Source organism: Mauremys reevesii, linkage group 2 (genome assembly GCF_016161935.1).
Source record: "Mauremys reevesii isolate NIE-2019 linkage group 2, ASM1616193v1, whole genome shotgun sequence".
NCBI lineage: Eukaryota > Metazoa > Chordata > Testudines > Geoemydidae > Mauremys > Mauremys reevesii.
In genome coordinates this window covers 22,002,201-22,146,379 of record NC_052624.1, presented here as the reverse complement: position 1 = coordinate 22,146,379, position 144,179 = coordinate 22,002,201, and the positions used below count along the sequence as shown (strand labels likewise).

The window sequence follows — 144,179 nt, the reverse complement described above, 5'->3', positions numbered from 1 at the left end:
AGGTAACTCCATTGACTAGACAGGAGTTATGCAGAATTTATACCTATATAGCTGTGAGAAGCATTTGTCCATAGAGATTTTGAATCACTTAGGTAAGGTGAATAGTGCCATTAATTAACATGTTCTCTTTCTTTCAGGGGGACTTCCTAGCTTACTGTTACTGACACCAAATATTAAGTGAGTCTGTTCTTTCATGTCTAATAAGAAATGGACTTTGAGCATGTGTCTCACTCATGGCCAGATTAAAGAATTTTGGGGCTCCTTGCACAATAAAAATTGGGCCCCACTACTACCAGAGTGGGGTTGCGGCCTGGCACACAGGGTCGCAGCTCTGCTCTGGTTTGGCCCAGCCATCTCTCCGTCACGACAGAGGGGAGTCAGGCCAAATCTGAGTGAGTGGAGTTGTGGCCTGGTGCATGTGGTGGCAGTGGCACTCGTGTTTCTTTTTCTTTCTGGTGGTCGGAGGCCCCATTGAGATGGAGACTCTGTGCAAGGGCATCGAGTGCAGACTGGTTAATCCAGGCCTGGTCTCATTTAGTACTGGAATGGTAAATGGAATATCTATGGATATATATTCCTTTTTCCAAGACTCAGTCCCTTCTGAATTTGATTAGCACTGAAAAACACAGAGCTTCCCTGTGTATTTAAAACATAAATCTGTCTGGATGCCTGTTCCTACACTCTTATTCACTTTATACCATATGGTTCAAATAGAAAGGGATTATTTGTTTCATTCTTTCCTTCTTTATCTGGAAGGAAACATTTTTTAAAGTGATAATTCACTTTCTGTTCCTTGGTGTGATTATGTTGATTTTGAAACAGAGGTCATCATATCTTTTTTTTTGATACCCTGTTGTGAGCTCTTCTAAAGTATTACTTTTCAGTGGAGAGAATGCTGTTATTTCTATTTTTTTAATTATAAGCTTGTTTTAACAAGGAAAAAAGTGGTTGAAAAGAAGGAATGACGAATGGGTCAGCAAGCAAAAATATTATAGAACCACTATGGGGCTAGCAAGGCTGTATCAGGCATATCCTTATTTTAATGGTTTTGAATCTCTCGAAGGGAAATGAAAATCCAAGGTATTCATTAGTGCTTCCTACAAGGGCCGTGGGCTAGTTTTATCTCTGAATTATGTCATTTTTTGCCTGATGAGAGCTGTTGTGTAACCCAGGGAAAGGGCCCCAATGTGAAAACGTGCGCCTAGACAGGGCTGTGATGGCACAAGGTGCCCACAACTGTCCAGCTTAGCAGACAGCCCACAGCCCACAGCCAGACATGTCCCACAAAGTGAATGGTAGTGGCTAGGGAGAAGGCGTGGCTGGGGTGCCCAGAGGATTTACTGGAATCAGTGAATCTCTCAAGAAGCCTCTGCTAGTCAGTGGCGTTACTGAGTCCCAGGCATATTAAAACTGCTTCTCCCCAGAGAGCACAGACACTAGCCCCCATTAGCACACGGGTGGGAGTGCATTTTGTAATCACCCTGTGCCAGTGGGATGAGACTTGTGTCCCATGACTGTTCTGCTATTCCGAGGGAGATTTTTCTCCCTTAGATGCCACTTATTAGCTTTCTTTGTAACAACAAAGGAGAAAAACAATCACCCTCCACCCCCATCCAATATTGTTAATTTAGGGTTCCTGCAATTCAGTGCTATTCCTGCTGTTTAGATGGCAAGTCATGCAGTAATGCTGGTCAAAATGCCCAATCCTGCACATCACCTTTAATATGGAATTTTCTTTCAACAGATATTAGAGACCCAGTTCTGCCCTCAGTAGAGTGGGTCAATTTTCTGAGAAAAAATTCATGGGAATAATTTCTGGGTGTAGTTTCCAGACCAGAAGAAGAGCTCTCTGAAGCTTAAAAACTTGTTTCTTCCAACAACAGATGTTATCGCACCCACGTTGTCTCTCTTATATCCTGGGATCAACGTGGCTGCAACAACTACTGTGCTCTTTCACAGTTTGAAGTCCTTTCTATGTTTAATAGAAGTATTTTGTTGTGAAAATCCAAGTGTGCTTTCTCAATCATAAGAGCTTCTTTAGGAAACAGTAACTTTGTTTGAGTCCTCTTTATAAACGTAGGTGTAGTGAGGCAGTGTGGCTCCCCGTCACCCCAGAAAGGGACGAGCCCTTCTGGACACTGGAGTGGGTGGAGCTAAGGAGCTCTGAGCCCGCCCCTCAGAGGGTCAGGTGGCGCCCTGGAAGTACAAAGGCTCGACCTCAGAACTCACTGGAGAGACAGCTGCTGGGGAGGCCAGACACCTCCAGCCTGGCCCACTACTGGGAAGCCCTGCGGCCCTAGGTGCACACAAATACTGGCCCGACCTGCCCTGCACCCACTACCCGGAGGAGCTGCCGGGCCAGCCCCACGCCCGCTACCCGGAGGAGTTGCCGGATCTGCCTCTCGCCAGCTACCCTGAGGAACCCATGGTGCTGGACCCCCCCAGAGGACACCACTGTGACCCAGGTACCGCCAGAGGGGGAGTCTGGATAGAAGCCCGCGGGCAACCGACCCTAGTCTGGCTGCAGCACTGCCAGAGCCTATGTCAGTGTGTTCTGGCCAGGATCCCCACTGACTTAGCAGCGGGTCTTCTGCCGCTGTCAGGGCCCCGGGCTGGGACGCAGTGGAGTGGGAGGGCCTGCGTCTCCCCTGCCACCCCACTCATGGGTGGCAGCCTCCCTCTCTCCCAGGCCCTTTGGAGGCTTGGGCTCATTGCTACTGTTTGTGTTGCTACTGCTCAGCCCTGCCTGAGGGCCTGAGCCCTGACTCATTGTTGCCCTGCCCTGCCCCAGGGCCTGGGCTCATTGCTACTGTTTGTACTGTTACTGCTCCGCCTCTGCCTGAGGGCCTGAGCACCTTGTTGTGTATTTGGTTGTCATGGTTTTTGTTGCTATGGCAACTGAGTTAGATTATTATGGGTTAGCTCAGCCGGTTTCAACCGGCTGTGGGAGCTCTCTGTATATCTGTAAATAAAATGGAGGTTTTGGTTAGCTGCCTGCTCTCTGGCCTCAAGTGATTGCTTCCTACACCGGCTGCCCCAAGGATATAACACTGGCGACGAGGGTGAGACTCCGGTGCTGCTCCAGTAACAGAAGGAAGTAGAAGTTAAGGTAAAGAACAAACAAAGAAAAAAAGCTGCTTGTTTGCACTGACTGTGAAAGTGAAACTAAAAATCATGGCTACTCTGACCAGGCCCCTGGAGCCTTTTGATGAGAATACAGAGCAGTGGCATGTGTATACTGAGCGTTTTGAGCTTTTTGGTATTGCAAATGACATTACAGAAGCGAAGAAGGTGCCAATATTCTTAACTGTTGTAGGGGCTAAAACCTACTCTCTGCTACACAGCTTACTGCACCCTGTTAAGCCTGAGACTAAATCTTACAGTGACATTGTGGAAATCCTGGGGTCTCATTTCTCCCCAAAACCACTGGTAATTGCTGAAAGATATAGGTTCCACAAAAGAGACCAAAAGGAAGATGAAACAGTTGTACAATTTGTAGCCATTTTAAAAAAGCTAGCAGAACACTGTGAATTTAAAGAGATGTTAAATGATGCCCTGCGTGACAGGTTAGTGTGTGGCCTCTGCAGTGAAGCTATACGGCAGCGCCTACTGACAGAGGCTCAGCTTACATTACAGAAGGCTGTTGATATTGCTGTCTCCATGGAACTGGCTACAAGGAGGCACAATACATCGGTGCATCCCCTATGGTGCAAAAAGTGTCACAAGAACTGACCCACAAAACGGTGCAGAGTCAAGAATGTTACCGCTGTGGTAAGCTGGGTCACCAGGCATCAGAATGCTGGTGTAAGGACCTGGTGTGTCAACACTGTGGCAAAAAGGGACACATTGAGTATGCCTGTAAACAAAAGAAAAAGAGGCCTGTGGTCTGGCCGACAAAAAGAGGAACCTTGCATACCCTAGAGCAGACCCAGGATGATCAAGGTGACACCTCCTCACAAGAGGAAGTGCCACTGCATGTTTTGTCTTTGGCAATGGGCTCACATGAATACTGGGTAACCCGTTATTGGATGGCAAACGATACGCATGGAACTGGACACCGGTGCAGCCGCCTCACTGATCTCTGAGACTGTGTATAAAGAAAAGCTACAGCATCTTCCGCTAAGGCGACAAAACTGTTCTGAAGATGTATACGGGAGAAGCTGTGCCTATGCTGGGCACTATTGATGTTAAGGTGGAGCTCAATGGACAGGTGGCTAAATTGCCACTGTTTGTGGTGAGAGGTAACTACCCAGCCTTAATGGGTAGGTCTTGGCTTGGGAAGATTCAACTGAACTGGGCAGAAGTGCACCGGATGACTAAAGAAGAAACCAGTCTAACCCCTATACTAAGGAAACATGCTGCTGTTTTTGGAGATGATTTGGGAAGTATGAAGGGAATCACTGTGACATTGAACATTAAACCTGGCAGTCCACCAAAATATCTGAAAGCCCGAACTGTGCCATATGCCATCAGGCCAAAAGTTGAAGCAGACCTGGAGCGCCTGGTCACCAATGGAGTCCTAATACCAGTTACCCATAGCTCATGGGCCACTCCTATTGTTTCAATCGTGAAGAAAGATGGCTCTCTCCGGATTTGCGGTGATTTTAAAGTCACTGTCAACCCAGTGTTGTGTGCAGAGCAATACCCGCTTCCCCGCATCGATGACCTCTTCGCAGACCTGGCTGGGGGACAAAAGTTCAGTAAGATCGATCTGAGTCAAGCATATTTACAGATGCACGTTGATGAAAAGTCCCAAGAGCTGTTGACTATTGTGACTCATAAGGGGCTTTATCGATACTGTCGCCTACCCTTCGGAATAACATCTGCTCCCGCCCTGTTCCAGAGGGCTATGGACCAGATCTTGTGTGGCTTGTCAGGAGTTCAGTGCTATCTGGATGATATCCTGGTCACTGGAAGAAATGAAGAGGATCACTTAAAGAATTTAGAGGCTACCCTACAAAGACTGGAAGAGTATGGCCTACGAGTTCGCAAAGACAAGTGTGAATTCCTCAAGCCCTCTGTTGAATATTTGGGACACATCATTGATTCTGCAGGTCTTCATAAGGCCCCTGCAAAAGTTAAAGCTATTGTGGAGGCTCCCCCACCTCGAAATGTAAGCCAGCTGCGCTCGTTTCTAGGACTCCTGAACTATTATGGAAAGTTCATCTCACAGTTAGCCACACTGCTAAAACCACTTCATGAGCTCCTTGGGCAGAACAAGGCCTGGAAGTGGACTGAAGCCTGTGATGTTGCGTTTAACAAAGCTAAGGATGCATTGCTAAATTCTGAAGTTCTAACGCACTTTGATCCATCCTTACCACTGCAATTGGCCTGCGATGCCTCCTTATGGAGTGGGAGCAGTCGTGTCACATATTATGCCTTCAGGAGAAGAGAGACCTATTGCTTTTGCTTCACGCACTCTAAGCAAAGCAGAAACTAACTACGCCCAAATCGAACGTGAGGCATTAGGAATTGTTTTTGGAATTCGGAAGTTTCATCAGTACCTGTTTGGGCGAAAATTTACTCTTCTCACAGACCATCGACCTCTGACATCAATTTTTGGACCCTACACAGGCATTCCCCCATTAGCTGCTAGTCGTATGCAACGTTGGGCATTGTTACTTTCAGCACACACATATGAAATCAAATATCGGAAATCCACTCTGCACGGCAATGCAGATGGCCTCTCAAGGTTGCCTTTGCCGGTCAAACACCAAGATAGTGCCCAAAAGGAAATCTTCTACTTTGAACAGGTAGAGAATACACCCATCACTGCTACTCAGATAAAGAAGGCAACGCGCGTTGACCCAGTATTGTCCCACATTATGGACCTGGTGATGCATGGAAAATCTCGACAAACCTCTCCGGTCTCATCCGACCTTGTTCCCTACATGTCCAAGCGGACGGAGTTATCGGTCCAATCTGGTTGTTTGTTGTGGGGGAGACGTGTCATTATTCCACCACCACTGAGATCACAGATGTTGGAACAGCTACATTCCGGTCACTGTGGAATAGTGCGCATGAAGGAAATTGCACGAAGCTATTTTTGGTGGCCTGGACTGGACAGCGCTATTGAAAAGAAGGCAAAAGCTTGTATATCATGTCAGGGTGTGAGGAATGCACCCCAGTGGGCACCCCTACACCCATGGGACTGGCCTGAAAACCCGTGGCAACGTATTCACGTTGACTTTGCTGGCCCCCTTGAAGGAAGCATGTTCTTGGTGGCAATAGATGCCCATTCTAAATGGCCAGAAGTCTCTATAATGCAGTCCACTTCTGCAGAGAGTACTATCCAAAAACTATGAGGACTCTTTAGTCGTTTTGGTCTGCCAGAACAACTTGTGAGCGACAACGGACCGCAGTTCGTTTCTCAGGAGTTTCAAAATTTTATGAAGGCAAATGGGATACACCACATCACGTCAGCACCATATCATCCATCCACCAACGGATTAGCTGAAAGATTTGTGCAGACATTGAAAACGCTTTGAAATCAGCAAGGGGACAACACTCCATTCAAAAGCGTCTGGATACCTTCTTACTGTCCTACAGAAACACACCTCATGCTACGACCCACGCATCTCCGGCCTTTCTAATGATGGGACGACAGCTGCGCACTTGCTTTGATCTGCTGAAACCTTCTGAACCCTGACAAATTGTGCAACATCAGCAGCAATATCAAGTCATCAGACGGGCACCCAGAGCAAAAGACCGAACCTTTAGCCCGGGACAGCCAGTTTTGGCTCGAATTATACTTCCAGAGCTAAATGGGTTCCGCCACAGTCATCACTCAAACAGGACCTGTTTCCTACACAGTCCGGACTGCAGAGAATCTTACCTGGCGCGACATGTAGATCAGCTGTTGCCAGGTCATGCCAGTCCTCAGGACCCATCTGCAGTTGAGGGGGCTGACTTCACCTCTTCTGGTGAGGGACCGAATCACGAGTCACCTGTTTCTGACTGTTCTCCTCCATTACTGCCGGCGGCTGAGATACCCCTTTGCCCAGCACGAGCTGATACCACCTCCTCACCTGTTCGTGCTGCGGACCCTGAGCCCCTAGTGCTTTCGGGTGCAATAACACCAGAAGTTCGCCGTAATCCACCTAGAGACAGAAGGCCTCCTCATCGGCTGGATCTTTAGCTAGGGCGAACCCACGGTTATGGGGCAAAATAATCCCCAGGGTTTAGCCGGGAATGGAGGCAGTCTACCCTCCTTCTCTAGTCTAGTGTGTGTTTTATTTAGGGGATGTTCTTATTAGGGGGGGAGAAATATGTTGTGTATTTGGTTGTCATGGTTTTTGTTGGTATGGCAACTGAGTTAGATTATTATGGGTTAGCTCAGCCGGTTTCAACCGGCTGTGGGAGCTCTCTGTATATCTGTAAATAAAATGGAGGTTTTGGTTAGCTGCCTGCTCTCTGGCCTCAAGTGATTGCTTCCTACACCGGCTGCCCCAAGGATATAACACACCTGACTCACGGTTGCTCCGCCCTCACCTAGGGCCTGGGCTTACTGTGCTTATTTCAGTTGCCCCAAGGGTCGCCGAGGGAGACTCCTGCGGCCGGACTAATTCCTCCAAGACATCAACATTGTATAGTGAGGTGGTGTGGCTCCCTGCTGCCCTGGAGAGGGATGAGCCCTGGCTAACCTCTTTACAGGAGGTTATATGTGATTTTGATATTGTTCAAAATATCCTCTAGAAGTATTCTGTAAACATGTAATAAATAACTAGGTTTGAAGCAATACTAGCAGGAAAGGGATTCTGTAATGCAGATGGCACTTCTTTGTGTCCGTTTCCACACACAAAAGATGTATTTCCACTTCACCGCACAATAAATTGCAATGTCCCTATTATGTAGGGACAGGGATTTTTAAAAGATTACATGATGCTTGAAAGTAAACAGAAGCATGACAGGCAAGAGATAGCAGTATGACCATCACTCTGCTAAAGAAAACTAGTCAGTCACCACTCACCTAAGGGAAAACAAGTTACAACAAAGAAAAAAGAAATTGAACTAAAGTGAAATGTTTAGCACACTGAGTAGATTACAGCAAGAAATTCAAAATGGAGCATGTCCATTATGCTCTGGAAAATCCTGAATGCTGCATAATGAAATCTGTTTTAAAAACAAACAAACAAACAAAAAAACGCCATCCCCAAATTGAAAGGAACATGATAATTTATGCTGAAGCAGCCCCATCCTGAGGCCAACCAATCTCACTCTGCTCTTACTGCCATCTCTTGGAATGGACTTGCCTCTTGACACTTAGTGGGATGAAAGAAGATTGAAGAGCTCTGCATGTGGATTTACTCCTTAGAATGCTGACAATTTTTAGACTGACAACCTGAGGGTGGAAGTATATGTTACAGTTCTGAAACATGGGCACATTTGCAAAGCTTGTGTCAGAATGGAGTAGGATATTTGGTTCCAATTTTGGCTCCTTTTTGTGTATTTTGTTATATATATTGGAGAAAATTGAAAAGGGAATTTAGGAATTCTCTTAGCATATTTCTAATGCACTGTTCTACATGCTTTTTTGCAATATTACTTCTAAGATTCTTTGCCAGCTGATCTTGTCTCCAAAGAATTTTACATAGGAAAACAAAATAGATTGCTCTTCACTGGCAACTGGATGGGGATGGAGGGAGAAAAACAAGAAAAACCTGTGCATTTTAGGAAAAAACACTGACAAGTGGTTTGCATGGGTTAACATCAGTCTACTTTTTCAAGGGTATCTTTACAAAGAGAAGGGCTAGAGTTTACTTTTATAAAAGCCCTTAGATTTCTATTCACACTTTTGATCTTCAAGGATTTCTGGGGTTGAGGCCAAAGCTGGGCTTCTAAGCACCTATGGCAGGCTCTGCCAGTGTGCTCAATGGGGCAGAAAAATGTTCCCCCTTCTTTATTTCCACAATGTCTCATGAACTTACATCAGAATCAGATGCATCCCCCAGTTACCTCCAAATGTCAGTTTGCATACATGCAACCAGGAAGCACCACTAATATCTGTACCACTAATGTGTCAACCCAATTTTCAAAACCTTGTACTGTATATCCATTTTTTGTTTACCTTTATTTTTTGTAAATAATGAAAGAGGGTAGTCCTCAGTGATGATTAGAGATCTGGGAACTATAAAATGTAAAACGTCTGCTGTTTTTGAACCATGCATCTTAAATTTTCTTACAATCAGGAAAAAGTTTTTACTCTCTACCCCATAGATGACTGTAAGCATTAAACTTTTCCACACTCCACCAATAATAAATCTCCTTCAGGAACAAACCAAGTGTAACCCACATGCTTGCATTCTCACATTTAGTGGTGTAAATGGTGGATACATACATAGTTATTGTTTTAGTGACTGCAAACTTGCTGGAGCGGGTGAGATGACTCTGCTGAGTGGGCTAGAATCATCCAGAAATTGAGTGTGGCAGGCACAAGGCGTGCTCATTGGCTGTTTAAAGCTACTTGGGTGATTTTCATTGTGGGCAAGCTGCCTGACAGGACATGGTCCCAGAGGCACTCTCTTAGAATGGAACCATTGGGATCTCAAGGGGGAGGAATTAATAAATAGAAGGAGTGGGACTGAGGCTGGAAATTCAGCAGGATAGCAGCACAAGAACAAACAGGGTCTTCTATAAGGATAGTGTTCCTGGGACTTTACCATTTTGTTGGATTTAGAGTGCAGGCACCATCACTCCATTGGAGAAGATGATGAGTAGAATTACTGCAGACTGTGCAAATTGTAGGCTGTTGCAGAAACTCAAAGGGAATTTGAAGGAGAATGTGGGACTATTAATTGTTTTCCATGCAACAGAGAAAAGTAAATCCTCCCAGAGAAGAGATGTAGCCATGGCTACACTTGCAAATTTGCAGCGCTGCAGCAGGGTGTGAAAACACACCCTCTCCAGCGCTGCAAAGCGCCAGTGTGGTCAAAGCCCCAGCACTGGGAAAGGCTTGAAAAGACTAACCTCTGTCTGGTTCGTACCACAGCAGAAAGGTAAATTGAGATACAGGAAGAGGAAAGAAATACAGTACCTGATGTTAGCATTGTGCCTTCCCCAAACCTGCTACAAACACGGACAATTTCAGCTCAAAAAGAAAACTTTTCTGAAAATTGGAAGCATGTGAAAACAGATTTCTTTAATGTAACCTAAACTATAGTAACTGCTAATAGATACCTGCTATAATAAGCTTCTAATAGCATCTTGTTAATCACACTAATGATTTGCACAGATGACAAATGGAGTTTAACGGTCAGTCATGCTCTACTTTCATGAGCTAGCCAAGAAAAGCTGATTCTTATAAACTGATACCTACTTATTTGAGTCTTGGTTGCTATTGTCCTTTTACTAACATATCATATCAAATCATCAGTAAATGTCAGAGTGTTAATTAATATAAATGCTTCTTTATTGTATGTTGCACAATGTGGATTTCTGCATATTTATATCATTTAAATTTTGAGAAAATGTTACCTGTAATCCTACTTTATTTTAAATAACAGTTGGGGGCTGTTATGAGTTCTGTTTACCAGTTTCTGAAGAAAGCCACAGTTAAAATGCTGCATTTGAGTTTGAGTATTTAATGCATGCTGCTATTTAAATAGGATATCTATATGCAAGTATGGATGGAGAACTAGTTTTCTGAGGGCCAGATTCAGCCTCTCTTGCTCATCTTGAATAAGGTGGTCCCATTAGTTTTGCCAAGACCTTTTGTGGAGGAAGGTGCTATTCATCATAGAATCATAGAAATGTAGGGCTGGAAGGTACTTCAAGAGGTCATCTGGTCCAGCCCACTGCACTAAGGCAGAATCAAATATACCTATGACCCTGAGAGGTGTTTGTTGTAACCTGCAATCCTTTGTCTTGTCGGTTTAGATTGTTGATAGTCAGACTACAGCTTGCAAGCCACAAGTGGCTCTTTAATGTGTCTCCTGCAGCTCTTTGCTGCACATGATATTAAAACACAGTGTGATTTAATTATTAACCAATCTAAGTTATTAACCAATCAGGATGGTTTTACGATGGTATTAACCAATTAAGTTATCCATTTGCACTAAGTTATTAACTTGTTTGCTGTGAGAATAATGATATCGATATATATATATATATATTTCCCGACATACTGTTTAAATATGAATAGTACTATACTAAATGAAACAATGAATTCACACTACTGTGGCTCTCTTGGGTAATGCTGATTGACTCCTGAACAACTGAAGTCTGGGAATCTCTGATTTAAATAATCTCTTTAGTGCATGGACAGTCACTAAGTATGTGTTCGTATAACACCTAGCACAATGGGACCCAATCATGGGTGGGGCCTTCAGAGGTTAAAAGCCTGTTCCTGCTCCCATAATAATAGTAGTCCAGTTAGTGCTTGATGCGCTAACACCTGTCAAAACTCAGTTTAACATTGAGCACATATCTTAGCATCATAACTCCAGAACTTTTAGGACTTTAAAAGCCTCCTCTTGTACTCTGGTAATGGATGGACCCTTAACAAAGATTAACGCCAAATGAGTAACTTCTTTGTTTACTTAGAGACTTGAATCTGAAACAGTCTCAGCATGTACAGACAAGCTGACTCACGCAGAACCCTTGGTTTGCCCCTTTGCTTGGATTGATTTTAGTATCCATTTCATTGTGTTGTGCTGGTTATATAGAGGCTGTCCCTGTGTGTCAGTAGAGAGAGTTGCATGCCTATAGAGGAGTGGTTTTCAATCTTTGTTCATTTGCGGCCCCTTAAAAAATTTTGAATGGAGGTACGGACCCTTTTGGAAATTCAACCTCTGGTCCGCAGACCCCTACCATAGACGTCTTAAACTGAAAACTGACTGAACAGAATTCAACTATAAATATTACACGTGCTAGGAATAGCATTTGACACAGCATGAGAGAGGGCACTAAACTGTGAGCTTCTATGGAAACGACAACACTTCTGAGGTTTGACCTGTAGGTGGGGATATTCATATACTTTTGATTAATCAGAAAAATGGAATGCCTTTTCTGAGATCTGAAACTTCATTTTCATAGTCACCATTTATAGTGGCTAAAAACTCAGCATGCTCCCTGAGGGTAAAATGTAACCCCTGTGAGAGAGCCTGAGCAAGGAATGAATTCTAACATCCTTGCAGTAACATGTCAGAACAGACCTGAGATAAGTACGCCACAAAAGGGTCAGAGGATCAGGACAGAAAAGCAGCCAAAAGGCTGGACATTTATCCCACTAAAATGGGGCTGGACAATCTTGTGAGAACAGGCTTTGTTGTGAGATTTTCAGTACTTTCAGCTTCTGGTCAGGCTGTAAATAGCAAGAGAAAAGCATTTCTCACAACGTTTAGGCTATTCCCATTCTGGTCTCAAATGGAGACCATTTGCAGCATAAAAACAAAATTTAAAATGTAGTTTGTGCAGGTGAGGGCTGGTAGAGTACCTTTGTTTTCCCAATGTTGAGAGAGAGACCCAGTCATCTGCAAAAAGATTTAGGATGCTTTTCAGGTCGGCCTCTGTGTGTGAAAGAATGACACAGTCATCTTCATACTGAAGGTCAGTGATGCCAATTCTTGTGATCTTAGATTTTGTTTAGAGATGTCAAAGATTGAGGAGTTGGCCATCCATACAATACTCAATCCCGATTCCATCAGGAAGGAGGTCACAAATGAGGATCAGGATCATGGCAAGGTAAATGGAAAAGAGTATTGGAGCAATGACACAGCCCTGTTTGACACCGATGCAAATGGTGAAGGGTTTGGTCTCTGAGCCGTTGCACAAAATGGTGGCAGTCATCCCATCATGGAGTAGTCTGATGATGGAAATGATTTTCTGTCGACAGCCGAACCTACACACCTTCCATAGGGCATCATGACTGATAGAGTCAAAGGCTTTGGTTAGGTCAATGAATGCCATGAATAGTTCCTGGTGCTGCTCTCTGCATTTCTCCTGAATCTGTTGTGCCATGAAGATCATGTCATTGTGCCTTGGGATGGCCTGAAGTCACACTATGATTTGTAGAGGAGTTCCTTGGCAAGGAGGAGGAGGCAATTTAGTAGGATCCGGGCAAGAATCTTCCCTGCGATGGAGAGGAGAGCAATACCTCTGTAGTTCCCACACAAAGATTTGTCCCTTGCTTGAATATTGTAACAACACATTTCAGAATGGCTGAGAGTTTTGTCATTTTTCTGCATGCAAAGTGGCACTTATGGAATAGTAGACAACGCCTAACAGGGTAACTACTACAAACACTGCCACCACAGGGACAAAATGAGACTATACCTTACTCCATCTTACAAGAAAGTCTTCCTATAGGCTGAAGTTGTTCAAATCAGTTCCACAACAGAGCACTTTGTCATATCACTTTGGGGTCTTAGTCCCTCTCTTGCCAGCCTGTGCTTCTTACTATACTTTAAATCCAGACTGACAGGATAACTGGAATTATGAGGGCCAGAGGAGCAGATTTCTCCTGCCCTTGCATCGGCACTGCAGTGGCTGTGTGCCCTGCTTCTGCCAGCCACCACCCCCTGCTGTGCTGTGGAGAGATGGTGCAACACATTGGCACATTGGCACGTACTCCACAGCACACACACAGTGCAGAAAGCTGGCTGGATGTATATAACTGCTGTTATACTACTCTGAATGGAATAAATGGGCCAAAGGTGTTATCATAGCCCAGACACTCTCCAGCTTTAATCAGTGTTAAATTAAGTCCAGGATTTGATATACAGAGACCTCAGCCTGGTTAGTGCCATAGAAAATACCCCATTAAAATCATTTAAATCTTTTATTAAAGATACAGAAAAGAAGGAATACAGTTCAAGCATTTGAAATGTAAAGTATTAAGTGAGGTTTTTATTTTAACAGCATTTCTTGTTCCCTTACCCTTCAGCTGGAGAGAGTTTTGGAAGGAAAAAGCCCCTAGTTTGACAGTGTCTTACATGGTATCACAGGTTAGCTGAGATAACTGGAGCTGCTGTTATTGCTGTTGTTAAAGTCCAATCCCATTTCATCCCAGGTGGTGTTTAGGAATCAGCTGGAGCTGGTAGAGATGACAATGTCATCTGTGTCCCTCTCTCTGCAACCTGGTTAGGACAACAAGACCATTTCCAGTGGCAATTTAAACTGAAACAATTGAAGGACTTTCTGGTTGCACGTTTATTTATGAAGTAACCTTCTCTTAGACCAGTTGCCCAATTACCCAGGCTAATGAGCCTGGTCCGCGTGGCCAGAGCCCCTGCTTACCAGGTGTTTTGGAGTGAATCTCTGTAGACCGAGGGTAGGCAACCTGTGGCATGGGTGCTGAAGGCGGCACGCGAGCTGATTTTCAGTGGCACTCACACTGCCCGGGTCCTGGCCACCGGTCCAGGGGCTCTGCATTTTAATTTAATTTTAAATGAAGCTTCTTAAACATTTTAAAAACCTTATTTACTTTACATACAACAATAGTTTAGTTATAGATTATAGACTTATAGAAAGAGACCTTCTAAAAACGTTAAAATGTATTACTGGCACGCGGAACCTTAAATTAGAGTGAATAAATAAAAACTCGGCACACCACTTCTGAAAGGTTGCTGACCCCTGCTGTAGACTTTCGTGGCTACTGTAGTGGCCCAGAGAGCGAAACTTGCTAAGAAGTGGAAGCTTACAAGAAGTGGAAACTTTGAACAGATGACTAAGGAGGAGCATAAAAATACTGCTCAAGCATGGAGGGGTGTAATCAAGAAGGCCAAAGCACAATTGGAGTTGCAGCTAGCAAGGAATGTGAAGGGTAACAAGAAGGGTTTCTACAGGTATGTTAGCAACAAGAAGAAGGTCAGGGGAAGTGTGGGACCCTTACCGAATGGGGGAGGCAACCTAGTGACAGATGATGTGGAAAAAGCTGAAGCACTCAATGCTTTTTTTGCCTTCTTCACAGACAAGGTCAGCTCCCGGAATGCTGCACTGGGCAGCACAGTATGGGGAGGAGGTGAGCAGCCCTCAGTGATGAAAGAACAGTTTAAGGACTATTTAGAAAAGCTGGACATGCACAAGTCCATGGGGCCGGATCTAATGCATCTGAGAGTGCTGAGGGAGTTGACTGATGTGATTGCAGAGCCATTATCTTTGAAAACTTATGGCGATCAGGGGAGATCCCAGATGATTGGAAAAAAGGCAAATATAGTGCCCATCTTTTAAAAAGGGAAGAAGGAGAATCCAGGAACTACAAATCAGTCAGCCTCACCTCTGACCCTGGAAAAATCATAGAGCAGGTCCTCAAGGAATCCATTTTGAAGCACTTGGAGGAGAGAGAAGTGATCAGGAACAGTCAACATGGATTCACCAAGGGCACGTGATGCCTGACCAACCTGATTGCCTTCTATGATGAGAAAACTGGCTCTGTGGATATGAGGAAGGTGGTGGACGTGATATATCTTGACTTAAGCAAAGCTTTTAATATGGTCTCCCACAGTATTCTTGTCAGCAAGTTAAAAAAGTATGGATTGGATGAATGGACTATAAGGTGGATAGAAAGCTGGCTACATCGTTGGGCTCAACAGGTAGTGATCAATGGCTCGATGTCTAGTTGGCATCCAGTATCAAGTGGAGAGCCCCAGGGATCTGTTCTGGGGCCGGTTTTGTTCAACATCTTCATTAATGATCTGGATAATGGGATGAATTGCACCCTCAGCAAGTTTGTGGATGACACTAACCTGCGGGGAGAAGTGGATACGTTGGAGGGTAGTGATAGGGATAGGGTCCAGAGTGACCTAGACAAATTGGAGAATTGGGCTAAAAGAAATCTGATGAGGTTCAACAAGGACAAGTGCAGAGTCCTGCATTTAGGAGGAAGAATCCCATGCACTGCTACAGGCTGAGGACTGACTGGCTAAGCAGCAGTTCTGCAGAAAAGGACCTGGGGATTACAGTGGACGAGAAGCTGGGTATGAGTCAACAGTGTGCTCTTGTTGCCAAAAAGGCTAATGGCATATTGGTCTGCATTAGTAGGAGCATCACCAGCAGATTGAGGGAAGTGATTATTCCCATCTATTCAGCACTAGTGAGGCCACATCTGGAGTATTGCATCCAGTTTGGGGCCTCTCACTACAGAAAGGATGTGAACAAATTGCAGAGAGTTCAGTGGAGGGCAATGAAAATGATTCGGGGGCTGGAGCACATGACTTATGAGGAGAGGCTGAGAAAACTGGGCTGCAGAAGACAAGAGTGAGGGGGGATTTGATAGCAGCCTTCAGCCATAGGCGGCAGGTTTGTATAATTTTTGGTGGGGCCCAAAATGGTGGTGCCCCCCCGCTCCCGCCCTGTAAGCCGATATAAAATGAAGCTACAACGCGTCAGTGCCACAAGATTACAAGGGTCAATTAAAAGTGGAAAGTCAGAAGCAGCACTTGCCTACTTCAATATACAGTATTATATTTTGTTGCATCTGTTGTGATGAAGTGGGAATGTTCTTAATATTTTCTCTGAATACTGTGTGGGTGCCTCAGTTTCCCCTGCAAGATGCCAACTGAAGGTGTTGGGGACAAAGAGATCAGGTGGCCTCCTTGTCCAGAAGAGACACAGAGGCCAGAGGAGGGAGTGTCAGTTTGGAGCTGGCTGGGGAAATTGGGAGAGACCCAGAACTTGGTTCTGGGCTCCCACCCCCAAGATGGACCTGACAGAGGGTTCTGTTTTCTGTACCAACAAGCTCTGTTTAAACTGTGTTCCCGTCATCTAATAAACCTTCTGTTTTACTGTCTGGCTGAGAGTCACATCTGACTGCAGAGTTGGGGTGCAGCGACCTCTGGTTGCCCCAGGACCAGCCTGGGCAGACTCACTTTGGAAAGTGCATGACGTGGAAGGGCATGCTGAATGCTCCGAGGTCAGACCCAGGAAGGTGTAAGCTTCTTGCCCTGGAGACAGTATGCTCCGAGAGAGGAGGCTCCCCCAGAGTCCTGACTGGCTTTGTATGGAGATGTTCCAAAGCATCACAGCATCCCCTTCCACACCGTGCACTTCCCAGAAGTCCGCACAGGCACTGACACTCCCTCCTCCGGCCTTTGTCTCTTTTCCAGGCATTAGGAGGCCACCTGATCTCTCTGTTCTCCAACACCTTCAGTTGGCACCTTGCAGGGGAAACTGATTTGGGAGAAATGAAGTAAAAGCTGCCCAACCCGAGCTTGAGCACTCCTGAATTTTGAGGTGTTCAAATCTGGAAGGCAGGTGCTGGGGGTGGGAGAGGGCTGTGGGCTCCATGGGGGAGCATGGAGCTGCATGGAGCCAGATACGCTGGTCTGAGTGGCACAGTAAGCAGTTTGGGGGTTGGAGAAGAGGTAGGGAGTTCCGGGGGGCAGTAAGGGACAAGGAGCAGGGGGAGTTGGATGGGGCAGAGGTTCGAAGGGGCAGTCAGGGGACAGGCAGCAATTGGATAGGCATGGGAGTCTAAGAGGTTTATCAGGGGACAGGTAGGGGGTGTGGTCCTGGGGGGGGGAAGTTGGGTGGGGTCTCAAGAGGGGGCAGTTGGGGACAAGGAGAAGGGAGGCTTAGATAGGGGCTGAGGTCCCAAGGGGCCGGTAGGGGCCGGGGTCTCGGGAGGGGGTAAGTGGGGAACAAGGACCAGGGGGGCTTCGAGAGGGGGGGGCGGGTCGGGGGGGCAGTTGGGGCAGGGGTCTGGGGAGGGGGCAATCAGCGGACAGAGGCTGGGATTCAAAGGGCTCTGGGCTGCTGGCAGCCGCGGGGATCCCAGAGCCCTTTAAATCCCAGCCCCGGCTGGGAGTCAGAGGAGCAACCGCAGGGACCCCAGAGCCTTTTAAATCCCAGCCGCGGCCGGGAATCAGAGGGCTCTGGGCTGTCTGCTGCGGCGGGCAGCCCAGAGCCTTTTAACTCCCAGCCGCCACCGGGAATCAGAGGGCTCTGGGCTGCCTGCTGCGGCGGGCAGCCCAGAGCCTTTTAAATCCCAGCCGCAGCCGGGAATCAGAGGGCTCTGGGCTGCCTGCAACCGCGGGGAGCCCAGAGCCCTTTAAATCTCAGCCGCTGCTGGGATTTAAAGGACTCTGGGCTGCCTGCAACCGCGGGGAGCCCGCAGCCCTTAAAAACTCAGCCGCGGCAGGGATTTAAAGGGCTCTGGGCTGCCTGCAACCGGGGGGAGCTGAGACCCTTTTAAATCCCAGCCGCGGCCGGGAATCAGAGGGCAGCCCAGAGCCCTTTAAATCCCAGCCGCGGCCGGGAATCAGAGGGCTCTGGGCTGCCTGCTGCGGCGGGGAGCCCAGAGCCCTTTAAATCCCAGCCGCGGCCGGGAATCAGAGGGCTCTGGGCTGTCTGCTGCGGCGGGCAGCCCAGAGCCTTTTAAATCCCAGCCGCCGCCAGGAATCAGAGGGCTCTGGGCTGCCTGCAACCGCGGGGAGCCCAGAGCCCTTTAAATCTCAGCCGCGGCTGGGATTTAAAGGGCTCTGGGCTGCCTGCACCCGCGGGGAGCACAGAGCTTTTAAAATCCCAGCCGCGGCCGGGAATCAGAGGGCTCTGGGCTCCCCGCCGCAGCAGGCAGCCCAGAGCCCTCTGATTCGGCGGCTGGGATTTAAAGGGCTCTGGGCTGCCTGCAACCGCGGGAGCCCAGAGCCTTTAAATCCGAGCCGCGGCCGGGAATCAGAGGCTCTGGGCTCCCGCGGCGGGCAGCCCAGAGCCTTTTAAATCCCAGCCGCGGCCGGGAATCAGAGGGCTCTGGGCTGCCCGCTGCAGCAGGCAGCCCAGAGCCCTCTGATTCCCGGCCGCGGCGGGGCTTTAAAGGGCTCTGGGCTGCCGGCCCACGCGGGGAGCGCAGAGCCGGTTAAATACCAGCCGCGGCGGGGATGTAAAGGGCGCTGGGCTGCCTGCAACGCGGGAGCCCAGAGCCTTTAAATCCCAGCCGCCGGGAATCAGAGGGCTCTGGGCTGCCTGCAACATGGGAGCCCAGAGCCTTTTAAATCTCAGCCGCTGCTGGGATTTAAAGGGCTCTGGGCTGCCTGCAACCGCGGGGAGCCCAGAGCCTTTTAAATCCCAGCCGCAGCCGGGAATCAGAGGGCTCTGGGCTTCCCGCTGCAGCAGGCAGCCCAGAGCCCTCTGATTCCCGGCCGCGGCTGGGATTTAAAGGGCTCTGGGCAGCCCTGGCGGCGGCGGCGGCAGCGGCGGGGGGGCGCTCCAAGCAGGGGAGAAAAAACATTGGTGGGGCAGAGCCCCTGCTTGGGATTTATTCATGGGGCTAAAGCCCCAGAGCCCCATATAAGTCGGCGCCTATGCCTTCAGCTATGTGAAGAGGGGTTCCAAAGAGGATGGAGCTTGGCTGTTCTCAGTGGTGGCAGATGACAGAACAAGGAGCAATGGTCTCAAGCTGCAGTGTGGGGGTGGTCTAGGTTGGATATTAGTAAAAACTATTTTACTAGCATGGTGGTGAAGCAGTGGAATGGGTTACCTAGGAAGGTTGTGGAATCTCCATCCTTAAAGGTTTTTAAGGCCTGGCTTGACAAAGCCCTGGCTGGGATGATTTAGTTGGGGTTGGCCCTGCTTTGAGATGACCTCCTGAGGTCTCTTCCAACCCTAATCTTCTATGATTATATGATTATATGATCCTACTTCACCCTGCTAGGCAATCCCCTTTTGCCCCATTTCTACCATCCCACCACATGAAGGAGGAGTTGGACTTTTGGGAAGTATATGTCACTGTTCATAAAATGTCACAATAACCTATAATAATAAATGTTAATGGGAAAAGGTATGAAAGGAAGACCAAAAAAACCTGAATTAGTCTAAACAACAAAAGGCTACTGATATTACTCAAGGACTATATTAAAAACCATACTTGGTAAAAACAAAAGTTGTGGAACTAGAAATTACCAAGCCAAAATTGGTGGGTCACACATTAGGCCTAACTGGAGGATAAAATAGTGAGGTGACGGTCTATTTCACCCATCACTTTCTTTTTTGGGTCCTTTAAAGAAAGAAACTTTTGGGGGAAAAGTGCAGACAGTGGAGTAACAAACAGAGGCTACTGAAGCAAGTTTCACTATCATGGCTTTCACACCCATCATCTCCTAAAACCTTGGGCCTTTGTCATCCTAATCCTGAGAGATGTCCTAACGAGGCTGCAGAGAGAGGGACACAGATGACATTGCCATCTCTACCAGCTCCAACTGAATCCTAAACACCACCTGGGATGAAATGGGCTTGGACTTTAACAACAGCAACAACAGCAGCTCCAGTTGTCTCAACTAATTTCTTCTCTTCCCCCAAAAGGACAGTTATTACCATCTGTGATACCATGTAAGAGACTGTCAAACTTGGGGATTTTTTCCTGTTTATATCACAGGGTGAAGATTTGTTAATTTGTATCCTACCTATCTAGTGTGTTAAGCTCAGTCTTCAGTTTTTGTTTATTTACTAAAATAATCTACTTTGTTCTGTTTGCTACCCATTTTACCACTTTAAACCTGCCTTTTGCAGTTAATACAATTTGTTTTGTTTATCATTAAACCCAGTTTCTGTAATTTCTAACCGGGGGAGGGGGCAAGAAGTTGTTCATACCTTCCTCCACATTGCGGGAGGAGGCAGATTTCATAATATATCTTTGGGTCTGCACTCCAAGGGAGGTGGACACCTGTGTGCTTGGGCAAATCCCTTAATCTGAATCTTCTCAGAGCTAAACTGCAGCTGGGTGTGGCCCTGCCTGTCTATGTGCTGGAGCAGGCTTTAATAGCCTGGCTCAGCAAGACAGGTTAAAGGGGCAGAACAGGTAGACTCAGTGGTATCTCAGCACAGCAGGTGGCATCTCAAGGGGTCCAACCCGTCACAGTACTGTGTAGAAAAATGTGATCATTAAAGACTGTATTATAATACATAAGCACAGGGAGGCTGAACTAAAATTGCTCACTCCAATTTAATTCTCGCATTTCCTAATCTTTTGAGTGCTTCATTTTGCAGCCTTAATGTTCTTTTAACATATTTTTGGTTATCTAATACTTTTTACATTAACACGAGTGCTTTTTTTTTTTTGCTCACACAACTAACAGCTTTTGAGAAAGCAAATACATTCCAGAAACACAGACTGACTCTGGATTTCTCCCAGATTTTAGAAGATTGACGACATCCAGATCTTCACAGAGTATTAAAAATGTGAAATTTTAAAATCAAAACATGCAGACATTTTTGTTCTAACATGTGCTAACCAGATGACTTCTATCCTTATAATGGTACCTGGAGCCAACAACACAGGATTTGCAGTATGAACTTTGACAAAAACAAACCAAAATTATAGTAAAAGTTTGCTGGTTTATGTTAAAAAAGCAGGGAATTTCCTACAGGAACAAGAAAGGGGCAGATACTTTGAGGTCTCAATTTACATTACTAAGTTTACTGTGTTCGAAAACTTTTTGTAAAACTATTTTAATAAATGGTTTCATCATATTAAACAGTGACCATCACTGGAATATCTAGGCGCTGATGTGTCAGCTGCATGAATAGGCTGATTTGAACAATGAGACTAGGAGTTCATGCCCGTTCTCCAGACCGCGTCTAATGTCCACCGATAGTACTACTGTGAGAGGCTCTGGGGTCTAATGGCAAAGGCACTGGCATGGGAATCAAGATATCTGATTTCTATTCCTGGTCCTGTCACTCATCTCCTGTGTAACCTTGGCCACGTCACTTTACTGCTTATACCCATAGCTCATCAGGGCAGGGAGTGGTTCTTACTATGTGTTTGCACAATGCCTAGCACAATGGAGCCCCAATCTAGGTTCTACCATAATATAAATATTAACAATAACTTTCACATTAGCATCACAGCACTGAAAGATTTCTACTAGGGTTGTCAAGTGATTAAAAAAATGAATTGTGATTAATCACACTGTTAAACAATAATAGAATACCATTTAAATATTTGGATGTTTTCTACATTTTCAAATATATTGATTTCAGTTACAACACAGAATACAAAGTGTACAGTGCTCACTTTATATTTATTTTTTATTACAAGTACTTGCACTGTAAAAAAACAAAATACACCTCTACCCCGATATAACGCGGTCCTCGGGAGCCAAAAAATCTCACCGTGTTATAGGTGAGACCGCGTTACATCAAGGTAGGGAGAGGAACCGCTTTTACCGCTCCCTGCCCCAGCTTCTCCACCACCACCCCTGGCTTGCCATGCCAATCAGCAGTTTAGCACGGCAAGCCTGGGAGGGAGGAGAAATGGAGCTGAGCGGCACGCTCGTGGGAGGAGGTGGAGGCAGAAGTGAGCTGGGGCAGGGGCTGCAGCAAGTAAGGGAGGGGCACAGAGGAACCACTCCCCGCCCCAGCTCATCTCCACTCCGTCTCCTCCTCCTCCCACGGGCACGCCACTTAGCTCCACTTGTCCTCCCTCCCAGGCTTGCCGTGCAAAAAGCTGATTGGTGCAGCAAGCCTGGGAGGGAGGGAGGGGGCAGAAGTGGAGCTGCGGCACGCTCGTGGGATGAGGCGGAGCGGAGGTGATCTGGGGTGGGGGTGGGCCCTGGGGAGGGCCACAGCAAGTAATGAGGGGCACAGAGGAACTGCTTGTGGGAACATGAATTCATTTATAACAAGGTAAAGCAGCCCTGTCCCCTGGAGCCCTACTTTACTGCATTATATCCAAATTTGCGTTATATCGGACTGCATTATATCGGCGTAGAGGTGGAAATAGTATTTTTCAATTCACCTAATACAGGTACTGTAGTGCAATCTCTTTATCATGAAAGTTGAACTTACAAATGTAGAATTATGTATAAAAAAGCCACCTGCATTCAAAAATAGAACAATGTAAAATTTTAGAGTCTGCAAGTCCACTCAGTCCTACTTCTTGTTCAGCCAATCGGTCAGACAAACAGATTTGTTTACATTTGCAGGAGATAATACTGCCCACTTCTTGTTTACAATGTCACTTGAAAGTGAAAACAGGCGTTCTCATGGCACTATTGTAGCCGGCATCATAAGATATTTACGTGCCTGATACACTAAAGATTCAAATGTCCCTTCATGCTTCAACCACCATTCCAGGGGACATGTGTCCATGCTGATGACGGGTTCTGCTTGATAACAATCCAAAGCAGTGCAGACTGACATATGTTCATTTTCATTATCTGAGTCGGATACCATCATTAGAAGGTTGATTTTCTTTTTTGGTGGTTTGTGTTCTGTAGTTTCCACATCGGAGTGTTGCTCTTTTAAGACTTCTGAAAGCATGCTTCACACCTTCTCCCTCTCAGATTTTGGATGGCACTTCAGACTCTTAAACCTTGGGTTGAGTGCTGTAGCTATCTTTAGAAATCTCCCATTGGTACCTTCTTTGCGTTGTGTCAAATCTGCAGTGAAAGTGGTCTTAAAATGAACAACATGTGCTGGGTTGTTATCTGAGACTGCTATAACATGAAATATATGGCAGAATGCAGGTAAAACAGAGCAGGGAAAATACAATTCTCCCCCAAGCAGTTCAGTCACAAATTTAATTAACACATTATTTTTTTAATAAGCATCATCAGCATGGAAGCATGTCCTCTGGAATGGTGGCTGAAGCATGAAGGGGCATACAAATGTTTAGCATATCTGGCAGGTAAATACCTTGCAATGCTGGCTACAAAAGTGCCATGCAAAAAAAAAATCTACATTTGTAAGTTTCACTTTCACAATAAAGACACTGCATTACAGTACTTGTATGAGGCAAATTGAAAAATACTATTTCTTTTGTTTAGCATTTTTACAGTGCAAATATTTGTAATAAAAATAATATACACTTTGATTTCAATTATAACACAGAATACAATATATATGAAAATGTACAAAAACATCCAAAATATCTAATAATTTTCAATTGGTATTCGATTGTTTAACTGTGCAATTAAAACTGCAATTAATCACGACTAATTTTTTTGAGTTAATTGCGTGAGTTAACTGCGATTAATTGACAGCCCTAATTTCTACACACATTTGGGAACAAAGGAGCTGTAAGACGTGCTGAACATTTAAGGCTACCTTGTGATTTAAAGGCACCTTGACTAAAACACTGCACTTAGCGTGTATCTCTACACTCCAATTAGACACCATGGCTGGCCTCTGCCAGCTGACTAGGGCTCAGGCTAATTGCCTGTTGAATTGCATGTAGATGTTCAGGCTTGGGCTGGAGCCCGGGCTCTAGGACTACGGTAGGTAGAAGCCCAAACTTCTACACTGCAGTTAAACAGTCCCTTAGCCCGAGCCTGAGTCAGATGGCATGGGCCAGTTGTGGGTGTCTATTGCAGTGTAGACATACTCAGTGGAAGCTGCTGGGTACTGAGCACTTTTGAAAATGTGGCTACTTTTATCCAGGTGCCTAAGTGGGAGCTGAACTCCTAGCTGGCCCCAGGCCATACAGAAAGTCTGTGCCAAAGCCAGAAATTCAACCCTGATTTTCTGAGTCCCAGCGCAGTGCCTTAACCACAGATAAGACCTTCCTTCTCCTGAGGTCTTAGACTTGTAAAACCACGTATGGTGGGGAAAAAGTGTAGAAAAGTTACTGGCAGCAAAATGGAGTTAGCCAAAATCATAGATTTTAAGGTTAGACTGGACCATTCTGATCATCTAGTCTGACCTCCTACATAACACAGGCCATAGAATTTCACTAACTGATTCCTGCACCAAATCCATAACTTCCAGTTTGGCTAGAGTACTTATTTTAGAAGGACATCCAATGTTGATTTTAAAAACTTCAAGTGATAGAGAATCCACCACATCCTTAAGTAAGTTGTTCCAGTGTTTAATTATTAGAGCTGATCAATTTTTTTTCTTTCTCATGGAAATTGGACTTTTTGCCAAAAAGCCTAAAACCAAAGTACTTCCATTTGGAAACCCCACCTCAGTGTTTCATAGGAATTATAGTTCAGGTGACTCATATAGAATATCTATCAAAAAAGACATTTTATAAGTGGAACTCCAAGGAAATGGAAACATGAAAACTAATGCTTTTTTTAGTTGGAGAGAAGCTCATGTGAAACAGTGAAATCACTTAAATCAAGGTCGGGTTGACATGCTATTTTAATGGGCTTGTGCCATCTGCTTAATCTAGTCTTTTCAATTTACCTCAGGTTTATAGCTTGATATGGAGGGTGAAGTATATTTTCCAAACCAGTTCATCCATTTGATACTTATGTACTTTCATAATGAAGTAACTGGCACTGAGCTGGAGATACTGCAGTTTTGCTTCCTGGTAAAACAGCTTTAAAAGGATTTGCTTCTTGTTTAAATTAGCAAGTGAAACATACATACCAGATAAGAATGTTATACTTCCTGCACTACAGATTTATTGTTGAAATATAATAACTATCTCTGGTCAGTTTTTCTTCAGCATGTTGGACAGGTGACTCTGTTTAATCTTGGAGAGAATTTTTAGGAAAGCTTTCTTTCTTTCTTTCTTTTTCTGTAGCCTAGCACAAGGATGGGCAAACTTTTTGGCCCGAGGGCCACATCAGGGTATGGAAATTGTATGGCAGGCCATGAATGCTCACGAATTGGGGTTGGGGTGCGGGGCATGAGCGGGTGAGGGCTCTGGCTAGGGATGCAGGCTCTGGGTGGAACCAGAAATGAGGAGTTTAGAGTGTGAGAGGGGGCTCCAGGCTGGGGCAGGAGGTGTGGGATGTGGCGGGGAGTGAGGGCTCTGGCTGGAGGTGTGGGCTCTGGGGTGGGGCTGGGGATGAGGAGCTTGGGATATAGGAGTGCGTTCCGGGCTGGGACCGAGGGGTTTGGAGGGCAGGATGGGGATCAGGACTTGGGGAGAGGGTTGAAGTGGAAGAAGAGATGCAGGCTCCGGCTGGGGGTGCAGGGTCTGGGGTGGGGCTGGGGATGAAAGTCTTGGGTACGGAGGGTGGCTCAGGGGTGCAGGCTCAGGGTGACATTTACCTCAAAAGGCTCCTGGAAGCAGCGGCATGTCCCTCCTCCAGCTCCTGTGTGGAGGCGCAACCAGGTGGCTCTGCTGCACACAGCCACAGTTCCCAGCCAATGGGATCTGCGGGGGTGGTGCTTGGGGTGCAGGAAGCATGTGGAGTGGAGTGACCTGGCTGCCCCTACGCTTAGGAGCCAGAGGGGGACATGCCGCTGCATCCAGGAGCCTCATACAGCAGCCCCCAACCCTAGTCCCTGGCTGGAGCGGGGCAAGCCCCAGACCTCACTCCCCAGCAGGAGCTCGAGGGCCAGATTAAAATGGCTGGCAGGCTGGATGCAGCCTGTGGGCCATAGTTTGTCCACCTCTGGTTTAGCAAATAGTGCCTAATGTCTGTAGCCCAGCAGAACTCAGGAGACCTAGGCTCTAGTTCCAGTTCTGCAACTGGCCTGCTGCATAATCTTGGACAAGTCACTTCATCTCTCTGTGTTTCAGTTTCTCATTTGTACAAAAAAAAAGGGGTGATCTATTGACCTTTGTAAAGTGCTTTGAGATCTACAGATGGAAGGTGCTATACAACAGCTAGGTGCAGTGGCAAGGGTGCTAGCCTGGGATTTAGGGGGCCTTAGTGTGATGGAATTGGAGCTGCTCTACAATTAGTTATGCTGTGTGTTGACCTGGTGTGATGGTGTGTACAAACCCCACACTGGGAAACAAGGGGTTAAGGGATTATTTTGGGCTGAGACAGCCCTGCCCCACCATAACTGCTGCAAATGATTCATCCGCTGGAGGAATTAAAAGAGAGGGAAATGGCTCATTAGGGTGGCAGAGCAGAGGAGAGCTGAGCTGAGCTGAGCAGTGTGGCTCTGACACAGCTACCTAAAGGGCCACCCTGAGGCCCACCCCAGAAACAATCAGAGGGGGAAGTATCCCCCTCTCCCCTGCCTGTGGACCCTGGACATTGGTAACCCTTCTTACTTACTTGGTTTAGATTTCCCTATCGGGGGAAAGCCTTGGACTAAGCTGACTCAAGGGGGAGGATGAAAGAAAGTGGCCCAGGGAGAAAAACTTTAAGCAGCCCTGGGGCCAAAGGGCCCTGGGTCAGAGGCCAGTGGAGTGGGAGGGCCCAGGCTTCCCGCCCCACGGCCCCCCTTGGCAGTCGGGGGTTGGGGCAGTGACCACTAGACCATGCTCCCCAACCAGATCCCAAGTGAGGACTATTACACCTGGTTATTGAGATTTTTTTCTATATTAATATCTTGGTTTCATCTAACAGGAGATTGTAAGGAAAAACAAGCAGGAAGGGGAAGAGAAGGGCTCAAGCTAAGCCATGTCTCAGCAAGGCATTAAGAGGCAATGCCAGAACAGGAAAAGGCCTGGGAACCAGAGCTGAAAAGAACTATAGCAGGTTTAAAAAGGAACACACACTCTCTCTCACCATAGATGGTGGCTGAGACACAGGCACCTGCTGGGTGTCTGAAGAAGTTAGGCCTACCGAGGCTACCATCAGGAGCAGGTAAACCTTCAGGTCAGACAGGCATGTGTGTAGATTGTTTTAAAGTTATTTTTCCTCTAGTGCTTTGTTCCTACTGCTAAATAACAATAACTTGGTTTTAAGAGGACTGTTGGTCACTGTAGACCACTGGTCACACCCTCCAAAAGGAAGAACCACACGTGTCTGAACCTGTCAGACCTACAGACTCAGAATGGTTGACACATCAAGTCCTCCTGCCCAGGGCCTAGTCTAAGAGGGTATGTCTACACTACAATTAGATACCCACGGCTGGCTTGTGCCAGCTAACTGAAGCTTGGGTGGCAGGGCTGTTTAATTGCAGTGTAGACTTTTGGGCTCAGGCTGGAGACTGGGCTGTAGGATCCTGCCACATGGGAGGGTCCCAGATCTCAGTCTGCAGACTAATCCCGAATGTCTACATCACAATTAAACAGCCCCTTAGCCTGAGCCCCATGAGCGTGAGTCAGCTGACACGGGCCAGCTTCAGGTGTTTAATTGCAGTGTAGACATACCCTGAGTGGGAGAATTGCAAAACTTTACCCAGGGATAGGTAAAGGTATATAGCCTAATACCTAAAGAGTGCACTCAGACCAGAAAAGGAGGAGAGGTGCAGCAAGCCTTGTCACAGTGACATGAGGAAGAGTGCAGGGATGGATGCAAGACGAGCAAAAAGTAGAGTTTTATTGAATTTTGACAGAGGTGACCACATTTGATGTGATGGGGAAGAGGAGCCAGTGGAAGGATACAAAGAGGGAATTGACTTTATCAAAATGATAGAATCATAGAATCACAGACTGGAAGTGACCTCGAGAGGTCATCTAGTCCAGTCCCCTGCACTCTTGGCAGGACTAAGTATTATCTAGATCATCCCTGACAGGTATTTGTCAAACCTGCTCCTAAAAATCTCCAATGATAGAGATTCCACAACCTCCCTAGGCAATTTATTCCAGTGCTTAAGCACCCTGACAGTTAGGAAGTTTTTCCTAATGTCCCACCTAAACCTCCCTTTCTGCAGTGTAAGCCCATTGCTGATTCTCCTATCCTCAGAGGTTAAGAAGAACAATTTTTCTCCCTCCTCCTTGTAACAACCTTTTATGTATTTGAAAAGTGTTAGCATGTCCCCTCTCAGTCTTCTCTTCTCCAGACTAAACAAACCCAATGTTTTCAATCTTCCCTCATAGGTCATGTTTTCTAGACCTTTAATCATTTTTGTTGCTCTTCTCTGGAATTTCTCCAATTTGTCCACCTCTTTCCTGAAATGTGGCGTGCAGAACTGGACACAATACTCCAGTTCAGGCCTAATCAGTGCGGAGTAGAGCAGCAGAATTACTTCTTGTGTCTTGCTTACAGCACTCCTGCTAATACATCCCAGAATGATGTTCACTTTTTTTGTAACAGTGTTACACTGTTGACTCATATGTAGCTTGTGGTCCACTATGACCCCCAGATCCCTTTCCACAGTACTCCTTTCTAGGCAGTCATTTCCCATTTTGTATGTGTGCAACTGATTGTTGCTTCCTAAGTGAAGTACTTTGCATTTGTCCTTATTGAATTTCATCCTGTTTGCTTCAGCCCATTTCTCCAGTTTGTCCAGATCATTTTGAATTTTAATCCTATCCTCCAAAGCACTTGCAACTCCTCACAGCTTGGTATCATTTGCAAACTTTATAAGTGTACTCTCTATGCCATTATCTAAATCACCAATGAAGATATTGAACAGAACAGGACCCAGAACTGATCCCTGGGGACCCTACTCATTATGCCCTTCCAGCATGACTGTGAACCACTGATAACTATGATGGCCAAGGAGAGTGTCTTTCATTATGGCATTTTGTATGGACTGGGGCAAGGGCAGACGGAGAATCAAGGAGGCTAGCAAGGGGGATGTTGCAGTGGTCAATTACAGGTATAAATGAAAAATAAATGGTGTGGCTATTTTTCAATGAAAGCAGCTGCTGCCTTCCTCTCTAATAGGTGCCCCGACACAGGGAGTTTGTGGTTTTATAGAATTGAGCACTTTCTGTGACGTGATCATTTGGAGTCAAGGGGCCCTTAAGCAGTGGTTCAAAAAATTCTGGGTATGGGAGCACAAAAACAAACCTTTAACCTGTGCTATCTATTGTTGGGCTTGTGATTCAGTAAACTAAATGTTTCAGTGGATCTGTCCTTCTTTATAAGTTAGATTGTTGCACCACTGCAAAGATAACCACTAAGAGGTAAATGTTATAATACTTTCTCCATAACTCCCATTGAAGTCAAATGAGTGTGTAACCCATCTCCTGTGTGTGGTGCTCTGTCCCATCTAATGGCACCAAGGCCACTTAGAGAGAGAGTTTAATGAGTCTGCTCTACAGTCTTAACTAACAGGCATATAGCTTTTAGCTCATGCACTAAACTCCAGAGGCCCCAGGTTCAATTCTGCCTGCTGACAACCAGTATCTGTTGGTGTTACAAGTGCAAGTGAGTGGATGGGCACAAATGAGGTGGTTATCCAACCCTTAATATTTGTGCCTGCAATCAGTTGCAGGTCCAAAAAACTTGAGTAGGACATTTGGGTTATTTCACTTAGTCTAAAGTGGGAAATGGAAATGGAGACTTATGGTGAAGGACAGGGGATGTATTTGTTTTTTGTTTGACTAGCTGTCCAATTATACATATTGATATCTGGAAGATAGAGGATTTATCTTCTGTTTGTTGGTTGAATTAGTTTATGGTTGTTTACAATTTGATAGGATGGATCTGGAAATTAGATTTATCTGTCTGAAAAGGTTGTTTAGAGGGAATAGAACAGTTTAGAACAAAAATAATAAACAAGGGTGTGTAGACCAATGTCGCAACACTAAACCTTGCAGGAAATGAATTTATATTTCTGTTTCTGAGTAATTCTAGGTAAAACATAACAAAATGGTACAGAACTTGTTACTGAAATACATTTGATAAATATAAATATTTGGAGTTAGCAAAACTACTTGAACATTCCATTTTGGGGACCCAATCCTGCAAGGCTCTGAGTGTTGCCTACAAAATGCCGAGAAGTCCCCTAAGCCCCTGTTAAGGGTGCTTAACGCTTCACAAAAGAGGTGCTCAACACCTTGCAGGATTAGACCTTAAAATGACAAGACAGTATCTATGGGAGTTTTAGGAACCAAATCCTCAGAGCTGCTGTGTATCTCCCAGTGTCACAATGGGAGATAAAGTACATCAGCACTCTTCAGGAAGCAGTCTGCATCTCCCAGGACTGGGCCTTACTTTTTCAAAATATGTTCTCCTTTCTCTGCAAGGAACTGAGATGGCCATTTCATTCTAAATCCTTCTTTTCAGCCATTCTGGACTCTTCCAAACATTTCTTTTAGAGCTGAAATTTCTCAAGCTTAGATTCAGCCAGAGGTGTTTTTTAAAAACATAATAATTTGGGGGAGATTTGGGTAAAGGTTAAAGGAAATCCACTTGAAAAGAGGGAGAAAATCCCTGTCAGCCATTCTGAATCTGATGAAGGTAAAAAAAAAAAAGAATTCTCACTTAAAAAAAATCTAACTACTTTATTTTAGCCAAGGTTAAAACAGCTGAAGTTTGAAAAATGGTTTAGATGTAGCCTTCATTGAGGAGTAGAGTCTTTGCTTGATTAGGAAAAACCCCCAAGATTTTTGTTTTAAATAAAGTACTGAACATGCTCACTAGAAAATTTCCTTGTTGAAATTTAGAATTTTTACTGAAAAAATTGAGGGGGAAATCAACTAAATTTCAAATTTTGATTTTTTTTCACATTTTGCTTAGTTAGGCCTAGCACATGTGCCCACATAAACACAGAGGAATTATGGGCCAGAATGGGCAAGTGAACGGTACAGGTAAAAATTTAGCTGTTGGAATTATCTCATTTTTGAGCACTTGATTTTGCACATTTAGAATCTGTAACCTTAGCATTGCCTCAGTACTATTGTTATCGTTTAATCTCCAAATGATCCTCTGCCTGTACAGGTCTGCACTGATCTCCTTTTACTCTTTGGATGCAATTTGTTCAAATGTAATGTTGTATGGGTCACATTGTTATGGAGCTGCATATGGAAGCAAAGTTTTTTTGAATCAAAGATTCTTTCAAATGAGAAAATGTTAATAATTAAGGCCTTTAGCAGGGTATGCAAATAAATTGATAAAAAGGGGAAAGGCAGAGAATGAATGGGAGAGGAAATCACAGTCCTGTTCCTGTCCTGCTCCTGAGTTAGCACAACTATGTGCTGCCCTTTACTTGGGCAGAACTGTAGCATTTCAATCCCACCTTAAAGAATCTATTGTCAAAAGTCACCTGTTAGGATACACTGGCCCTGTTCTATCTGCTGTCTTGCACCTAGTATAGTCATTTGCACCTATGTGAAGAAAGTATAAAACACTGTCAAACCAGAAAGGTAGAGCATTTACCGACACTGCACTCACTTTGCTCAGATGGAAATGCTACACAAGGGGCAAAGCAGTGGAAAATCAGGACCATTTATGTTTCAATAAACCTGGTCTTCATTCTGAATCCTGAAGCTGATGAGTCACTGTTTGTCTGGTGTTCTGACACTTGTCTCCCACTCATCAGTCATGTGATTTAGCTAAAAACTCTGTGTACTAAAGCCAGGGGAGAAGCATCTCAAGATTAATTTTCTCAGCTTTCAAACCCAAAATAGCATTAAGTCAGGGGCAAAACTGAATTGGCATTTAAGTGCTGGAGATTTGGTTAGTTAATTGCTGGCATATTTATTTAGTGCACATCGTTACTTGATATATGAGGTGCCCTGCATTATATTAGTGGCTGCTAAAAGGTATTTAAATTAGGAGGCGACTGCATCACCATTTGTTTGACTAATACTAAATCCAGCCAGCTACATGCTCAGCTCGAAAAGGGCAACATGATTTATGAAATTTTAGGTCTGAGCAATATTTATGTTGTTTAAGAGCCAAGTGCTTGAACCTGTTTCCATTGAAGCCAATGGGAATGTTGCCATTTGACTTCAGTAGAATAGGATCAGACCCCAAATCCAGCAATCCTGAGTAAGAATTCAGTTATTCCTGAGTTAGGGTCTGATCTTTCTAGATGCTGAGCATTTTGAACTCCCAGTGAAGTCAGTGATACTTGAGGGCACCTCAGGAATCAACACGGACCTTGTAAAATCAGACCCAAAGACTTCTAGGTTAAATTCTTAGCACAAAAGTCTTGCTCAACACTCAATAAAATAAAAATCTAAGGAACATAGAGTTTTCCCACAAATTTCACTTTGCTGCTGCTTGTTTGTTTCAAATTGTACTTCTTTTTATCCTTTTACTACTTGAGAAAATTATTTGTACAACTTACAGAAGCCCAGTGTCCTTCAGCTCCTATTCCACTGGACTGTTTGGATATATCTACACAGAATATTGGAGTGAGCAGAAGCAAACCTCCCAGCTTGGGTCAATAGACTCCAGCCAGCAGGGCTCATGCTAGTGCTTTAAAAATAGCTTTGTAGTCAGCACTTTGAAGTTGTATTCAGGTTGGAGTTTGGGCTCTGACACCTATCCCCTTCCTTAGGCTTCAGAGCCCAAACTCCAGCCCAAGCTGCAACTTCAAAGCTCTGTCTACGGCTAGTTTTTAGAGCACTAGCTCAAGCTCAAGTCCATCAAGCCAGGCTGGGAGGCTCACTCCTACAAGCTCCAAAATGCTGTATAAACAGATCTTAGTCTCCAATTGCTACTTTTTTGCCAGTTGAATTTTTCTCTTAAAGGAGACCGCAATATTAGGGTGTTTAAAAGTTTTGATTACAGTAAAGGTGAAATTATCCTTTGAAGTCTTGTAGGTAGATTTGAGATAAACAATAGAAACCAAGACTTATTTTGGCTGCTACAGTGAATCTCATATCTCTGGTTTCTCCCTAAATCCTTTGCCCTCTGCACATCCTAGTTGCCTCAGGGGCCCTCTGAAGTAAGGAACATTTGGATAAAATGATGTATTGAACCCTCCTAATGCCCTTAGCTCTTATCTTTCTTTCCTGACCTGGCTGAAATAAAAGCCAGTGCTAAAAATAATCCATCCTAATGGTTAAATAGCTGGCACAGAGCAGCCTCAGAAATTATGGCACCACATTGCAAATACTGTAGATCAGTGGTTTTCAACCTATGGTCCGCAGACCCCTGGGGGTCCACAGACTATGCCTAAGGGTGACTATGAATGGTGACTATGCAAATGAAGTTTCAGATCTCAGAAAAGACATTCTGTTTTTCTGATCAATAAAAAGTATGTGAATCTCCTCACCTACAGGTCAAAACCAGGAAGTGTTGTTGTTACTATAGAGGTCCACAGTTTAGTGCCCTTTTTCATGTTGCATCAAATGATGTGCCGAGCACGTGTAACATTTATAGTTGAATTCTGTTCAGCCAATTTTCACTCTAAGACTTCTATGATGGGCATTGAATTTCTAAAGGGGTCCGTACCTCCATTTGAAATGTTTTAGGGGTCCGCAAATGAAAAAAGGTTGAAACCCACTGGTGTAGATAAACATACACTATGTATATTCACACATAGTATCTGTTAATATACTCAAAGGTATGTAATTGTGAAAATATTAGTACTTAACATCATGACATCCCAAGACACTTTCTCCTTCCTTTTCATCTGCTGGGATTAGGACATTTTGTCTTTTCTCATATTGCTGCCTAGCGTTATTACTTATGTATGTTTGTTTGTTTTCTTTGAGATGGGACCCAAACCAAAACTCCAGATGTGACTATGCCCAGATGTTAGGAATGTGAAGACAGGGATCCAAATTTCACAACTGGGCCCCGACTCTGCTTTGTATCAAGACCAGAGTTTTCACTGAGAATATCTCCTTAGAGTCTAGAGCTGGTTGGAAAATGGTTTGGGGTTTTTTTCCCCTCCCGTGGAAAGTTTCATTTTTTTTTTCATCAAAACCCCCAAATCTGAAAACATGCAGGTAAAACCCAAACATTTTCAGTTTTCAGCCAAAAAGTTTTTGGTTTTCATGTTGTAATTTTTTTGCTACTCAACATTTTCTATGGAAGTGGTAGATGCTTTCCACAGAGAATTTCTTTTTGTCCAAAAACCATAGTTTCCACAGAAAAACAGCTTTGTCTAAACATTTTCAACCAGCTGTTTTAGAGACCCATGAAGGACAAATCTCTAGTTGTGAAGCAGACTCTGGGGCAGATCTGCCACCCCATTCTGCTCCTTTTGTGCAGGTCAGGTGACACAAAAGGATGGGAAACCTGTGATTAGTCCCATATTAGGCGATCCTCTAGCTTGGAGAAGTTCCCAGGGGCATGGAACTTGAGGAGCCGGATCCTATCCGTCCTTCCCCACAGGAGGGCTGTACAGGGGGCTAGGACAGGATTGGTCTTTAGGAGACCATAGCTACCTGGTGCAAGTTAAGACTATACTTAAAGCTGCTCTAGCCTGCCCCAGGACTGAGGCAGATAGTCAGGGAGCTGTTGCCTCTGACAAAAAGCAGAAGCTGGGTACAGCAAAGATTCTGTCCTCTGACTTCAGATGGGGAATAAATTGCAGTAGCAGATTAAAAAAATACTAAGGCACTGAGGTCTGTTTTCAGAGTAGCAGCCATGTTAGTCTGTATCCACAAAAAGAACAGGAGTACTTGTGGCACCTTAGAGACTAACAAATTTATTTGAGCATAAGCTTTCGTGGGCTACAGACCACTTCATCGGATGTCTGTTTTATTCCTGTTTCTAATCATTTTAAAAAATCATAAAGGAAAGAAGAAAGAACAAACAGAAAATACATCAGAAATAAAAGTGTTTCCAAATGGCAGATTTTTCAGCTTTTTCTATAAAGTTTCTGTTTATACTTAAAATATGCACCTAAATGGAATAGATTTTTTTCTTCCCACTAATTTTTGGTGCAAGAACTGTATCCATCAAAATGAAATCTGTCAAGGAGGCAGCATTGTAATATGAACTGACAAAGTAAGGAATGAAGTTTCAATCAACACATCAGCGCGTGCGCGTGCACACACACACACATATACACACCTGCTTTTAAAAATAAAAAGGATTGACTTGTTGTTCCATGCCCATTAATAGACTCCGATTACTGTGCAATCCCGGAGCTTTCTAATCACCGTTCGCGGTGGTGGAGTTCCGGAGTCGACGGGAGCACGTTCGGAGTTCGATATATCGCGTCTAGATTAGACGCGATATATCGAACTCTGAGAAGTCGAATGCTAGCCGCCGACCCGGACAGTAAGTATAGACGTACCCTATTTCAATGATTATACAAAGTTCTGTAAATCTCTAGTGCTTTTTAAGAATAAAGTGACTGTGGTTAAGAAATTCCTTTGCTAAGTCTGTATTTCCTGCCTTGCTTTCCTGTCACATTGTCCACAAAGGAGTTAATTAGAAACCAGAGTGCCCAATCAGGTGGTATGACATTTTGGGATCCACTCAGTCCATTAAGGGGTTCTGTTACCACCTGTCCTGTAAACTTTAGGTGCTGTAATGCTATGCAACTATGCTTCAATTCCCTGCCACCCACAAATGCAAGGTCTCACCCTGGATTCTACCAGCCTAATTAATCCTTGCAGGGTGACACGAACATCCCTTCCAGTTCTGAGTCACCCTATATATATCCTCCCCCAGTTCTTATCTACCAGACACTTGAACCTTTCCCTTCTGGTTCATCACCCACAAAGGTGGGAGACCTGCACCCCAGATACCAGCTTACTTTGGCACAGACGTGCCACACTGTTTGCACACCAGAGACCTGCTTAGGATAAAAATAAACAAACCATTTATTTAATAGAAAAACCACAAATTCAAAGGTGAAAGAGTAAGGGAAAGCAAACATATACAAGTTACACAGAAATAAACATGAAGACACAACTTCAGACTTTATACTTTCAAATTAGATTAAAATCCCTTTTCTAATACAAGTTACCTGCCTTAAAACAGTTTTCTAGAGTACCCCATAGCTAAAGGAGGAATCCAGCATTTACCAACAGTCTCCTGCCTCAATGTTAGCCCTTGGTTTTGGACAAAAATCCTCACTTCCATGCTTTTTCCTTTTTTCTCTCTCTGATCATGGTGACTCATAGTTATTCAAATTGAGGAAATTCCATCTTGACTTGATGTGAGGGGATGTCGCAGTTTACATCAACTTAATTCTGTAAATATCTACACTAAAATGTAACTCCCACCACTCTAACTCACCCACTACACCAGCAATAACTCCACCTCCATGACAGGCGTAGTGCTTAGGTCAATATAGTTAGGTTGGCACAGTATCATTGTAGACACTACATTGCTTACATTGACTGTTACTGCCTTTCAGAAGCCATCCCACAATGCCCCACACTGAGAGCTAAATCGGTGCAAGCACTTCTGGTGAGGATGTGCACTGCTGTGCTGACACAAAGAGCATAGTGTGGACATGCAATTACTGTGGGGGCTGTATGGTGATGTAATTTAGGTCGACCTAATTTTGTAGTGTAGACTGGCCCTCACTGTCTTTCCATTAACTCTAACAGTCCATCATTGTCTTTTACTGGGCTGGACAATGGATTGTTTCCTAAAGCTGCTAATACCTAGCTTGGGAAGTACCTCTCACTGCTTAACTGCTCACCACCCTGCTGTGAGGTATAACTGAAGTTGTAATATAGATTATGTGCATAATTTTCTGTATACACAAACATAACCATTGTCTGAATGTATATCTTATAATGACAATCAAGTTCTGAACATTACAAGCTTTCATAAAACACCTTTCTTGATAATTGTATAGTACAATAATACAGTATGCAATCAGTTGTTTTAGCTGTTTGTTGGGGTGGGAGGGTGTTAAACCTTCTCTACTCCCCTTGTGGCATCTAGACCCTGATTGTCACTCTCCTCTTCTGAGTTTGATGATGAAGTTTTGGCCCCTGGCTACCTTGTTTTCCAACCTCTCAATATGTGTAATCTCCATATACTCCTGCAAAGCTATATTCCAGTGTAGCAATCTGGAGTTGGTTCCTTTTATTCTATGCAGCCATACTAATGGTGAGTGGTCTGTTAACGCCCTGAACAGTCTATTGAATAGGTAGGAACTGAGTGGTTTTACAGCCCACGCAGTAGAGTAACACTGTTTTTCTGTCACAGAGTAATTCTGCTCGGTGGGAAACAATTTTTTGCTCAGAAATGCAATGGGGTGTTTCCTGTTTTTTTCCAGTTTGCATCAGTACAGTTCTGAGACCAGTGCTGGATGCATCAGTACACACTTCAAACATTTTCTTACCCATTATGGCCAGTCAAGATTTTATCACTGATAAAATTTACTTCACTGTATCAAAGCCCTTTTGACAGGCATCTGACCAAACCACTTTTTCTGGCATTGTTTTCTGCCATACATCTGTGATAGGAGCGACAATGTCACTGAAACCACCCACATATTTTCAATAATAGTTAGCCGGACCTATAAAAGATTGAACCTGTTTTTTAGTTTTGGGGACAGGCCAATTCACAATAGCTTCCACTTTCAGAGGATCTGAGGGGATTTGGCCTCCACCCACCCAATGACCCAGGTAAAGGATCTTAGCTGCCCCTACTGTACACTTTGATACCTTGACTGTGAGGCCTTCCTCCCTGAGACTTTCCAACCCCTTCCTCACAGGCATTCTGTGTTCCTCCCAGGTATCACTGAATATAGCAATATCATCTCTATAGCTCAAAGTAAAGTCCTGGAACCCATGTAATACCTGATTGACCAGCCCCTGGAACATGGCTGCCACATTATTTAATCCAAGGGTAGTATCTTAAACTCAAGAAGCCCAAAATTGGGCATGAATGCAGACTTTTTTTCTGTCACTCAGTATTCAAGGGAATTTGCCAGTATCCCTTGGTTAAATACAAGGTAGTTAAATATTTAGCTGTGCTAAGTATATGTAACATATTCACATGAGGCATAGGGTAAGCATCTGGCACTGTAACCACATTGTTTTCTATAATCCACACAAAACCTTATTGTGCAGTCTTTCTTTGGACAGCCCAGGAACAGTTTGGGTCTGCTATGATTCCTGTGCCAAGCGTGCATTGCACTTTCCCCTTGATCTACTCCCTCTTTTCTCTGTTGTCCTGGGAGCCCTTCTGCTTACTGGATGTGCTTCATTGGTGTTAATGTGATGTTTTCCCAGGTGAATTAGACCAGGTTTGTTAAAAAGCCCCCCTTTTTTGGCTTTGTAACTGTGACGTTCCCCTCTGGTGTTGTCTGGACTGATGATCTGCTAGGTCACTCCAATCCTTGACTCTGGGAGCCAGCCTTACCCTGCTCTTCTGTGAGAACCCCCACTCCTGGGCTGTTCATGCACAGCCTCTGGCATGTAAGTTGCTCCGAGCTACTTGCAACTGAATGACACTAGCCAATATCTCCAGTCCCAGACACAACCCTAGGAACCTCCGTCTGGCAGTGTCCAGCTATGCCCACTGAACACTGCAAGCTTATATGAGTTTATCAATTTAACAAAGAAAGTGATATGTACCAGGCTGGTTATCCCAAGGGGAGCCTCTGACATGCTTAAAACCAAACACATTGCTTCAGGTAGAATAAACAAACAGATTTATTAACTATAAAGATAGATTTTAAGTGATTATAAGTCAAAGCATAACAAGTCAGAGTGGTTACCAAAAGAAAAGAAAATATAAGCACGCAGTCTAAACTCTCAACTCTATTAGACTGGGCAGCAACTAGATTATGCAGTTTTTCTCACCCCACTGGATATTGCAGTCCTTTAGTATACAGGACTTAAACCTGTGTCAATCTCCTGTGTTGGAGTCTTGTCTTCGTCTCAGGCTCTTGGTTGCTTGTAGCATAGGTGGGGGCAGGAGAAGGGCCCAATATGTGTCTACTATGGCTGTTTTATGCTCTCAGTCCATGTGCTTGGGGAGCACAAGTCCAGGCATGTCTGGGGGGCATTGCTGAATCTCTCCAAGCAAGGTTGAGCAATTCCCCTGGTGTGGCCTCATGAAGGTGAGTCATTGCATTGTAGCTCCCTTGCTGGACAATGGCTGTTGATCGGTTGTTTGACACCCCACCCAGGCATTAGTTACATTCTTTGCTCTTGCTTCTGGGGAGCTAATATCTGGCTGATCCCCCAACTTACAGCATGCTTTAGTGATTACCCTACAACACAATTCTCATAACTTCATATGCATTAATGATACACATGTATGGATACAGAAATGACTATCAGTAGATTGTAATCTTTCCCCTGATACCTTACAAGGTATGTTTTATATGTAAGATCACGATTGTATGAAAATGAGGAATATGGGGTTACAGTACGCTCCCCCAAGGTATACAATGTCACAGTAACACAGTCATGATTTCTTTCTTTTCTAATGGGGTTAGCCCTTCACTTAAATTAATGCTCTCTAAAGGGGCCTCTCCCTGACTCTCAGACAGCAAATCTAGATGAGGTGATACTGTGAGGTCCTCATTTGCATAGCAGAGCATATTTACTATAGCATCCTTTTTATGGTAAACTTTCAATCTGTTAATATGATGTAAGCCTTAACCATGAGGTTTCTGTAATTGATAGGTGACTTAATTTAGTCTCTATCACTTCAAAGGGAGCCTCCCATGAGTTCTGCATTTTATGTTTTTTTATGGGGGCTAATACCATAGCAAAATCACCTATATCAAAGGCTCTTTCACATGACTTTTCGTCATACCATGCTTTTTGTACAGCTTGCCTTTTCTTAATATTATGCTGTACCATTTCCATAATGGATTTTAGCTCTCCCGTAAACTTAGATACACATTTAGTCATTAGTTCCCCATCAGAGTCAATGTTACCTTCCCACAAATGTCTGACTGGATCTAAGGGGATCTGACCTTCCTTCCATATAGGAAGTCAAACAGGGCAAACCCTGTTGATTCTTGGGATACGTCTCTGTAAGCAAACAATAGGAAAGGCAGTAGCATATCCCAATCCCTTCCCTTCCTACCTACATGCATTGTTAGCATGGATTTATTTGTCCTGCAAAATTTTTCAATTAGCCCATTTATTTCTTGATAATATGGGGCAGACTTTAATTGTTTTACTCTGTACCTTTTCCACAATTCAAAGAATATGTGGGATATGAAATTTGACCCACAATCCGACATGATTTATTTGGGAAAACCCACCCTAGTAAATATGAAGAGGAGTGCAGTTGCCACTGTTTCTGCTTCTATATTAGCTAGGGCCATTGTCTCTGGGTATCTGATGGTGAAGTCAGTTACCACCAATATATATTTTTCACCATTTTTGGATGGCTTAGGGAATGGACCAGTAATATCTATGACAACTCAATGGAATACTTCTCCAATTACAGTCAGTGGTTGCAAGGGGCTGTGTGGAGACCTGTAGTCTTTTCCCACTTTTGGCACAAGTCACAGGATTTACAGTAATCCTTTTCTTCTATGTTGGTAATAGACAAATAACATTTTTCTGAAGCCTTTTAAATGTCCTCTCTACTCGTATTTGTCCAGTGAATGGACAGTCATGGGCTAAACATAACAATTCTGCCCTGTGCTTTTTGGGCACTAGGAACTATTTATGGGGTTACCCAAAGCCCTTGCTCTTTCCCATTGCGGCTTCCCTGTATATCCTGCCCTCTTCCATAAAAAAATCTCCCCCCATAATCCTCTATAGGGGCAATTACTATGAGCTGCGTCCCTAATGCTCTCCAGGGAAACATCCTAATCTTTAACCAGGACCGCTTGCCCCTGGCTGACTTGGAGGGCTGCCTCAGTGAGAGGCGCTAACCGAATTCCCTCCTCCCTAACAATGTGTCCCCACCCTATGATGCAGGCAAAGTAGCCTTCCCTCTGTCTCTTTCTCCCCTGGACCAGACAAAGGCTTTGTTTGGGTTCACACTTTCTGCCCATGGGTTACCACATTAATAACTTTATATGCAGATATTATATCATTCCCAATTAAAATGTCTGATGGAATACTGTCTCATATTCCCAATTTCAGATCACAGTTTACCCACTCGCACTCCAATGGTATGTGGGTCCTGTGATTTCAAAAGCTCTCAAAGCAAGAAGCTTTACATTTTCCCCTAGGAGCATGTCAGACTCTGCCCATCTCCCTTTCAACCAGTGAAATCTGCGCGGCAGTATCTTGCGATGCCTGGCATACCTTGCCATTAACCTTGGCATTTTTGTTTAACATCTTGTCTGCCTCCAGGGGTTCAGACCTTACAAAGTTTATTAACACCCCCACGGGGACCTTTGTGTGTCCTGATCTCACAATAGCTGTGTTAACCTGGGCAAGACAGTGCTTGAGTTTGAGGCAATACCTCTTTATGTGTTCAATAGAACCACACATACAGCATTTTCGTGGGCCCTCATGCTAGGCTGGAGGTTTGTAATTGGGGTTACTTGCAGGGTACCTGTTAAGAGTATATTTGGCCTCCCCTCCTCCCTCCTTCCTTCCATGAACAAATCTGGGACCCACTTTTACACCAGGCCTCTGGCCTTCCCTTTGGGGCTTTTACTCAGTCCCCATTCTGGTCTGCACATCACAGTTGTCAACTTTCACACAATAAATAAGCACTCCGACTTTCACAATAAGCCAAAAATCAAGCTAATCTCATTTCAAAACATCAAAACAAGCCAGTCCCTAAGAACCCCCAACACTCTATATGACTAGATCCCTCTGGTGAGCAGTCGGGGACAATGGTGGGCCTGCTGTGCACCCCTGACACTCTCTCCCCTTTGCCCCTGCTTGCCTGCCCTTGCCCCTGCTTGCCAGGAGCTGATAAAAATAAATAAAGAAATAAAGAAAAAAAGAAGCAACAAGCTACAAGCTACAAGCCAAAAACTAGCCAACAAGCAACTCACAAGCCAATTAAGCCAAAAACAAGCCCAATTTATGTGTTTTTTTCGTGGGTTTGGCATGTCTGCTGCACATGTAAATCAGCAGCCCAACAGCCATGTGCAGGGCCGGATTAACCATTAGGCTAATAACGGTATAGCCTTAGGCCCTCCTATTTTTTAGGCCCTACTGGTCAGGCAGGGGTGCGGCCGGGGCTGGGGCCGGGTGAGGGAGGGAGAGAGAGCTTGCTCCCGTAGCTCCTGCCAGCAGGAAAGGCAAAGCAGCCCCCTGTGGCTTGGAAGGGGCTCAGCTGGTAGCCTGCTGCTTCCACTCCCTCTGGTCTGCGTCTCCCCATGCTGCAGGAACACACTGTCAGGTACCTGGTTATCACTGGTGACCGGACACTAAAAATCCTGTTACCATGGGAACCCGTGCCAGCCGTGGGTGTAGTTTGAGCAGGTATTGTCCCCCCCCCTCACCCCCAATCTCTCTGGAGCTCTGCTTAGCTGGCAGGGTGGGAAGAGGCTCCCTCTGTCCCTCTTCTCAGCTAAGGCTGGCAGGCAGCTCCAGGACACTGACCCCTGAGTCCTAGTGCCCATCACCATCATCTTCTGTGTGTGCTGGGTCCCGTTTCTGGACAACTGGTGAGTGCCTGTGGGGTGGCGGGGGGAAGAGGCAGTACCAGAGCAGTAGGGTGAGAAGCTTGCACAGAACCTACACACACTCTATCGAGCTCCAGCCAGAACTATTGCCCCTCTCATGTATACAGAATGAATTCCCACACATTTGTAGGAAAAACAAATCAAAACATCCCATTCTGGATACCAGTACTTTAACTTTTACAATACCTTCCATTAAGGCACTTCAGATTTATGATGCAGTGTGTTCAGTACTGTACTGAACTGTACAAAAAATCAAAGAAATACCATTTTTTTTCTTGGATGTATTTTTCTGTACTGGGATGAACAGGCCACCAAGTTCTTTCCTTATGCTCAGCCTAGTTCCACAGGCCAAGGCATCTTTGTATATTTAAGGGGCTGCAAAAGTACTAGAGGAAGCTCAACACACAATGTTGTAGGTTTCTCCCTCTCCCTCAAGGACTTTAAATCAACTTCTCAGCAGGCTATGATAGAAAAACTGGCTGAATAAAAATAAGCAAGGTCTGCTTGATTTACACATGCAATGTGTAACACGGGTGTCTGTAGTGGGGTGATCACCCACTCCTGCCCGGGAGGGGTTAAAAGTAGCCCTGGAGAGGGCTGTGGCTGGGAGAAAGCAGCTACTAGGCTGATTGGGGAAGCAGCCACAGATGGGCCACGCCCCAATCAGGCCACAGCTGGCCCTATAAAAGGCCAGTGAGCCAGGAGCTGGCAGTCTCTACCTAGTGGAGGAGGGAGATGGATCTAGCTGCCTGAGTGCTAAAGGGTACTGGAGTGAAGCAGGGCTGGGGAAAGGCCAGAGGCGCTGGGGAGCTCCAGGCCAGCAGCTCCCCAGGCTGCAGGGCCTTGTACAAGGTCCCTGGAGGTACTGTGTTGCAGGGAAAGGCAGCACGTCAAAACCTCCCTTGCCTATGATGACTGGCTTATACAGACTGCAGTTGGCCCCAGTGAAAGGGGGCTAGATGGTGACTGACAGTAGCCCGTAGGCTGAGGCAAGGTAGGGATAGAGGGTGGGGTATTGCCTGGAGAGGCAGCACCCAAGGTAAAAGGGTCCTGGGAGGGACACGGGCCAGTGGCAGTGGGACACCAGCCTGCAGAGGGCACTCTGGAGCTGGAAGAAGAGCTCATTCCCAGTACATCAGTAGAAGGTGCCACAGGGGTGAGTCCTGCACTGTTACAGTGTCACTACAGCAGCACTAAATGCAGGTTCTGTCTATTTGCTGGTTCTCTAGCAGTTCAATCCGTCATAAAGGTACCTCACATTTGATTTCTTTTGAGTTTCATTCTAAAAACTTAAAGCTAAACAAACCTGAAGTTAGTCCTCATTTTTCTGTGCCAACTCAAACTAACTTCTTTCCCAAGTGGAAAATGTTGGGTAAGCATGGAATGTGATTCAAGAAGGGAATGAGAACACAGGACAATTCCTGCTGACAGTTAAACCGGTGTAGCCTTATTGACTTCAGGGAGAACAGATTTTTGCACAAGAATAAATTTTGGTCCCTTCTGCTTTTTCACACCTGATGTAAGCAGAATCTCATTCACTTTCCTCCCCTAAATTCTGAGCACTTTAAGGAAAAAAATAAGCAAGGTCTGCTTGATTTACACAAGCAAATGAAACAGGAACACCACCCTTAAACAAACACCAGACCTGATGTAACAAGAGTGTCATTACAGCTGCCTCGGTTGGACTGTTCTTTTGGAAGATCGTTAATGGTTCTTTTAAGATGCTGATTTTCAGTGAAATCTTTTTGGGGGGGGGGGGGGAGGACACACCCAGAGAACACAACAGAGCTCTGTTTTGTCAACTCCTAGTCATTCAAAAGCTGAAGGGCTTTAGATTAAGTTTGTTTAATGTTTGTAGAGTGATTCTGAAGAGCTAACATATTACAGAAGTGCTAAATATTATGACTGGGCAATCATCTCAAGATCTGTGTCCCTTCTAGCTGTTACCTTTTTCTTACAGAAAGCTTAAAATAAACAAATGCAAAGCATAGGGGGCTGGCGCACACAAAACTCATGCTTAAAAAACCTCATGTCAGAGCTGCTGATCATATATTCTAGAATAGATAATACTTAGTCCTGCCAAGAGTGCAGTGTGTGACATTTCACTCCATATTCTTTATGAAAATATGCTTATGATATGAATGACATAACTGAGATGTACTTTATGCAAGATGAGTCTTGTAAGATATCATTGGAAAGGTTATAATTTACAGAATGTGATTACCCAGTTTATAAACCTGTATCATTTCTGTATCCGAAGTTAGGAATATTGACTATGTATCTGTTTCAACAATGCTACTTTGGGTGATGCCCACTGCTAGTACTGAAACTTCAGGTACAACAATGGAAAAGCTGATGACAGGGCTGATGACCCACGAGCAAGGACAATGGACTGTGAAAAGCTTGGCCTTCTTGCAGATGCTCCATATTGCCAATGTCTCATGGACACTGTGATACTACAGAGTCTGGTGGTCTTGTCACCTGATACTAAACATTACCTGGGAGTCGGGATGTCCTGTAACTTTCTACTGGAAGGAAAGGGGGGTCAAGTTTGGGGGGGAAAAAGGATTCCTGACTTATGTAAATCCTATTTAAGAGTGGGGAGGAAGGCAAATGGGACTCCTCCTTTCCATGGCCTGTCTGCCCAAAAAGAAAGACTGCAAAAGCCACCCAAAAGGAAGGGGGAGGTGGGGGGAGTCCAGCCTGAGGCAGGGGTCCAGTCTGAAAAGAAATATAACTGGAACTCTGAACCACAGAAACTTTGCAACCTGCCTAAAATAACATTTCGAGTGAGAATTTGTATTGTGTAACCTGTTTCTTAAGTATATTGAGCTTAGCTTGTGTATTTTCCTTTATTTGATCAGTAAACTGCTTTGTTCTGTCTGTTATCTCTTTTATATTCACTTAAGACAAAAATTCACCTTTTGTAGTTAATAAACTTATTTCTTGTTTATAGTATAACCCAGTTTATGTAATTTCTCACTGGGTAGTGTAGGAGTAGGATTCTATATTTGTATTAGCGGTTATAATGATTGATGGTTATAATGTAGTATGTATTAATGTATGATTTGATTTCATCCTGCTAGCCACCCTTTTTGATTTCAAGACAGGAATAGACTAGAATAGTCCTTAGGCTGATTATGGTCACCTTTTGTTTTAGGATAAGATTTCATTACAGTATTTGCTATAAGGTCTTGCTTCTTGTATGCATTGCAAACTAAGTTGTGTATGGTTCTTTTGCAATCCCTTTAGTAACCATATTATCCTTTCCAAAGTGTTATCCTGTCTGAAAGTCTCTGTAAAATTGTTTGGTGTGAGTAAAGGATGTGTCCATGGTTAAGGATGAGTGTGAAATCCATCACAAGTGTCCAGATGGTCAAGAGACTAGGAAACACCAGGAGACAATCAGAAAACATCCATTGTAACCGATGCTAAACATGTTAGCAGCATTGGCGACCTCAGAGGTGAGGCAGCCACCCCTGAAGGCAGGACAACAAATAGGAGATAACGATGGGAAACCCGACAATAACCATCAAATGATAACAGCAGAAAACCCCAAGATTAACACCACTTAAGGACTAATGATTACAGGATGACATTGCAAAATGCATGGACTCAAATGGAAATTTGCAACTATAAAGATGGGGTGTTTTGCCATGAAACTCTGGGTTCAGTCCTACAAAGCCTCGGAGCATTGGATTGTGACCGACAAAGCCCAGCTCCTCACTTGTGCTCAATCTAACTGACCATTAGATTGACTCAAGTTACAGCAGGCTGATAACTATAAAGACCATCTGCAGGACTTGTGTGTGTGTTGTGTAATTGAATGCATATGCTAACTGTTGTATTTTCAATAAGTGTGGCGTATTGCCTTTTCCCCTGAAAAAGATCCTGTGTGCTTCTTATAAGCATAACAGTGGGGTGGGGGGGCAAGAAGTGGTGCATATCTCCCTCCACATTGAGAGAGGGGGCAAATTTCATAAAACCTTTGGGTTGGTACCCCTTAAAGGGCGTGGGCACCAGAGTGTTGGGGAGAGCCCCTAAGGCTGAATCTTTCCAGAGCAGATCTCTGCCTATCTGTGCAGCAGGGTGTGGCTCTGCCTGTGTGCTTGACTGGAAGAGGCCTGTGAGCCTAACCCAGCAAGGCCAGGTAAAGGAGACCCAGGCTGGCTGAATAGGTTGAGTCAGTGGCACCCCAGCATATCAGGTGACACCCCAGAGGGCCCAAACCTGTCACGCAGGGACCAGACTAGATGACCTCTTGAGGTCCCTTCCAGTCCTATGATTCTAATTGTGGAAGAGCTTGGAGACAGAATGGCCTGATGTGGTGAATCACGAAATTAACTACACAAACTGGGTATCATCCCACAAATAATATTTGGGTTCAATGTGAAAACAGTAATTCATTGTCCTCAGCCAATGCAGCACTGGGAGGCAGCTTTCAGAGCAAGACAGCCTAAAATACAATGCTACCCAATGTAATTTTCCTACTATTACTTCCTCTACTTCAGTGGATTTTACATCTGAGTGGTTTTCTTTTACATAATAAAAACTGGTTGCGTCCCAGACTGCAGTCTGGGTGAGATAGGGATGTGGTATAGAGTCCATAGCTTGTGGGAAACACCTGCAGGGCTTGGCTTTGCATTGTGCCATGTGGAGAGCTGAGGGTAGAAGCACAAGGTTGAAAGAGGTTAGCAAGATGGGGAATATTGCAGTGTTCATCCTCATACAGATGAGCACTCCACTACCTTGGAGGAAGGAGGCCTAAGAGAAGGACAGTGTAGCATACCTTGTGTTACCTCTTACTCAGAAGTATCTGTTTGAAGAATTGAGTGTAGTGAGAGTAGAATTAACTTGTCAATTTAACATAAATAAATAATGTGTAAATAATATGAAAGAAGTGTTCTTGAACAAACAAAAACAATGTCTTATAATCCCCTTTTCCTTTTACCTGTTTTCTCATACAATCATTCATTTTGTGCATAAACTCCTCATGACCAATATTGTCATGCTTCTTTAGGTTTCTGAACTTAAAACAGCATGATTCTAGCAACACAGCTTCCTTACATTTATCATAGTTCCCAGCCTCCCTCTGGTCCATGCCAGTAAAGACCTGGAAATTACTTGAAAATTCTGGGCACCAGTACAGACATTTGTTTGTCCTTTGGGATGCCAATGGCCTGGCAGATTCTTTCAAAAGCAAATATTCTTCTATAGAGTCTGAGTCTTTAAAAGTTTGCCCTGTCTGTCCCAGCTGGTAGTGTTCTGGTGGGAATTACCTTTGAGGTGGGGAATACCTATTTGTTGCTTCAGTATTCAGAGTTGCATTTCCTGTGAATCCATTTGCCGCTCGTGTGCTGCTGCTTCTTCTTTAATCACCTCAGTTCATCACTGGTGGGCTTGCTCCTCTGCCTCGTCTTTGGCCTTGGCTGCCTGGATTGCCTCCATGCGCCATTGGGGAGCTTCTGCTTCCACTGCTGCTTTTCTTTCTTGTGATTCAGCTTCTTCTGCCATCTCTTGGATTCTCAGCTCTGCCATCTGCCGTGGTGTTCTTCCTGTTCCTTGAGAAGCTGCAATTTGGCCAACTCTACCTGAGCAACTGCCACCTGCAGAGTCTGGTGGTCTTGACACTTGATACTAAACATTACCTGGGAGTCGGGACTTACTGTAACTTTCTACTGGAAGGAAAGGGGGGTCAAGTTATAATCTATGGAACTGATTCTGGAAAAGCTTTCTACAGATCAGCTGCTCACCATCTCCACTATGACACTGACTCAAGAATTTTATCCATATCTGCATGTATAATGATCTTTTAACCACAGTAACCCTCTTTTTAAATAAATATTAGTTTAGTTAATAAGAAATGGTTATTAGCATGTATTTGGGTAGTATCTGAAATATTCATTGACCTGGTGAGTATGTGTCCAATCCCTTAGGATTGGTAGAACTTTATATATGGTGAACAAGATTTTAAGTAACCCTCGCCATATTTGATTTGGCTGTCTGGGTGGGAGCCCAGAGCTGGATTGCTTTAAGGGAGCTGTGTTTTTGGCTTCTGCATAAGCAGTCAGGTATTGTAGAAGTTGTTTTGTTGCTGGCTTGGTGAATCTAATTATTAGAATAACCCCCAGTTTTGGAGATTGTCTGCCCTATTCTTTGCAGTTTGCCCTGATTGAGCACTTAAGTCGATGTAGTTAGGTTGACACAGTGTCAATGTAGACAGTGCGTTGCTCACATTGACTGTTGGTGCCTTTCAGAAACTGTCCCACAATGCCCACACTGGCAGTTAAATTGGTGCAAGGGCTCCTGGTGAGGAAACACACTCCCAACACAAGGATCATAGTGTAGACATGCAAAACTGATTCAATTACTGTGGTAGCTGATCGTCAACATAACTTTGGTTGACTTAATCTTAATTTTGTAGTGTAGATTTGTCCTTAGTGAGGCACTTAAAACTGAACACAGTACTCCAATTGAAGCCTCATCAGTGCCGAGTAGAGCAAAACTAGTACCCCCTGTGTCTTACATATGTCACTCCTGTTAATACACCGCAGAATGGTATGTCTTTTTTGCAACTGCGTCACATTGTTTATTCGTATTCAATTTGTGATTCACTATAACCCTCAGCTTCCTTTCAGCAGTACTACTGCCTGCACCAGTTATTCCCCATTTTGTATTCATGCATTTGATTTTTCCTTCCTAACTGTAGTACTTTGCAGTTGTCTTTATCAAATTTAATTTTGTTCATTTCCGATTGATTCTCCAGTTTATCAAGTTCCTTTCTAATCCTGTTCCGCAAAGTGCTAGCAGATCCTCCCATCTTGGTCTCATCTGCAGACTCTCCACTCCACTATCCAAGTCATTAATGAAAATATTGAATAGTACCAAACCCAGAACTAACCCCTGCAAGAGCCTCCTTGACACAGCCTTCCAGTTGGACAGTGAACCATTGGTAACTACTGTTTTCAACCAGATGTGACATCACCTTATAGTAATTTCCTCTAGACCACATTTCCCTAGTTTGCTTTATAAGTGTCCCTAGATTGCTGACGATGGAGGAAGGGAAGGCAGCCCATGCACCACAGTAGTAGCACAGAGCTCGGGAAAGAAAGGGGATTCCCCATTGTGATGGGATCCCCAGGGTACAGCCTGGAACTGTGAGCTGCCTGTAACGTTTGTTAGGGTGAGAGACTGCTTGATTCAAATCTTGTTTAGTCTGTTGAAGTTAGAATTTAGACTGTGTTTCTATTTTTATTTCTTAGAGTAACCAATTTTGATCTCCATGCCTGCTATTTATAATTACTTAAAATCTGTCTTTCGGTAGTTAATGAATCTGTTTTATATGTTACCTAAAACAGTGTGTTTTTGGTTGAAGTGGTTGGGGAATCTCAGCTCAGCTTAACAAGGGGTGTTGCACATCCGCTACCCTTCTATTGGAGTGCCAAGCTAATTAATGAGCTTGCACTACCCAAGGAAGTCTTGAGCAGTGTAAAATGGCATATTTCTGGGGTGCAAGGCTGGGGTGATTGGCTGGTGCCTCTCTGTGTATGATTCATGAGTAGCTCAGGGAGCATTCATGTAATGCAGCAGGGTGTGGGGCTCCACATGCTGATGGCTGAGTGACCACAGCACCTGGAGGGGGCTTGCTGCTTGTCACGGGCATAGCTTCCTGAGAGACAACCCAGGCTAAAGCACAGGGAACACTGCAGTCCCACACTTCCAGGTTGTACCCCAGGGATCATGTCACACCCTTGCATCCCAGCAGTGGCACACGACTTGGGGAGGGGAGAGGGAATAACAAACCTTCTGAATGGGGTGAAATGGTAGATATGGTATATCTTGACTGTAGTAAGGCTTTTGATACTGTCTCACGTGACCTTCTCATAAACAAACTCGGGAAATACACTCTAGATGGAGCTAATATAAGATGGGTGCATAACAGGTTGGAAAAACGTTCAGAGAGTGGTTCACAGTCAAGCTGGAAGGGCATATCGAGTGGAGTCTTGCAGGGATCAGTCTAGCATCCAGTTCTGTTCAATATCAATGATTTAGATAATGGCATAGAGAGTACATTTATAAAGTTTGCAATTGATACCAAGCCGGGAGGAGTTGCAAGTGCTTTGGAGGATAGGATTAAAATTCAAAATGATCTGGACAAACTGGAAAAAGTGATCAGAAGTAAAGGGCTGAAATTCAATAAGGATAGATGCAAAGTACTCCACTTAGGAAGGAACCATCAATTGCACACTACAAAATGAGAAAGGACTGGGAAGCAGGAAGCAGTAGAAAGGGATCTGGGGGTTATACTGGATCACAAGCTAAGTATGAGTCAACAGTGTAACACTGTTGCAAAAAAAAGTAAATATCATTCTGGGATGTATCTGCAGGAATGTTGTAACAAAGACATGAGAAGTAATTCTTTCCCTCTGGTAAGGCCTCAGCTGGAGTATTATGTCCAGTTCTGGGCACCACCTTTCATAAAGATGTGGACAAATGGAGAAAGTCAAGAGAAAAGCAACAATAATGATTAAAGGTCTAGAAAACATGACCTATGAGGAAAGATTGAAAAAATTGGGTTTGTTTAGTTTGGAGAAGAGAAGACTGAGGGTGGACATAACAGTTTTCAAGAACATAAAAGGTTATTACAAGGAGGGGTGAAAAAATGTTCTTAACCTCCGAGGATAGGACAAGAAGCAATGGGCTTAAATTGCAGCAAGGGAGGTTTAGATTGGACATTAGGAAGAAAAAAAAAGATGTTATGGAATCTCCAGCAGTAGAGGTTTTTAAGAACAGGCTGACAAACACCTTTCAGGAATGGTCTAGTTATTACTTAGTCCTGCTTTGAAAGCAGGGGACTGGACTAGATGACTTATTGAGGTCCCTTCCAGTCCTACATTTCTATGGTTCTGTGCCCCCCATAGGCAGCTCAGGGCTCTCTGGGGGCTGGTTGCCCATGGCCCCCCTCCATAGGTGGTTCAGGGCTCTATGGAAGGAGGGATTTCCCTTACCTCCCATGGGTGGCCCAGGGCTGGGGGGGAGAGCGGGTTGCCCAGGCCCCCCATGGGTGGCCCAGGGCTGGGGGGGAGAGCGGGTTGCCCATGCCCCCCATGGGTGGCCCAGGGCTGGGGGTAGCGGGTTGCCCATGCCCCCCATGGGTGGCCCAGGGCTGGGGGGGGGAGCGGGTTGCCCATGCCCCCCATGGGTGGCCCAGGGCTGGGGGGGGGAGCGGGTTGCCCATGCCCCCCATGGGTGGCCCAGGGCTGGGGGGGGGAGCGGGTTGCCCGTGCCCCCCATGGGTGGCCCAGGGCTGGGGGGGAGCGGGTTGCCCGTGCCCCCCATGGGTGGCCCAGGGCTGGGGGGGGGGCGCGGGTTGCCCGTGCCCCCCCTGGGTGGCCCAGGGCTGGGGGAGGAACGGTTGCCCGTGCCCCCATGGGTGGCCCAGGGCTGGGGAGCTGGTTGCCCATGCCCCCCATGGGTGGCCCAGGGCTGGGGGGGGGAGCGGGTTGCCCATGCCCCCCATGGGTGGCCCAGGGCTGGGGGGGGAGCGGGTTGCCCGTGCCCCCCATGGGTGGCCCAGGGCTGGGGGGAGGAACGGGTTGCCCGTGCCCCCATGGGTGGCCCAGGGCTGGGGAGCTGGTTGCCCATGCCCCCCATGGGTGGCCCAGGGCTGGGGAGCAGGTTGCCCATGCCCCCATGGGTGGCCCAGGGCTGGGGGGGGAGCGGGTTGCCCGTGCCCCCCATGGGTGGCCCAGGGCTGGGGGGGAGCGGGTTGCCCGTGCCCCCCATGGGTGGCCCAGGGCTGGGGGGGAGCGGGTTGCCCGTGCCCCCCATGGGTGGCCCAGGGCTGTGGAGGAGCGGGTTGCCCGTGCCCCCATAGGGGGCAGGTGCCTTGCCCCTCCTAGGGAGGAGAAGGAAGCGGCGGCCAGAGGGGAGGCGGGAAGCCAGCGGAGCCTAGAGGAGGAGCCGCCCAGCGCAGCAGCGGCAGCAGCGGGGCAGGCAGGTGGTGTCAGTCTGGGCTGGAAGTTGGCCGCGCAGGACCCACCGGGGCGGGAGTGACGGGCTGAGGGGCAGGTGCCGGCTGCCCACGTGTGCGGGCGGCTCTCCCGCGGACCCGATGTGCCTGGCCCGGGAGCGCTCTCCCGCCGTGCTGCTTCGCGGGGCGCCCTCGGGATGAGGAACCTGCTGCTGCTTCTCCTCGCCGCCTGCTGGAGCGCGGGGCCGGTAAGTCCCCCGGGGGCGCCGGGCTCCTGCTGCGGGGAGAGGTGCCGGGTTCGGGGCATGGCCCGGCCCCGCCAGAGGCTGCTGCCGCGGGGCAGGAGCGAGACCTCGGCCCGCGAGCCCCGTGCGGAGAGTCAGCCGGCAGCGCAGCGCAGCGCGTGTCCCGGGGGCTCCCCATGGGCCGCGCGGTGCGAGTCCTCTGTGACCCGCGCGGGCGGACCCCAGGCTCTGCCCGGGACAGAGCGGCCGCGCCGGGGGCTCTCGTAACCCCCCTGCGAGAACAAGCGCCTGGGTTGAGCTTGAAAGGAGCAGGCGTGGGGCAGGGTGGGTTCGTGCAGTGAGGGGGCTCGCCCGCTTGTACAGGATGGGGGGGGGGGGGTGGAGATAGCTCAGTGGTTTGAGCACTGGCCTGCTAAACCCAGCTTTGTAAATTCAATCCTTGAGGGGGCCATTTGGGGCAAAAATCTGTCTGGGGATTGGCCCTGCTTTGAGCAGCGGGTCAGACTAGATGACCCCCTGACTGAGGTCCCTTCCAACCCTGATCTTCTATGGTTCTAAGCCCAGTGTGAACATGGTGATTATAGAACGGGCTGTGCCCATCCCAGGCAGGCACTCCAGCAGCCCCGTGCTTGGGTGTCTCCTGAAAATGTCCAAGCTATTCAATGAGAAGCAAATGTCTCAACCCACTCAAAAGTTACAGACCTGGGTCCCAATCCTGCTCCCACTTAACTCCAGAGAAGGAGACTCAAGCTGTTAGCAAATATGTGGAGTGGGGCCAAATGTAGAGTGATCCATCATCAGGCTGATGCTGCATTAATTTCACTGCTGGAGTATTTACTCATCAAGGTCATTCACTCAAAGTTAAGGCTTTATCTTTAATGTGCCGGTTTGTGCACATCAAGGGAGAGAAGGCAGTGAGTGACATTTGGGACTTATGTGCTGCAATATCTAGCACAGTAGTAGTGGAAAACCCTTAATCTGAACGCTCTTTCCCTTGTGGGTTTCAGTAAGCCTCAGAACCAAAGTCTGCTCTCATTTGCACCGAAGTAAATCCAGAATAATGTAATTTATTTAAATGGCATTATCCTTTATTTACACCAATATAACAAGTGCATAATTTGGCCCTTTATATTATTAGTATGTATTTTTCTTTTCTTTTTTTAATTGGTTCAAATGAAAACAGGAAACGGTCTCAGCAGAGGTTTGAGATGTTCTTAAAGTATTGTCAGAGGAGAGTTTGGAAGTGGTTATTATTTATGGCTAAAGAGTTTTACTCACTGGAGTGTGTTGGTCTATTACAGTAAAAGTGATGTTGTTTAACTAACTTCTATACTGTGCCTTATGAAATTAGTTGCTGTAAATCCTTCCCTTGTTTTAATTGAATCTAAAATTATGTCGTTTATTGACTATTTTATTAACTAGTTCATGGCTTAAATGGAGACACACAAAAGCATCTGACAACAGAACAGTTACCTTCTCTGCCTTTTAAATTTCAAAACGCAGACTAAACTTGGTAAACCATACTGATGGTAAATGCAAAATGGCTGCCAGAAGCAAATTTTTGTGGTAAAATTATTGCATATCAGGTGCAAGAAAAATTGATTTATTAATGGGAATGCTGACAGATACTAAACTATAGTAGTCCAGCTAAGTGTGTATGACAGCACAGGTCTATATTGACTACTTATGTAAACTATTCTTTGGTAGAACAGGAGGAATGAGAGCCTAAAAGACCAATCAGCAGTACTGTACAGGATTGGGCCCTAAACTTTTTAACTCTGATAAAGTACATCTGAATTAAACTGGTTCCTGTATTAGAAAATGGATGTTGTTACATATCTGACATGCAGTGGGCATTTGAAAAAGAAGTATTGCATTAGTTATAGTCTTTGGGCACTACAGAATTGTATTTTCTCAAAGGAGTAACCATCTCTATTAAATCTCAGTTTGCGGAGTCCTTTCAATCCTGTGATTGAAGTTGTTTTTTCACAAGTTTCTTTGCCAAAATGTTTACAGTATGATTTACGCTCTGCATTGGTGATTCTCCCATAAATTGTTATTGGCAATTCACACTAGCACTAATAATAAATAATAATGAGTAGGAGGCGTATTGCAGATTACTGAATTTTTGCAAATTGGCAAATCAAGACATTATAAAACAGGATAATACATCACAAAATACACTTCATTTATTTTGACAGTTTCTTGGCTACTGGGGCAGGGGCCATATCTTCCTATTGGTTTATACATCACCTAGCAAATTGGGGCCCTGATCCTGATTGGGCATTTGAGTGCTACTAAAATGCAGATAATTAGTGTAAGAATACTTGCAGGTTTTATCATTATTATTATTATTATTATTATTTATTTTATTTATTATTACACTTAGAAACCCTAACCTATATCAGGGCTCCATTGTTCTGGGTCCTGTGCAAATACAGAGTAAGAGACAGTGCCTGCTCTGAAGAGCTTATGATTTTAATAGACAATATAGAGGAAAGGTGGGAGAAAGGAAGTAACATTTTCATTTTACAAATGGGAAACTGAGGCTAATGCAGTCCTAGGATGCATCAGGCAAGGTATTTCCAGTAGAGACAGGAAAGTATTAGTATCATTATACAAGGCACTGGTGAGACCTCATCTGGAATCCCGTGTGCAATTCTGGTCTCCCATCTTTAAGACAGATGAATTCAAACCAGAACAGGTACACAGAAGGGCTACTAGGATGATCAGGAAAACTTATCTTATGCAAAGAGACTCAAAGACCTTTGCTAGTTTAGCCTAACCAAAAGAAGTTGAGGTATGATTGAGGTATGATTGCTCTCTATAAATATATCAGAGGGAGTAGGAGGAGTTATTTAAATTAGGCACCAACGCAGACACAAGAACAAATAGATATAAACTGACTGTCAATAAGTTTATCTTGAAATTAGATAAAGGTTTCTAACCGTCAGAGGAGTGAAGTTCTGGGACAGCCTTCCAAGGGGAGTAATGGGGGCAAAAAACCTAACTGGCTTCAAGACTGAGCTTTATATGTTTATGGTGGGGATGGTGTGATGAGACTGCCTACAATGGCATGGAGCCAATCTGCGACTGCTAGCAGCAAATATCTCCAGTGACGGGACACTAGATGGGAAGGGCTCTGAGTTACTACAGAGAATTCTTTCCCAGGTGCCTGGCAGGTGGGTCTTGCCTACATGCTCAGGGTCTAACTGATCACCATATTTGGGGTTGGGAAGAAATTTTACACCAGGTCAAATTGGCAGAGACACGGGTTTTTCGCCTTCCTCTGCAGCATGGGACAGGGGCACGTGCAGATGTAAACAGGTGTAGTTAGTGGATTCTCTGTAACTTGAAGTTTTTAAATCATGATTTGAGGACTCCAGTAACTCAGCCAGAGGTTAGGGGTCTATTACAGGAGTGGGTGGGTGAGGGTCTGTGGCCTGCAATGTGCAGGAGGTCAGACTAGATGATCATGGTGGTCCCTTCTGGCCTTAAAGGGTATGTCTACACAGCAATGTAAGCCCAGGCTCGAGCCTGGCCTCAAGCCTAACCCCTCTTGTGTCCACATACCAGTTGTGTTAACTTGAGGCTCAGATCTGGGGTCCAAGATCCTGCAGGGCTGGAGGGTCCGAGCCCATGTTAAACTGGGACCTTGAGTTTGAGCCGTATTGCTTTCCACAGTCCAGGCTTGATTTGGGTTCAGGAAGTCCTCCGGATGTATCCAAGTTCCTTGGGGGAACTTCCTTAGTCCTCCCTAAGCGGACAATCTGTGGTACAGTGTGTTGCACGCTATTGCAAACAGAAGCCAACGTCCCTTTACAAAGGCAGTCGCTCAGGTCAGGGTTAACCCATTGTCTGCTGAACACAAGTCTGCAAGCACACTATCAGAGATCCTGCAGGGTTTTCAATGGAGACTGATCAGAAGATGATTTTTGCGAAGACAGCTGCTTCCTGATCACAGCTAGATTTTGGTGCACGCCACCCAGGCAGTCCTGCACATGCAGCCCCAGGGAGGGCAGGGCGGGCCTGGGAGCAAGGGCCAGAGAGTCGAGCGGGAACTAAGCATCTGCCTTGCAGGGAGAGGGAGCGGCAGAGCTACCAGCTCAGCATGGCCGGGGGAGGATGACCCCCAGGACCCGCTCACCACGGGGCTGTGTGTGCAGAGGTGCCCTGGCAGAGTGCACTGTGAGGGTGGTGAGTGCAAACCAGCCCCAAAACTTCCCCATAGCCTCCAGGGGATCCCTTATCCCTGCCTCCCAGGATGCAGCAGGGGCAGGGATAAGAGATTCCTGAGGATGTTGGAGCACACTGCACCCCAACCCTGGGGGATGCACTTCACTGCTCTGCAGCCAGAAGCAGACAGGCTGGGGTGTGGCTCTGTTTTTCCTCTGAACCCTACATTTTATGTCAAACTTCAAAACAAACAGACAAAAATAAATAGATTAAAAAACAACCAAACAAAACCACCTTCACTGAACATCCCATTATAAAAAATTAAGAATCACAGTTTCATTTTAATAGTTTGACAGCCCTGGAGACTGATGTCCTAATTATCCTCAGAATAGGTGCACATGGGAATGAGAGTTTTTCCACAGTTCAACGTATTCATAGTGCTAGAGTGTCAACACTGAGGGGAGGAAGGCACTCTGGGATAGGGTTACTTTGACTTGGGTCTTTGCACTGCAGTGTGGATGCCAGAGCCCTAGGTTCCAGTATGGGTCAGAAAATCCTTAACCTAGGGTTAAAATGCATTGTAGATGCTCAAGCCCAGGATTTCCTGACATGGGTCAGCTGACTCGAATCCCACTAACCCTAGGCTTACATTGCTGTGTAGACAAAGCCTATGAGGTGCTCAGAGAACAAGGGCCAAGTTTTCAGAAGTGCTTAACACTCATGAACTTCCACTGTGATGCTATGGCCAGATTGAATAGAACATCCAGTGCTCTGACTCCTGAAAATCTGGTCTTAATTAACTTGCCTAAGATCAAACAGGAAATCTGCAGCACAACCAGGACTTGAACCTAGATCTCCTGACCCACTCCACTGCCTTAAACCCAAGACCATCCTGCCTCTCACTTATTTATAATACTTCACAGTGTACTAACTGATGTTCTAATATTATGTAAAAGTAATGGTGTTTTGTAAATTAGACCTCATTACAGGTTATTAAATCTTTGCTGATAAGAGGAGAGAGAGGCCATCACTTTGTGCATGAATTACAAAATGTGCCGATGATTGAACAGTTCAGCAAAGTCTTACTGCCTTATCATTTTTTCATTTGCTTAATCTTGCTGCTGTATTCTGAGAGACTAAAATGTATTATTATTCCTAAATATTTTCTGTTGTCCCTACTCCCTCAACTCTGCCAACATTTCCACCCTTACCCTCCTGCTTGTCAATTTATTGCACAGTCACCTGTTCCTGTGCATCGTGTGAGCTTCTTGAGTTCATTCCTCCAGTTCTCCTGCTGTGCTGCCTGCCATGAATCTCATTGACTTGAATAAAAAAAATTCTATTTGTTGTTCCCCTTCCTCTAGTCTCAGTCTACCTAACTGTCTGTGCTCACGGGCAGGGACCCTTCCTTCTTGACTGCCTTGAAAGTGCCTGCCATATTGTGGGCAGTGCTATAAGCAAAGGAGGAATAATGATAACACAGCTGTTTTAAAATGAGTTTCCCACTGCATGCTACTTGCTTAAATCAAAGAATCTGTAATGAAGTATTGTCAGGGGCGGCTCTAGACATTTCGCCGCCCCAAGCATGGCAGCATGCCGCAGGGGGCGCTCTGCCGGTCACCAGTCCCGCCGAAGCCTATACGCCTGCGGGAGGTCCACCGGAGCCCTGCCTGCCGACCGGCAGAGTGCCCCCAGTGGCATGCCACCCCAAGCACATGCTTGGCGTGCTGGGGCCTGGAGCCGCCCCTGAGTATTGTGACCCCCAGAAGGTAATGGTCACACTGTGACAAAGAAAAGCAAATGTTATTACATTAAAGATGGTGCAGTTTGATTGCTTGACACACATAGTGATGTAAATTCAGCTTTTCTAAAATGAAGCAGTTTTCTTAAAAAATCAAAAATGTACTTGTCGCCCCATTAAGGATATTATATTGGAGTACAGATTGACACACTGCCTTTCTGTAGGGCGGGGGGAAAGTTTCTCAGAAGAACGTTGGTAAATACACTATGTTGTCAAGGACTCTTTTTTGTAAATGGCAATGTTGATTTTGGAATTCTTCAGAAAGGAGTTGAGGAGGGCTCCTTTTTATGGAAGAGCATTCTTTTAGTGTTTCATTTTGAAAAGCCAAAATGCGTAGACTTTGAGAAAGGACTGTGCCTAGCACACTCTTAAGGGCTTAAAATAACAAATAAAAATTGTGGATTCTTTGATTGGTAGTTGCATTCGTCATGGAACATTTTAATTAAAATGCTTTAAGACCCAGTCCTGTTTGTTCATTTTAAACAGGTGAATGGCATCCACCCAGAATGCAGATTTCAGCTGGAAATTCATGAGGAGGAAATAAGATGTATGGAACTTATAAACAGTGTCAAAACAGTGGCATTTAAAGGTAAGAAAAAGATGTGCTGCAATGCACAGATAGCTTATAAAGAAAAAATCCTTATTCATCAGCACTGTTGAACTTCTTTGACAGTTAAAATTACATTTTCAGAATTTATTTGTGCTGTGACTGTACTTTTTATGAATTGGATAATTCATACTGACTTCGTATTGAAACTAAAAACTAAGGATGAGAGGCCTAATTAACATTCTGATGCACACGGCAATTCAGATACAGGATCAAATTAATCCTTGATGTATCTCCATTGAAATCTATGGAGTTATGCCACAAGTGAACTTGGACCTCTCAGTTTTATTAAAAGACCCCCCCACACACAATTTTCTGGATACAATAACATTAAAAATATACACGTGCAACTTACTGTACCTAGGTGGAGGAGAGAGGAGAAAGAAAGTGACCTATAATTAGATTTCATGAGGAGGAGACCAGTTCTACTTTTTTCTTCCGTTTTAAGGTTTTAGGGGGTTTTCTCTGCAGTTGTAACATGAGTGGAAGGTAAAATGATAAGAAAACAAATAAAAATGTATGACATTTTCCTTGTAAGTTGGAGCCTCTGACAAGGTCACCAGTTCACAGAGCAAATATACTTTTCAGTATGAAGGTAAGAAATGTACCCTGGCATTTTCAGTGTGAAAACAATAAATAATCTAGTGATGCAAAGGAAAAACAGATTGTAGCATTAAAGTACCTAGAATGGAAGCCCTGATTAAGAACTTTGTTTAAAAAAAACAAACAATTTATTGCATCTGAAGAAGTGGGTATTCACCCACGAAAGCTCATGCTGCAGAACGTCTGTTAGTCTATAAGGTGCCACAGGATTCTTTGTTGCTTAAACAATTTATTATCATTTGTAGGTAAGGTGTTTCTCAGCTGGAAGAATATGTTTGTTATATGTATATTTTCATTACAATTATTAGTGTTATATTATATTTGTATAAGCCCTATGGCCAGAAGCTCCAGAGGGGAAAGAGTTCTCTACTCTCTCTATTGATGAAAAGGGAAAAGTGCTGCCATAAAAACCTCTTTTTTGCACAGACACCTACACACCCTTTGTGACGCTTGAGATGAACTTGGGAGTTTAGAAGACAATGGGCTCCAGGGAGGCTCTGAGAAGGAAAAGAGCTATTACCTTGTGGTAAAAAGTTCATTTCTAGAGCTGGCTAGGAATTTTGCAGATTCCACAAAATCAAAATTTTTCATGAGGAAATTTTTTTGTTTTCAGTTGAGAAAATTGAAATTAAATATTCTGAATTGAAATATTTCATTTTTTATCTGACACAATGCATTTCATTTTGAATCAGTTCAACAAAACATGAAACTGCATTTCCCTATCAGCACATGGCCTTGTGGAATTGTAGTTCAGGCCCCAATTCCCTCTTATGGACGGGGATCCTTCGAGGACTACATCTCCCATAATGGAATGGGGATTTCCCTCTGATTGAGCCTTGTGGTGCATAATGAGTTTCTTCTCCCCTGTGCAACCTTTTTTAGATTCAACGCCACAGAACTTGCCAAACTACCAGGTGTCAGCAGTGTCCCTTTACCATGACCCCTATTTCATGACCCCTGGAGGTCTCTGAGATTTCAGTGTGTGACTCCTAGAGTACATATTCAAATATGCATTTGCCTGCACTAACACAATCAAAAGCAGTATATTTTTCTATCATTTCTCCTTTTGATTAATCTGGCTCAGACATTAGAAGAAGTGCAGTTGTAATAACAGTGGCTGTTATGTACATTGATATCTGTTCCAAGAAAATTCCCACTGAAATCATTCATCTACTCCTAGATTCTGTATTCGTAGTGAAATTGTTTTACAGAAATAAGTGGTAAATGTTACATGAAAAATACTAATGCATAGCCAAATGGTGAAATGATTAATTATTTAAGTAGGCCTAGTAATCTTAAATTAATAAATTCATATGAGCTATTTAAAAATCCCAATTTAGTTAACTTCAAAATCCAGTTGTGCTGTTCACTGTTGCTGGGCTGGTCCAAGGAGGAGATCCCTGCTGTGAATTTCAGCTGCCTTTGGCTTTTGGAGAGGAAGTGCTAATGCGATGCTTTGACTTTTCTGAGGGGTTTCCTTTCAACATGTTGTTCAAGCCCTCCTACCATTTTATGGTGGTGGTTTCTCAAAAGGAATCTGCACACTTCTTTTCACGCCTTGCAAGGAAGCAGTACTTCTGATAGTATTGATTCAGTGCAGTGGGGCAGAGGGGACCCAGCGGTGGAAGATGGGCTTGCACATGTAATTAAGTGCTAGGCTGGAGAATAGATCCAGTGAAATGAATCCAGTTTATGGGGTGTATGCTTAACACCCTTGGATAATTTTATATCTACAATTGATGTTAAAGGTAACTTCTACCAAGAAACTGGCCAAATGGCACTCCTAGGCTAATAATACTCACTTGCATATCCAGAAATATTTGTTATATGTGTGTCCTTGATGCACCAATAAACTGTCTCTGTTCATGAACAAAATATCCTAGTTTAAGGAATCTTCTATACTCAGACATACACACCCTTCACATTTGTGTTACGCTCTGATGCACTCCAGAACAGCAATCCCAAAACACCAGGAAATTGAAGCAATGAAGGTTGTCAATCAAAACATGTAATAACAATGAACCAGTTAAGTCAGCAACAGTATGAACAAACGTAACAGTCCAAATGGCAAGCATATAGCAGCAGGCCTTGAGTAACTACACCCCCACAACCAGTGGTGAGCTGGAGCCGGTTTGCACCGGTTCACGCAAACCGGTTGTTAAATTTTGAAGCAGTTTGAGAACCAGTTGTTAAAAATTGTTACAAAACAAATGTTATAAAATGATCTTAAAACCAAATAATCTTAATCTTATAAAACGGTGTAAAAAATAATACGGTGTACAAAATAAATTTCCAATGCAAAGGAACGCAAAATTCTAGCAGTTAAAGAGCCGTTTCTACAACAGATAGGTCAAGATTTATGTTGCTATGCACGTGCGCATCTAATGTCATCGCAGGCTGCGACTCGGTCGCATCCAAGTTCGTCCTGACGCAAGAGAAACGTCTAGTTTATTATTTTATTAACAGGGGTTGCACTTGCCTCGTTCGTGCACTTGCTCAACTGTTTTCTATACAATTCAGCACGACCAGTGAGTCATAGTCGGTCTGTTTGTTTCTAGTAAATTGCATGTGATATTTTGATATGTAATACTAACTGGACTGTTATTCGAAGATTGAAGTTTTCTATTCAATATTATTTACTCTTCATAATGAAACACCAGAAAAGCATTAGTGATTGGTTTTCCAATAAAACGACAAAATCATTAGTCAGTAGTTCTAGTAGTGAAAATAATTATTTAAATACTGAAAACGCTGATGAGAATAATTTTAGTGATGAAAATATCTTAAATGTTGAATCATCTGAAAATGTGTCTACAGTGGAAGAAGATTTACATGATTGTGAAAATTTAGTACCCGATTGTTGGACTTCCGAGCAGGCACAATATTTTTTAAAGAAATATAATGGCATGATAATTAAAGGCAAAAACCTTGGCTGTTCCCACTGTGCAAATACGTCACATTTGGGGGTCCTTGGAGGAAAATCTTTACACATTTCTTCGGAATGGCAAATGTGTACTATTAAAGCATCTGGAACTGATTAAAAAGTTCAGCAACCTTCATTAAGAAAAAAAAAAGGAACATTTTGAATCAAGCTCTCATTTGAGAGATAAATATTTTAAATGAATCTAAAAAATAACTTCTCACTACAGTGATTGATAAACTTACTGAAAAAAATATTGCAATAACCAGCAAAATTTTCAACATAGTTTACAGCTTAATAAAAAGAAACCGACCAATGTCAGATATGGAGGATAAAGTAGAGCTACAAATTAAGAATGAAACTGATTTAGGGAACTGCCTACATTCTCAATTTTCAGCCATCAGAATCGTAGAGCATATTGCTGAATTAATAAGAAAACAAATTTTTAGTAAAATCATCAAAAACAATTCAAAGATTTGTATTATTATTGATGAAGCTTCTACAATTTCAAGTAAAACTGTGCTTGTAATTCTTATAAAATGTGAATTACAAAATTCTTCACGAACAATTTTTCTCAGTTTAGTGGAATTAGAATCAACAAAAGCAGAAAATATTTATAATACTTTGAGAAATACGCTAACCAATACAGGATTTGACACAGAATATTTAAAGAAAAATTTAATCAGATTTTGTTCTGATGGCGCGAGCACCATGCTTGGACATAAATCTGGAGTTGCTACAAGACTGATTCAAGATTTTCCAAACATCATAATTTGGCATTGTTTGAATCATCGGCTACAACTGGCTTTAGATGATGCTCTAAATGATATCAATGAAATAAGCCATTTCAAGATTTTTTGGACAAGATTTATGCAATTTTTCATCAGTCAAATAAAAGTCAGTTTGAACTTAAACAAGTTTCTGAAGAACTATATATTGAAATAATCAAAATAGGCTGTGTTTTTGGTCCACGATGGGCTTCTTGTAGCCTTAGAGCTATCAAAGCGATCTGGAGAGCTTATCCAGACCTTTATATTTATTTTTCCAAAAATAAGAAATTTTCTGGCATGGAAAAAAGATTGAAAATCAAAGAATTTTTAAAAAACTTGGCATTAATGATTGACATTTTGGATGAACTTGCATTATTATCAAATGCACTGCAAGCGAGACAATTGAGTTTAACAAAGGCAGATAAGCTAATCAAATGAACGATTGATTTTTTTCATACAATTGAAAGATAGTTTTGGTATACACGGCAATAAAATTAATGAAATGATCAAAAGTGATGCTTTTAAATGCATAGAGTTTGAAGATAATGTAAGGTTTAAATCACTGCCACGAGACAAAGTAATAGAGTGTATTATTGACAAAATGAAGGCAAGATTATTAAACGAAAATCACATTAAATATAAAGAAGATAATTTAGGTCATTCTAGTAATACACCTAAAATAGTTGAATTATTCATGGATATCACTTCATGGAATATTGAAGAAGTCAGGTTACCTTGGAAATCAGGAGAAGAAAAAGTGCATGAATTAAATAAATTCATAAAATTTGTAGTCGATTTAAATGATTTTCATGACTATGTAGAGAATAACATTCAATCAAAAAATCTTTCTGATCCGGAAACAATGAGGCAAGCAAAGCAAAATATGAACACAATTGCAATTAGTTCTACAGAAGCAGAACGAGCTTTTTTGTTGATGAATATTATTTGTAGTGATTAAAGGGCGAATTTAACAATTAAACATATCTCAAGCTTTATGACCATAAATTTGCTGGGAAAACCAGTAAGTTCCTGGAACCCAATACCATATGTTAAATCATGGATGAGAAGTCATCGATCCGCATTAGATACCAGAGTTCGTGTATCCAACACCAAAGATTATGGAGAAGATCAAGAAGCCATTTGGAAATTACTACCTAATTAGTAATAAATAATGTACTTAAATATTCTTTAAAATATTGTTTGTTGCATTGTATACTTCAACATGAATATATTACACTTTTTATTTTTAATAACTTAAGCAGTTCACATGTAATATTTTAAAATACAAGAATAATAGGCATTTCATTCTTAAATATTATTATTGTTTGCTTACTCATACATCTCTTCTTTATATTTTCTTCCTTTCAAATGTATTTTAAATTTGTTTAATAAAGCAATACTTTGTTTCTATTGTAATAAACATGTAAAAATGTTTTTTATCTTTTTTTATTAAGTATGACTCCCAATGACTCAATGCATTGCCACTTCTTATGGAGAAAGGTACAAAAAATACATACTGTGGCGCATCCCTTAAATCAGAACTTTTTATAGGGAGCCAGTTGTTAAGATTTTGGCAGCTCATCACTGCTCCCAACGCTATGCGCGCGCATGCACACAAATTGGAACACTGAGTTCAGGAAGCAGGAACCAAGAAACAAACAGGAACAGGAAGCAATAAGCAGGAAGGCAACACACGCACTAGTCATTGCAATTTACTTAACTGATAAGAACAATGTAGTCAAATGGTTTTACTTCGAGAAGTTTGCAGATGATACTAAACTACTCAAGATAGTTAAGACCAAAGCAGATTGTGAAGAACTTCAAAAAGATCTCACAAAACTAAGTTCTTGGGCAACAAAATGGCAAATGAAATTTAATGTGGATAAATGTAAAGTAATGTACATTGGAAAAAATAACCCCAACTATACATACAACATGATGGGGGCTAATTTAGCTACAACGAGTCAGGAAAAAGATCTTGGCATCATCGTGGATAGTTCTCTGAAGATGTCCACGCAGTGTGCAGAGGCGGTCAAAAAAGCAAACAGGATGTTAGGAATCATTAAAAAGGGGATAGAGAATAAAACTGAGAATATATTATTGCCCTTATATAAATCCATGGTATGCCCACATCTCGAATACTGTGTACAGATGTGGTCTCCTCACCTCAAAAAAGATATTCTAGCACTAGAAAAGGTTCAGAAAAGGGCAACTAAAATGATTAGGGGTTTAGAGAGGGTCCCCTACAAGGAAAGATTAAAGAGGCTAGGACTCTTCAGCTTGGAAAAGAGAAGACTAAGGGGGGACATGATAGAGGTATATAAAATCATGAGTGATGTTGAGAAAGTGGATAAGGAAAAGTTATTTACTTATTCCCATAATACAAGAACTAGGGGTCACCAAATGAAATTAATAGGAAGCAGGTTTAAAACAAATAAAAGGAAGTTCTTCACGCAGCGCACAGTCAACTTGTGGAACTCCTTACCTGAGGAGGTTGTGAAGGCTAGGACTATAACAATGTTTAAAAGGGGACTGGATAAATTCATGGTGGCTAAGTCCATAAATGGCTATTAGCCAGGATGGGTAAGAATGGTGTCCCTAGCCTCTGTTCGTCAGAGGATGGAGATGGATGGCAGGAGAGAGATCACTTGATCATTGCCTGTTAGGTTCACTCCCTCTGGGGCACCTGGCATTGGCCACTGTCGGTAGACAGATACTGGGATAGATGGACCTTTGGTCTGACCCAGTACAGCCATTCTTATGTTCTTATGTTCTTATGAGATGGGCTAGTCGGCTTTGTTAAGATAAGAACCACCTGAAACCTTTGCCCTAAACTTGAATCAAACTTATAAAGCTTATTTAAATAAAATAAATTAATAAAAAATATTTATCTTATTTTAAACAGGAGGGCTCTCTACATGGTCCTTGCTTCATCTTTCTCACTGACCTTGGTATCTGCTGCCTGTCACACCAAGGCCATAATAATGTTAAAATTCTTCCCCATTGACTGGCAAAGTGGGTGAGGTAATATCTTTTGTTGGACCAACTTCTGTTGGTGAGAGAAACAAGCTGGTCCAATAAAAAATATTACCTCACTCACCTTGTCTCTAATATCCTGGGACTGACATGGCTCCAACAACACTGCTTATCCCCATTGACTGAAATTTAGTCAGCAATGGAGGAACTCACTTCCACTTGGGGAATAAAAACTCACTGAGCCTGCACTACTGAAGTCAGTGGGAATTTTTCCACTGACATAAATGGGCATAGGATTGAGCCCCAAGTCCCTGGGCACAATTCTCCAGAATCTGATTGCCATACATGGTGATAAGATTGATTAGGGTAGGCCTCCATTCCCTCTGGGAGAGGCAGCCTTTCCTTTTGCCTGGAAGTGTATCAGCAGTGAGAGGGAGAAGAAATATAGATTCATGATTTTTTTTGGTAGGTCAGAAAGGACCGTTACAATTGTCTAGTCTGAGCGCCTGCACAACACAGGCCATACATAGCACCTGCCAGTAATTTCTGCATTATGCCCATTATACCCAAGATCCTGTGGTCTTCATGGGTCAACAAATCAATATTGTGGACCATGCCCTCTGTTAGTCGAACGCTGTATATATACTATAAATATAACAAATCCACAGTTTATGCTAACAACATGGATCCTGTGCAGGCCTGTCGACAGAATTTCCGGGCCCCAGGGGGGATGGGACCGAGGGTGGAAGTGACAAATTCATCACTTCTGGGACTGCACTCCTCTCCCCTCCCCTGCCCTCGCCTCCCCTGTTGGCAGGCCTGATCCTGTGTTCCACTTAGGATATTTTGTAGATAGTTTGTTTGGTCTATTGCCTTCTTATTTGACCTCATAAAAAATCCAAGGGGAAAAAACCTATACCAAATAAAAAATTACTTTTTAAAAATCTTAAAACAAACCAGTAGCAAACTGCTGTTGTTGCTGTGGGTTTGACATTTCACACAGTTCTCAAGCAATAGATTCATATCTGTGCACCTTTAATTAACCTTGTAAAAGAGAAAGAATGATTGTCAAGGTCAAAGATGTTAGCGCTAGATTAGAAAAGTTAAAAGCATTAGATAATTAGGCTGTGTATCATAGTTTTCTGTACAAAAAAAACGATAAAAATTTAACTATTTAAAAAAAAATCCCTGAAATCTGAATTTCTCTTTGATTTTGGGCTTTGTGGCTTAGACACTTTTAAATCAATAGTTTCAGATGTTGCTTCCCAAATGTGTTTTGTGAAACCCATATGCCAATTAAAAATTTTAATCTTTGATGTGGCATGTAATCTCCAGGAAGGTATCTAGATGGAAAGATAAGAAAACAGCTTTGGCAGGAATTTTCACAGAGAACTTTTACAAACATTTCAAAGAGAAATTTCGAAATGCAGTGGGTAATAGAAAAACAAAAGGACGAGCAAAAAGATGCTCTAACTTATTCATAGATTTTAAGACCAGAAGAACCATTCTGATCATCTTATTTGACTTCCCACATAACACTGGCCATAGAATTGTACCAGAGCAAATAACTTGAACTAGAGCATATCTTTTAGAAAGTATCGAAGATACTGATTTGAAGATTTCTAGTGATAGAGACTCCACCACGTCCTTTGGCATATTCTTAAATGATTAATTTATCTAAATGAAAACTATCATTTTGATCATTTATTTGCATTATTAAATATAATTTTAGTTGCCTGTCCTATACTCTGGACACATATGCCATAGGTTAAACCACACAAAATCAGGGTTGATTGGGGGTGAATGGGCAGAGGGCCATTTGGCCTGGGCCTCAAGCTCAAAGTGGGCCTCAAATTTAGACACACATTAATTTTTTGGCATTTGATAAGTTTCGCAACTTGTTTTTATGCACATCCCTATCGGACCAAAATGTTGTTATACCAATAGAATAAAAACCAGCAGGATCTTATTAAGAGGGGTAAGGCAAAGATGCCACATTTATTGTAAATATAATAATAAAGCAAAAGATAAAAGTAAACAACGTTGTTTGACTACTTATTCCTATCACTACTTATTCCTTATACACACATATATATTCATTCACACAATCATTCATTCAAGTTCTGTATAGGTGTTATAGTTACCAACCTAGAAGTTGCTCATGCCAAGTTACTGGCCAGGTATCTTGGTCATGAGGATGGAGCCGAGTCTGTGTCAGATGCACCTGATGCTCCTGGAGGTTGGCAGCAGAACCAGAGACTCAAAGTCCTCAGTCTTTAGAGTCCATTCTTATAGGAATTAATTCCTATGTTAGTCTATGGGAACTGTTTCATCCTAATGTTGCTGATGCAATCAGCAGATGGCACATTCCTGGTGGCTCCACACTGTTCAAAGTTTGTGTTTCTCATCCTTCCAGGTGATGGGATGGATCCCAGTTTACCCTCCGGGGGTTGTCTGGTGGTCCACTTGACACATTCTTTGGCTGATGGATACTCCCTTTCTAGGCTGGCACCTCCCTAACCATTCATGTACATCAAGCATTCATCAACATACATTCCATATCTTAACCATATTTTAATGTACTTTCTCCACCACTTTCGGAATGAGACTCCCGACCCTTTAATCAGAGAGAGTGGAGGTCTGTTTCTATGAGCCGTTGCTGTTACAATGAAGTGAAAGTCACTTAATGGCTTATAGCATTTGTTTACATTGTATCAATTACAGCTTAAGGCTCACAGCAGGGGTGGTAGCATAGCCTTCACTTCAAGAACAAAGTCAATTAACTTGTTTGTAAGTTTTACATAGTAATAGGCTATGGCTACACTTGCACTTTAAAGCGCTAAGTGTAGTCAAAGCGCCAGCGCTGGGAGAGAGCTCTCCCAGCGCTGTCCATACTCCACCTCCCTGTGGGGAATAACGTACAGCGCTGGGAGCCGCGCTCCCAGCACTGGGGCTTTGACCACACTGGCGCTTTGCAGCGCCGCAATTTGCAGCGCTGGAGAGGGTGTGTTTTCACACCCTGCTGCAGCGCTGCAAATTTGCAAGTGTAGCCATGGCCATAGAGTATCTTTCACAGGATAGATACAATCAGGCCTTGGCTACACTTGCAAATTTGCAGCGCTGCAGCACGGTTTGAAAACACACCCTCTCCAGCGCTGCAAATTGCGGCGCTGCAAAGCACCAGTGTGGTCAAAGCCCCAGCGCTGGGAGCACGGCTCCCAGCGCTGTACGTTATTCCCCACAGGGAGGTGGAGTACGGACAGCGCTGGGAGAGCTCTCTCCCAGCACTGGCGCTTTGACTACACTTAGCGCTTCAAAGCGCTGCCGTGGCAGCGCTTTGAAGTGCAAGTGTAGCCAAAGCCTCAATGGTTTGTAGAGACAGTAGCTTACAAGTTTTAACAGACGACCCAAGAGATTTTTGTACTTGGTGAAAATGTTGGATTTTTAAAGTGTGGGGGATAAATTATGGAGGGGCCACTGTCACTTGGGGGAATCACTGTTAGTACCTTCTTTAATTGTTAATTTATTAACACTGTTAGTATCCCTACAATGTGACACACTCTCTCAGCTTAGAGCTGCAAATTTAAGCAAATGAGAGATGTGATTTGGTAAAAGACATAATTTTTTTGTTAACTGATATAGATTTTGTCATATTAAAGAGTTAAAAATGTTCATAAATATTAATAAAAATATATCAGTTCTGATGGTGCAAGATTAGACCGTGATGAACGTGTCCTCTCAGATCAGCTAATTATATAAACAAATCACTGCTAGTGGTTGGTGCTGGATCAAGTGAGTGTTGAAAGGTAGAGAATTCTTTATAGTGTCTTTATAGTTTTAGTGTCTTTATAGTTTTACATTTAGTTGACTAAGGAATTATTTATGTGTGAAACTGCCTCATTATTATCTTCATATGGTAGATAAAAGAGGTGACTGGTTGTTTGGTTGAGTCCTAGCTTGGTAGCTTGGCCATCATCATAGGCTTTCATAGTCTATAGTCCCAGATTCAAGGTGAAAATTTGTGAGGACAATCTTGTCCAGTGAGTTTCATGAGGACACATGTTTGAAATTTTTGGACATTATATGCATCTGTCAGGATAGGTTAATCAATGGCTATTATCCAGGATGGTCAAGGACACAATCCCATGCTCTGGGTGTCCCTAAACCTCTGATTGCCAGAAGCTGGGACTAGACACTGGGGGCTGGATCACTTAATAATTGTTCATTCCCTCTGAAGCATCTGGCATTGGCCACTGTCAGTAGACAGGATACTTGGCTAGACGGACCATTGGTCTGACCCAGTATGATCTTCTTATGTTCTTATCTCTACATCTCCTGGTGTCCAATCCCAAGATACATAGTGATATCCAATATAGCATCCAATTCTAGGACACTATGCTAATTTAAGTGGGCCCTCAACCCAATTAGCCCAGCTATCTCAGCTTCTCTCTGCAAGACCATGGCTGGTCATGGCGGCTGCACTCATCCATTTAGTTGAATGTTCTAGCTAGCTTTAGGCAGAGAAGAGAACTGTCTTGTCAGTCATTTACTGCTAGTAAAGAGACTAAAATTACCATTACTAGTTTTCTAAATGTGCAGTTTTCATGTGTATTGAGGTTTGGTGTTTGATATTACACTAGTATTCAAAGAACATATTTATAAAGAATGTCCAAATTATTGTGATGTAAGATCATAGATGCAAGTCCTAAACTTTATTACAGACCAATGGAAAACTGTCTTTTAAACATCTTTAGCATGACTTTCTACTGCTAATGTTCTAGATAAAGTTCAGGGCCATTCATGCATACATTCATCCATTCAGGCATACAAACAAATATTTATAATCCCCAAACAATATTAAAAGTAGGGCTGGTCAGGAAATTAGGACATTTTCCCTGGAAAATTTTCCCATAATTTTTTTTTTCATTTTTGCTTGAAATTTTAATTTTTTCATTTTGGTTTCAATAGTTAAACTTGTAAAAAAACAGAACAGCCACACATTGAAAATTTTTGTTTGCCAAAATATTTTTGTTTAGAAGTTTTGATTGTCTGTTTTAAGATTGAAAAATGTCAAGGTAAGCAGATACTTTTTCTGAAAAATTTAATTTGATCAAAACCCAATAATTGGTCAAAAAATTTCAATAGAATTTTTTTTACCAACAACATTTATTAGACTAAGTCCAAAGATACATTAGAAAAGAAGCATTTTTGATAAATAAAAACCAAGTTCTATTTATGTTTATTTGTTTTAACCAAGGGAATCTGTTTGTTGTATAGTCTAGCCTTGCAAAATTCTACTTGCAAGGGCTAGTAATTTTTATAAACTAGCAAGTAATTTTTTTGGTTTAATTTAACTCCATTACGTATTGTTGGGCAACCAGATTCTCTCTGGACTAGTAAATATTCAGGAAAACTGTGCAAGACTGCTTCAGCCCATTGCAGCCAATATTACATGGATTGTTCACAGCCTTGCACTCAATATAGTCATTGTGACAGAATGCATCCCTGTATTCACATCCTACATGCTATTATAATAATCTTTGTATATGGCATGCCTTGTGAGATATCATTTGAAAACTTGTGGATCAGTAATATCATGGTAAAATGCATGTAGCAATGTTAAATGTGTAAAGATATGAAGTTGAACATAAACTGAAATCATGACTAAAGTGTGGTTCCCAGATAAGTCTGGGGAGTGGCTAAACCAGTTCCTCAAAGACAAAGGACAAGCTGATGCCCCATTCAGGAGTCAGCAAAGCTGATGGACCATCACCTGCGAAGTAGCCATTCTTTGGCAAAAAAGTGGGGGGCAGGGACAAAGAGATCTGCATCTTAGCAAAGAAACAGTATGAGGTCTCCTTCCTCCACCAGACCCCTATCTCTTGCTTCCCGGCTGGAAATGCTTTTCAGAGAGGGACTGAAACTATAAAAAAGAGGAACAAACTCCCTAAGAGTCCCCTCTCTCTCTCTTCCCATCTCATGCTCCACACCTGAGAAAACAAAGGAAACAGCCATTGGACTCTGGGGAAGGGATCCTGACCTGAAAGTTTGGTCAGTAGTGCTGTTGGAAGCATGTGATGAAAAACTTTCCTTTGAATCTAATATAGTTTGTTAAACTAGGCACTAGAAAGCATTTTTATCTTTATTTTCTTCTAACTATTTTTGCCTTTTATGCCTCATCACTTATCTCACTTAAAATCTCTTTCTTTGTAGTTGATAAACTTGTTTTATTATTTTATCTAATCCAGTGTGTTTAATTTAAGTGTCTGGGTAATTCCATTTAAGGTGGTATTTTATTCCCTTCCAGGAATAACAGATTTAAAGTATTTGGACTGTCTGGGAGACAGCAGGGCAGTACAAGGCATACATTTCTGGTGGGAAATCTGGGACTGGGAGTGTGTTGGGATTACCCTGCAGGATAACCAAGGCTGTTGAGATCCAGAGTGTGACTGGCAGGCTGGGGGTGACCTGCATGCTGGCAAGCTGTTTGTGAGTGGTCCAGGTTGGGCACAACAACAGTAAGGCATTGCAAGACACCCCAGGCTGCCCAGCCAGGGTGACACAGCTCCCTCTGATCTGCATCGCACCCTATTATGTCAGTCATTTATCCCTGTGCAAAGTAAATGTAAAGCAGACATAAAAGGTTACTATCAAGGTAACACTGAGTTAGTGTCAGAGAAAGCTGGTATGGAACTGTTATGGCTGTAGTCACCTTCTTGTCATTAGCATTGTGAGCTTGTTCTAAATTTGCTTTGTTCCCAAGTCTGTGATTTCTTTACCCTTCTCTCTTTTCCTCTCATTCTCATTTACATATCAAAAGATGGAGAAAGAATTTCTGTCCATATGTTTGTAAACTGCCATGTATGCTGTACTGCATAGTATTGCATTCAGAGCTTTGGTCTGGAAAAACATTGCCCATAGGAACTGAGGCCTCTCTAATGTATGGTCTGCTTACCATGTGAGTGGAAATCAAGTACAAAATATAATGCTTCCCAAACTTTAAAACAAACCGTGGGCTAGCTGAAAACCTACTGGCTCATTTTCAGACGGCTTTCATTTTATCTTGTTTATTGTACACAAGTCCTTTACTAAAAAGTATTAAACACTCCTCCTCCCAGAGTTCTTCAAGACTTTATTTGAATTGGCACTCTCTGCTATAATACAATTGTAAAGTGCCACCTAGTGGTTTATTATTATAATATAATATAATATAATATAATATAATATAATTATACTTATTCCTATCCAACCTAGTGTTTTATATTTTTAGGGGGATGGAATCATATATACCTAAATAATTTTCATTCAGGATGATAGGAGCCAAGATACCATGGTGATACATGTAGTCTCAGTACATACACAAACAGAAAGATGAGAAATGCACTTTAGTTTACTGTGTCTTTCATGCTGAATGCATCACAATCATTACAGTCCAACCATGCAAATAAAATGTGTTCTATAGGCGAATGTAGGGAGGGAACAGCGATTCCATGGCCAGGTTTCAAGGAAGCCTTTTGAGCAAAGGGAAGCTGCTAGGTTGTGAGGGGTTGGAATTGATTGTTTTATTACATGGTGGGAGTCATAGGCCAGGGACAAGAAAGGGTCCTTATGAGGAAACTTGAAAAGAGAATCAGTTAGGTTCAGGGAAGCTCTGCCAGGCAGTGGGGTAGCATGGAAGAAGGAGCTGTTCTCTGAGTGTGGTAGCTGTAGTGGGCGGAGGTAAAGAGAAGTATAGTATTTGAGATGTATGGGGAATGGCAGGGAGCAGGGGCGGCTCTAAGTATTTTGCCACCCCAAGCACGGCAAGCAGGCTACCTTTGGCGGCTTGCCTGTGGAGGTCCCCGGTCCTGCGGATTTGGCGGCACACCTGCGGCAGGTCCGCTGAAGCCGCAGGACCAGTGGACCCTCCGCAGGCACGCCACCGAAGGCAACCTGCCTGCCGCCCTCGTGGTGACCAGCAGAGCGTCCCCCGCGGCTTGCCGCCCCAAGCACGCGCTTGTCGCGCTGGTGCCTGGAGCCGCCCCTGGCAGGGAGACAAGAAAGAGATAAGTCAGAGAAATAACACTACTGGCACAGTACACTCTGTGTATGTCTGTGTCAGGATGGGAAGGTACACAGCGAATAATCAAGGCTTAAGTGTTTATTTGTACAAGATGCTAACATGGAGAGGAAATGCATAAATGAATCTAACATGGTGGGAATGTGCTCCCATTTCTGGGGCACTCAAGAGAAGGTAAGCTGCTGCGTTTTGGACAAGCTGAAATGCAGAGAAATGAATATCAGGGATTGTGAAAAATAAGGGTTTGGAATTATTGAGATGAGAAAGCAAAAGCCCTGAGTAACTCTCTTCCAAGAGGAATTAATGAGATGTCGTTGAATCTGGGCCTTCTGTTTGGGCATAGTAGGGAATAGAGAGATGGGGATGGTGTGGTAAAGATTCCAGGGGTGAGTGGGTGAATCTAGAGGGAGGCATAGCTCAGTGGTTTGAGCATTGGCCTGCTAAACACAGGGTTGTGAGCTCAATCCTTGAGAGGGACACTTAGGGATCTGGGGCAAAAATTGGTCCTGTTAGTGAAGGCAGGGGGCTGGCCTCAATGGCCTTTCAAGGTCCCTTCCAGTTCTAGGAGATTGGTATATCTCCAATCATTAAATCTGAACATTTTTTTGGAAATTCCACAAAACCTTCTTGTGGGAAAAGTCTTCCCACCATTGTGAGTATGACACTCACTATATTGACGCCACCATCTACCATTTCTACCAGTCAGGGGTTTGACTTTCCTTAAAATATGGCAGCAAGCATGTGCTTCTTAATATTATTTTTATATTTAATAAAATGTTTTAAATATATTATAATAAATTTAAGTCTTGACCTAAATTGTCATTTTCATATTAAATTTTAAATAGGTTTATTTTTTAAAAGAAAACCTACATTAACCTTAAATTAAATCCTAACCTTAAATTAAAAAATCCAATTTGAACAAGAAAGTCTGATATAAAAAATATTGATTATTATCTACTCTGAGATTAACCAATGTAAGTATAATACCTGAATTGCTGGCTGTATCCCACCCCTAAAAATACTTAGATATTTTAAAAAAGGAAAAATACAATAGACTCAGAGGAGGAGACTACCCCTTTTGCAGCAAATGGTACTGCTGTTGTTTCTTAATACTCCTGTGGCACTTCCTTGAGGCATTCAAAACCATAGATCATTGTGTTACCCCCCCTGCTCTGCAAGAGAGAGAGAGAGAGAGAGACTTGCTAGTACTAACCTGGATGATGGCTCCTTGTCACACCAGTCTGTTTGCTATCCCAGACAAACTTCTCAGAACTCTGTCAGATTTTACTTTGCCTTATAGATTAACGCTTGCTGTATCCCAGTTCTTGAACTTCCCAGAAGTGTTCCCCTGTAGTGTCCAGTCCCTGTCACTGGGCACTCACAGTAATTACCAAGTCTGCTGCCTCCAGAGACCTCAGTGTACACACCAGCTTATTTGATTCAACTAGAAGACAAACACTACTTAATACCACAGCACTGAGATGACTTTATAGTAAAAAGAGAATAAGTTTATTAACAAAGAACAGAGATTCACAGATTCAAGTGAGTGTGGAGTAAGAATAATGGAAACAGTGATGTTATAAATAAAACAAAAGTATAACAACAAGCTTCTAAGACACTAATCATAACTTTCAACAGGCTAAATCTTTGTCAAAGGTCAGTTTCTCACCTAAAGCAGTAGTTCTCAACCAGGGGTCCGGGGCCCCCTAGTGGGCCTCAAGCAGGTTTCAAGGGGGCCTCCAAGCAGGGCCAGCATTAGATTCACTGGGGCCCAGGACACAAAGCCAAAGCCCCACCACATGGGCTGAAGCCCAGGTTCCTGTGCCCTGCCCCCTGGGACTGAAGCTGAAGCCTGAGCAATGTAGCTTTGTGGGGGCCCCTGTGGCATGGGGCCCCAGACAATTGCCCTGCTTGCTACCCCATAATGATGGCCCTGGCTTTATATGCAGAAAACCAGTTATTGTGGCACAGGTGGGTCATGGAGTTTTTATAGCATGTTGGGGGTGGGGGCAACAAGGGGCTCAGATAGAAAAAGTTTGAGAACCTCTGACCGAAAGCAACCTCTCAGCACAGCACCAGGGTCTAACTTTCATGGGTGCAAAGAACTAAAGGGGTCTCTTCATGTCCTTTTATAGTCCAGAAAACCTTTGAAAGGTATAGTTTTGGAGAGCACTCCCAGTTAAGATCCTTTTTCCCTGCTGTCTATGCTCTAGTATGCTGACGCCATGCTGCTTTCTCATCCTCTTGTTAACTTGTTCTTCCAGTTTATCTCAGGTGCAAATAAGTTTATATTTGGCTTATCCTGCTTAATTCACATCACAGATCTAGGCAGACCAGTAACTCAACATTCCTTTGTCTGGGAGCATTTTGTTTATCAACCGTGCCTGGTTACATAGTTTAAACATAGTTTTAGTACATGCATACAACTTCTTGAATGAGAACCCTACATACATCTTGCAATGCTTCAGATGACCAGTATGATATAAGCTTTCATTTGATACTATGCATGACATTCTTTATAGATAAATACTATGACAGCAATGTGCTAGGTGTAGTGAGTTTGTCAGGTGTGATAGAAGTTGCTGTTACGTGACAGTGAATGCTTTGCCAGTTGGCAGAGAAGATCTGTTACAGTCACAACTCCTACAGTATATGAATAGCCTTATGAATAGTCTGTGCAATGTCTGTAATGTATGTACATGGTAGGTCTTGTTAGGAAGATTACTAGGACTGTTAAAAACAATCTATATTTTTTCATGAAATTGTGCATGATTTTGTGAAAATTAATATTTGTCTAACTATCTCAAAGTTTTTGCCCTTGAAAATTGGGTAAAGAACAATAGTCACTCAGTAATTATCAGGACTTTGATTGAGATTGAGATTTTTCAGGTTTTTAACTAAATTGGAAAAATGTTTCCAAATTAGAAGATGTCTATACCTCTTATTTCATAGTTTTCAAATTTTGTTGCAAATATTTTGCCTAGCTATATGACATTTGTTAGGTGAAGTACTTTTCTAACAACAAAAATGTATATGTGACTGAAATGCCATGTCACCAAAGGTACATAATAAAGGGGAGAAGATAATTTGAGAGCCCAGAAAAGAATATATTTTTAGATTGTAGCACTTTCAGCAGCTCTCACAGTTTTCACTGACTCCAGCATTATAGTTTTTGGCACTCCAGCATTTTTCAGGAGCACCCACAGCCTTTCAGTGACTACACATGCCTCCAGGACATTTCAGCAACTCTATCAGATTTTTGTGTATCATAATAAATAAACCTAAAATATACATAAATTAAACCTGAAAATCCATCATGGAATTCTGATCACAGACATTCAAACTTCATTCTCATGATTTTTCTTGCACTCATGCTTGGTATTTTGATGGAATTGCATATCTTATTATTACATCCATTGGATCTATGAATTCAGAAAAGATACAGTCCCTTCATCTATGGTTGAGAGCTTGCAATGTCTGAAAAACTCTCAGCAATAGGCATTGTATTTCACTGACAACTCTAGATGACAGCCATAAAAAAAAAAAAAAAGGCCTCTCCCCATCTCATTAGAGCAGGTTAAAAAATGCAGGGAGTGTGGAATTATAAATTTCAAGGCTGATTCTGTTTTTCATTTCCATTTTTGTTCTTTTAAATTTTTTTTGTGAATTTTTAAAATCAAAAGGTTAATATAATTTTTTATCAAATGTGTTATAGAAACAGCTTTCATACTTATTGTTCTAAACATCTCAGTCAGGTTTAACGCTCACAAACTACACTACAGGAAAAGATACATGCCTCTGGTAGTAAGACATACTGTGTCTGCATTTGTGTTAGTTCTGACTAGCCTTTTACAGTTTAGTGACCAAGTCTTGATTCCATTGACATCAGTAGCAAAACTCCCACTGACTTCAGTGTTTGGATCTGTGTGACTGTTTCTGTCAGACATTTTCTATAAATAAAGTTTTGAATCTGAGATTTATTTTTTACACTGAAGATCCAGAATGATCCCTCAGTCCATATTGTCTGAATCACTTTAAGTGCTGCCCAGACTACAGCCACAATAACACCATGACATGTTTAAGAACTGAGACATTGTAAAGGCTTCTAAAGAATTTGCAGATCATTGCAGTACATTCACCATTATACACAGAGTATATTGGGAAAAGGGTGTCTGGTTGTCTCACATTGACAGATCTGAGGGTATAATGATGTGAATTTGACTGAGTGTTCTGCTGGAAAAATCACTGTAGCCATCAGCTCTTGGGGTTGGGGGCGGGGGTACGCACACATTTTCATGACACATTTGCTCATTTTATTGGTCTTATCCACCCAGGGATGGAGCATGCTGGAAAGCTTTGCACCTTCCCCAGATGTGGAGTTCCTTAGGTGCAGCAAAACAGGGCTTCCCCCTGGCACCTTACGAAGTGTGCAGGAGTCCTGCCTCAAACTCTCTGCGCCTGTAATGGTGCAATGATTGGCAGTTCCAGCAGCTAAGTGTGGGTGTGATCAAGCTGCTTGCTTGTAAACAGGAGAGACTTTTCCCTGCACCTCTGTCTATGCTCTGAATGGGGTTTGTAAACCCCATTACAGGTATAGAGAATTTGAGGCAGGACTCCTGCAGGAGTTACTCTGGAGTTTAACAGTGTAACTGAGAGCAGGATTTGTCCCATAATCACCATGGGGTTATTTTACCTCCAACTTTCATTTTCCTCTCTAAATCCAATTCACTGCCTTAAATGTTCATGACCATGAATATGGTAACTAATATCTATATGGCATTGGGGTGCTTGTGTATTATGGTTCTATTACAAATGGTTTTGGTTTATGACTTGTCCTAAAACTTTTTGAGCTCAGAAAACATGAATCCACAATTTTTCTAAGGGCTAGATTGTGCCAACGTTATTTACATTGAGTCGTACCTTTCTCCTTGTGTGGCCAGTTGAAATCAATGGCTAGTGAAGTGAGGTACTACTTACAAAGTGAGGTACTGCTCAATTTGGTTAACAAGCTAGCTCAAGATTTATAGCACCTTGATGGTTTAATCTAAATATACAACTTCTAAAATATTAAAATATTACTTTTCCAACTTCAGTTTGCCAGATTTTGAAGGTAGAATCTCATAATACTGTTTCTGTTGTAGTCCATCTAATAAGTGAAACATATAGAATTAACTTTGTTCTATTACCATGTTTTCTACAGCATAGAAGAAAAAAACTGTAAAGTTTTCTGTCTGCAGTTATTCATAAAACATTGATTTCTTAGGCAGTCACATAGTATTACTCTCAGAACTCTTATCCCTTAATAGTCAAACCAGTTTCTGGAATTTTAAACCACATCACTCCAGTTAATGTCAATGAGAGACACATATTTTATAATCCCCAACAGTGTAGAGGAAGTATTGTTTACTCACTAGATCTGGGGACTGAGTGTAAGGACTTCTGTTTATATTCTATGTTCTACCAGGAAGTCACCCTGTCTCTGACTGTTTTCTCTAGCTGCCAATGAGTGTGATAATACCTAGCTATTTCACACGGGCGAAGTCTCATTATTTTATTTGTAAAATGCTTTGAGATCCTCTGTTTTAGATAAAAGCCCTGCATGTATTATGATAATGTATCCCCTACTACTGGGTTCAATATAAAATGAATATGAAACACAGTTTTCTTGCTCAAGGTGGACTAACCATACAGCAGATCTCTTTAAGAAGCCACCAGCCCCACCAGCTCCTTTTACTTCTTTAAAGAAATGCCAAGAAATTGCCTCAAAGCTCTTTTTTAATACAGCTCTTCCATTTTTTGTAAAGCTCTTTCATTCCAGTGCTGGCTTGGCCTTACAATGTAAAGCAGTATAGGTTGGCTATAGCAGAAGATTTTGGAATGCATAGGTGCTGGAACTAGGAGTGCTGGGGGTGCTGCTGCACCCCCTGGCTTGAAGTGGTTTCTATCATATCCAGGGTTTATAGTTTGGTTCAATGGCTCTCAGCACCCCGATTATGTAAATTATTCCCAACCCCCCTGTTGGAATGTATATTGTGTCATTTATTCTCTAGATTTATCAAATAGAAAATTACTAAATGTATCCTTTTGTACCACAAATCTGCTCACAATCTCTTCATTAAATAAAAAATAATCAATGTTGGAACACTGATGTTATCTTGTGTTGATGGTGTTATCTCTAAATGAGTAAAACCAGTGACAGGTAGCACAGCTGACATGTTTAACAAAAGATGGCGCTTAGCCTTTGATGTGTCATGGTGAAATGAAATCGATAAAATAATTATTTTCTACTGATCCCATTTTTCTTTTTGATATTTTTTCTAGAATTTAAAAAGTGTAACACCACTGACACATGTTAAATCTACAGTGTGTCTTTAAGACCATCAGTATTTTAGCAGAGAAATCCTAAAATGTGAGCAGTTTCTGAATCAGCTTGACCTTTTATGTTCTCTGTTGAAAGGAACAAATTTTCCATCATCTTTTACCAAAAGATGTAAAAAGTACTGAGAAAGATAGGTTTGGTTTTTTTAACTCTCTTTCCATTACATTTACTGTACATTTAATTTGCAGGTAGTCTATTGTTTCTGCCAGTTGTTGGCAACACGATATGCATTTTTTTAAAATGTGTGATACAGCATGGCCAGAGGGCAGCAGGAGAGTATTAGAAGGGAGCCTTATTCCCTGTAGAGGGAAGAAAGTTTGCTATAGATTAATTAGAGCACCTGAAGCCAATTAGAGCACCTGCAGTCAGTCACCTGATAAAAACTCCTGCTTCAATCAGACAGAGGAGGAGTTGGAGCAGAAAGGATTGGTGTTGGAGCAGAGAACAGTTTGGAGGAGTTGGAGCAGAAAGGATTGGTGTTGGAGCAGAGAACAGTTTGGAGGAGTTGGAGCAGAAAGGATTGGTGTTGGAGCAGAGAACAGTTTGGAGGAGTTGGAGCAGAAAGGATTGGTGTTGGAGCAGAGAACAGTTTGGAGGAGTTGGAGCAGAAAGGATTGGTGTTGGAGCAGAGAACAGTTTGAAGGGAAGCAGAGGAAAGTTTGGAGAAGTGCTGCGGTGGGCTAAGAAGTCCAAGACCCTAGGTAAAGGGGCACCTGGCTTGTGCAGAGGGAGGGCAGGAAGCCCCTCCACAAACTGAAGGGCAGGAGAGGGAAGTAGCCCAGGGGAAGGAACCGTCAGTTCAAGTGGTTTACCACTATCCTCAGGGCCCTTGAGCTGGGACCTGGAGTAGAGGGTGGGCCCAGGTCCCTCCCTCTCCACTCCCCTCCTCTAGGACACTAGTGGGGCAGTTAATATTCCAATTCAGGGGCAAGAAATGGCGCCCTGAACCCCCACCCAAAGAAAAGAAAGCACGAGACCCATCGTAATAGTGCCGGCAATTTGCCACAAATGTTTTATCGATGTGACTGCCTAGAATCTTGCACATACACCAATGGATGTTTTTATAAATCCTGATAAAAATAATGTTTAATTATTTCAGCTGTTTACTTGGGCTCTGATCCTGCAAGAAATTATGTGCATGTTTAGCTCTATGCACTATGATTAGTTCCAGTGAATATTCACAGGGCTTGATCCAGTGCCCAATATGGTCATTGGAAGGACAAGGCATTGGATTGTGCCCACGTTCCATAAAGTTCAGCACACCCATACATCTTTGCAGGATCAGGGCCTTGTACTTCATCTGTCGTTCTGAAAGTTAGAATCAAATGCCCTGGTAATGCATCTGGAGGAGGAGGAATTCTTTACCCAAAACCCATTTTTTTCAGTAAGGAAAGTTAATTGTGTAACTCCTGAACACTGCTTTGAAAATACATTAATCAGAACAGACTCAAATAATTCATTATCCTATTGCTTAGTGCAATGAACTCCATTTTTGGATGTTGTGTGAATTGCTATAGAAGCACCAATCCTATTTAGCTTTAATTAAGCAAATGTTAATGGAATTCTAAAATTTAGTTCATAATACATATGAACCCTCAGAAATTACTCATTAATCTTTGTTATCTTCATTACATACAGATGATTCCTTCAGTATGATCACATCAAAATGACATTATTTGTGTGGTAGACTTCATAAATAAATGCATTTCCAGAACAAGGGCACTGATTTGCAAAGTGACTGGTTAATCAGTGGGTTCTTATTTTTAAATCTTTTACCATTCTCCTAGTAAATATTGTCTTAGCAATTTTCCTTAAAGGGCCAAATCCTTCTTTAATTACTCCTGCAAAACTCCCATTGGCTTAAGTAGGAATAAGATGACCAAGATTTATTTCCAGACATTTATTTCACTTTGATGGATTCAGGTCTGCAACTTTCATTTTCATTCACAGGATGTATTGGAGTTTGGGATAACATTACTTGCTGGCGCCCTGCTGAAATTGGAGAGACTGTCACTGTCCCTTGTCCAAAAGTATTTAGCCACTTTTTCAGCAAACCAGGTATTTTGTTTTATGTTATTTTATGTAACTAAAGTTGCCTTATTTTTTTTAAAAGAAAAACCTCACACACTGCAAGGTTCACCTGAAACCATTCAGTTGGGTGAAATCTATTCTGTGTCTATTGCAAATTTGCTCATGTACAGTAAATTGTAAAAGCATATATTTGGAGTTTAGGATATTTGTCTTATTTTTAGAGAGAGAAGAGTGAGCCTTCTCAATGGCACCAGTAAGAAAGTAGGAGATGCCACCATGAAAACACTAAATGAATTGTACCAATTACCCAAAAGGCATTTATTGTTTCTAGAACTTCAGATTTCAGTCAATGTTCTCAAACATTGACACTGATCAGACCTGAGGGGCCTGCTGTGTTTGACCTGATTACATCAGTCATGATCGCTACCCAGATGCAGCTCTTTTAGAAGCTAGTCACTGCCTTGGTGCCTATGGCAGTTCCCATTTGTTTGTGGGAAGAGCTCCCCTATCCTCTGGTGATGGGCACTTAAAAATGCATACAACAATACTACATAAAGTTAGATAAATTAACAGTGGTGGAAATTACATGGGATTATAATCATCTTCATGTTGTTTTTTACCACAACTGAAAGACCCAGCTTAATCTCTTAGCCAGGTTGCTAGGGGGCCTAGTTTAGCTGGTAATATCCAGTGTCACATCTATCCAGGGTGCTTTAATTCTGCAGCACATCAAGTCAGTGCAATTATAATATTACACAATGCTTACATTTAGATTGTCACATATAGATCTCAAAGTGCTTTGCAAGGTGGGTAAGTATTGTTTTCCCCATTTTTCTGGTAGGGAACCTGTGGCAAGGAGAAGTTATATAACTGTCCCAAGTTCACACTGTAAATCACGGACCCAGGAATAGAACCCTGGTCCTAGTGTCTTAATTTGGTGCTCTATTCACTGGACCATATTAGCCAGTATTAGGCTTTAGAGACTGGCAGAATCAGAAAGGAAATAGCTCTGTGTCTCTTTGTAAAAGGAAGGAAAGTCAAAAAAATGGGTCAGAAACATATCTTCTCACAGTATTTCACTGTTGTAACCTCAGCTGTTGGTGGCTCATGGACATGCTACTTGGCAGGAAATATGAAAGTGGGTTGTAATCTACATGTGGGGAAAAGATTATTTTCAAGTAAGCTTTTCTGTTGGATATCAAGAACTTCTGAGAGGATATAATTGTACCAAAATTCCACAACTCTGAAAATAGTTTTTCAGTGGCTTCCGTTGTGGTTCTTCCAAGAAAACACTGGTAGTAGGAAAACCTAATCTATCTGGCACCTATCCATGGGATTGAGGAGTAGAGATGGGTCATCAGTTGCACAAACTAAGTATAAATTAGAATAAGCATAAATTTAGAATTCCGAGAAGGAGGCAGTTTCTTCAAGCACACCTACATTCATAGTGCTAAGCAACAGTTATAATATTGTTCCTTACCCAGACTCACAAAAGGAAACAGAGTTCTAGAATGTGTAAAAGGTGAACAAGATCTTCTAGCTCAAATCTATCATTCAGACAAATCCAGTTGACGGGAAATGGGAAATCATTTGGTATACTGCATATACACAGTAATGCTTTTCTCCATCCGCGAAATGCACCCTCTTTTTTTGAGTGACTATTGCTCAACAGCTCACAGCAACACTATACAAAACAACACTGAGTAAAGAAAATAATGTATACAGTTGAAACTAGAGGCTGAATTTAAGGCATCAGAATGTAATTTCCTAAACATGAATTTGGACAAGCCACTGTAACACCTCTACTTTTCCAAAAAGTGCCATGAGATCTTTAATCACTACAATTGCTCTGGACCTCTATTTTGAATTTTTTCCCCAAAAGATGGCACTTCACATGACACAAGCCTCCTAAAACTGATCAGAGTTGTAAAAGAAAGCCTGTCCTCACAAAATTCCTGCCCAGTGTTACAGACTCAGAAGTTGAGATAAGGTCCCAAAAGCCTTTATGCTTATCTGAATCGGACCTCACCTCTCATGTCTGAACCTATGTAATGTATTGCATCATGAATAATGTGCATGCATCTTATATGAATAACTTTAACTTCTTAGTTGGTAAGTCTCCCCCAGAGGCTATTGACCATATTGCTTCAGAGTGTGGGCTCCTAGTTTATCACAGATAAACCACTTTATAGTTGACAGAGGCCAGATGTCTTTCAAGCTTGAATTCATAGTATCATAGAATATCAGGGTTGGAAGAGACCTCAGGAGGTCATCTAGTCCAACCCCCTGCTCAAAGCAGGACCAACCCCAACTAAATCATCCCATCCAGGGCTTTGTCAAGCCGGGCCTTAAAAACCTCCAACGATGGAGATTCCACCACCTCCCTAGGTAACCCATTCCAGTGCTTCACCACCCTCCTAGTGAAAAAGTTTTTCCTAAAATCCAACCTAGACCTCCCCCATTGCAACTTGAGACCATTGCTCCTTGTTCTGTCATCTGCCAACACTGAGAACACCCGAGCTCCATCCTCTTTGGAACCCCCCTTCAGATAGTTGAAAGCTGCTATAACCCCCCCCCCCACACACACACACACTCTTCTCTTCTGCAGACTAAATAACCCCAGTTCCCTCAGCCTCTCCTCATAAGTCATGTGCCCCAGCCCCCTGATAATTTTCGTTGCCCTTTGCTGGACTCTCTCCAATTTGTCCACATCCTTTCTGTAGTGGGGGGGCCAAAACTGGATGCAATACTCCAAATGTGGCACCAGTTCCAAATAGAGGGAATAATCACATCCCTCGATCTGCTGGCAGTGCTCATACTAATGCAGCCCAATATGCCATTCGCTTTCTTGGCAACAAGGGCACGCTGTTGATTCACAGTTAAAACAAAAGGATTTCCCTTGGTCCCCCCCTTGAATTATGGGTGTGGTGGATAGATGGAAGTCCCTGAAGTTTGCCTGTATTATGTTATTTTCCCTCTTCCCTGCCTCTATGCACATAATTTGAGAGGGCCTTTAAAACGCATTACATGCTAAATCAGAATTTGTTATAATCCAGATGCATGTTCATCAGTCTATGTAGACATTCACCGCTGTCTACATCCAAGCACTTCAATAACTTTTCAGTAGAACACTTAATATCACCTGCTCAGAAGATCTTAAATAATAGTTTAGAGTAATCACGGTTTGTATAGAGCCATTTTCATTCAAATTACTTGTCCATCAACCCAGCTTAACTACAAATAATTCTCTAAAAGTGGAAGATAATAAACTCCCTTCAGAGTAATTTTAACAAAACTACAAAATCTTTCAGTCTGTTTCTGTGAAACGCTCCGTGATTGAAAGTAGGAGGCATGGCATTGCAATTTTGTATGTGTGTTTCTTTAGCAAAGTAAAGATATTTGGTATGACTCAGAACCAAGAATAAATGTTAAAACAATAAGTGAACATGAATGGAAATATGTGGGATTGCTTAATGACAGTGCTGGGGCACAAAAGCAAATTAATGGAGTGGTTTCACAAGAAGGCACAGTTTTTATGAAGCTTGGCTTTAAGGCCTGTTGGTTAGGAAACTTTTAAATCTATGCGGAATAAATTTGTGAATTTTATTTTACAGGAAATATTAGCAAAAATTGTACAAGTGACGGATGGTCAGAGACATTTCCAGATTTCATAAGCGCTTGTGGTTATAATGACAATGATGAGGATAGTAAGGTAAGAAAAACAATTATTCTGTTCGTTCAGATGCAGATGTTCAAAAGAGCTTCATAGATTCCAAGGCCAGAAGGGACCATTGAGATCATCTAGTCTGACCTCCTGTATAACACATACCATAGAGCTTCCCCAAAATAATACCTCAAGCAGATCTTTTAGAAAAACATCCCAATCTTGATTTTGAAATTGTCAGTGATGGAGAATCCACACAACCCTTGGTTAACTGTTCCAATGGTTAATTACATTCACCATTAAAAATGTACAACTTATTTCCAGTTTGAAATTATCTAGCTTGAACTTCCAACCATTGGATTGTGTTATACCTGTCTCTGCTTGAAACTATAGGGCCAAATTCTGCTCCTAAATACATGCTGTGACAGACCCAGGCCAGTGGGGAACAGGAGTCTGGTAGAGGGCAAAAATACTGGTCACTGGATGAGTAGTTTTCTGTTCCCTGAGTGACCAGAGCAGGGGCTGCACTAGAGTAATCAGGAACCAATTAAGGCAGCCAGGCTGATTAGAACACCTGCAGCCAATCAAGGCAGGCTAATCAGGGCACCTGGGTTTAAAAAGGAGCGCACTCCAGTCAGGGAGGGGGGAGCCAGAGGAGAGGAAGTGCGTGTGAGGAGCTGGGAGGAAGAGGCGCAAGGAGCTGAGAGTGAGAGGGTGTGCTGCTGGAGGACTAAAGAGTACAAGCGTTATCAGACACCAGGAGGAAGGTCCTGTGGTGAGGTTAAAGAAGATGTTTGGAGGAGGCAATGGGAAAGTAGCCCAGGGAGTTGTAGCTGTCATGCAGCTGTTACAGGAGGCACTATAGACAGCTGCAATCCACAGGGCCCTGAGCTGGAACCCGAAGTAGAGGGCGGGTCCGGGTTGCCCCCAAACCTCCCAACTCCTGATCAGACACAGGAGAAGTTGACCCAGACTGTGGGGAAGATCACTGAGGTGAGCAAATCTGCCAAATAAGCGCAGGACCCACCAAGGTAGAGAAGGAACTTTGTCACAGTGCATATTACTCTGAAATCTACAAGAATTGTGTACACGTTTGAGAGTATAGATCATCTTTTATTTGAGTTGAAATTCACATCTACACTAAAGGTATGTCTATACTTTGAGCTGGGGGTCTGATTCCCAGGTTGAGAAAACATACTTGGGCTAGCTCAATGAAAAATATAATGTAGCCATGACTGCACAAGTTGTGGGAGGGGCTAGCCACCTGGGTACATACCTGTATGAGACCCTAAGCATGTAGGCAGGGCCTGTGCCACCACTGTGACTACACTCAATTTTTGGCATGCTAGCTTGATGAGAGCTAGTGCAGGAATGTCTTCTTGAGCTGGGAATCACATCTCCAACTAGAAGTGTAGACATACCCTAAAAGCAGAAGTGTAGGGTTCATAAACTATAATGCTCAGAAACTAATGATTATTTTTATTATCATCATTATTGTTTATTATTTGTATTACTGTAATGCCTAGTAGCCCCAGTTGTGGATCAGGACCTAGTGATGATGCCATTATCAGTGACTGAACTATAAGTTTTCTGCTACTGTTGCATACTACTAACATTTTAATCATTTTGTGTATTTATAATACATACTAATATTCCTTTAGTTTAATGTGATTGTATACATTATTTAATCTGTACAGTACATTTAAGTACAGTAAATAGGTAGAATGAACATTTAGCTCTATTGTCATCACTGGAATTACTCTAGATTTACATCAGTTTATAATGTACATCAGTGTGTGGACCAAAAGCTGTCAGGTATCGAACAAATGATCTTAGCAAGTGTAAAAATGTAATCCTCTCAGTTTGCCTCTACCATTTCTTGCCCTTATGTGTCTTTTGAGGAGAGCTACCAGGTCTTCCTGAATGATCTGCAGATTAGAACAGTTAGATAACATTGACATTTTTCAACAAGAAAAGGGAACACATTTTTCACAATTTTTGTTTATTTGTGAGAAATGTTCCTGTTTTTCTAGTAGTTCTGTAGTATCACACCAGAGCAAGACTTCACTTGCAAATGCAGGATTCCACCATCAGTCAAATTCCCATTCGCACATGGAGAGATGGGCTCCTCCTATGCACCTCCCAGGCGATGATAAAGTTGATACCTATTCTTCATGAAGGAATATGTCCCACTTCTTCCAGCTGCTTAATGACTTTGGTGGTGGGCACTAAAGAAATCTGTAAGATAGATAGATAGATACCCACCTTGACTCAAGTGTCACTGCCAGCAGTTTGCTCCTTCCTGCCAGGATTGCCAGCAACACATGCCGTCAACTGTAGGCATGTCAGATATGCATGTTATCACTCATTGCCCTGTCTGCCAGATCTGATGAAATCCAAGCTAAAGATGTCATAGTCAGTGTCTAAGTGGTGGAGCTAGTCAGGGTGAAATAGGATGGAGGAGTCAATGAATAGCCTGATCCTCAAAAGAGTGCGTGACATTTCCAGCTGACCTCTTTCAGGACCCTGTCCAGAACAGCAGGCCTATTATCCCAGCCTATGCCCATTCCCTCCTCCCCATCACCGTGTGTGTGCTTGCACGCACACGCGCGCTCGCACGCACACGCACACACACACACACGGAGAATGAGTGCCAGAAACTCCTTCCTGATCTTTTTCCTGTCTTATTTCATGTGTTGTAACAGAGAACCAAACTTATTGTAAATATTAAAAACGTGAGTTTCCTTCAAAATAATATAGAACTTTGTCAAAACCCAGCGAGTACGTAACAGTTCCACATCTCACATATGCATATAGCTGCATTCTGTAGTCTCCAAGTTTTTTTCCATTTTAAAGAACTTTTTTTTATTAGTTTATGTATATGAAGAGTTTTGCAAATATCATGAATTAGTGTGGCTTATTAATGCATTAAAAAGTCCAGACATGCAGGGGCGGCTCTAGAAATCGGGCTGCCCCCCAGCAGCGGAGCGCCGCTGCGCCGCTCCCCCCCCCCCGGGTCCCCCCTCCCTTCCTCTGGTGGCTGCTCTGCCCGGCTGCCCGCATGCCGCAGGTCCACGAGAGCCAATGCAGGAGCTCCACCCAACCAAATGAAGCGGCGCCGCCCGCCTGCGCCCTGCTGCGCTGGGCGCTGGCTCTGCGCCTGCAGACATGTAAATAACTAAAAAATAGTTGACAAAGAAATGGACTGGACCATTTTATTCTCCCATTTTGTTTGCAGATGGTTATTCTGAGATATTGCAATCATCTGAATATTTGGAAAATTGAAAGTGCTTTACTGTTTTAGAGAACCATTTTTACAACCACCAAACTATCCTGTACCCAAACATTGTCACCTGAATTGAAAACCAACCAAAGGCCTATAAATAAAAAGGGATACACTGTAACATTCTTGATGGCAGATGAAGGAATTAGTATATGAATAGACCTATTCTTATTTAACATTGTTGCTAATGGTCTGGAGTGAAGAGAGTGAAACTTAAGTTAATTAAATTTGCAAATAATAGTGCAGAAGAAACTAGAGAGGCTGGAAATATGGGCAGAAGTAACCAAATGTGAATCAACCTGGAATAAGGTGAACAACAATAAAGCATCTGGGGTAAAATCCACAAGATGGAAGTAGAAAGGAGATACCTAGCAGCCCATTGTTACTACAAGATCTTTTGTAGTGTTACTGCTTTCTAGCAGGCGCTGAGCAGATAGCGTATTGTGGAAACTGGGATAATGCAAGTTTGGGCTGCATTTGAGGTGCCTCTTTCCTTATAGCGCTGGCATGGCTGACCCTGAAATATTGAGTTCAGTTCTGGGCACTTCATTGCCAGAAAATAAATTGACCATGCCAATGTGACATGACAGAAAATTCCTTCCTGACAAGAAATTGAACAATCTGTTCAATGTTATCTAGTATCAAAAATAAAGTTAAATTTACTAGTTCTGGGTCAGTAGAAAGCAGCTATTTCCTGTGCAAATAGACAGCACATTCAAACAAGAATAGTTGGTTCTTTTCATTCTTAACATTTTATTTTATTTATAGTTTCAAAGTAGAGGAAAAAATATGAAAGTCTCTGTGCTGAGGCCTTGCTTAGAAATTTTGTGGTGATAGTGCCCACTTCAGAAAAACACATGCTCTGTTCAGGAAAGCACTTAAATATGTACTTCAGTGTCATTGAAGTCAGTGAGACTTAGCTATGTGTTTGAAGTGCTTTTCTGAATTGGGATGCTTCCTTGAAATGAGGCCTCAGTACAGAGTTACAATACTATCAAAGAGTCACATCCTTAGCTGGTGGAAATCAGCATAGTTTAGCTGGATCTGGTCCCGAGTTTTGGCAAAAAGTCCGAAGAGGACCTGTGATGGGGTGTAACAAAGCCCACACTGGAAAGGAAGGGGTTAAAGAACTACTCTGGGCCCAGGTGGCACCACCCCACTGTAGCTGCAAAGCCTGAACTGGCTGGAGGAGGAGCTTAAAAAGGGGAGCAGAGTAGCTCAGTATTAGACAGACAGTGGGAGGAAGCTGACCTGCCTCTGAGCTTCTGGGAAGAAGCATGGCAGGAGCACTTGCTGCTTGAGGCCTGACTATAGCGACCTGTCCAAGCCTACAAAGAAGGACCCGTGACTCTCTAAAGGTTAGAGCCTTTATCATTGTGTGTAAGTACTTTATCTTGTGGAGAGAGAGGGGACTGCTAGGTAGTGATCCAGGGAGGCAGCTGCATAGCACCCTGAACTGCAGGACTTAGCTGCCTGCCATTGGGCCCTGGACTGGAGCCTGCTGGAAAGGGTGGGCCTGGGCCCCCATACCAGTCCCTAAAGAGGGACAGCTACAGAACTGGGTGGGGAATCCCTAGTTGGGGGAAGACACAAGAGTCTGGACCATGAGACCCCAAACAAGGGGGAAGCCCTAAATCCCTTGCTTAATCCTGAAGACTTCCTTGTTACTGGACTCTTCGTATATAGCCTGAGAATGTGACCTGACTCAGGGTTGAGTCACAGAAAGGGCACACCATTACAGGGCAGAATGCCCCAGGGGAAGGCAGCTTGCCCACTAGGCAGCACGGATTGCAAGTGTTCCCCTTCACAGGGCTCAGTGATGAAATCTTCACATTTCTTTTTCTTTGTACACCCACAGTGTGTAAAAAAGAAAGCAACTGCGTTTGCATTGGGTGTCTATTAAGGGTGTACATGGTGGTGTAATGAGGTATTACCAATGGAATTATGGAAACATAAAGGTTTAATGTTTTAGACCAGATTCTGATACCCTCATTCATGTTGAATAGCCATTTCCTTTGCAACCAGTCCCCTTGAAGGTAGTGTTGTTCAGTATGTGCCAGGCTAGTGAAATCTGGTTCTTAATTTGTTGCCTACAGATATAGCAGTTTATCTTTGCTGCTGAATGAGTTTATCTCATAGATTCAGTTATATTGAGTGAACTTGTTTACTCTGGAGAAGAGAAGACTGAGGAGGGGACATGATAAGTTTTCAAATACATAAAAAGGTTGTTATAAGGTGGAGGGAGAAAAAATATTCTTGTTAACCTCTCAGAATAGGACAAGAAGCAATGGGCTTAAATTTCAGCAAGGGAGGTTTAGATTGGACATTAGGAAAAACTTCCTAACTGTCAGGGTAGTTAAGCACTGGAACAAATTGCCTAAAGAAGTTGTGGACTCTCCATCACTGGAGGTTTGTAAGAACAGATGCATGTAAGCAATTTCATTCACTTCAGTTGCAGGTTTTTGGCATCTGAGGGCAGAACTTGGCCCTACATATGGAATATTAAGTTTCAGTGTTCATTAAAATATATATATATTAAATAACAAATTTAACAATTGCAGTTTATCTCACTTATTTAGAATGTATGTAACTCAATAGCCATCAAGTTAGGCACATCTAAAAAATGTTCATTACCCAATATACTGAGTGCACATAGTCGTGAAATAGAAGCTTTGGCGAGAATGTTTGCTAAAGTATAGTTCTCTCCTAACCTACCTGCAATAGTAGCTTTGAAGAAAATACTCTCAACTTGATTCTCCTCTCATTTGCATTGGGTTTACACTGTTGTGACTCTCGAGTTCAGGGGAGTTACTCTTGATTGGCAGCTAAGAGATAGGAGAATCAGGCCATGTATGTTGCTAACAGTCAGAGCTTAATTTAAATCTCTATTACAGTATTCAGTTTCTAATCTCCATACAGAATGTGGGCTATCAGCCTTCAAGAGTCTCAGAGATTTGGTTCCAGATGCCACCTCAGCCGTTCAAGTTCTCATTCCTTTTTTTTCTACTTTGGATATTTGTATTGGATTTTCAGTAGGTACAACAGCAATAGGAATAACTGGGCTTGTCAATACTTAAAAATGGGTCAAGGATAGATTGGGATGTGTTAACTAATCTGAACCTTGTCACAACCTTTTTTGTAGTGTGGATGCATTTCAGTATCTTTTATCTAGATTTAACAGGTCAAGGTGTACCCTAGGCTCCCTCTTAGGGTGTTTTACATAGTGCCAAGACCCTGCCACAGGGCACAGCACAAGCTGGTCAGTCAAGGTAAAAGGCATTGAAATTCATCTGCATGAATGAAAAAGTCAGTGAGCGACCATACCCTAACCTCAACTCATTTTTCTAGACTGGGCAAGTCAGCTGTGCCTACAGATATGTCTGCACTGCACACCACTGACCGTGGCGTGTAGGATATGTGTAGCTACACGCTGCAGTGAATAGTAGGTTGCATCCACACTGTGGTGTGCAGCTACACGTGGCAGTAAAAGGCTCTGGCAGGGGGAGGCAGCGGAGACAGGCTCCGGCAGCAGGGAGCTGCCCTGGACCCTTTCCCTATTGCCTTCTATGGCCAGAGCCTTTCCCCACTGCCGGAGTCTTTCACAGTAACGGGGAAAGCCTCTGGCAGCTCCCTGTGGTGGGGGAAAACTCCAGCAGTGGGGAGAGTGCGGGACACTGCACTGCTAGAAATAGCAGTGTGGATGGGGGAGGCCCTGCATGGGTGCCTAGAGAACTGGGTCAGGTATATACCCTGAGGGTTCAGGCATCTCTTTACTCTTCTTGCCTGAGCAGTGCCTCACCATCTATGCAGCTATTTATACCACTGCTGGGAGGTATGCTGTGTATGTACTCTATAGACTGCTGTAAGGGGAGTGTGCAGTGTAGGTTGGCCCTAAGATAAAACAGAACAGTACATACGAATTATGGGGAGTGGGGCTTGATGTGTATTTGTAGGCCATAAGCAGGTACCCGCACATAGCTAGGAAACAGGGGCGGCTCTAGGCATTTTGCCACCCTCGCGGCGACCGGTAGAGCGCCCCCCAGTGGCTTGCCGCCCCAAGCACGCGCTTGGCGTGCTAGTGCCTGGAGCCGCCCCTGCTAGGAAATTAATGCAAGACATAACACACATTTGAAGTAATGTGAATGTTTGGTACCACGGTAACTTATAATGTTATCTTTCCATTTCTGATGCTCTTTGGTTATGACTAAGTTACATAAGCAATAGAAAGACCTGACATAGCTGTTCTGAATTTTCAGAGAGGCTGAGCACCCACAGATCCTACTGAAGTAAGGAAATCAGGCCGAGCATGACTTGTTCAAATAGTTCCTTAATGTCACTAAGTGCATTCAGAACATATGTACAGCACTGTTATCTCTGAAATATATCATTGCTGTGGACTAATGGACTGTTTGTCTCGAGAGTCTAAATTGGACCCTTCCTCTTCAAGAAAATGTAATACAGGACTCACTTCTACTGATGCTCTTTATGATAAGACTCATCTGTGCGTCATACTGTATTTATTTACACCACGCTCTACATTTTTTTTCATTACTTTTTCCATGAGAAGTGATTAAGGTCCTTCTCCTCTACTCATTAAAGTAAATCTAAAGACTCCCATTAAGGACTGGACCCTTAATAAAAACTCTTATTCTGTCTTGCAAAGCAAAGTAAAAATGTAACTTACAAATTGCAAATTCTCCCACTCACCATAGAAAATAGTTGAGTTTACTATCCACACACATACAATATATTACACACAAAAAACTACATTAAAAGAACATGAATTAGATTGCAAAGCCAAGCACTCAAAGTTAAGAAATGCCAAAATTAAGGTTGTCTGAGCAACCTTAATTCAGCCCGCTTGTGCATGTGCATTATAATACAATCTTAAATTATGTTATCACATATTATTTCCACAAGACAGCTGCCTCTTTCAGTGCACAGGATGGATCCAGTTCAGTTAATGACTCACTATTGAAAATTTTGTTTTCTCCTCGTTGTTCACCTTATATACTGCAAACTGTTAAAACCCTGCTTTGAAAACAGAATTAGTATCCTCCTGGCTTTCCTGTTGCACTCATCACTCTAATACCCATATGCTTCACAAGCATTAATTCATTTATCTTCCCAACACCCTTGTAAGTGAGAAGGCATTATTATCCCAGTTTTAAATATGGGGAGCTGAGGCACGGAGATATTAAGGTCAAAAGTATCCACTAATTTTGGGAGCCAATTTGAGATGCCTAGGAACTGTTTTTTCCAGAGAACTTATCATTATATATCATTTTTATATATTCAAGCAGAGCTGTCCTTAATTTCAGTTGCAGTTGTGAATGCTCTGCACTTCAGCAAATTAGGCCCCAGTGAATCAAGTTGGGAACCCAGAAAATGAGGAACACACAAGGAGAAGTAGGAGTAGAGATGATAAAGCATAACAAAATCAATATATAAAGGATGGAAAAGTGGGAATGTAAATGGTAATGAATAGAAGTCACATGTTAAAAAATGTAGGTGATTGTTAAGGCTAAAGGAATCAATGGCCAGTGGTGTTAAAGACAATAGGTTTAAAAAATGTCTTCTTATTAGGAATTTAAAAAATACCTACAGATGGAATAGGTCCATTGCTAGATGTGGATGGTAAATTGTAAATAGTAATGTAGAAAAGGCAAAAAGTTCAATAGATATTTCTGTTCTGTATGTGGAATGAAGCAGGGAAATATTCATTCCAGATGTTGTGGATGGAGCAGAAGATTTACCGTCTGTAACAAAGGAGGATGTGGCGCAGTATCTGCTAAAATTAAATATTTTCAAACCAACAGTTCTAGATAACTTACACCCAAGCATCTTAAAGGAACTTGCTGAAAAGCTCTCTGCACCAATAATGCTACATTTTAATATATCTTGGAAAACTTACGAAATTTCCAAGACCTGGAGGACTGCCAGTGTAATTCCAATATTTTAAAAAGGATGACCCAAGGAAGTATAGACTGTTTAGCTTCACGTTAATCCTGGGGGAAATCATGGATCAGTTAATTTGGGACTCTCAGTAAAGTGTTGGAAACTAAAAATATACTTCATGCCTGTGAGCTTGGTTTCCTGGAAGCTAGCTCTTGTCAAACATACCTGTTGTCTTTTTTTGACAGGATTGCAAGTCTGGTTGATAAAGTTAACTGTGTTGATATAGTATACTTGGATTTCTCCAAGGCATTTGATCTAATACTACATGAAATTCTGATTTTATAATATGCATTGTATGGAATTAATTAACTGGTGAGTGCTTAACTTTATGACCTTAGTAATATTAGTCTAACTTACTTTTTTGTGTAATTTCCTAGCTTTTTAGGAAAGCAGACTGAAAAAAACAAAAATCCAACTGTGTGGCATCATATTGACATCCACATGGTTTATCAGTGGAGTTGGAAACTTTAGATTCACCACATAGACTTCTTGAGATAACAAAATAACTGATAGCAATAGTAAGTTCTCATCCTCTATGAGTATGAGGACAAATACAAGAAGGGGATAAAACACAGTTTGCTAGAGGATGGCCACATATTTGCGGGCCTCTGAGGAATGGTGAAACTCAAGAACTTTGGGGTCCATTCCATGCTCTGCCCATTTGCTCCCAAGCTTGACTCTTCTGTCTCGTTCACTCCAACCTGTCTCAGTCCTGTCTCTTTCCCTCCCTGGCTCCTGATTTCAGTCACATTCTCTTTCTCTTCCCAGTCCCAATCTCCTCTTGGGTTTCTCATTCCAGTCCCAGTTTCCTTCATAGCCAGGCGCAGTTCCCCATTCCCAGCTCCTTATCCAACTTGTTCCCAATCCTAGTCCCCCTCCCTGGGCTCCTCATCCAAATTCAGTCTTCCACACCACCCTCTCCCTTGTCTCCATCTCTCTGCCACACAGTCCCAGTTCTCCTCCCACACTTCAGCCTCCTGTCAGATGTGTCTATCCTCTCCCATATCCTTGTTCACCCACACTGGTTCCTAGTCCTAATCTCCTAGTCCCAATCTCCCTCCCTCCCCCATGTCATCATCTGAGCAGTCTCACCAACGAAACGGCTCCCAGTCATCCCCCACATTTCCCTCACTGGCTTCCAGTCAAATTCTGCTTGCCCAGCCAGTTCCAGCATCTCTCCCTCCCCCACACCCGGGATTCCAGTCCCAGCCTCAGCATTTGCCACCATTCCCCTTGCTCCCTGTCCTAGTCTCCTTGCTCTGTCAGTCCCAATCTCCTTACTCAGCCAGTCACAGTTTCTCTCTCTCTTTACATGTCAGTCTCACCAGCCCCAATCTACTTCTTCCCTCTCCAACCGGTCTGGCTTTTGTCCCTGCTGCATTTGAATCAGACATCCTCCTCCTCCTCCACACTGCCTGAGAGCCAGAAGGGGGGTCACTGAGAGCCCAGGAGATAAAGGCTCCTTGCTCTCAGCTCCAATGCCCAGCCCTGCCCCGGTCAAAAGGAGGTGGGAACAACTATTAGAGGGAAAATCCATCTTGGCTAGTCTAGCCCTGCTGGGGTGAGCTTACTCAGTTACTCTGGGGGACAGGGCATGCACAGTCTGGTCAGCACCAGAAGCTCCGAGAGGCTTGAGCCTGCTCATGGAGGATGAGCTGTTAAACTGTAGCAAGTCTGTATTGTGCATGTGCAAACTGCAGTTTTTCAAAGACTTATAACTAAGGCTAAGATTTAGTCATGGGAAGGTCACGGGCAATAAAAATTGACGGCCCCATGACCTGTCCTTGACTTGTACTATATACCCCTGACTAAATTTTTGGTGTTCTGTGGGACTCCGGGGGTACAGCTGCTGCTCCGGAGAGGGGCTCTGGGGCACCCACTGGTGCTGGGGGCGGGGGGCTGTGGGGCACCCGCTGGTGCTGGGACTGGAGGGGGCTCTGGGGTACCTGCTAGTGCTGGGGGGAGGGGGAGGAGGCAGCACAGGATCGCTGCTGGCAGGGGGCAGCACGGGACCTCACATCCTCTTCAGTGAAGATGGATGCAAATGGCCTTGTCTTCCTTAAGTGCACTTTTTAGCACCCGAATCGTCCAGTGGCCCCAGTTTGTTTGGCAAGCTTCCTGCTTTTGGTGTACTTAACACCATTTTTGCTGTTAGTTTTTGTGTTTTTTGCTAGATTCTCTTCAAATTCTTTTTTGGCCTGCCTAATTATACTTTTACACCTGACTTACCAGAATTTATGCTCCTTTCTGTTTTCCTCACTCAGATTTGACTTCCTATTTTTAAAGGATGCCTTTTTGTCTCTCATCACCTCTTTTACTCTGTTTAGCCATGGTGGCACATTTTTGGTCCTCTTGCAGCAGGGCTGCCCAGAGGATTCAGAGGGCCTGGGGCAAAGCAGGGGAGCTGCAGCACTTGTACTCATCTGGTGGCGGTCCGGGTCTTCGGTGGCATTTCGGCGGTGGGGGGCCCTTCAGTCGCTCCGCGTCTTCGGCAGCACTGAAGGACCTCCCACCGCCGAAATGCTGCCGAAGACCTGGACCACTGCCGGGCCAGGGCTCACGGGGCCCCTGCAGGGCCCAGGGCCTGGGGCAAATTGCCCCACTTGACCCCCCCCCCCCTCGGGGCGGCCCTGTCTTGAAGTTTAGTTTATTTGGGATATACATACGATGCATTATGCCATCACCCAGCAGACCAGAGATGATGCTGGCTTTGGCAGAGCTGTGTTGCAATCGACACGTCCATGAACTCCTACCTGCCTCTGGAAGTACTGCTTGGGAGTCACCTCCAATGGAATGGACATGAGCAAGCACTCGAAGAAGAAAAAACTGTTACTAACCTTTCATAACTGTTGTTCTTCGAGATGTGTTGCCTATGACCATTCCATGACCCACCCTCCTTCCCTTCTGTCAAAGTTCCAGCAAGAAGGAACTTAGAGAGGGGGGAGCTGGTGGTGCCCTTTATACCGGCGCATCCGCACGCCACTCCAAAAGGCACCAGAGTGGGTTGCCTACAGATACTACTGAGGGAAAAACTTCCAGCACCGATCCATGCGGTGAGCACACACACCTACAATGGAATGGACATGAGCAACACATCTTGAAGAGCAACAGTGATGAAAGGTTAGTAATTGTTTTTTTCTGTACAAATAGATATATGCTTACGGAGCCACTCATCCTGTTCCCTACTGTCATTCTGGTGGTCTGTAGCAGACACCAGCTAATATCTCATCTTGTGATTTGTCTGTTAGGACATTGATCCATAAGCATGCAAGATCACTGTCTTCCGAGTTCTCTGTGACTCAAACACATAATGTCCCCTTTTGCCTACTCAATATTTCATAGGTAAGTTATAACCATTGAGTTTTATATTCCAATGTTCTTAATCATCCCACTAGGTTTCAGTAATACCAACTAGATCAAATTTATGTTCATAAATTAACCAAGTCCAGTTTGTTATCCAGGCTAGTAGCACTGATGTAGAGCCAATTAAAAAATTTCTTCTCTTTGTGGCCTTTGATTCCTTTGATTAATTTTGTTCTCAACATCTCGATTTTGTGCTGAGTGTTCATATCGTCCCTCTTTCTACCCTCCCCTTTGTTATTAGTTTAACACACACACCCCGAGTATGCCAGCCAGCCTGACTCCAAGGAGGTTGGTTCCCATTCTACTTAGATGTCTCCTCTCATCATAACAGGTGGACCAATGTTCCACAAAAATAAAAAGGGCCCATGTCGTCTTAATAGCAATATTCCCATGGATATCCATGGAAGCAGGACCATCCCCTAAAGTTTTATCAAAACCTGGATCCTTACAGTCAGTCTCAGCTGAACGACCAAGGATCAAACTACCCTCTCCCCAGAGGTCTTTCCAAGCCAAGGTTGAAGTTGAAAGAACAACCAGGTTTTGCACTGTTACTTTCTGTACTGTGTCTATTCTGTGGATATACAGAAGACTTCAGACTTCTGAACTTTGTAAACACAGCACTAAATTCATTTAAAATATTAGCCCAAAATATAGTACCTTTTAAAAAAAATAATTACAATTCTGCATAAGAAGAGCCCTTACAGAGAAGTATTCTAGCAAATGTGAATTACATAACCACATTCTATTACATTTTATTTTTACATGTAGTTTCCTTTATATCCTTTATCCTCTTAAAACCTGTTAACATCAGGCAACCACACTAGAAAGAAAATGTTGTAGGATAAGTTCTGCAACTTTTAGTATAAATTCATCATAATATAAACATTTCCATGACAATTACTCTGAAAACTGAAAACAGCTGACCCTGCAGGGCCCTACCCACCTGCTAGATTATATTTAGTGGCTATGCATGGCAAATTTTCCTCAGTAAATACAGTAATGAATACAACTTTATCTCTTTTTAAAGTTTACCTCTCAGAAGCAATATTTCCAAAATGTAAGACAATATGAACTTTCTTGAGACCAAGCGTTCTATTCATGCCTTTATTATCACAAATATGAACTACACCTCTACCCCGATATAACGCTGTCCTCGGGAGCCAAAAAATCTTACCGCATTCTAGGTGAAACTGCGTTATATCGAACTTGCTTTGATCTGCCGGAGTGCACAGCCCCCCGCCCCCTGAGCACTGCTTTGCCGCATTATATCCAAATTTGTGTTATATCGGGTCGTGTTATATTGAGGTAGAGGTGTATTGTAATGTTCTACAATTACTTGTTAATAGTAGGTTCATAAAACTTTGGATGATGGAATTGCAGCCGTTTGTGTCCTGAATAAAACTTGAAAATCTAGGAGAGCTTCAGTTTCACTATGTCCGTGTTAAGATCCATTTTAAAAATGTTTTCATTGTTTTAAAAATTAGTTTGGGGCAGTATGTACCCTGGTCTGCTGTCCTCAGTTTACTCATGACAGCTTCCATTCAATGAACTAATTATTGCAAATCTTCTGGGTGAAACTAAAAACTCACAGGGACAAGGACTTCAGCAATTGTGGCTCAGTATGGAACTCTTCCAAATCCCATTGGAGAGTTAGTGTGCCAACATTTTTAAGGCTTGATGAAAGCTTGCCTCTTTAACGTTGCTTTTCACAGGTGCCTGCATTATTGCTGGCGGCGATGCCCTGTTTGATTTTGTTTATGTGTATTTGTTTTACCCTTATGCAGTATAAAGTCCACTTCATGAAGGGTATTATCTATGATAAAAATTAATGGTAAAATATTATCTTCATTGCAGTGTGCTGGCCTTGAGCCAAACTCTACTCTTCCCTGGTTTGATATAAGTCTGAAGCAGCTTCATTCAGTGACATTTAAACCAGTCGAGCAGAATTTGGGCCCTGACCATTTCTGTTTGAATGTTTTATAAGGAAGTAGTTTTAAAGCTTCAGAGAAGACCATTCCTCATTGTGTTATTGTTTTAATTTGGCCTACTGAAAGTTAAGATCACACATGAAATTTAGCAAGTATTGTGGGTGCATCTTCTCTTAGCAGACATATGTCCACATAAGAAAATGGGACCTTTTAAAGTGTTGCAAATTATGACCCCAAAATCATTAGTCACATTGAAAATGTTGGCACCTAAATTTAATAGGTCATAACCTGCATTTATAAGCTAGAAAATGCAATTGGAGATATAGTTCAAAGGGATTTTCTTGTCCCTTTGAAGACAATCTGTTATATTGAATTTGCTATCTTTTGAGAAGCATGGTTGATTCTCAGTGGAAAACTACTAGACTCTATGCTCTGTGTTGGTTATAATGGAGGGGAAATAAAATCATACAAGGGCTAAGGAAAGAAAGGTGGTCATATTTTAAAAGGTGGACTAGAGACTCATTTAAAAAACTTGCATACAGTGGTGTGTGTGTAGTAAGAGAAACTAATTTAATCCCAGTAAGAGTAATGACTGCTAGTTTGTTTACAAACTCAAGTCCCTGCTTTGAACTACGAGATCATGGTCAATGGTTAAGGTTACACTTCATCAGAGTACTATAAGCTGACTAATGAAAGATGGCTTGAAATATTGGGGAGAGATAGCTCAGTGCTTTGAGTGTTGGCCTCCTAAGTCCAGGGTTTTGAGTTCAATCCTTGAGGGGGGTCATTTAGGGAGCTGGGCCAAAAATCTGTTTGGGGATTGGTTCTGCTTTGAGCAGGAGGTTGAACTAGATGATCTTCTAACCCTAATATTCTATGATTCAACATTTGTCTTCAAGTCATGTCCCTAAGGGTCCTCCACTTCAGGTGAGCCTGGGCCTCTCAAACCCTTGATGAGAGATTTCTAGCTAGCAGTGTCATTCAGCCTGCACATGCACCTCTTCATTTAAAACATTTTGTTGAAGAGGCCATGGAAGTTTACAGTGGTGCTGAGATATTAAGTAATGTGTTTTGCTGGAGGAAGACGTCCCACTTGTATTCCTTCTAGTGACTAGAAGTGACAGGAATTGCTTCATATCCAGGCTCCCTGCCAGTCACTGTCAAGCTTAGAGTATGTAGCCAAAGGCTAAATTGGGGTCCTGGCTGCTTCAACATGACTGGACAACTAATCCTTTGTTAGAAATTTCACTTCTGGGTTTTATTTATTCAGTTAGTTTCTAGATGGAAATATTTTCATTGCTTTCTGAAAACATATATGTTGTGTACAACCCAGAGCAAGCACGTTTTGGAAAGATTCAAACTAAGATTAATTTTGGTGTGTTTTTTTTTATTTGAGGTTGTAAATAAAATCCCCTCAGATACCACAAGGAATTTTTTTGAAAAAAATAAAATAAAAATCTAAACATAGTGGCAGGGGGTGGGTGGGTGATCAGGATGGTACAGAACGAGAGATATTTTTTCCCCTCTTTTCTTGCCTTCCTTGTTGAGTCTGGCTCACTCAGTCAGATGTTGGTTTGACCAGTTCTGCTTTCTTGATGGCATATTGTACGTAATTCTGTTTAACTGCCATCCTAAACCTGAAGGATTTTAAAATATTTAAAGTAATATTTACAGAAAACATTTCTGCTCCACTGACACCTGCCATGCTACTTGGTTTTCATACTGAGGAAATAATTTGGTATTTTTCATAAAATCTAGAGAAAACGCCCCCCAAATCTATAACTTATTATTATAGCAACTAAAATATGCTAGGCACTTCCCAGACAAACAAGGAGATGAATTCCTGTCTAAGGACCTGACCCTGAAAACACGTAGGCTATGTCTACACTTAAACCGCTACAGCTGCAGCACCTCAATGTAGACCAGGGATAGGCAACCTATAGCACCGGTGCCGAAGGCAGCACGCGAGCTTTATTTTCTGTCACATTCACACTGCCCGGGTCCTGGCCACTGGTCCAGGGGGCTCTGCATTTTAATTTAATTTTAAATAAAGCTTCTTAAACATTTTTAAACCCTTATTTACTTTACATACAACAGTAGTTTAGTTCTATATTATAGACTTATAGAAAGAGACCTTCTAAAAATGTTAACATGTATTACTGGCATGCAAAACCTTAAATTAGAGTGAATAAATGAAGACTCAGCACACCACTTCTGAAAGGTTGCTGACCACTGATGTAGACACTCACTGCAGCAACGGGAGGAGTTCTCTCATTGCTATAGTTAATCCACCAAACTGAGAGGCAGTAAGTAGGTCAATCTAGCAGAGTCTACACCAGGAGTTAGGTTGGTTTGACTAAATTGCTCGGGTTTAGATTTTTCACGCCCCTGAGTGACATAGCTGGGTTGACCTAACTTTTTAGTGTAGACCTGGCCTTAGGCACATGCTTAACTGGTCTCATCTGGTCATTGCATTGACTACTCACATGGGTAAAGTTAAGCACATATGTAACTGTTTAAAGGATCAAACCCAAAGACCAGATTATGCAAATGCTTATTATCAAGGATAGTACCATAAGAAGCCCATTGTCTTCAATGCTCGAGTGAGGACAAGTCTTCAGTGGCTCTGCTCAAATGAGTGTATGGTGTTCACAGAGACGCTCTAGGCCCACTGTGCAGATAAGGGATAGAGGATAGATGGCACCATAGAGAAGCAGTATGATTGTGCAGTGAAATTTAGTCTGTGTCCTGTACTTTTGCTATTTTTGTATCAAATTGTTTGTAAACATTTTCTAATGCTAATGTTGGTAACATTTCAGTGTGGGGACAGCTAGGAACAGAAGTTTAATATTTAAATTACTCAATCCTTCCTTACAAGATTAGTCTCTGTAAAAACAAAATTTTAGTTACAAAAAGTGTTCTTTTCATGATTTTTAAAGGATACATGAGTGCTAGCAGGTTTGTAATTTGAACACTGTAACAGGACACTTAGATCCTGTACTGTAGGAGTTAGATCCTATCGGGTCCATAAAATGGCCATTTATATTCAAGTCCCAGCCTGAGCATCCAGATGTAGGAATGACTTTTTTTTAGACATCTCTATTTGATAATTGGGCCCTATAATCTGTTCAGAAATTGATAATGAGCAACTCAGACAGTATCCAGCTCTGTATTCACAGTCCCCTCCACTTCCACAGATGGAAGATACCCAGTATCTGTTGAGTGTGGCCCTTAGGGGAGTAGAAGTGCCGATTTCATTGCATGCTCCCCTTTTCCTGCTGATGCTATGGAAGCTGTTTGTCAGATGCTTTGTACGAATTGGGTTCCTCTCGTCTGCATGTTGGGAACTGGCAGACCAGAACAGAGTGGAGGAGAGGATGTCCCTGGCAGGCATCATCAGCATTCTTCAGGGGAGTTCTGGTCCAACCACCATTTTCTTATGCAGATGATCTATCTCACTGCGGATCTGGAACATTAGCAGTTAGACTCTTCAAAAAACATACTCTGAATTGTTGCTAACTAGTTTCATTGTGTGCTCTGCTGACACTGTCTGTTTGTAAATCCATTTCAGCTTGTTTACTTCACTTTGAATGATCCTGAACTTTATTTTTAAATGCATGTCTAACTCCTTTCATTGTTTGTTTGGAACATCAGTGCTTTTTTGCTTTCATCTTTTAATCTGACACCATTGCAAACTGCCAGCCTCTGAAACTAGGTAATTGGGCAACACAAATGGCAGATCAGAATCTTGGACAGCTCACTGAAGATTCCTGATCCGTGTGCAGTGTACAAAATAGCAATTAAGATATTAGGCTGCATTAATGGGATGGAAATAATACAGAAAATATGTAATTCAGTGGTCTTGTTCTACCGCATTCAGTTTTGGTCAGCATCTCAGAAAAGGCAGAGAGCAGAACATAAAAAAGTAAAGAAGATGAGTAAGAGGAGATGTGGTTTATGGGATTGAATATAAAATACAGAATAGTTTAGGGAAGGATTGAGTGTTACAATATTTATTCTACCTTTTCCTATGGGGGAAAAAACAAAGGAGGGTACTCAAAAGTTAAACATTTGAAATGGAGACCATGATTTTTAATGTAATATAGAATTAACCTGCATCACTTGCTATATTGAAGAAAATAGCATAGTACATTTTAAACAAGGATTAGACATTTATTTAAATTAGGACTAACATTTGCAGTTACAGCAGCAGAATACAATTATGACCTTGAGATTTCAGGACTGGTCAGCTGCAGGTGAGTTAGGAAAACATGTCTTACCATATAATATTATGTAATTCCGTATATTAGGGGTTGGTTCACACTTTCCTCTGGCATTGGGAAAGAGGACACTGAACAAAGTGGACCACTGGCACAGTGCTCCCACGTAGTGTTTCTTAGGGAACTAAGGACTCTTACATGGCCTTTTGCCATATTGGGTGTTATTGATTCCTGTTAAGGTGTTTTATATTTTCTCTAATTCTGTCAAGATTTGGGGAGCAAGCTAGACCTGACTGGTGCAGTTCTTGCCTGTTTGATTTAGCACTTTCTTCTGTGACTCTCAGGGTGGAAAATACATAAATTACTTTCTTCATTAGAAGAATGCAATAAATGTCTAAGGACTGATTCTCACTGTCTTGTACCTTGTGTAGTCAGTTCTTCCTGTGCAAAGTGGGTGCAAATGTTATCAGTTCAGAATTGCAGCATCATGCAAACACATTCACTTTGAACAGATGTAAATGACAACAAAAGGCTCTTAGGCCTAGTCTACACAGAAAGTTACACCAGTTTAACGGAAGTTGTGTATTTAAATTGACTTAAACTGGTATATGACCATGTTGAGAACATAAGAACTGCCATAGTGAATTAGCCCAATGTTCCATCTAGACCATTATCCTGTCTCCAACTGCCACTAGTTTCAGAGCTTTAGAAAGAGTGTACAGCACAGGGCAATTTTGGAGAGATCCACCCATCTTTGGCTCCTGACTTCTGGCAGTCAGAGGTTCAGGGTCACCATTGATAGACCTATCCTCCATGAACTTATCTAGTTCTTTTTTTTAACCCAGTTATACTTTTGGCCATCACAACATCCCATGGCAGTGAGTTCCACAGATAAATTGTGCATTGTATAAAAATATTTCCTCTTGTTTATATTAAACCTACTGCCTATTAATTTCATCAGGTGACCCCTAGGTTTTGTATTGTGGGAAAAGCTAAATAACATTTCTCTATTCACTTTTTCCACACCATTCATGATTTTACAGCCCTCCATCACATCCCCACTTAATTGTCTTTTTTCTAAGCTGAACAGTCCCAGTCTTTTTAGTCTGTCCTCATATAGAAGCCATTACATACCCTTGATCCAATGGTGGAACTGGTGTGGCCATGGGGGCCATACCCCCCACTTTTTAACATGGGCATAGTTTGGGGGATGGGGGCACAAAACACCTTTTTTGAACATTCTTAATTTGATTTAAACTTGTCTTACGTAAATCAGTTCCTTACTGACTTAAATGTACGTGCACTGTAAGGCCCCTTTATACTGCAGGAATGGTACAAAGGAGCTTTAAGGTAAATTCAGATGTGTAAGCTTTATCAATTGACATGCAAAAAAACTCCAAACCCAAACACAACTGAGCTGTAGTACAACTAAACCAACTTGAAAATAGTCCAAGCCACTGCCCCTTTGCATTTTTGTACATCAAACAGTGTTTTCTCTCCAACAGATCTTATTAACTTTATGCAATATGCATATGGAGTTGCATGTTAGCTTTAGTACAGTAAGCAGCCTAAGTATTAGTAGGATGAATGTTATTGTACTGAGAAATTACATAACGGAGATTGTCTTTTAGATGAGTAAGTATGAAACATTGTAGAATTATGTCACTAGAAATTAATAACCTAATTAATAACAGCAAAGAGTCCTGTGGCACCTTATAGACTAACAGATGTATTGGAGCATGAGCTTTCGTGGGTGAATACCCACTTCGTTGGACACATGCATCCAACGAAGTGGGTGTTCACCCACGAAAGCACATGCTCCAATACGTCTGTTAGTCTATAAGGTGCCGCAGGAGTCTTTGCTGCTTTTACAGATCCAGACTAACACGGCTACCCCTCTGATAATTAATAACACAATCACTAGTGATATCAGCTGGATGAGTTACAATAATTTGTCTAAGAAACCTTTGGACATTGTGTAATATTTATTAGTGCATATGGCCCTGCCATTGCAATTTACCAGCACATGTCTTGCAACACAGTTTATTTAGAATTTAAAAAGTCAGTTAAAGGGACGGGAGAAAAAACATTTGATATAGTGAATTGGCACAGCTCTAATTCCGCTTCAACTCCAGTATGCATAGAACCTAATCTTACACTGATTTTGAAACTCATGAACTAGAGGAAAAAATGTAAGTTACAGAACTAGCAAAAATGAAAGAGCTAGGAGGGAAGAAATGAAATCCTAGTATATGGAGCAGATCCTTAAAGCTGTAATGGAAATGGTAGGGTCTGTTTTGAACAGAAAGGATGAAGCTGGCACACAAAACCTGTAATCCCATTAACTTGTCAAACGACAGAGCCCTATTCACATTGTTGAAACTGCAGTTGTCATCCAAGCAATTTTAATATACTCATCTTGAATTTTTTATTTCCACAATAACATTGCAAAGACAACAGTCCTTTAGCAACTGAATCCGGTGAGATTTGGGCACCCAACTCTCTTAGACTCCTTTGAAAATCTCAATAAAAATGTCTTTTGCAGCAGTTTGAAGGAGAGCAGGCGTGTTTAATCATCAAACATCATCACTGGCATGAGAAAAGCTAAAAACAAAAAGCACAAATGCCAGTGTCTTTCTTTTAAATAATGAAGATGACTGGGGAGGAAAAAAATCTTGATAAGGATTAAAAATAAAGTAATGTAGTGCATGTAGGTCCCAGTCTAAAGCCCATTGAAGTCAATGGACAGACTCCAATGATTTCAATGGCTGTTAGATCAGGCTCTTATTTACAGCCCTGCACTCTATTCTAATTTACTAGGAGTAGGCGAAACATTAAATTCAACCTACAGAGTCTTGGCCTTGGAAGACTGAAAGAAAGTGCTCATCAGAAGATAATATCTATACAGAACTTTGGAAAATTCTTCTCTAGGAAATAACAAGTTAAAAATCCCACATATTTTAGAATAGTCTATAGCATTAAGTAATGCAAATAAATCTCGTAGTGTCTCTCATCGAAATGTAGTGTTGTAGAGTGCTAAGAAAAAGGAGAATAAGAGAAATCTTAAGTCCCATCAGTTCTTGACATGAAGTCATACAGATGGTGTCTGCTGTAACCAGGCTCTCTCATAGGAAGGCCAGACTGGTCTGCCAGTGAATTTCCCTATAATGACTTGTAGTCATTCTCTCTCATACAAGCCCCCAATGCACATATTCCGACTAATCATGGTTCATGAGCCTCTGAATTTCAGAAATCAGTTTCTACTTAGTTCTAAGTTTATAAAAGTACAACTGATGCTGTGCCTGGATGATGGGGGAAGGCAAAGAATGTAGAATCAGTGCAATTTATTCTGAAATGAGAATATGCAAACATGGAAAAAAGTTAGGGTAAGCAATGCAGACTAAACATGACATAAATTTGATATACTTGGCACCAACCATTTACATTATTCCTAAACAAATACCTCCCTGTCAAGACCAAAACTAAAAAGAATGTATAATCTCTCTTGATCGGGTGGGGCATCTCAAAGGGTCACTAACATTTTAGGAAATACAAGAATTTCATGATAACTCAAGTGGTGGTCATGAAGGGCACCAAATGAGCCTGATTCTCTTTCATCAACCAGGAAGGGCAGTGGTCAGATTCACAAATGGGGAAAGTGAGGCACAGAAGTGAAGTGACATGCCCATAGTCACTTATCAGGCTAGTGACAGAGTGGGGAATGGAACCTTAAACATTCGTTTGATATCTAAATGGCCAATAATGCAGTCACATGAGCACAAGACCACGTATTGAGTGAATGTAGTTCTTACCGATCTAAGGCTTTTGAGTGTACAAAAGTCTCATTTAATCTTGTTCAGAGACTTTCAGTAGCCCAGTATACTAAACAGAAAAACTTTAAAATGTTACCAAATACAGAGTTTAAAAGGTGCAGTGGTTTGTTTGGTTTTTGTGCTAGCAATAAGAATGAGTTTAGCTGCTTGCTGAAGAAGGTGTATGGATCACTACTTTAATAGTTAGTGAGGATATTCATTAATTTATTAATTGTATTATTTCTAGCATACAAGAGAAGATATTTTAGTAACAGAGAAACTTTTGGTAAAGGACCACTATAATGACTGTAACATCCTGGTTTCCTTTTCTTTACTTTCTGGTACCATCTTTTTCCATTCTCACTTGTACTTTCAATATAACGCAATTTACTTCCCTGGTATTCCCAACCTTGGAGCTTTCATTTTCTTGTGCCAAGAATGTAACATGCACACATCCTCTTTGAATTGCATAATACACATGACAGGATCATTTAGCCCTTAATATTATTTCTATTTTAATAACCATCTATATGGATGGTAGTAACAGAGGTAAGGATTTAAAAAAATATATGCAATATAAGATATAGCTTTGAATTTATTAACTTTTACGTCCCTTTTTAATTTGTGTGAATTTGTTTCCAAGAAAATGGAGGACTAATAACACTTGCTTGAGCCAGTGACCTCCTCTGTATAAAATAATTTACAGAACAGTGCAATCCTGAGATCCCATGATCTTAATAAACCAAGACATAAAGATGTGCTACAGCATATTATGACTATATCACAACAGAGTTCACAGCTTCTTACTTTTTAACAGAGAAACATTATATTTCCAGTAAGAGCAGAGTAATAGGTCTGCTTTGTTAAAAGACCAGAGATAATCTGCATAGTTTTCTGGTCTATAGGAAGTTTATACTCAACTGACAGTTCACTGAAGTCACTATTTCTTAAAGGTGTGCTATTAATATATCTTAAATGAATGTTATCTAGAATACAGCACATGACAATAATTCTAGGTGTACATGTAATAAAACCCGACTTAGTCACTGAAAACATTAAGAAAATACACACTTATTACAACAATTGAAACCCATCCATTAGCAGTAAATACTGGAACCAATCTGGTGAATTAAAAAGACAGGATTTTATGATTGCTCACTGATAAATTAATGCTGTATTCAGCAAAGAGTCCTGTAGCGCCTTATAGACTAACAGATGTACTGGAGCATAAGCTTTCGTGGGTGAATACATCCGACGAAGTGGGTATTCACCCACGAAAGCTCATGCTCCAATACATCTGTTAGTCTATAAGATGCCACAGGACTCTTTTCTGCTTTTACAGATCCAGACTAACACGGGTACCCCTCTGATACTTGCTATATTCAGTTTCATCTTGAAGCCAACCACTTGAGTAATAAGTTCTCAGAGATGACAAACATGTTTCTTTTAAGAATAACTACTTTTCATTTGTTTGAAAGAAAATGTCCAAATTCAAGATCTAATCCTTGCTGAAACTGCTGGATCGCTCTTAAAAATATGGGCTAGGTAGTCACCATAACAACAGGAATACATTTCATAAAATTGCTAGTGTTTTTAGTGCAGGCTAAATATTATTGTAGGAATTTAAATATTTTTATAGCATGGGCCTGATTGCGCTGGTTGCACAGTACTCTGAATCGGAAGGAAAGGTGCCTTAGAACCTCCTGCTGGCTATTACTTATAGAGCACCATCTGTGCGCAGGGTGTTTTACAAGAAGTGTAGAACACAAGGTTCTTGGCCTGAGCCGCTTACAGTTGAACTCAATGGAACAGGAAACACCGAACAAACTTCCCCTGTAAGGCCTGATAACATTGTCTGTGATAAGATCCGCATGGGAGGGTTTGTGAAAGAAGTGGATTTCAAAAAGGAGGAGAGAGGTCTCCAAGCAGGATTCTCAAACTAGAGAGGGATACACCTATTTGTCAACTGGGCCCAATCCTGTAGGCATGCTCTGAGCATGTCTAAGATCTGATACCTGTGAGATCCCACACTGAATGACAGGATACAGGCTGCCAATAGGGGTGTAGGGGAGAGCAGTACTGCACCCACATCAAAGACAGCCAGGGGCACAGGGAAACATAGGGCAACAGTGATGGTTTCAGCTCCTAGAGCATGGGCTAGCTGAGCAGCTGATCTGGCTTAGGCTTATCTAGCCTAACTCGAGGAAGAGTTTTGCAGCAGAGGATCCTGAGGATCCTGAGTGGAGGGAGGTGCCCATCTCTGCCCAGTCGACCAGGTGTACTAGCTCAGCTCTCTTAGGTTGGCATTTCATTCTTGGCTAGTTTAGTTAGCTCCCTGCTGAGCTTCCCCTTCGTTTAGGCACATGAGTCTCCCTAGGAGCCTGGGCACCTAGCTTGGGGCTAGGGGTTCCACTAGGAGACTGGCCATCGGGGATTAGGTGCTGCAAAGCTAAGTGGAGCAACACCTACATACCTTTGAAGATCTGGGCTCCTGTGCCCACAGAATCCCATTGAGAAGTGTAAGGGTGTTATGCAAAAGGGTGTCTATTTGTAGGACGGGGGCCCTATGAAGTACAATAAAAGGAATAATCTATTTTATACCATTGAAAGTCCAGGATTTCAATTTAAAATGAAAGTTTATCATCAGTTCTTGGTCCTTTAATTGGGGAAGCTTCCTAAGATCATTCCTATTCCACTGGGACCTTTACTAATTTCCATAGCCATGTTTTTTCTGGTGCCTCGGGGGGAGGGGGAGGGGTTGGGACCCCTCTGCATCTCCACCGGTTCCCGATTCAAGTTTTCTATAATGTGCTTCCCGTGTTCGTAACACATGAGGGGTTCTCTACACCAAACAAACAAGCAAAACTACTTTGTGAGAGAGGATGATCAGAGTAAAGGAAGAGAACAGCTCAGGGGGCCTCTCTCTTAGGCAGGCTTTCTGGGGCAGCCCTTTGGGACTTGGTTATCAGCTGGCCTACTGTCTTTAATTAGGCTCTACTTGCACCCCCTTCTCTTGGGGCATCCTTACAGCTAGTTCATGATGTTTCAGTGGCAGTAAGGCCTGTGAGCGTCTCTTTCTTGGCAGATCACTCTCTGAGGTGTAGCAGTCTGCTTCCTGTTCACCACAACCCAACCCACCCTTGGCGGGTTTTATCTCTTTAAGATTCCCTCCCCTCCTCTTTCCAGTTAAAGCAAACCTAACAGGTGCACCTCGTTGGCGCTGAAGGAGCTCAGAAAAGCTTACTAGTCTCCTCTCCCACAAAGTGAGAGTGTACCCCTTCACACTCTCCAATGTTTTACTGCTACTTTAAAAACAAACTAACAATACTAAAATGTCAGAAGTTCTACAAAAGTGTCAAGACAGTCCACTTCTATGCACTGTCTAGTACAAAAATAAAAGTAGGCATCTATTTCCCTTGTAGTATCTATTGTACCATTTGGAAATTAGGAGAATGGTGGTGTTTGATTAGTTGTTGAAGTAGTGTGTTGGAATTGGGCCATGCTCTTTAGATAACTAGCGAATGTTCCCTCATACAGCTGCTAACAGGGACTGGTGCCATTTGCTTGGAATGTCCTTAAGATCTATTTGCTAAATGTAGGTAATTTGTTTCCCTCAGTTTTTAACTTCAAGAATATCTATTATACCACATTTGCAAGATACTTCATTTCATTTAACATTTAATTTAGATTTGCCCAAATGCATGCTGTGCTTGCAAAATGATTTAAACATTGTTCTGCTAATTTTGACATAAACCAGGATCACTAAAATTACCTCCTTTTAATGCTGTTCTTCTGGAAAAATTACAGCTTCCTAATGTTATTCTTTCATCACTGTGTTCTAGCAATATTAAAATGGTGTAAAACAACACATTTTTCTACCAGATGAGTTTTTGCAAGATTGTTTAACTCTGTATAATTTTCAACAAGTGCTGAATCCAAATGAAGAATCTTGTACAAATGGAAGTTTAGACACATACAAAATGTTGTAAGCGGCGTAGTTTTACTTTTTGAAATATGAGGTCAGAATCTCAGCTGGCATAGGTGAATTGAAATAAATGGAGCTAGGCTGACTTACAGTAGCAAAGAGTCTAGCCTATTATCTTAAATATGATATATTTTTGAATGGCTAGGTGAATTTGTGCCCCTTAGTAACACAGGCCCCAGAATATGTATGCCCATAAACGCATGTGCCTAACTTTGAAAATTGGTTCCATAAGATACAACATCCTGCACTGATGTTAAAAAACAACCAGTTAATTCCATCAGATAACAAGAAATGGTTTATTAATTTGTTTCTCATAAATCACATCTGCAGTATTAATACCTTATAGTACTTCAGTGGAAAATAATTTGAGACAAATACAATTTCATTGTAGGCATCAAAAGAAGTAGCAGATTAATTCTGACATTTTGGCATTACTCTTATGCATTTTTTATTTCTGATAGCATTGCATGTATTAATATTTAGGTGGTAAATTAAGGGACAATGATGGTGGTCAGTGGTGCATCCCCTTTGCGCTGCTTTTGATTTGTAGAAGTGGCTTTTAGGCTTTTAAGGAGGAATTTGAAAAGAGAGAGGAAGAGCTGTTCGGGCCCCAGTTTACCAAAGCATTTAAATATGTGCACTTGGAGTCAGTGGGACTTAAGCGCTTTCTTATGTCTGTTGCTGAACAAGGCTGGGCTACTGAATCAGGGCTTTGGAGCAGAAGTTGTGGAAGACTGTTCCAAGTCTAACCCATGCTTAGAAAATGTGGCTCTCACTTTTTCTTGTGGCTGAACCACATTGAGGCTTACGAGCCTATTAATGGAGCAGGGTTATTTGGTTGAGGCAGTTGATGTTTGAAGATCAAGAAGTCCCACATTTGATTTCCCCATCAGAGACGACTTCTTTAGGGGTGTTGTATTACATAAGTGTAAGGGAATAAGCATGTTTAACATTTGCACAGGAATTCTATAGCTGGTAGCCAGACTAAAAATTGTTAGAAAATTATGCAGTTTTTATTCTTTTAACTATTTAAGGCAATGCCACGTTATTACACATTTGATTGCACATATCACCAATGGTTTATGAATATATATTTTTCTTCATAGGTTAATTTCTACGTACTAGTGAGGGCAATCTACACCCTTGGACATAGTGCATCTCTGATTGCTCTAACGACAGGAAGTATAATTCTTTGCCTTTTCAGGTAAGTATCTCACATAAACAAAAATAAGCAAGAAAATAGGAAGATTTTTAAATTTTTAAATCCTTGTCTGTTTTATGATTATTCAGATGTTTATAAAATTGATGATTTTTAAACTTTGAAGAATTGAATAACAAATAATAGTTGCATTGGTAACTTGAATTTATGTTCGCACCATTCATATCAGATGATTCCAAAGAACTTTAGACATTCATACATAGTACAACCTACATGCACAAGATTAGATGAGATCTAAACCATGTAAGGCTTTATTGATCAAAATCAACACCTTGAATTGTACCTGAAAATAAATAGAAAGCCAGTCAGCACCAACCAAGTGGGCAGCCATGTTCTGGTGAAGCTTCTGGATGGTCTCCAAGTATGTTCTAATATAGAGTGTCTTCCATAATCATTCCTGAAAGTCACAAAGGTGGTGAGATATTGAAGAGAAATACCATAGTAACAATGCTTTCATTAAATGGAGATGGAAAAACGCTCTTCTGGCCATTGACACCACTAGAGATTCTGGGAGTAACCCGCAGTTCAGATTGGTTCACAGAATAAAGAAGGGCAGGAATATATTATGGGGATAGATACCTTCAAATGCCTGCCTAAGAGTTTCACCTCCTCCTGCCTACTAGCATCACCTTTATCTTCTTCACACTAAGCTTCAATCAACTTTCTTTCATCCATGCCCCAATCTCCACCAGGTACTGAAACCTAAGAAAAGGCATCATCCAGCTTCAGCAAAAAAGAGACGTTGAGCTGCATGTTATCTGCAGCATGGTGGTGCCATAGCCCCAACCCTGTCACAATCTACCACAAGGACAACATCTTTTGGGGTCTTTCTGCAAAGAACAAACAGAGCAATTTCAGGAGTAATCTCCTCTATCCTAGTTAAGGTCTGCAAGCAAATCAACACCACCTTGTGATCAGCACTGTCAATGCATGTGAAGGACTCTAGCATAGACTCCTGACTTATGTCCATCGCTAGAAGGTAGAAAATAAGGAATCCAGAGGACATCAGTGCAAGCCTTATCACAGACTCCTCAAAACTGTCACCCAAAAAAGGCAGGTCAAAGAGAGGGTGATAGTTTCCCATGCAGGGAACAAATAACTGCTTATTTGAGGAAAGCTAGCCCCCTGGGAGACAGTGTCCATCACCAGCAATGGAAATGAGCACAAACCTCTATGTGTGTGCATGCGGGCACTCTTCATTCACACAGTATCGACAAAATGGGGCATTGTATACATTGGGATCGTTCTTTGGGAAGTGGGGATATTTTTAGAATTTCAATCCCCCTCCCTTCTACCTAATTAATGCATCCTCAATGATAAATCACACTTGGGAATATTGGTTTGAGAATCTGTAAATGACCCAAATGCCTTTAAAAACCTATATCTTGTGGGGGGGTGATCCAAGGATAGGTAGTGAATGGCTCCATTTCCCATTCTCCAGGATCAGAATAGCTGAAAACACCTTTGTTAGCTATTTATATTTATATTGAAGAGGCAGTTGTTGTCTGGAAGGATCCCAAGGTGCTTTACAGAAAGTACCAATGTACTGTATATAAGGATCCACGGAAATACATCCATCTTTGGGGTGGAGCCATCCAGCCTATACAATAGTATTTAAGAGGAGGAGTAAAGAATAACTTCTTCAAATGAAATTCCTGGGAGGAATTTCAGGCAATTTCACTAGTGAGTTAAAAATTAAAAGTTACTAAAGCAACCAAAAAAACCCAAAATTCTAACTTCATCCAATAGGATTAAAATTTGAATTTTTGATGTTAGTAATACATAGGATTTTTTTTAAACTGTGCATTGATGCACACAACTGTATCAGTGGAATTGGATGTGCTCTCCTCAAAATCTACAGCATTTATCCATGAACATGTACATCATTATTTTATGAAACAAAGTTCTGGGGTGGAAGGAGTTCAATTTAACTGTGGATGCTTTATGTACATATGACAAATATATAAAACCTCTCATTTAGCTGGCTCTGTTTGCTTTCCCTTTCTAGTCTAGCACATATTGAGGAATTATGAATAGCAGAACTGACACAACTTCAGTGCTTTCTGATCTTTATTTAATGTACTGGCCCCTATTTATGACTAGTCCTGCTAAAATTAGGGCAATTAGATAAGAAAAGGAAATTTTGTTTCACACAGTTGCAAGGTTCTCTTGTACACTCTTTATTAAAATTGAAACTTCTTTCATGTACTTGCAGAGTTGGGAATAAATTTGACCCTTGTTTTCAGTCAGTGCAGAGACCTAATCTGGATTCTGACAACTTTTTTCCCACCAAAGGGCAGATTCTGAAGTATTTTATAGGGAAGGAATTATGACCCTGGCATATCTCTTTGATAGATTTTTTTAATCCTAAATTGCCAGCCAGAGACACTGAGCTTCCTAAACCCTCTTGCTATTCAAAATTGTTCCCGTTTTTCAATTGTCAAGACTTTTTCATCCCAGGTGACACTTTGTATGAACATTATGATTAGAATTGGTTGAACATTTTCTGACAGTGTTTTTCATCAGAAAATGCTGATTTGTCAAAATAAAAATGCTCCACAGGAATGTTTCAATTTTGATGAGAAAAAAAATCAAATGACCTTATTGGAACAAAACATTTCAACTTTTCATTTCAAAACTACTTTTCATTTTGAAATAATAATAATACCTCATTCTGATGCAGCACTTTTCAGCAATTGATTTCAAAGCACTTTACAATTGAGATTAATATCATTGCCCCATTTTACAGATGTGGAAACTGAGGCATGGGGAGGAGAAATGACACAAGGTCGCCCAGCAGGCCAGTGTCAGAGGTGGGAATAGAATCTACATCCCCCAGTCCAATGCTCTTTCCATTATGCCACACTGCCTCTTACACAATTTTTAAACAGTCAAAATCAAAATTAAACATTTCAACTGACCCAAAACAAAATGTTTATAAACATTTCATTTTGTGGGAATATCAACATTTGCTATTTCTGCTATGTATAAAACTTTTTGTATATCTGACTTTGCTGCTATTTGCATATAAGCAGATTTCTACACATGCAGAAATCTAGCAACTATCACTATAGTAAGGGCCCTGAGCCCCTATCATTTTCACTGAACTGCAGGAGTATAGCATCTCTCAGGAGCACCTAGCTCCTGGCAGGATTAGACTTTTATTCTTTCAAATCCAGCATGAGAGAGAAACATGTTGTTCCTATTAATTATCCAAGGAAAATAAATAGATGTCCATTCTTCCCTGGAATGTGACCTTGGGTTTCATAGGGATGTATTAAGCTATGTACCGTAATAGTGATGGACCCTCAGCTGCTTTTGAATGGCTCAGGCCCTGCATCAGCAAAGCTCTTAAGCAGATGTACAGGAGTCAATGGAAGTTGAGCAAGTGTTTAAAGTTAATCATGGAATTATGTCCTTTGCTAAATAGACCAACTTCATTTTGCATCTCTGCCACACTAGAAGGTTATGACTTCTTCTCTCAGATGCAGAGCTGACCACAATTGACCATGCTTTTGTCACCTCCCAAATGGGTTATTTGATGCTCTTTGCATAAGTCTATGCCGGAAGACCACTCAGAAGCTTCAGGCAGCACAGAATGCAGTAACCTGCCATAAAATTCTATTCTGTCTGCATTCCTTCAATAATAACAACAATATTCTCTGATCTGTACTAGTTTCTAGCTGCAGTTCCAGGTGTTGCTTTTTACTTGAGCATTGGCCTGCTAAACCCAGGGTTGTGAGTTCAATACTTGAGCGTGCCATTTAGGAAACTGGGGTAAAAATCTGTCTGGAGATTGGTCCTGCTTTGAGCAGTGGGTTGGACTAGATGACCTCCTGAGGTCTCTTCCAACCCTGATATTCTATGATACTGTATCTTTATGATACTGATAAAATCCTGAGTGGTTTGGTTCCTGTCTGCCTTATAGATTCCCTCTCTCCTCTACTGTTTAGTGAGATCAGCTAGGATAAACGCTGCATTAAAAGACAAGGTGCTGGAGGAAGGGTGTTTCTTGCCTCTGGAACCTACTTCCCACTAGAGTTTGTTGATTTTTCTGGCACACTGAAAACCTCATCTGTTTCCCAAGCTTTCACAGAGCAAGTGGATTAAAGAGTAGAGGTTTAAGTTCTGATGGACTGGAAGGAAGTGCAGTCCAATTTGTATTTTTGTAGATACACTATTTCTAAATTGTTCATACATGCACCTGCATCTCATGATGTGCACACTTTATGAATCAAAATACTGGAATTAAAGACAGAAAAACCCAACAAGAATACATTAGGAAGAGGTATTTCAGAAACTTAGCCAGAAGAACTAGGCTTTTAACTGGTAATCTAGAAGACAAAGGCTAGAGCACACCAAAAATAGAAAATGAAAAATCACCCTTATTATATACTCTTCATGGTAATATGTGGAGAAAATGGCAGCAGGGCCTTTTAATATGTGACACTGAAAAGGTGTCAAAGTTGCCTTAATTGTATTCACTGGTCAGAATTTTTTTTTAAACCTTGAAAGGGTCATACCTAGGGGTCACACACAAAGAAAAGGCAGGTGCTCACTACAGGTTCATTTCACTAAGAAACAGTTGAAAACTAATCAAAAGACTGTATGACACCCTTTCCATCCCGGAAACTAAAATTATTTTTTTTAATCTCTTCTTTAATGTAGAAAACTTCACTGCACACGGAACTACATCCATCTGAACTTGTTCCTCTCTTTCATTCTAAGAGCAATCTCTGTTTTAGTCAAGGATGATATTCTTTATTCCAATTCCAACACAGGTCACTGTTCAGAGGATCAGTCGTCATGGGTAATGAAGCTCTTTTTGCTTTTTAAACCTCTCCACCTCTGCATCCCTTGTGAATTTTTGGGAATACTAAGTTGTCAGTTGAGGGAGCTGTGAGAGAACTAGTGGCAGGTAGAATTGGGATGCAACTGCAGGAGGAGAAAGGGAGTGGAAGAGTTGGGAGTTGACCTAATGCAGCTTTGCATATTCAGGCAGGTAGCAGAAGAATTTCAGCTATCAAAAAACAGAATCAGCCATGGCCCGGGATAAATATGACAGCGAGGAGGTGGGATAAGTCAGGGTAGAGGTTAGAAGTGGAAGATACATCAGCTGGGAAATGGGGAAGGTTAAATGTTCTGAGAACATCGGAGTTGGAGGAGGGGCATTAAGGGAGGGAGAGCAATGAGAGACTGAGTGGGTATTTGGAGGAGAGAAAGAGGGCTCTAGCAACTGAGCCACACCCCCAGTAGCTGATGGAGGGCTGTCATCTGCATTCTTGGCAAACCATATGGCACAGTAGGGATAAGGCATTAACACAGTATGCGGGGTTGCAAAATCTCAGAGGTTGAGAAGGTTGAACAGTTAAATGGTACACCTCTACCCCGATATAACACAACCTGATATAACACAAATTCGCATATAACGCAGTAAAGCAGCGCACCGGGGATGGCTGCGCACTCCAGTGGATCAAAGCAAGTTCGATATAACGGGGTTTCACCTATAACGCGGTAAGATTTTTTGGCTCCCGAGGACAGCGTTATATTGAGGTAGAGGTGTATATCACATACCATTGTACAGAGCAGTGGCTTTCAAAGGTCGGGTCACGACCCAGTACTGGGTCGCGGAATGCAAGGCACTGGGTCGCCTTGCTCAGCACCCAGGGACCCTGGGGGCCGGCCAGTAAAAACAAGTAGTCCCTACCTGTTCTGACACCGTGCTGCACCCCGAAGCGGCCAGCAGCAGGTCCAGCTCATAGGCAGGGGGACCACGGAGCACGACCAATGGGAGCTGGATGGGGCGGTGCCTGCAAGCGAGAGCCGCGCAGAGCTGCTTGCATGCTTCTGCCTAGGAGCTGGACCTGCTGTTCGCTGCTTCTGGGGCGCAGCACAGTCCGCAGTGCCAGGACAGGCAGGAAGCCTGCCTCTGCACCCCGACTGTGCCGCTGACCGGAAGCCACCAGAGGTAAGTCCATGCCCCAACCCCACTTCCCAATCCCCTGCCCCAGCCCCGAGCCCTCCCAAACCCGGAGCCCATTCCTGCACCCCAACCCCTCATCTCCAGCCCCACCCCAGAGCTCGCACCCCAAGCCCAGAACCCTGACCCCCTCCCGTACCCAACCTCCTGCCCCAGCCCAGAGCCCCCTCCCACACACTGAACCCCTCATTCCTGGCCCTACCTCGCAGTCCTCACCCCCGCACTCCAACCCTCTGCCCCAGCTCCGTTGTGTCGTGGGCATCAACAATTTTCTTTAACTGGGTCCCCAGAAAAAAAAAGTTTGGAAGCCACCGGTATAGAGTATCCCCATCTCTTTGGTTTGGAGCAGAACTGCTGCAAAATAAATCTGCAGACACTGCTGAAGACCTCAGAGAATTTAATTTACAGTGCTTTTCCCCTGCCCATTGTGGCTAAATTTAGAGTATAGAAAAAAACTGAAGAAAAATGCAGTGCAATATTTTTGTATTGATAAAGGTACATTCTTCCATGATGCAAAGCTTTTCTAAGTGACTCTTAAGCTATATGTACATGATCTGTCAGCTGAAACACTCTCACTAAAGAAATACTAAATACTGGCACTGTAAAATCATTGTAAACAAGTCACTTGGATTGACGTCTCAGGGAGTCAAGAGTGCTCAAAACCTTGCAGGATTAGGCTCTTGGCCCTGATCATTCCTGTTTGCACCCAAGTTGTTTCTGTTTTTGTCCTGCAGTGACTCTTGGTTGCAGCTGGATATTCTTGCAGTTAGACTGGTCCAGATCAATGTGCTGTTCCCTAATTTCTGTTGTATTTTTGTTGAGATGATCTGATGTTGCTTGGAATAGCTGCTGCTTCTTACACTATTTGAACCCTGGTTTAGTTACGTAACGGCTTGGAGAGTTTGACTCTCACATCGTGTTTATGCATTCCACAGAGCTATTTGTGCTCTTGGCACAGCTCTTTTAAAATGAACCGTTTATAAAGAATTGGAAGAGGTTCTAAAACTGAATAACCTTTTTACACAATTTGGCTGGCTGGTGGCATCTTTTCATTGGCTGGGAGCTGCCTCAGCTACAGGCCTAACTTCAAGAGGGAGGACAAAAGAGGCCAAAGAGGAGTAAACGGACAGAAAGTGTATCATGACTTTGAGTCAAGATAAACTCTTCTGACCCGAATGCTATGCTGAGCATTAAGCATCAAACCACATTTTAATTTACATTTTAAAAAGTTACATTTTCCCCTGTGTGAAATCCTCTCTATGCTTCCTTTTACCATCAGATATCTCTTAGAACGGTATATTCTGAAAAACACCACACAGGCTATAAGTTACAGAGATCATAATAGAGTGATGCATTCTAGTTGTCTTTAACAAGTCGGGAACACTGGAGAATTTCACAGTGGGAGAGGGGGGGATTTTGATGGTACAGTCCAATTTTTATTTTCTAAATATCCTTACATCCTGGCCAGTGGGACTGCATTCAGTACCTAATTCTAGATTTTTCACTTGGACCTTTGAAAATTCACACAGCCAATTTTTTGTTATTTTTCTAACAAATTAAAACCTCTAGGAAACTTTTAGGAAAACTTATAAAGTTATATATGTTTATTGTCTTAATTGGTGGTCTTTCGTATCTGCCTTTTTAATGTTCATGTCTTAATGATTTCAAGGTTTCTGAGTAAATTGGCTGCAAGGAAGCTATAGAAATAAAGTTTTGGCTAACTACATTCCTTTGTATAAGCATTCTTTATACTTTAAATGCATCGCCTTATTTCTAGGGGCCATTGAAAAAGAAATTTTCTATATATTGTACATGAGCAATTGACATAAAAGAGAGATAAGGGAACATAATATGTAGAGAGCTTGGGTCTGTAGAAAAATGTTTGTAACAAAATATTACTGCATTTTCTTTGCAAGAAGTTTAATCTTTGTTTGTTTGTAACACTTCAGGTTGGCTGCAAGGCTAGTTTGGTATTTTTCCAATATTGTGTTATGGCAAACTTTTACTGGCTCTTAGTTGAAGGACTTTACCTCCACATCCTCCTTGTGGTAATATTCTCTCCTAACAGACATTTCACAGCCTATCTTCTGATTGGCTGGGGTAAGTACTTAAATATATATATATTTTATTCTTATTTTCAGCTATGGATGGGTCAGGCTCAGTGTTTCCCACTGAGATAACATTATCTCCTATTAGACAGCTACCGTCCCTGGGCCTGATTCCACAGGCTAAGACAGCCCCTTTATTCTGTTCCACAATGCAAATCTAGCCACCAAGAAATTGTTCTGGCATAAATGGATGTAGAGCTGGCACAAAGGCTCCATGCCACTCCCTCACAGGCCACTGCACAGTGACTATGTAGAGGGCATGGCCAGGAAAAAGTGGATATGTGCAGAACACTTCTGTTTTCTCAACTATTCCCACAGACCTGAATGCCCCCTGGAAACTATCGGCAACTGGGCACAAGTAAAGGCTGCCTTGAGGTTATCCTAATCAGTATCAGGGGCTGGTTGACCCCAGAATAAGAGAAGTGCAAAGCCACCATTCTCCTTCCCTCTCACATGCCCAGTTCCTGTGTCTGAATGGAGCTCGGATTCAGTGATGAATCAGGCCCCACATGTTCATTGTATTCTTTAAAAGTCAGGAGTGACTTTAATGCCTTCAGTGCGAATGCGAGGTTAGAAGCACTCACTTATGCCTCATTATACAGGAAGACACTATGGATGCTATCCTTCACATTGCTGCCAATTCACCTTAGACACTTGACAGAGAAATGGCTCTGTCTTTGCTGGGCATCTCTGGAACTGCAAAGAGTGCCAAACACTGTGATGATGTGATGTGCATGGGTACGATATAAGATGAGGCCACTAAATTCATTTTCACAGTTATGTAAAACGGGATTTGAATTCAACCCTCCGACAGTGAAAGTTGGACCCAGTAACTCTTTGTGCCAGCCAGTCCCTTATTCTGTATCTTTAATATACTTTCCAACATATTATAAATATTATTGTTTCATTTTTACACACTAATTCCTTTCATACCCAAGAGCCAAAGGGAGGTTTTATAGATATGAAGCCATTAGAAACTGATCATAAAAATATATTTGGGTGTAGCTGGGAAATGGGAGTGAACCAGTGTGTGTGAATGCCTTTTTGTAAAATGATTTGCATGTCAAATTTCACTCCTAATATTTATCTTCATTTAGACCAGGGATGCGTAACATTTGTATCCCCAAGGGTCACACTCAGGAGGCTGAGCAGTGCACACCCTTTGGGTATGGCTACACTTACGGTTTGCAGCGCTGGTAGTTTGCAGCGCTGGTCGTCCAGCTGTGTAGGAGCAGCGCTGGTGTGTGGCCACACTCACAGCTACCAGCGCTGGTGTGTGGCCACATTTGCAGCATTAGCAGCGCTGCTGGGAGTGATGCATTATGGGTAGCTATCCCAGCATTCAAGTGGCCACAACGTGCTTTTCAAAAGAGGGGGTGGAGTGGGGTCTAGTGTGACAGGGAGCGGGGGGAGAGAGAGAGTGGATTTTTGGAACCAACACTGTGTGTTTAGCTTCCTGACTTGAAAAATCAGAACATGTTTCCAACCCCTTAGTCTTAACTCTTAATTGCAAACAGCCTGCAGCCAACAGGACTCCCCGCTGTTTCATTCCCTCCCTGCCTGCAATCTCATTTGATTGTTTACAGCCAGGTACAGATGATCACAGCAAGCAGGAGCTCTGTTTGTTTTTTAGATAAGCGGCAACTGCAACGGCAACGGAGCTCCGCATGGAGCTCGTTCACAACAAAACAAAGAGAGGCTGCATAACAAAACAGAGAGAGTAATTTATAAAAGCGCTGCAGCACCAGCGCTGGAATCCTTATTCCCCATGCTGAGTGAGGTGTACGGCCAGCGCTGCAGCCAGGGAGTTGCAGCGCTGGAAGTGCCCTGCAGGTGTAGCCACTTACTAATTGCAGCGCTGGTGGAGGCTTTCCAGCGCTGCAGATCGCCAGTGTAGCCATACCCTTTGTATGTTCTGCACTCACCTGTAATCATTCCTTGTGCTTGTCTTCACTGGGAGATGGATAGGAATTGTTTGCACCCTGCCGCTGGTCCCCACCCTGCAGCTACAGCTATACTTTATTATTCCATGTGCTGCATTTTGCCTCATGCCAGACCTTATATATTCTAGTAGTAGATGGTTACAAGAGGGGTAAGGGGTTTCAGTTCATAGATTTTTACAAACATTTGCTATAACAAACTATAATTTCTTAGGAATTCCTACAGTATTCATCATCTTGTGGACAGTGACAAGGATCTTTTTAGAGGACACTGGGTAAGTAGCTAGGAGGATGTAAACTTTATGCTTCAAACTTGAACTACAGCAGGTGAAACTTCCCCTGGGATTGCACGGCTTGCACAGGGATAATTTGCTGTTTTGAAGGAGGTAAATAGCAGAGGACTGCAGGATCTCAAAGGTGCCAGTTGAGTGTCAGGTGTTCAGAAGTTATTCAGCATGCAGTTTTATAGATGCATCCAATCTGAAAGCTCTGACGGGGATGAAGTTAAATAGTTTATGGCCAAATACTGCCCTCTGTGGTGCATATGTGGCTCCTGTTGGATTCAGTGAGAGCTATCTGCATCCAAGGCCAGAATTTGACTTTTAGAGAAGCAGATGGCACCACTAAGAGTGTGATGGTGCCATCTTGCAAAGTACTAAACACTCTCAACTCCTACTAGCATCCCAGGTAGTGGTGGGTGCAGAGCACCTCATAGGATTAGGCTCTAGATGACTTAGAAACTCTTGTCCATGGCATCTGCAATAGTTGGTACAGATGACGGGTTATTCCTCACTTCTCAGGGAACCTATCTGCAATACCTCTAAAAAAATAAACTGAAAGTGATGCTGTTCTTGAATTGATACCTTGCTATAGTCATCACAGTTGGAAACTTACAAACTATTAAATCTTTCTCCTATTTAAGGTTTATCACTTGTAGCTTCTATTCTCTCAGAAGTTTTAAGCTCTGCTTCTTCAGAAGTGCTGAATGCATACTAAAGTCAATAGGGGCTGTGGGCACTGAGAATGACTGACTGTGAAGTCAGATGGTCATTGAAGGGTAAAATGGCTTGGGGTGGAAAACTGTGAACAAATTATTTAAAGGGGAAAATAAAAGTCCAATTTTTCAGATGAAGTTCCAGGCTTATTCTTCATATTTCCCAAACCAGTTCCACTCATCTGTAATCCAAATAGTCCAGCAGTAAATTATATCCTTTTAATTGTATCCATCAGTTATGTCAGATCATTCTGCTGCCCCAGATACTGTAGCTAAGCTCTTATTGGAAAAGTGTCATGACATAAAGAGTGAAACTAAACTTGAGAGTCCCTCCGGGGTATCTGCCTCGGTTTCTTCTAACACTGCTCTGTTTTAATTGATTTGAATGTGCACATTAAAACCCAGTGAAAATAAAAATAAAAGCAGGAGAATATCAAATGCTATTGCTTAGAATTCACAAGACCAGACTATTTTTGTTTTGACATGTAAATCCAAAACACTTGTCTTCACATACCTCGCTTGCCAAATAAAATTAGTATTAACATAATTTTCCCTTTTACTCTCTTTATAGCTGCTGGGATACAAATGATCACAGTGGTCCTTGGTGGGTTATACGATTACCAATTTTAATTTCTATTATAGTAAGTAAACTACATTTTGCAATATGAATTATATATCAGTTTGCAGCCTTGTACAGTGAATATACACATTATTCTTTACAACTAGCTAGAGACAGGCAAAAACTCCATTTTAATTAAATAAATTACTTTTTAGGGGAGATTTTAAACAGATACCGAGGTCATTTAAACTCATTGCCTTTAAAATTTAGCTGCCTCCTGTTAAATGACTGGTTGATTTTGTTTGTTTGTTTTGTTTTGTTTTGTTTTGTTTTAAACTCTCACCAGCTCAAGAACCTTGGGGGAAGAAAACATCAAGTTAAACCTTTTACGTGGATTATAGATTTACTTTTGTTTCTAAATATTATTACAGCAGGAAAGAATGACAGCTATGTATATCTTTCCTTAACTAGTAGCCTAGAATTACATACATTAGACATGAAACATTTACACAGAAGGACATTTTTAGCATGCTACACAGGGATTGTGCTCCATAGAGTTCATTAATGTTAACTGAACACGTGCAGTTAAATTCTTGTTCGTTGTGTTGAAGATGTACCCATTAGTGTGCATAACAATAGCTATACCTCCAATGCTAAATACAAACACCACTGCAAACAGATGCATTTTGTACAAATTAGCTGTAGCTTTCAGCGTCTCATTTGGTGATATTTTGCGGCTTCTGAAGTATAGTGTTCATTAAGCGTCTAATTCAGCAAAGCACTTAAGAATGTGCTTAACTTTAAGTGCATGCCTAAGTGAGGTGCTGAATCAGGGCCTAAACAGGCAGTCTACTCACTGAATGATCTATGTGTCAATCCAAAGGACCTTATTCCTCCTTCATCAGAGTGAGTTCCACATTGTTTAAACAAGACAGGGCAAAAGGTGGTTCTTGGGTGAATTTGCATGAAATGAGGATTCACCAACATGAATGTTTTGCTATATAATGGGATGGACACTCAGCAGATGTACAGCATGAAGGGAAGCAAAAGTCCCAAAGGAGTTGGAGAAGTAAGGAGAATACACTGAATGATAAAACAAAATAAACCATACAAAATATTTTAAAAGTGCAAAATTAAAGCTCCTACTGACTTTTCATTTAAACAACTATTCTGTATGCAGCTAGGGTTGCCAACTTTCTAATCACATGAAACCAAACACCCCTGCCCCAACCCTTCTCTGAGGCCCCACCCCCCCACTCATTCCATCCCCCCTTGCTGCTGGGGCAGAGGGGTGGGGTGGGAGGTCTAGTGCCACTTACCACAGCTCCCACGAAGCGGCCGCTGGGTCCTGCAGCCCTAGGAGACCCTGCTATGCACTGACTGGAGCTGCCAGGGTAATAATAATAGGAGATATACCAATCTCTTAGAACTGGAAGGGACCTTGAAAGGTCATTGAGTCCAGCCCCCTGCTTTCACTAGCAGGACCAAGTTTGCCCCAGATCCCTAAGGATTGAACTCACAACCCTCTGTTTAGCAGGCCAATGCTCAAACCACTGAGCTATCCCTCCCCCTTTTGGACTGGGTGTTCCAATCAAAAACTGGACACCTGGCAACCCTATATGCAGCTGAGCTTTCATGGGTCACTGGTGTCCCAGAAAATAATGCTTCAAGCTGACCTTTGAAAAGTCCTAGAACTTGCAATATCTGAAGACAGCAGTTATCCAAGTGCATATTGACAGACTTGTTGGTGCTCTAGAAGGATTCCTGCAAAGGCTGAGGAGCCTGGTTGATGGAGGAAAGGATGCTTAATTAAACTCTTATGAATCTTAAGCTGACCAAATCTTAATTTGATGCTAGAGTTACACTGAGGTACAAAACAGCCCTCTGTTTTTCTACATCAGTAATTGAATTGATATAGTAATAAAGTATGGAAATGTCCATGTACATGGACTATGTGGGCTCAGGTCGTGCACTCATTTGGGATCGGCTGTCTTTTTCCAGATCTGTTTTCTCTCATGAGCAGCATGCTTTAAGGGGTGAGAACAACAAAACAGAGCCTAGTGCTTCTGCCACTTAAGCTGTAAATAAAATCACACTCCTATCAGATTAAGTGATCCCCCAGCTGTTAATTCTGTCGGAGAAAAACTCAGTTCTCGCTTTTTGTTTGGGTGCAGCAAAATCAAATACTTTATTATTTCTCCAGTAATTACAATGGAGGGAGAGAGTGCCATAGGACACAGGGTCGCCCCAGTCCTGGACAGGTCTCTCAACTGGTAAACAATTACAGCAAGCCTTTATACCTTTGTTACAGACAATTTCTAGCAATAATACAGACGGTAAAAAGCAACAAATACATTTTGTTTATACATAAGCCTTTCTGCTATCTTATTTGTCTCACTCCTAAAAGACGCCAGCCTGCATATTTGCAAGGTCGTAATAACTTTTTACACAGTTCTTTCTTGCTTCTAGAAGTCTCACGTCATTAGGGTTACAGCTAGGCTAACTCTTGCTAACTGACTGACATGCATTAAAATCCCCTTCAAATCCTTATTAATTCTTTCCCTGCTTCCACACTTCTGAATCACAGTTTTGTAGCTGTGGTGTTAATTTGTGAAAGAGCAGTTCACAGTGGATTTGAGCCATTTGCAGAGAACTGAACTGCACTGCTGAAAGAAGTAGGAATGGACACTCAGTCCCCCAGTGCAACAGATGAGTTAAGGTGCGATAGTTACTTTGGTCTAGATTGGCTTTGCACCTAATGTTTGATAAGAGGCAGAGCCTACCTGTGCCAGCACAGGAAGAGCCCTGGGTAGCTGTCGGAGTTACAAATCCTGTCCTGTTTCCTCCTTCCATTCTCAAAGGGGGGAGTTAATTGTTATAGGCCTTTACATGATGCAACTTGTTTAGCTCTGTGAGGGCAGATCAAGGCTCTATCTACTCTCCACCACACCCACCTGTCATTAGGGGAATAGCAGGTCTGTGCAGCCTTCTCTGCTCCCTGTGCCTGGATTCGTAATCCAGGTAAGCGCTGTGTGACTTTATGTACCCTGTGCAGATATATAAGAGTAGGTTAAAATCTGGCCATTTATTATTAGTTAGGTAACACTGCAAGTACACCTCTACCCCGATATAACACGGTCCTCGGGAGCCAAAAAATCTCACCGCCTTATAGGTGAGACCGCGTTATATCGGGTTCAGCGTACTGGCAAGAGCCGGTACGCTGTGCCAGACTGGACCGGCTTCCCCTGCAGTGATTTAAAGGGCCCGGGGCTCCAGCTGCTGCGGAGAGCCCCGGGCCATTTAAATCACCATCGGCGCTCTGGCAGTGGGGCTCGGGCGGGGATTTAAAGGGCCCGGGGCTCCCCGCAGCAACTGGAGCCTCTGGCCCTTTAAATCCGGGCTCGGGCAGGGATTTAAAGGGCCCGGGGCTCCACTCAAATTCAGATATAATGCAGTAAAGCAGCAGAGCTCGGGTGGTGCTTTAAAGGGCCCAGGGCTCCCTGCTGCTTTACCGGATTATATCCGAATTCCTGTTATATCGGGTCGCGCTATCGGCGTAGAGGTGTATACACGTGCCCTAATTTTCAAACTCAGGTGCCTGATGTTAAGCACCCAGAAGAACTGGACGGAGTATCCACAATTCCCACTGAAATCTAAAGGCGATGCCTGTGTTCAGCACCTGTTAAAGGGAGGCCACGTTTATCTAGATGCCTAAATATAACTTCTGGCAAACAAGTCTGAAGTTTGAAACTTGTTTGCCAGAATTGAAGTAGCAGAAGCACTAGGCTCTGCTTGTTCTCACCCCTTAAAGCATGCTGCTCATGGAGCTTTGCAAAACATACTGTATAAGAAAACAAAGTCCTGCTGCCCCAAAGAGCGTGCAGTCTGCCTCAAATACATGTGATACAACTGTTAGAACCAAGACATTATGGACAAGTTGTCAGTAAGGAGATTAAGGTAGGAAGTCTGTGAAATAAGTTGTTTTTGAGGAAGGCTTTCCTGAAGCAAAAGGAAAGCAACTGGAATATTTGAAAAGGGAGGCTGTTCTGTATTCACCATATGGAATAGCATGAACGTAAGCCCAAAGTGGAGCGTGAGAGGTGGAGCAAGAAGGGGTATTTGATGAAGTGGGAGCAGAGACAGAGGCAAGATGAGAGTTGTGTGACAATCTAAATGGGAAGATAAGAGTATAAATGTATTTTGAAAGGAAAGGCAAAGCAAGTGAAGCAACTCGAGCAAGGATTTACCTCTAATAGGTATAACAAACCAACCTTCACTCGGTATTCCCCTTTTTGGCATTAGTTTCTATGTTACTTCCAATTATTTTAGCTGGTTTAGGGGATTGCTCTAAAACAGCATTCTCAAAGTGAGTTCTTCAGGGTCAGTCCTCACAGTCAATTCAGCATGTCAGAGGCCTTCCCCTGGTCTTTCCTCTGAACATTTTTGGCCTGAGAAATGTTCCTTGGCAGCCTTCCATGCGTCATGCTGTGGACATTTCAGAGCCTCTCTGATTTCTTTAATTGGAGATGTACTATACCAAACAGTTCATTTGGAGTACCACCCATGTTCTCCATTTGGCAAATGCCACCAGAGCGATCCTTTTCCTTCCCCTCTCCCATACATACTGCTCTCATTTGTGTGTCTTTTCAGGTGGACACAAATCTGAATTAATAGGCTTTCAGAAACCAGAAGCAGTCATGTATCATATCAAAATAAGAGAGTTGTGTCCCTCATGTTGTGACATGTTAAAACTTCTGTAAAGGATTAAATAACAAGAAGGAGGTAACAAAAAGACATTTTAAGTGATACATGTACTCGCAATGTAATTGGCTCAAAAGTTACTGTCAGTTTAAGGCAGCCAAAATGATAAGATCACTGATCTGGTGTCATTCCACTACCTTCCTATCTTTCTACTTTGTCATTTACCTCCACTGCTCTACCCCATCCCTGACACTTCCCTGCATTTATATTATTGGCTTAATTTGCTGTCCTTAGCAGTTCATTCAACATTGTGTATCATCTGCTTTCTGTATAAAGAAATTCCACCCCAAAGAATATTATAGAACTAAATCTACAATACTAAACACAAAATCTCCTAAAGTGTGAATGTACACTGTCATTTGCTTCTAATCTTGTTATCTAAACATATTGAAATTATATGAGACTTTAAACTAAATATATATTTTTAAGATTAATTCAGATAAATTGGGGTCTTTAACAACTGTCCTAAGTGATCATTTGAATTATAATCTCATATACTACCTAAAGTATTTCTAGGATACATAGCACCATGATATCTAAATGCCTGATCTCCTTTGGCTGGATTTAATGCTCCAGTAGCTCTATCTTTTGAAGTGATACTCACATCATGCAAACAAAGATACTTGGTTAACGTTAGCCATACACAATGCTTATAAAATATCACTAAAGACCAATAGAAAAAATTGACTAGCCTCAAAAGAGACCTAGATACAAACACTTGAAAATATAGTCCACCCAAATATAGTGCTCCAAGATATGCCCTGTGGCTCAGAAAAGCAATTATTTTATTTGACTTTAAAAAAAGGACCACAGTTTTTAATGTTTTTTGATTGATGATAGTTTGTATTACAGGAGAAATTAGGGACCTCAGTTGAGACCAGGGCCTCATTTTGATAGGTGCTGTACAAATACACAGCAAGAAACAGTCCCTACCCCAATTATCTAAATAAACACAGGCAAAAGGAGAGGGGAAACAGATGAAGTGATTTGCCTCTGGTCACCCAGGAGGTCAGTAGCAAAGCCAGGAATAGAATCTCTCTGCCACCACAGTGTCTTAACCATTAGACCATATTGACTTTAACGTACATACTTATAAAATGTATATCCCTGACCTTTGTACTGTGCTTCATTACACAAACCTGTGGACCCAACAGCAACAGTGAGAAGGCCTCATTCTGCTGAACTAACAGTGACTTCACTGGGAATTCTGCATATGGACAGGCTGCATATTTATCCTCTTTGTTTGTTTCTTTTACTTCCGTGAGGTCCCCTTCTAATTTTCTCTTTTACAAAAAAATTTAGACCTAATTTTCCTAACTTTTTTTATATAATTGGGATCCTGTGTCCTGTCACTTTCTTCCACCATCCCTTCTTTAGCCCTAGCATTTCCTTTAACAGTAAATAACAGGCACAGAATAACATGCAATTATTATAATCATTTATTATTTATTTGCTCTTAAAAATGATACTGAGCATTTCATAGAAGACACCAAAAGTCATGGTGCCTCAAAGAGCTTTCAATCAAAATGTTAGACTGAACAACCAGGGGCAGATCTAGGGTGGGGAGAGACTAGAGCTATACCCATGCCAAGAAGCAGGTTCTGTTTAGCTATGTGCACAGCTCAGTGATTATGTTGATTATTTTGTTTGTTTTTTAAATATGAAAAATAAGATATTGGTCCCTGGCTCAATACCAGAATGTTTTCCTCTTGTATTTAATGCTTCTGCATCCCTGATCTGAGTTAGCTCACTTTACTGCTGTTAAGCACTACGAAGAAGGTTATATGGATATAGGATGTTATACCACACCTAACATTTAAATGTCACTGTTCATGTTCAAAGTATTTTATAGACCATGTTACACAATCCAGCACCATCTTACATGGCTGGCACTAAGACATCTGTTCTATAGATTGGGAACTGAGGCAGAGGGGTTGGGGACTTGCCAAAGACCACAGAAGAAATATTATAGGAGATGGGATTCAGATGCAGCAATTTCTGATTTCCAGACCTGAGTTCAAGCCCACCCCTGGATCAGATTATGCTTCTTTTTATCCAATTACTTCAGTTCCCCATCTGTAAAATGTGGATAATAGCACTTCCCTCTGTCACAGGGGAGTTGCGAGGGTAAATACATTAAAGATTGTGTGGTTTACACTTACTGTGATAATGCAGGGGCCATATCAGTACCTTAGATAGATATGCAAAGGCCCTTTTCATCATTGATTTATGAATACATGTCACCTCTACAACAGCTTCCCTTCCACGACTCCAGACAGGGGATTTAAGGGCCAAGTGTGGGAAAGAGTTATAAGTAGAGTGTGCATTATCCCTTCAGCCTCCAGTGGTAAATCCACCAAAGGGTTTAATATAACGTTAGGCTGTACTGAGACTTGACCAAAGCCCCATGCTTGAGAACATTCCCTTTAATGGGGTTGCTGGTGGAAAGGGATTTTGTCAGCTTTTAAGTATCTCAGAGGATGATTCCATAGTGATATTTACAGTCATGCAGAGGTCTGTTGGATGTGACAAACTGTCAGTGTGGCAGGAAAGTGGCAATAGATCTGAGGGAGTACAAGTTAACATGTTCTGGCAGCAAGCACTCCAGGCTCACTAATGAACTGAGTAGTCTGGCTTGCTTACCTCTTACCAGCACACTGCATACTGAAGTGAGGAGCTTGAAGTCACTTATATATATATTTTCTTTTGCAGGTGAATTTTATACTTTTCATTAGTATTATAAGAATTTTACTGCAAAAGTTAAGATCACCCGATGTCGGTGGCAATGATCAGTCACAATACAAGTGAGTAATGTGTTTTAGAAACTTCATACAGTATATGAAAGTAATCTATTTAAAGATTTCCTCTGTTGGAGCGGACTGCCAGCAACCATCCAGTGTTGTGATGCTATGATAACTATTCAATAAAATGGTACCCATTTTCAAATGGATGGATAGCTGAGGATAGAACCCTGATTCAGCAAAGCTTGTAAACACATTGAAATCAACAATGTTATGAGATTTAAGCATATGCTGAAAGTTAAGCGTGGATTTAAGTGTTTTGCTGAACAAAGGTCTTTAACAAGGTTAGTATTTATTATTGCTACTACTACTATTAATTACAATTTATTAGTGCCTATAGGCTCCAATACAGAATCAGGGCCCCATTGTGCTAAGCTCTATACACATAATAAAAAGACAGATTCTGCCCAAAAAAGCCCAGATCCCAATGTAGATGCTGATACTGGCACTTGAGAACAAAAAATGGCATGTTGATGCCTAAGTCTAATTTGAGCACTGAAAACCCCAAGCCATCTAGTCACACACAGTGAGCCTTTTAATAGAGCTCCTTGAATTACCTGTGCACTTCACCAAAACAAGCTGTTGCCGTACATATTTAAAAAGCGAAAGAAACTTTTTGACAATGCCAAAATGAAAAATACCCAGTAAAACCTGTGTATTTTTTCTGTAACCAGTGTGACATGTTTGGCACCTTACAGTTGCATCACAATTCTTTTAAAAATATGGAAATATGGATTGTAAAAATTCTCCTGTAGTCTCCACAAGTCATTTAAGAATCCAGCCATATTCTACAAACATTTTCAACAAACCTCCTAGGATCATCCTTTAAGTCACACCAGGGGATGGATGTGCACTTTTCACCTGATGTTGTTTGAACTGGCTTTAGTTTATGGGCACTATATACCAGTCTGTCCATTTAAGCCTCAAACTTGGTTTTACTTGCTCTGTACTGATTTCAATAGGATGTGACAGGTCTCACAAAAATCATGTAGTGAATAAGATATTGTAATGTCTAGGCATTCTGTCTGGAGTATTGGGCTTGTGGTGTAGTGCTTATTTTTACACCCTGACCCAGGGGCAGCCATACTAGTCAGCAGAGCATGGGGGGAGGGATAGCTCAGTGGTTTGAGCATTAGCCTGCTAAACCCAGGCTTGTAAGCTCAATCCTTGAGGGGGCCATTTAGGGAACTGGGGTAGAAATCTGTCTGGGGATTGGTCCTGCTTTGAGTAGCAGGTTAGACTAGATGACTGAGGTCCCTTTCAACCATGATATTCTGGGGCAGAGGAGGGGCTTTAGGATAGCAGTATAAACATGCTGCCACAGCTGTTCTGGGTGTTCCATTGAAGTGACCTGCTTTTCCTCCTTGCTCTTAATGTAGCTGGCTTCAGGAACAGCTCACTTATGGATCCATATGTGTGATGATACCTTGCTTCCCTGTTTTGGTAATTGAGAGGTTAGGGATTGTGATGTCTCAAGACAAAGAAACCCACCAGTAGAGATTGTAGCAGGTTGGGCTGGGGATACCTGAGCTCTCTGTGAAGGTGGCATGTTTGCTGTCTCAGCCAGTGCGCCACAGGGCCACCTGGGGGGGGGGCGATTTGCCCCAGGTCCCAGGCCCCACAGGGGCCCCCACAAGAGTTTTTCAGGGCCCCTGTTGCGGGGTCCTTCACTCGCTCCGGGGACCCTGAAAAACTCTTGCAGGGCCCGGGCCCCCGGAGCTTCTTCCGCTCCGGGTTTTCAGCGGTAATTTGGCGGCGGGGGGTCCTTCCGCACCGGGCCTGCCCCCAAAGTGCCCCGAAGACCCGCGGCAGGGGGGTCCTTCCGCCCCAGGACCCACCGCCGAACAGCTGGGTCTTCGGCAGTAATTCGGCGGCAGGGGGCCCCGCTGCGGGTCTTCAGGGCACTTCGGCGGCAGGTCCTGGAACGGAAGGACCCTCTGCCGCCGAATTACCGCCAAAGCAGGGGCCCCCTGCCGCCGAGGACCCCAGTCCTCCTGAATCCTCTGGGCGGCCCTGGTGGACCATGCTGAATGGCCAGCTCAATCCATGGACCACCCGACTTGAGATTTTGGGGTCTCCTATTTATCATTCAGAAAACTGAACAGACTGTGGGCAGGACATCTGTGCAGTCAACTCTTCTTGCAAGAGCTATTCTTCACCCCCCCCCCTTCATTTTTATACTTCTGTTCAGTCCCATGTGCTCTGTTTTTCTCCAAGCATCCTCCATAGGGCATCTCAGTGTCTTACAGTGTAGGCTGCTTACTAGAAGCAGACTTGTTTTTCACTGTTCGTCAGTGTGAACTCTGCTCTTAGAGTCTGGTTGCCTGGTTTCTAATTTTGGTTTGGATGATGTTTTGCTGTTCAGTAGACACCCATGAGAATGGTAGTTCAAGCTCACTGAGAAATATTGATTCTGAAGAGCAATTTAAAGGTCCAGAAGCCTCATTTATGTACATTCAAATGCAATTTCTAAAATGCAGAGGGGCATGAGGCTATTTTTGTATGGATGTTTCCTCCATTAAAATGTCAGTGTCAGATAGAGTTAGCTCAGCAGTCAGTCAAAAATTATTAAAGCAAAAATGCTAATGTGAAAGTTGAGAAACAATGAAAGTGAAGCATGAAATCACAAGGTACAGAGTTTGTGTAAACGGTCTGGAATTTGATAACTTGTGTGGTCTGCAAAAGTCAGGATCATCATGGAGGCTTTGATTTTAAATGAACTGAAATTTTTGGTGTGGATATGGGGAGGTTTTTTGTTAAATTAGGACTTGATTGTGCAACCCTCTTTCATACTGGTAAGCACTTACTAATATCCTTAGCTCCACTGATTTCAGTGAGGCTGCTTAGCAACATGAGTGAGTGTTCCATAGTCCGGCCATTAGTTCTGGAGACATGTGACAAGATAAAGTGGTTGCATGACATATCATTATGCATTCTGGAAAGAGTCGCACCAGGCTCTGCCAGGAAAAGTAGATACTGCGTTACATTTTCAAAAGTGCCTAAGTGATACTGAAAGTCAGTGAGACTTGGACTCCTACGGACCAGATCCTCAAAGGTATTCAGGCTTCTAACTTCCACTGAAATTAGTGGGAGTTAGGAGTCTAAATATCTTTTGAGGATCTGGACTTAAGTCACTTTTGAAAATGGGACTTCAGCTTTTAGATTATTTAGGCACTTTTGAAAAAGTTAATGTTCCTCTACAACATCAGTAGCATGCCTCCATCCATGGCATGAAATTCATCCCATTGTAGAAGGCCCTGCCAGGTCCTACACTACTCATAATTCCTTAATGTAGGTCTTAAGTAGGGTGTAGGATCATGAGTACACTTTCTGCCCTGAGGTTAATTTGATACCCACAACCAGAAATCAAAAATAAATTTTCATAACATTCAAATTATTTTAGTTAAAGAAGTCTTCACGATTATGTGAGACAGGTTAATGTAAGCTATATGGCCATAGATAATAAAAAAGATTGCTAATATTTATTAGAAATGTTAATCTAAATTCAGATATAATTGTAAAAATTGGGACCACTGACTCCTAAATGACTACAAGGAAACATGAAATTTTAAAAAGTCATACAAGAGAACAGTTTAGACCATGGCTGACCAAGCCATGACCATTGGATTTTACCCAGCCAGTCATTTTATATATATATGGAGGTAAATTAAATTTGACTTCTATCCATTTGTCGAGATTCTTATTTCCTTTCTAACTCCCCCACAAGCCAAATAGGGGCAGATGTTGATTCACTAATTTGTTCTGATTAATTATTTTGGTTTTATTATTCTTTATTTTTTGCCCTTCCCAGTTCACTCCTCTTCTCTGTTTTTCCTCTTCCCCACCTGCTCCCTTTCCCTCTTCTCTCTTTCATCTGCTTTACTGCTGGTTTGATTTTGGTGGTCAGAAAACCATATTGAAGGCATGAGTTTTTCACTTTGCTCTGGAAGCAGTGAGATTTGTGGTCATTCTCCTCTCCTCCAGTAGTGAATTTCAAAGCTAGGACATTTTGCTGAGGAAGCCCTGTCTTCCACTGTCATTGGTTTCACCTTCAGGTCCAGACATATTGTGATTCCTGAGGACCTTTGCTGTCCAGAAGGTCATTGTCACTTAGACAGAGGCAGCCTCTAAAATATTTTGAGCATGATCCGTGGAGGATTTTGAGGACTGGCACAGACACTTTCAAATAGAAGGTTTTTCAAATGCCTAATCTCCTAAATAGACAGTTTGGGTTTAAGATGGTTGCTTCAAGACAGCCTATCTGTTTCATTGCTGAGTCTAGTTATGGTCAAGACAGCGATGACTCACTGGACTCTCCATGTTAACTTTTTGCATTTTATCTACGATTAGGCATCCATATAACATGTAAAGTTTATGTTATTAAAATAAAATGAGTGACAGCTAAAGGATAATTAGCTTCCCACCTTTTCAAGGGTTTACTGTCAATTTGACAAAATCATGCTGCTTAACAAATTAAAGTTCCATCTCCAGAGACTTATATAATTTTCTCTAGTACCTCAATAATTATTGTTACGTAACTCATGGAATTTTAATTAATGAAGGGTAAATGCTTCATATCATCAGTATAAATATGAGGTTTTAGGACTCTGGGATCAGTGTATAATTGCTCATGAAATCCCTTGGTTGAAGGATTGCTCTGGGATCACATTCTCTAGGCACTGTTTACATGTTGTACATTTTAAATGTATTTTAATTTTCAAATTAAAGAAAATGAAGATGTCTGTATAACTCTCCAGTATTCCCTACTGTTTGGGTCAGATCTTCTACTATGCTCTGACACTTCATACAATCTAAAAAGGGCCAGGGCAGCATAAGTCACCCTAAGAGCCTCTTGTCCAGCTGGGTGAGGATTGCCTGGACGAAGGCACTGTGGAAGGCAGCCATAAGGCTGTTGTCCAAGGACCTCCTCACAAACCTGGACATAGGGGCCACATTGTGGACAAGAGGAGGATGTCAAGAATGGAGCTACAGCACGCCATACTGTGGAGATTCTGGAACCTGGTGCAGTCCGTAGGACAGCCCAAGGAGGTTCCTGAATTTAGACAGCCCTCACATGGCTGTCTGAGTTATGCCGGTGGCTTCTCTAGCCCCTGAAACAGCCCCAAAATCAGGAGGGTGCAAAGGTAGCTTAAAACCACTATAGCTCTTTGAACCATAGCACAGAACCTCACCCGGTGACTATAAGGCTAGTGTGGGGCTTACTATAGCACAGATGTAAGAGAAAATATAGTTTTCAGTAGGTATGAATGGCCCTTATGAAGAATATTAATTTACAGATCATACTGTTTGAGGGCTAAAAAAACAATAGTGCACTAAATATGTATGTTACTGAAACAAGACTTTGCTGGGATACTCCATTAAGCTCCAATTCTTCTGCTCTGATTATTTAGGAGACTTGCAAAATCAACATTGCTGCTTATTCCGTTATTTGGAGTTCACTACATGGTGTTTGCTGTATTTCCTATACGCATTTCCAGTCACTATCAGATAATTTTTGAGTTATGTTTGGGATCTTTTCAGGTAAATTCTAAACCTTTACAAATTTTAAATCTTTTACTGATTGAGTTCAGAGCTGTGTACTAACTGATACACATTGTCTGTTTACAGGGGCTGGTTGTTGCAGTCCTGTACTGCTTTTTGAACAGTGAAGTAAGTTTCCCTTTTCTCCCCAGTGATATTGAATAATGTTTTCCATTTAGTAGCAATAAGTGTAGTAGCAGCCTTAGCATTCTAGTATATAAATCATAAAAGGTATTCTGTACAATCAGGTATTATTGTACAGAATATGGTGATTTCTATCTGAAAGGGGATTATATTAGATATAAAAAACACCATACTAAGGCATAATTGTGGGGGGAAGGGAGGTTAAACTCTGTCTGAGACCTAACACCAGGAAGTGTTATTAAATTCTACCCTTACTGTTTATTAATCTAAGAAAATCCCAAAGGTGAAGTCCTGACCCTATTGCAGTCAATGGGAGGTTGTTGTTTTTTATTGGATTCAGAGGGCCTAAGGTTTCATCACAAAACTTTCAAAGGTTAATTTTGGAAATTCTCTGGGACACATTTCAGCCTGCACAATTGGGACCAGGCTTTCAAAAATCCTCAGCACCCGACAGCTCCCATTGTTCTTGAAGTGCACCGGTGGTGCTGATGATTTACATTGTTCTCAATGGGAGTTGCAGGGTGCAGCGTGCTTCTGAAAATCTGACCACTTCATTCAGGTGCCTGCAGGAGCCTGTGCTCTTTCAAAAATCTGAGAACTTGCTTAGGTCCCTAAATGGGAGCTTCTGGATGCTCAGCTCTTACTACAATTTAGCCCTTATTGTACGACTTGGCACACGTAGTCCCTCCTTCACAGTGCTGTCATCCGGCTTCAGATGATGACCAATAGACTCGAGGACATATCCCCTGAGTAAGAAGATGCCATTTTTGCACAGTCACTTTTCAGAGTAGAAACACACTTTAAATAATATAGAGTATATCACAGATGGAGTGTGTGCAATTGCTAGAGTGAAGGATTAGGATCTCCTGAGTTTTCCTGGCTCTGACATTGATGTGCTGCATTATCTTGGGCTAGTCACTGAATTATTTATGCCTTGGCTTACTCATCTGTAAAAACTTATCATAAATAGCTACCCAACATTTTTACAAACCCTTTTTGATTGTTCTCTTCTCATTCTTCAGACAAGTCAATACACTTTAAATTCTGGAGCTAGGAAATGTATTAGTCAACTGCTCTTGGTAATAACACAGTTCTGAGTTGTTATTATTAATAATAATAGTTAGCCACTGCCACCTGAGGATTTTGGAGCTAAGCTTTACATCCTAGGGAGGCAGTTGTGGTAAATATTACACACAGGTTAAAGTTGGGGAGATAAAGAGATGTTATGTGACTTTCTTTGGATCACACAGTAAATCCATAGTAAAGCTAGACTTAGACTCCAGGTTCTCATGCCTGTGCTTTAATCTCAAGATTGTGCTGCCTATCTGAATTTAGAAGACTTGTGTTTACTTTTATTTTTCTTCCTACTTCTCAGGAGGCCAAAGGGTTATGGCATTTTCAGGTCCTGGGATAGAAGACACTATATGAGTTCAAAGTATTATTAATAACTCTTCTGAGACTCTTTGACTCAATTTTGTTTTCAAGTAAAATAGAGATTTCAGTAGTTTGCATGTGACACTAATGAAAGCACAAATGTTTCCCATGTAAAGTGCGTTTTTAGCTCACATGCATTTTTTAAATATAGGTCCAAGGTGAGCTGAAAAGGAAATGGCGGAGTTTGTGTTTGAGCCAGACAGTGGGCCGCGACTACAGACTCCATAGTTGTTCTGTTTCTCGAAATGGCTCAGAAAGTGTCTCCCAGCTCCATCGGAATTCAGAGGCGCAGTCTTTTATGCAGACAGAGACCACAGTGATATAAACCATGTAGCTCAAACTAAAGACTATGGGACCTATCACTATATGGAACTCAATGTAATATTTTCTAAAATGAACCATTTATGCTTTGCTTTTCTACATATTGCCATCTGGAGAATGGCCTGGTACAGCAAATCAGGTAACAGATGGGCAGGCAGCTTTGCAGACATTTTGGCCTAGCTCCCCAAAGACATTTAGCTGCCTAACCCCCATTGATTTGAAAGCAGTAGTAGTTAGGCCCTAAATACTTTTGGAGATCTGAGCCTTTGTGCTTTTATTTAGTCCTATTCACATTACATCCTGTCATTTGTACTAGAAGTAACTGTTCTAAATATAATTTATTGTAATGCTCTATTTCTATTTATATATCTCTCTAATATGTAATGTATGCTGAACCCCGCTCAATGTCTGTTGCTTTGGTCCATGTTTAAGGAGGTAGGGTGGGAAGTGAGAGAGAATATCGTATATACCATCTATACTTAATAGAATGTTTCTTTCACACAGATGCTAGACCCTACTATAGCAAACAAAATTGAAATAGAGATATTTAGGACCATATGTATGTTCTTGATCCCCATATGGAAATCCAGTTGATGGCGGTGGGAATTTAGCATACAGATGAAGGGCATTATGAGTCCATATTTTGCACAGAGGAAAATGTTAGTCCTTCTTAGCTCCTTACATAAATCCTAATTCAATTCAGAGCTACCTCACTGCAATTTTTTATCCTAAGGGCTTGATCCTGCTTTCCTGCATGAGTGCCCATTTCTACATATCTTAATGCAGAATGTGGGATTAGCCCTGCAGTCCTTACAGAAAAGCCCATTGCACAGTAGTGGTCATCATTAAACAGTCAGCATTTGCCAATAGTGGTATCTGAGATTATTAGAGTTTTACCCCATGCTAAAAATCAAAGATATCTCTGATAACTGTGTGGTAATATTTGGCAAATGTTAATGTTTTTAATGACTTCTACTCCATCTGATTTTTTTCTACCTACCTGACAGTACATGTATGTGTTTCAGAAAGGCAGGGCTGAACCTTAATACCCTAGCCATCAGGTTATATGAGTTCTCAAAAATGGTATCCTCTTTGCTTTGCTTCAAAAGAAAAATATATTTTGGTTACATTTATGATAGATGTCCATCATATAAGATAAACAGACAGAAAGGAACCCACACTGACATTAGAAAAGAGTTAGGAACACATAGAAGACAAACTGGGCGCCTCAATCTCTTATTATCTAACTTTCTAAAGAGGTATTTTCCTAATAGAACAGCCTAGTGAAGGCTAAACAGGAATGGACATCCCACTCACCCACTGAAAACATGTTTTTATACATAATGATTTTATTAAAATATATCTTTAGAACTTCATATTTGGCAGCTAAAATTAAGTGTATCAAATTATAAATACTACTGGAGTTTAATGAACTATGTAAATACTTTCAACATAATGCCATTTTATATCTGTGAGATGATTGAAAATGCAATCCTGACCAGCAAGGCCAGAAAAAAAACAGACACGATCCCTTTCAAATGACCATAAAAGGCATAAATTGAAAGCATTTTTGGTAACCTCAAGCCCCTTATGTAGCCACAATGAAATGAAAGACACGGAGCTGACAAGTGCTTATAAAAATACACACACAACTTCTGCAATCTTACAAGACATAAGCACTGTTATGTTTACCTCTCGTGTCACAACTGACCATGTCCTCTCCCAATAACAAGTGTGAATACTGTGCATTTGCATAAATATTTTGCCTCATAAACTGAAGTGTTACCACAATATTTCAAACAGGAAATTGTACATTACGTGACAGTTGCCATGATTTAAATAATAATCACTTAATTCATATCTTCTAATTAGTATTACCAATAAACACCCTGTATTGTAGTTCATTTTAAGTAACAATAAGTAATAGAAATAAGATTGTTTTGTGTAACAATCTATTTATTGCCATATTTACAAACAGTAGCCTTGGTTCAAAAGGTAAATAGTTACTGTTGCACAACTAAGGCCTTTCCTGTTTTACAAAAATAATCTGACAATCAAGGGACTTTCATACCAGCCTTTTCTACCTTAAACCACTCAGAATATTTTGTAGAGACAGTCACGTGTCAAGCTAACTTAAAAAGTTTAAAAGATTTGACTGTTCAGTGATACTTGTGTGTTAACATTGGTCAAAATATTCAGATATTTGGAACAAATTGGTAAACTAAACAGTAATAAGTCACCAGGACCAGATGGTATTCACTCAAGTTTTCTGAAGGAAATGTGAAATTGTAGGACTACTAACTGTAGTCAGCTTCTGTACCAAATGACTGGAGGATAGCTAACGTGATGCCAATTTTTTAAAAGGGCTCCAGAGGTGACCCCAGCAATTACGGGCCAGTAAGCCTGACTTCAGTACCAAGCAAAGTGGTTGAAACTATAGTAAAGAACAGAATTCTCAAACACAAAGATGAACTTAATTTGTTGGGGAATAGTCAACATGGTTTTTGTAAAGAGAAATCATGCCTCATGAATCTACTAGAATTCTTTGAGGGGGTCAACAAGCATGTAGGCAAGGGCGATCCAGTGGATATAGTGTATTTAGATTTTCAGAAAGTCTTTGACAAGGTCCCTCACCAAAGGCTCTTAAGCAAAGTAAGCAGTCATGGGATAAGAGGGAAGGTCCTCCCATGGATTGGTAACTGCTTAAAAGATAGGAGAAAAAGAGTAGGAATAAATGGTCAGTTTTCAGAATGGAGAGAGATAAATAGTGGT

General features: G+C 42.4%; 1 protein-coding gene across 1 annotated transcript; it reads left to right on the top strand.

Moving 5' to 3' along the window:
- Positions 1–52,916: 52,916 nt before the first annotated feature.
- On the top strand, positions 52,917–143,975 carry VIPR2 (vasoactive intestinal peptide receptor 2). Its single transcript, XM_039521420.1, has 13 exons — positions 52,917–53,073; positions 59,534–59,636; positions 83,312–83,419; positions 87,007–87,104; positions 114,712–114,809; positions 119,493–119,634; positions 122,754–122,904; positions 125,067–125,127; positions 126,418–126,487; positions 133,879–133,970; positions 139,379–139,508; positions 139,596–139,637; positions 141,238–143,975. Exons 1-13 carry the CDS (start codon positions 53,023–53,025, stop codon positions 141,409–141,411), a joined length of 1,320 nt encoding a protein of 439 aa, XP_039377354.1. The 5' UTR covers positions 52,917–53,022; the 3' UTR covers positions 141,412–143,975.
- Positions 143,976–144,179: the final 204 nt, after the last annotated feature.

What these genes read in the sequence shown, in the direction of transcription:
- VIPR2 (XM_039521420.1), top strand. Translation starts at nt 53,023, where the DNA reads ATGAGGAACCTGCTGCTGCTTCTCCTCGCCGCCTGCTGGAGCGCGGGG. An exon ending in CCACTTTTTCAGCAAACCAG is followed by an intron (nt 83,420 to 87,006) that starts GTATTTTGTTTT and finishes TTTATTTTACAG; the next exon opens with GAAATATTAGCAAAAATTGT. An exon ending in CAATTTTAATTTCTATTATA is followed by an intron (nt 126,488 to 133,878) that starts GTAAGTAAACTA and finishes TTTCTTTTGCAG; the next exon opens with GTGAATTTTATACTTTTCAT.